Below are 144,179 nucleotides of genomic sequence, written 5' to 3' on the forward strand. Positions count from 1 at the left end.
TATAGTTGACAAGAAGTCACACTTGTGAAACAAGCAGTAATTCCATATCTTTTTGCTTAAATACTTCACTTAGAATTCCTGAAGAAAATATGAGCAAAATGCATTGTGCTTTAAACAGCTGCAATTTTGAGGAAGGTGAATAGACGCTTCTCATTATTTTAGTGCTTTAATTGAGTCAGTGTTCTTCGGAGCACTGAAGGAAATAGCACTTGTTGAAGTTTGGTGAATTCCATGAACCAGACCTCCATTGTTCCATTGTATTTGAAAACGTGTGCCTGATTGTTGCTTAGATTGGGCAGACTTTTCCCCCACTATTTTATTGTTAATTAAAACATAGAATTGTGCCTGAGAGAGAGAGAGAGAAGGGGGAAGGGGGTATTTTGAGCTTCCTGGAGTGGGGGGCATGAGGTCAGTGTGGGAGCCCGGCCAGTTGCAGGACTGTGCATAATACACGGAATCTCACTGCTTTCGATGACTTCATCGTGTTACAAACCATTCTGCCTGATTTACTGGTCTGCAGCAGATCTGAACAAATGCCATTAAATAACAGCTTGCATCATTTCTCCCAGTGCAGTGTAATTAATTCCGGCTGAAGTCAATAACCTGTTAGTAATGTGTTTTCTTATGTACTATCTTTACTTGTAACGAATATCCTCACAGCAGTTCACATGGAACTGAATCAACGTTCCACCTCCTCTGCCCAAAGCCACAATTACTTATTACACCAAATCTACAGCTTAGGGTCAGGCCACTTGGCTCAGCCAGTCCATTCTAGTGTTTTTGTTCTGCACGAGTTCCCACCCACCTTTATCTCATATCTTTGGGGCACAGTGATGGTGTCCCTACCTCTAGGCCACAAGATCTGTGTTTGAATCCCACCTGTTCATGACTGAACAGGTTGATTTAAAATTAATACACTATTCCTGTCTCCTTCTTTTTCTTATCGGACTTCTTAATTGCACCTACCCTATTAACCAAAAGTTTTGATGAAGAGTTGCTAGACTCAAAACATTAGCTTGCTCTCTCTACGTGATGCTGCCTGACCCGCTGTGATTTTCAGCATTATTTGTTTTCAGTATTTGTTGTCCTTGTTCTTCTAGGTGGCAGAGGTCATGAGTTTCAAAAGTACTGTGGAAAGAGGCTTGATGAACTATTGAGGGAGGCAGTGGTGTACTAATAGTGTCAGTGGACTAGTACTCCAAATTCCGGAATAATGCTTTGGAGATATGGACTGAATTCCCACTATGGCAGCTTACCACTAGCTTCACAAGGGCAAATGGAGCAAGGGCAATAAATGTTGATCCAGCCAGCGATGCCATAAACAAATTGCTGCTCGAAATAAAATCTGGAATTAATGCTAATTTAATATTGACTGTGTAACCATTGTTTTTAGAAACCCATTTGGTCCACTAATGTCTTCTAGGAAGGAAACTCTGCTGTCCTTATCCAGTCTAGCCTACATGTGACTCCAGATTCACAGCAAAGATTTCGACTCTTAACTGCTCTCTGCATTGGCTGAACAAGCCACTCAGTTCAACTGCAATTAGGGATGGACAAAAAATACTGATCTTGTGAGTGACATCTGGACCCAAATAAAGAATAAAGAAAAAGATACATTGTGTAGATGGTACACATTGCTGCCATGGTGCAGCGGTGATGGAGGGAGTGAATATTGAAGGTAATGTATTTTGTGTTGATCAGTCAGGTTTCCTTGTCTTGGCTGTGATTGAGCTTCTTGAGTGTTGTTGGAGTGGCATTCATCCAAGAAAGTGGGGGGTTAGGGTAAGGGTAAGGGTTAGGGAGAATAGGGAAGAAAAAATATAGGAATGGAATATTTTCTAAATGGGGAAAAGCTTCAGAAATCTGAAGCACAAAGAGACTTGGGAGGCCTAGTTCAGGATTCTCTTCAGGTGAACCTGCAGGTTTAGTTGGCAGTTAGGAAGGCAAATGCAATGTGAGCATTCATTTCAAGGTGGCTAGAATTCAAGAGGAGAGGTGTACTGTTGAGGCTGTACAATGATCTGGTCAGATCATATTTGGAATATTGTGACCAGTTTTGAACCTTGTGTCTAATGTTGGATGAGGTTCAGAGGAGGTTTACAAGAATGTTCCCTGTGATGAAGGACTTTTCATATGAGGATGTCCTGATGTTGGAGGGGCAGTTGAGTGATCTGGGCCTGTTCGCCAAGGAGTTTCAAATGATGAGGGGGGGGGGGATCTGATTCAAACTTATAGAACAGTAAGTAGCCTGGACAGAGTGGACATGGAGAAGTTGTTGCCACTAGTAAGCGAGACTAGGACCGAGGGCACAGCTTCAGAGTGAAAGGACGACCCTTTTGAACTGAGATGAGGAGGAATTTCTTCAGCCAGAGGGTGGTGAATCTGTGGAACTCATTGATGTAGAAGGCTGTGGAGGCTAAATTGTTCAGTGTATTTAAAACAGAGATTGATAGGTTCTTGATTAGTAAGTGGATCAAGTGTAATGGGGAGAAGGCAGAAGAATGAGATTGGCAAACATATCAGCCATGGGCAAATGGTGGAGCAGACCTGATGGGTCAATTGGCCTAATTCTGCTCCTACACCTTATGTTCTTATGCAGTATTCCATCACATTTCTGACTTGTACTTTGTGGACACCTTTTGAGAGTCAGGAGGTAAATTAAATACGGATGGTCAATGGTAAACCTCAGAATATTAAAGGTGGCTAGCGATGGTAATGCCAATGAAGGTTAGATTCACTCTTGTTGGAGATGGTCATTACCTATCAAATGTCAATGTCACTTGCTCTTATAAATCCACAGCTAAATGTGTGTATGTGCATGCTCCCGAGAATATAGAAAATATGAGCTGAAGTAGACTCCTCAAATCATTCAATCTTTGAATCCAACTCTACTTTCCTGCCTGCTCCCAGCAGCCTTTGATTCCCAAAGAGATCAAAATTCTGTCTGTTCCAGCTTGACTATACTCAATGATGAAATATCTACAACTCATGGTATTGTTGGATTTGGACTTGGGCTGCTTCAGTATCAGATGAGTTGAAAATGCTGCTGAACATTGTGCAATCACCATCTGACCTAATAGAGAACCTAATAGTGGGCGGCACGGTGGCACAGTGGTTAGCACTGCTGCCTCACAGCGCCAGAGACCCGGGTTCAATTCCCGACTCAGGCGACTGACTGTGTGGAGTTTGCACGTTCTCCCCGTGTCTGCGTGGGTTTCCTCCGGGTGCTCCGGTTTCCTCCCACAGTCCAAAGATGTGCAGGGTCAGGTGAATTGGCCACGCTAAATTGCCCATAGTGTTAGGTTAAAGGGGTAAATGTAGGGGTAGGGGTATGGGTGGGTTGCGCTTCGGCGGGTCAGTGTGGACTTGTTGGGCCGAAGGGCCTGTTTCCACCCTGTAAGTAATCTAATCTAAGAAGGTAATTGATGAAGCAATTGAAGTTGATTGAGCCTTGGAAACTACCCTGAAAAACTCTTGCAAAGCTGTCCTGGAGTTGACATGACCAATCTCCAAAAACCATAACTTTGTTTGGATAATGCATGACTCCAACCAACAGAGAATTTTCCCTCGAAAATTGACTCTAGTTTTGTTAGGGGTCCTTGATGCCACATTTATCAAATGCGATCAAGGGCAGTCACTCTCACCTCAAATCTGGAATTCAGCTTTTTTATCCATATTTAAACCAAGGCTGGAATGAGGTCAGGAGCTGAGTGGACCTGGCAGAATCCAAACTGAGTGTAGTGGCAGGTTATTGATGATGCTTTCCTTCACTTTACTGATGATCAAGATAAACTGATGAGGCCGTAATTGGTCAGGTTGGATGTATCCAGCTATTATGTGCAGGACATACCTGGACAATTTTAGATTCCTGGGCAATTGGGACCAATTCTGTTCGAGAATGGAAACTTTATGAATCAAATAGGTTGCACCTCTACACTTTTGGGATCAATGTCCGTGTGAGATATTGATCCTATGTGTAAAGTTTAAATTAATTTGGCAAAGGTGTGGGAACCCCGAGGTAATTTTGGCAGTCTCAAATAGCACTAGGGTAGGAAATATAAGCTATGTTGTGAGTCAGAATAAGGAAGTGATGTAGTAAATTCGGAACTAAGGTTACCATGCATGTGTATGAATGAACAGAGATTGTTAATCAGATTGGTGAGCTCCAGACTCAGGCAGTCTTCAGGAAATATGATGTCAAAGTGATAACGTAGAACTGGCCCAAAGAAAGATAGGGCTGGATTCTAAATATTACTGCATACAAGATATTCAGGAGAGAAATGAAGGAATAAAAGGAGAACATTATAGTAATGAAGAAAGAGGACGCCCTCTCCGGGTCATGGCAGAATCTAATTGATTTAGAAATAAGGAACAGTCAAGTAACTATTATTGCATTGGGGTAACATATATTAATTTTCTTTATTCTTTTGTGGGATGTGGCTGTTACTGGCAAGGCCATCATTTATTGCCCATTCCTAATTGCCCTTGCTTTGAATCACTTACTGAGCCATTTCAGAGAACAGTTAGGAGTCAATCATATTACAGCGAGTCTGGAGTCATAGGTAGGTCAGATTGGGTAAAGATGGTAGATTTCTCTCCATTGGTGAACGAGATGGCTTTTTAGAAAAATCTATGATAGTTTCATATACTTAAGGGGAGGAATGGCCTAGAGGTATTACTACTGGATTCTTAATTCAGAGACCCAGGAAATGTTCTGGGGTCCAGGTTTGAACCCCCCCCTCCATGGCAGATGGTAGAATTTCAATTCAATAAGTATCTGGAATTTAGAGTTTATGATGACCAGGAATCCATTGTCGATTGTTGGAAAAACCCATCTGGTTCACTAATGTCCTTGAGGGAAGGAAACTGCCACCTGGTCTGGCCTGATGTGACTCCAGACCACAGCAATGTGGTTGACTCTTAACTGTTCTCTGGGCAAATAGGGATGGGCAATAAATGCTGGCCTGGCCAGTAACACCGTCATCTCATGAATGAATTTTTAAAAATATCCTTGCGGAAACTAAACTTTCAATTCTATTAGCTAATTGTGGGGGGATTTGAAACCATACCATCACCGTGTGGGCTTCTGGATTGTTAAGTTTATATGGGCTACCAATTATTAGAAAGGATATAGAGGAACAAGTCCCTAACACATGACATAACCCCAAAGGAAATTCATTGCAAATGTAAGTATGGATAGTGAGGCATGATTCTCTTAGACATCCTGGCATGATCATCTAAAATGGACAGAAACCGCTTGAGTTTTGCTGTTACATCCCTCAGAAGAAACCATAGCCACAAGATACCCTGGGGACATTCAAGATCAGGGCACTGGTGCCAATTGTATTCACTCATCACCTATGACTTTCAGAACAGCTTTGTCAATATGCACAGCTACCACATCACTGATATGATGCAGATAACAGGAGGATCACAAGTCACTCCCTGATGAGAACCAGAATCAAGGTAAAAGCCTAGAAACTTCTTCATTCAAAGAAGAAAAGCTGTCCTTGTATCAACTTCAGCCATGCTGTCTACCCAGATAACAACTAGCAGTTCATTGACTGAAGCAGGGACTCTGTAATTCCTCGCTCGAACACAGTTAAAAATCGCGCAACACCAGGTTATAGTCCAATAGGGTTATTTGGAAGCACTAGTTGTCGAAGCACACCTTATGAAAGAACAGCGCTTCGAAAGCTAGTGCTTCCAAATAAACCTGTTGGGACTGGAACCTGGTGTTGCGCGGTTTTTAACTTTGTCCACCACAGCCCAACACCGGCACCTCCACATTATCGCTCGAACACAGAAGCAAAGTCGTACGTACTTCGAGACACCACCTCCAATACTGCATTCTTAAAACATGGGAATTAAAAACATAAAAACGATGACTGCTTTAAAACATAACAAAGGAAGAGAAGGAGTGGGCCATTTGGCCCGTCGAGCATGTTCCACCATTTATAATTTACTTTTAGTCTCAATTCCAATCTCGTGTCTGTTCCTCAAAACCCTTGACTCCGTTATCGATAACTAATCTAACTCAGATTTAAATATATACAATGGCGGAGCCTCTATTGTTCTTTAGTGAAGTGAATTTCACATACTAATAACCGTGTACGAGAAGACATTTCTCCTGATAATAAAGATCTCTTATTTTCAAACTGAGCCCCTTAGTTCCAGGTCCTTCACGATGAGAAACATCCTCTCACAGTCTACACTGTCAAGCCTCCTCAGAAGCTGATTTGTTTCAAAAAAATCTCATCCCCGTCTTATGCACCCTAATGAAAAAAATAATGCAGGACTAGAGGGAAAAGGCTAGTGGGAGGTTAGGTGAATTCCCCTTGCACAGCCAAAACAAACTGAATGGCCGTCTTTGTGTGGAAACCACGCTATAATTCTATATATGTACACCCAAGGAACACAGAAAATTAGCATGCAGAGAAAGTAATTTCTTCGAATACAAATGGCGTCTTGGTCTCATTATACATGCATTTATATGAGTGAGTCTGTGTTCGTGCGTGTATGTATATATACATACATCAGGCTTAATAGGTGTGTATCTGCATTTATATTTGTCTGTATCTCTGTGTAGTGTGTATGTGTCAACCTTTAAACGTGATTGCGTTTTTATGTGTGTGAGAGTGTGGGAGTATGTGTATATGTGAGTGTCAGTGTGTGATTGGGCATGGGGGTGTGTTTGTGTGAGTGTATGTGAAAGCGTGTGTATGTGAGTGTATGTGAAAGCATGTGTATGCATGTGGGCATCAGTGTGCATGTATGTATCTGCACTTATAGGTGGCTGTCTGTCTATCCTCAACTCCATAAATATAAAACCACATGTGCAGTCCCTCTCAATTACTTAACACATTAATGCAATTGTAATCTTCACTCACTAACTGTTGTGTTACAATTTTACAAAGAGAGACACACATGCTGGATATGAGATTAGAATTCCCATGTTTAAAGGTAAGTTAAGTTTACAATGAAAATCATGTCAGAATTATTAGTAAAATCATTAACACATTAGTTAAGGGTGTTCCATTGTGTGAACAGCAGACCTGTGGCTGGAATAGGTGGTTGAAAGGTTCAGTTAATGCCCCTTGGAATCTGGGCAAGGGCAACATTTTAGGCTCAGACCTGTGCCTATCTCTGGTAAAAGAAAAATTAAAAGCAATACGCACAGAGGCAGGAAAATACACCTATCTGCGAATATTGACAGCAATGTGCCACTGTTTGGAAATGTTAGGCAACATATGAACTATTAATTCTACAATCATCCAAAATCTGTTTGCAATGGCGGGCTTATATTTTACACATTTGCCGCAGTCATTTCCAGTTAAAAAATCAATCTATTGTCTTACAAATTGTATTAAGCAATGTCAAAATAAGACAAAGAAATTGGGAAATGGCCAGTATATTTCAGCAGAGCTATTTGGCAAAATGTATCTCGAATGTACAGGCCTTAAAATTATGCTGTTTATTTTTATTCTTTCATGGGACATGGCTGTGACTGCCAGGTGCCCAACCCTAACTGTCTTTAAATTGTTAACTAGAGGGTTTAAGGTGAGAGGGAAAGGTTTAGATTTAGACTTCCTGAGGAATAACTTTTTCACGCAGAGGGTGATACATGTATGGATGCTGCCAGAGGAAGTGATAGAGGTGGGTACAATTATATTTGAAAGGCATCTGGATGGGTATATTAAAAAGAAGGGTTTAGAGGGATATAGGCCAAATGCTGGCAAGTGGGGCTAGGTCAATTTGGGATGTCTGCTTGGCATGGACGAGTTGGGCTGAAGGGTCTATTTTCATGCTGTATGATTCTATGAGTAGCTTGCAAGGCCAGTTCAGACAGCAGTTAAGAGTCAAACACATTGCTGCGGGCCTAGAGTCACATATTGGGCAGGTTGGGTAAGGACATTTGACTTCCTAAAGGACATTAGTGAGCCGGATGAGTTTTCACAATTGATGATAGTTCCATCGTCACTATTACTGAGAATAATTTTCAATTTCCAGTCTGCTTCTCCCATAATATTTGACCTTCTTGTACATTAGAAATCTATCTGAGCCTTGAATTTGCTCAGTTTTCTGCATATATAGTGCTGTTTTTAAAAAGCCTCAAATTCTCTCTTTTTGCTGTTCTTTCTGAGGTATGAAGTACCACATTTGTTCTGAGATTAATTAGCACTTCATCTATTCCCATTGCCCTGAGAGAATCTACAAATGAGAAATCAGAGGGACTCCCAGATGTTATGTCAGATCAGCCTGGGATATTGAGCCTTTGTGCTCTGCAGCTGTGGTGTTCTCTGCTGCCTTTGGCCCTGAGGGAGGGGTATCTCATATTCACCTTGGCTGCTTCATGGGAGTTAATCACTCCTGCTCGGTCCTCTACAGCCACCATGTTGCTGAAATGTTGTGGACAAGGTGTCTCTGCAAAGACAAAGTGAACTACTTGACTGGATTATAGTTGCTTGTAGCAGTGGAATCTTATCTTCCTCCTCCATCTACCCTCCACCCACCTCCATGACTTACTTTGCTGGACATGATGAATATAATATGCACATAGCTATAATCACATGATACATTAACTCTATATACACACATTTAAGCAAAACTTCCCTATTTTTACACTCTATTCCCTTTGACATAATGACCAACTGCACAGTTGCCTTCCCTAGCACCTGCTGAACTCGGATGCTAGCTTTTTGTTTTTGATTCATGCATGAGGACCCCCAAATTCTTTGGTGTTGTAGCTTTCTATAGTCATTCTCCATTTAAATAGTAGTCAGCTCCTCTATTCTTCCTACTGAAGTGAATAACTCCATATTTTCCCACATTATAGTCCATCTACCAAGTATTTACCCATTCTTGTAACCTGTCTATAGCTCTTCACTACATGTGGGAGAAAGTGAGAAACTACATGTGTCAACCTCACTACTTGTATTACTACAATATCTCTCCACAGACTTTCTGCTCTTGATTTATCCACAAAAAAACAACTTTATGAACTAGAATAGATGTATTTTGTTATGTTATTGTTTCAGTGATGCCATGAATCTGAGTGACCTCCAATCCTCTGTCCAAACTATTCTCCCTTGATGATAGGTCCTCCAGTTAGGGTCTAAGTATTATTTATCTCTGTTTGTACATCCGTTTCCATCTCAGAGTTCTTTCTTATTGCTAGTTAGGATAACCTGTGTTTTTTAAAAATCTATTGACTTCTGTATATCTCCCTCTACCCTTTCCCTACACTGACACATCCTGAACTAGTGCTGCTTTATATTAAGCACTTGCTGGGAAGATCAGCATTTAAAAATAATCCTGTTTGAGGAGATTTTTCACTTTGCTCCATTGTTTAATTGGTTAGAGGATGCTCGGTGCTTCTAGACACTCCCAGTAGCTGTTCTAGTTTCCGCAGTCCCATCTATCTTCACTGGGAAATCAAATAGATGTATCAGTGCCAGGCTGCAGGTTCCTCAGTGCCCAGCTCTGCCCCAGTGCCAGCTACTGACCCAAGCCACACAGTTGCAGCCTCACAGACTGACCCCTCCTCTTTTTTACCCCTTCACCATCCTCCCTCCTCTCCTCTGTGCTTTCCATCTCGTCCCTTTACTCCACTTGCACTGACTCTCACCTCCCCTCTCTGTCAGTCCCTTCTCCTCTCTACCTCCTCTCTTCCCCCACCCTGTCTTTCACATTATCTTTCAAAACAGACTGGCTTGTCACCATGTCTGACATTCAATGGAATGGGAATCACACCCATGACCATCACTATCCATGCCTTCACATGCTCCTGGCATCTATAAAGGCCTCCGTACGTTTCTACACATCATACCTTAGAATGTATTTGTGCCCACCTAAAATTCAAATTCAATCTCTATCTATCTATCTATCTATCTATCTATCTATCTATCTATCTATCTATCTATCTATCTATCTATCTATCTATCTATCTATCTATCTATCTATCTATTTATCTATCTATCTATCTATCTATCTATCTATCTATCTATCTATCTATCTATCTATCTATCTATCTATCTATCTATCTATCTATCTATCTATCTATCTATCTATCTATCTATCTATCCATCTATCTATCTATCCATCCATCCATCCATCCATCCAGCCAGCCATCCAGCCATCTATCCATGCAGCCAACTGTTAAGTGATGTTTCGTGTTCAGTGATACCCGCATTAACACTATTTGCTGGGCGATTTGAGAAGGTGCGGGTGGATTTGCAAAGGCTCCTGAATTCGGGGAATTGCCGCTCGGAATTTTCCAGTACAATCCTTCCCGCTCGTGGGAGTCAGGGGACCATTTGGGCAGAAGCCCATGTCCCGGGGCCAGGGGAAGGACCCAAACATTTGCTGACAGGATGTTAAAATACCGGAGGCGCTGATACTGAAACAGTGGATCGACAGGCTTAAAGCACAAATGGTTATTTACAGGGGCCACCACTCACAGGAAGAAATGCATACCATCCGCAATAAACGGGCGAGACGCCGCAAGTGTTAAAAACTCATTAACAAAGCAATAATATAATTAAAGAAAATACAGCCTGGAGCCATTAGACAGAAAGAAACTACCATTTTCTCACTGCAAGCCTGAAATTTGCACTAACATTATAAATTTCAATAACTCCTCAGAATTAATCCGCTATTAACGTTACTTTGATTTTTTTTAATGAGAAATCTTCAGGGTGAAATATAACGGTGTGCAGTCATGTATTCTGCCCTACATTCGTAACAAGATTATTTGTAAATAGCTACCTGTCGGTGCCAACTTCATTAAACATATAACAGTTTTGAGCCCTCTCTCGTATCCTGTGTACGTGTTTTCATTGTCTGTTGGAATCCCGCTTTAAATAAAATCCTCTGCCTGTCAATCCATTAACTATGATTAGATATTCCATAGTTGGAAATGTGAAATTTTAAGCTTTTTTTTAGAGAAAGAAGCCGTCAGTTCTATTATTCTTACACCGTAACCTCCCGCCCACAAATAGGTGCGGGTCCAGGTGCAATGAACATCTCACCGCTTCTGAAATGGACTGTATGTCCCAATGTTGTCTCAAAAAAAAGGCAGCAGTTGGCCTATTTGGGCTGAATACCCCCCTCCCCCCGACTTCTGCTTGGACACGTGGAGCCCATCTCCTGGGCTGAGATGCGAGACAGAGATAAGGAGATGACAATGAAGATTCCCCACCATTCAACACCAACAACCCCCCCCCCCCCCCCGCCCCTTCCCCACCCCCTCCTCCTTCTCTGTTATCCCGGGGCCTGAAGCGTGGCCCGCTGTTCCTCTCCACACCACACCATCCCCCCTCCCCAAACAGTCCATGGAAATATGTGAAGCAGAGCGGCAGATGAGGCACGCGTCTGCCTCATTACAATGACAATGCCAGAGGGGCCGAGAGGGAGAGAGAGAGGGAGAGGGAGAGCAACAGTTTGCAAATCTGCTCCCTCTGTCATGTCCCAGTCTATCTGACGGAACATGTGGCGACCACCAAACGCTCCCCCTCCCATTCAAAAAAAACACCATGCCAGAATCAATAATTCTTTAAGACTCCGTTCCGAACGTCAAAGATTTAGTCAAGTCTTAAAGCTGGCGATACCAACACATTCAAGAAAAACAAAAGACACCTTCGAAAATTGCTCAAATTGTGGTTCATTTAACAAGTCGACTTTCAAAAGTTAAATTGTTTCTTCCGATATATTGGAGTAATTCAGTCTCGTGTCGATTTGTTTACGGGATATTTTCCCAGGGCTTTGATTAAATTCCCTCTTTCCCCTTCACTTTCCAGAAAGTTGGGATGAGGGGAGTACTGTTCGGGATAAATCGCTCCCAGAGAGGTTTAGAGTGATATGAAATACCTTAAGCAGTGAAAGAAACGTTAAAACGAATCAGTTGGGGGATACAGGTACTTTTGGGATGTTTGAGAAGCTGATGGTGGAACACCATCCTCTGAGGTCAGATACGTGTTCAACATCCCATTGTTTCCAGCCTGATGCTTGAAAGTTTTGAAATCATTTACAGAGAGAGAGAAAAAAATTGCTATGGGGAAGAGCAGGGTCTATTTGAGGAGAGTGTGTAAGTGGTGGTGAGGGGAGAGGGCCAGGCAGATGGCTGGCCTCCTGTTTGAATCGCTGCTCATTGCCACAGGCTGATAAACCCTTTTCCGTATTTCGGAGCAGGTTTGGCTCCAAGCGAGCTGGACTCGGAACGGCCTAGCCACCCACTTGTGCCAGGAGAGGACAAATCCAACAGCATCTCCCCAGCAAAAGTAAAACACAGTTTTTTGAAACGAATCGAGCAGACAGGTGAAGAGGGGCGGGGGTCTGTAACACTGAGACTCGTTCCAATGTGCGGGCCGATGCGTTGCAATGTTGTTAAATCGGCGCAGATGCTAAAGGCGATGTTCGGACACACTACAGGGTTTGATGAGGGTGGCAGAGGGAGGGAGAGGAGTCTGCCAGAGAAAGAACTGTTTATTCCTTGGATGGGGCAGGTGTTTCAGGATTAACATACAGCTGACTCGGGGCAGGAGCATGACAATTACCTAAACTACCAACCCCCACCCTCTCCTCCCTCCCTCCCTCCCTCTAGAGACACAAAAATACCCCTAGTGTCCCCACAATAATCCCCCTCTCAACAAAACACACACACAGGCAGTGGGGCGGAATCAGGGGACACGCGTCTCAACAATCCACTTGATTTTTTTTCTAAACCACCTCGCTTATCCTCTGGACAAAAAAAAACCCGAGTCACACGCGTCAGCTTTGAACAGATTACAGGGAAAAGTCAAAGAAAAGCTCTTTAAAATAAACAAGTGATTTATCTCAGTTTGCGCATAACTGAGATCTGGTTCAATTTTGGTGCAGGCGCCTTTTATTAAGGTTTGAAAGATTTCGTCCCTAAATCTGAGATTTACCCCCGATTTATCAGATCATGGGAAACGAATTTCGATGATTGTGAAAAAAAAATCTTGAATTCGTCCGCACAAATAAAAAGGTTGACACGAAAATGACTGGCGGTCGCTGTTAAAATGATCAATGATGGAAATGATAATTATTTGAATTTGCTAAAACGTAAATATTGAGGTGCAGAGATACAAAGGTTGTGGAGAATAAGGGAAACCTGTTTGCAAGTGGAACAGTTTTCGACAAAATTAATGCAATATGTCAGCTACTGGACTGAAGCAATTTAAACAAACTGCATCAGTCAGAACAAAAAGTTTCAGGATGTAACGTTATGCTACTTCACTGCTTGCTTTTATTCTCTGTCTCTCCTGGACCCATTTGCTCGCTCTGAAGGTGTCAGGAGCTTTTGTCGACTGGGATCAGAGAGGCCCCTTGTCACTGTGATTGACGGAAACTCAACACACCGCGGAAGTATATAAAGGCGAAAAAACTGAACTGAGCTTCATTCATACACAGCAGAGAGAGAGAGAGAGAGAAAGAAGCTTATGTTAGTTCCCGGAGTCAGCAACAGGACGAAAAGAGGGAATTTCAATTTTTTTTTAAAAAAGCGCAAGAAATATCAGGAAGAGAAGACGAGTCTCATTTTCTAGACGCTTTGGAGTATTCCTTAATAAAATCAGTGTGTGTGTGTTATTTTCTCTAAATCCCAGACCGCTTTGGATATTATTTCCCTGTCTCCTGCCTACCATCGTTGGACGCTCGGGATTTTCAGTCAGGATGGTTTCAACCCTGCTGTTTTGCATCGTTTGTCTGCTGCCTTTTGCCCAGGTAAGTCAATCACCTGATTGATTCCACCTCTGTGTTTGTGACTTGCCCATGTCTCTTGCCTTCTCCCCCTCTCCGTTTTAACGTGTCATTTTTTTTCTCTCTTTTCTCCCCGTCCTTGTTTCTCTTCTTCTGTTCCCCCCCCCCCAGATCTCCTCGACTGGTATTTTTGAGCTGAAGGTCCACTCGTTCAGCAGCCGCCAGCCGGAATTGGCTCAGGGCTGCCAGAGGGAGCGGGCGTGTGGCCGCTTCTTCCGGGTGTGCCTCAAGCATTACCAGGTGAACATCTCTTCGGAACCCCCCTGCACGTACGGCGCTGGTACCACCCCGGTACTGAGACCAGGCAGCGACTCGGTGCGGGACAGCGAACCCATCCGCATCCCCTTCCACTTCACCTGGCCGGCAAGTATCAAAAATTCCAAACATGAAAAGGGACCGGTTTGGGAGGGGACGACTTCTGCAAATTATTGGTTGCAAAGAAAGTAATAAAACCGAAATTATTTTAGGCGGAAAAATTAAAATGTTTGAAATTGTTTTTGTTAAGTAAGTAGGATTGGGAAGCTTTTATTTCAGAGAAATTAGTTTCAAATTGCAACTTTTATTTGCAAAGTTATGTGTGTGCAGAAGATGCAGCTTTGTTTTAGCAATTATTGTGATGTACATGACTCTGTGTGTGTGTGTGTGGGGGGGGGGGGGGGGAATATTTTGTTCTGAATTACCTGTGTTAAGGTGACAATTTTTTTTCTCTGTCTCTGTAGGGCACTTTCTCGCTCATTATCGAGGTTTGGAATGCAGAATCCGACGAGACCAGTATTGGTAATCTCAGTTCTGAATCTTTATACTAGAGGGCGCAGTGTATTGAAAAATAAAATAGTAGCCAGCGATGTATTTAACTCCAGTGGACTGCTGCTGGTGGGCAATGTAATGTTTGATCAGCAATACCCCACACTCACTCCCTCTTTATTAAAAGTCACACAACACCAGGCATCTCCAAATCATCGCTCTTTATTCTCCGCCTCCCCCCTCCCCTCTGCAGATGACCCCCGGAATCTGATCAGCCGCCTGGCCACCGGCCGCCGCTTGGCCATTGGGGAAGACTGGTCACAGGATGTGCAGGCCGGCGGCCTCAGTGAGCTGCGATACTCCTACCATGTGGTCTGTGAGGAGCATTACTACGGAGAGGGCTGCTCTGACTACTGCCGGCCCCGGGACGATACCTTCGGGCACTTCAGCTGTGATGAGAGCGGCCGCAGAGTCTGCCTGGCCGGCTGGAAAGGCAGCTACTGCTCGGAACGTAAGACTGGACACACCCCCAGCCCCAGGGGAACGCTCCCCACCCCCCTTCTCTCTCTCTCTATAGCCGATAGTTCTGATTTGTCTTAGATTGAGTTGGGAGCATAAGGGCTATTCATGTAAATCAAACAATAAGTTTCCTTTTTTTATGAAAAAAATCAAATTGTTGCAAATGACATTTGGATACTTATTAAAATATCATTTGAAGTATTTCGCTTTATCCATTCGAAGTGAGATTCTTTGTAACTGTCATCCCTGTTTTTAAAATTCGTTGGCAAGGCGGACCTTTGATATTTAAGATTAAATTTAGCTCCAAGTTGTGTTTGGAAAATAACAATAATGTATTGGAGATCTGAAATATTTTTAAAAAACTGGAGAAATTCAGCAGTAATCGGCAGGGAGAGAAACAGGGTTTATGTTTTCAGTCCTACATGACTTTTCCTCGTGTTCGAAAAAGGTCATACTTGAAGTGTTAAATCTGCTCCTCTTTCTCTCCAAAGATGCTGCGAGGACCTGCTGAGTTTCTCCAGCGATTTCTGTTCGGGTTTGGGAAACGTTAATGATGGGTTTGTGGGAAGTTGGGACGATAGAATGGGTGCAGGAGGGGGTGAATCGATTTGAAAGCAAGCATATGGTAGGCCTGGTTAACTTGCTCAAGTGTGTTAACACAGACCCAACCCTCCTCTTGTTGGGCTACACAAAGCCATCTGACAGCCGGCAGCTGAGGAATAAAATTTGAATAAATTTCAGCACTTCTGAAAGGGTCTTATTGCACAGGGAAACACGCGAGTGGAAGGATATGTTGCCATAGAAACTTAACTCCTCAGTCGCAGTTGTTAGCACAGGGGCTTTGACTTTGCTTCGGTGTCTCTCTTGTTTAAGGTCTTTTATTATTCTCTGTTACTCAGTGTCCACACACACAGAGGGAGAGAGTGGGTTTAATAGGGACACGCGTCCCAAAGTCTTTACACTTGCAGGCAGTCAGACAGCTACCATGTGCTGTTATTGTTCAGGATCACTGTCTGGGTGGTGCCAGCTGCCCTTAAAATGCCAAAGAACTTGACAAGTAATGCATTTATGTGTCTCTGTGTTTAAAAAGTTATCTTCTTTTTCTCTCTCCCTTACCTGCTGCAACAAAAAAATGTTTCACAGCGATTTGTTTGCCGCAGTGCAACGATAATTACGGATACTGTGAAAGACCAGGGGAATGCAAGTGAGTTAAGATTGAATTGGTAACTTTCTCTTTATTTAACTAAAAACAAATTAGTCTTGGGGTGTGGACATCACAGGCAAGTCCAGCATTTACAGCCTATCCCTAATAGCCCTCAACTTGATACAACTGATTGACTTTCTGGGTACATTCAGGGGGCAGTTAAAGTGGCAACCACGCACGGTTTGGGACTGGAGTCATAGATGAGCCCAGATTGGGGTAAGGATGACTGATTTCCTTTCCTGAAAGACATGAGTGAACAGTTTTCCTGGGTGCAGCCTAACAACGGCATGATCAGTTTTGCTGATTTTTCAACTTCCAAATGTTTAAGATGGAATTCAGATTCATGAAACACAGAATCAAAGAATTGTTACAGCAGAAGAGGCTGTTTGGCCCAATGTGTCTGCAATGGTTCTCTGAATGAGCATTATGACTTTTTCCCTTCTTCTCCCTTTTCCCCACCGTGTTTTTCTCTTAATTAAATAAACATCTAATACTGTCTTTGACTCAAACTCTGAGTCTACCCCCACCACAATCCTATACAATATGTTCAACACCACAACTACTGGCTGTGTGAAAATGTTTTCTCTCGTCTCATACTTGCTTTCCCTAACTTACTCTGTCCAGACCCCTTATGATTTTTAAACATCTATCAAATCTCCTTTTAGACACCTCTCCGCAGCAAACAATCTCAACTTCTCCAATCGCTCTTCACAACTGAAGTTTCTCAAGTCTAGAACTATTCTCATAAACTTCTGCACTTCCTTCTATATGTTTACATCCTTCCTGTATGTGGTACTCACAAATGTTCACAATACCCCAACTGAGGTCTAACCAGTGTCTTATACAATTCATTCTCTGGATCATAAATCCAGTTTACAAATCAACCTAAGCATTAAGTCACCCTAGTCTTGTTGGAAGACATGATATATCCTCCTTAAAGCTGTACAGGTTTTAACAGTGCCCTTCATACTTCACATTATTCTTCACCAGTGATGGTGTATTTCCAATTTTTAAGAAAAATGTTTCTTTATCGTACTGCCATGTTCCCTAAACTGGTTAGATATTGCTTTAATTTTTTAATAGTTCTAAAATAATGTTGTTTATTTTGCTTTTAGGTGTCGTATTGGTTGGCAGGGCCGTTTCTGCGATCAGTGTATTCATTACCCAGGTTGTCTTCATGGCACATGCCAACAGCCTTGGCAGTGCAATTGCCAGGAGGGCTGGGGTGGCCTCTTCTGCAACCAGGATCTCAACTACTGCACCAACCACAAGCCGTGCAAGAATGGAGCCACGTGTACCAACACTGGTCAAGGCAGCTACACCTGCACCTGCAAACCTGGTTTCGGTGGGACCAACTGTGAGACTGAAGTCAATGAGTGTGAGAGCAATCCTTGTAAAAATGGAGGGAGCTGCACGGTATGTGTCCATTGAAAGAGTTCTCACTCTCTCTGGTTCAGTGTTCAATCTTCCCCCATAATTAATTCCTTTGATTTGTTTTTTATCCCCCCTTCAGTTCTGTTAATTCTCCCTCATATGCTGTGATGTTGTTTGAAAACAGACCCTCATTGTCACTTTGCTGTTCACGGAAGCTTGCTTTCTGCGAATTAGCTGCCACATTTGTCTACATTACTACAATGACTAGATTCCCACTTCATTTTGCTGTGAAGTGTTATGAGCTATTCTGAGGTTCTGAAAGCTTATGGAAATGCAAGTGTACCTTTCCTTTTGCTATGACCACATCTGATATAATTCCTTACTAGGCATGCAATAGTTCAGTATTTGACTCCCTTTTCTCTAGTACTGGACTCCCACAGTTTGCAACTGATCTCAGTGCAAGTCTAGTTCTGGGTTTCCACTAAGCATAAGTCATGAAGGATCTCTTGAAGACACATTGAGGTTTTGGTTAGTTAAGGTCAGGGAAAGTCTAACTTTAACCTTCAACAATTCAGACTGGAGATTGAAGCTGGATAGTGATACCGTTGTCATCCACACCCCTGGTAGAATGAGGGCAACCTTGGCCATGGTCATCTTGGCTCAATCACTGTTTTCTGAAAATAGGGGTGTGGATGTCAGATTAGGTTGCATCAAACTGTTCATGTAGTCAAACCTCACCAAGGTGTTAAGAGTTTGATTGTCACCTGTGGAACTGAACATGTGCTTGCAGGAAGTGAAACAAAACTTCATATTCCATGTATGTCTTTACATATATGGAAGCAAAGATGCTTCCATATATCCAGGTTTAGAAGCAAAGATGCAATGGCACATCTTTTAAAAAAAACAAATGGCTCACAGTAACTTCATATATCCTAGTGAGAAAGAAGGATTCGAAGAAAAGGATAAGCTATGGTTGACCATGGAAGTTAAGGTTATGATCAAATTGAAAGACAATATATGCAATGTGGCAAAGAGTAGTGGTAAACCAGAAATTTGGGAAAGATTACCAAAAAAAGAGAGAAGATAATCTTTGGTGGGCGGCACGGTGGCACAGTGGTTAGCACTGCTGCCTCACAGCGCCAGAGACCCGGGTTCAATTCCCGACTCAGGCGACTGACTGTGTGGAGTTTGCACATTCTCCCCGTGACTGCGTGGGTTTCCTCTGGGTGCTCCGGTTTCCTCCCACAATCCAAAGATGTGCAGGTCAGGTGAATTGGCCATGCTAAATTGCCCGTAGTGTTAGGTAAAGGGGTAAATGTAGGGGAATGAGTGGGTTGCGCTTCGGCGGGTCGGTGTGGACTTGTTGGGCCGAAGGGCCTGTTTCCACACTGTAAGTAATGTAATGTAATATGTAGCTTGGCTTTTGCCACTCTGGCTGAAATCAGGCAACTCAGCATATCAGAGCTCAAACTCAAACCTTGGGCTTTCTGATTGACATATTAATGACCACAAGTTTCACAGGAAGCCAAAGCCTTTTTTCTCCTCTTGAAAGGCAATTCGGTTGACTGATTGGCAATCCTGGTTTGCCCACCAACTCCCAGATGAGATCAGAAGATAAAGTCAATTACCTTATAAAATAAATGAATTGTTATCAAGTCAAAAAGCAAATTATTTCTTTATTTCTGGCAAGTTATTTTAGTTTGACAAAATCTACATTTCTTGTGTCCACATTCTCCAGTGAAATTTTTTCGTTAGGCGTCAGGAAGATCAATAACTCGACCTCCACCTTCATCACTGATTCCATCCCCTTTCTGGCCTCTGCTTCTCTTGGAATTCACTTCTCTGAAGTTAAAAACCACACAACACTAGGTTACAGTCCAACAGGTTTATTTGGAAGCACGAGCTGTCGGAGCGCTGCTCCTTCATCAGGTGGTTGTGGAGAATAAGATCATAAGACACAGAATTTATAGCAAAAGTTTACAGTGTGATGTAACTGAAATTATATATTGAAAAAGACCTGGATAGTTTGTTAGGTCTGTCATCTTTTAAAATGAACATGTTGGTTTCAGTTCGTTCATATGTAAATCGTAAAACCTTTTTTTGAAGTTACATTCTCAAGTGAACTTTAACAATTGGTTTCATGTTGGCCCAGATAATGCATTGAAGGTGTGAGGTGCCCTGCGTGAGAATGTCTGTTCCCCCTTTGTTCACACTGATTCTAATCTAAAAAATGGATTTACAGAATCTTTGATCTTATACTCCACAACCACCTGATGAAGGAGCAGTGCTCCAAAAGCTAGTGCTTCCAAATAAACCTGTTGGATTATAACCTGGTGTTGTGTGATTTTAAAATTTGTACACCTCAGTCCAACACCGGCACCTCCAAATCGTCATTCTCTGAAAGATACAATTCTTTACTGGTATCTTATTTGACGCCTAGCTGAGCTACTGATCCCATATTTCCTTTTGTGATCCTGACTCAACTATTCCAGTGTATTTATAAACTTCGGCTCATCCAAATCTCTGCTGCTTCTGTTCACTTTGAACCTTAAAAATGATAGAACAGGATACTAGGAAAATCTAGAACCAGCAGAGAAAAAACAAGAGTTTCAGTCTCAGCGCACGGGTTATAAAATTTAAGGAAGAGCTTCCGAAAATAATGAAAAAAAGGTTAATTGAATTGTAGGAGATTAGAATACAAGAGAATAGAATGATTTGGAGGTGCTAGTGTTGGATTGGGATGGACAAAGTTAAAAGTCACACAACACCAGATTATGGTCCAACAGGTATATTCAGAAGCACTAGCTTTCGGAGCGCTGCTCCTTCATCAGGTGGTTCTGGAGTATAAGATCATAAGAGGATAGAATTAATGCTTCCACAATGCAAAGCCGTGGATGCACCACAACTAGAGAAGTGACAGCATTCTGGGCACCATGCTTGCAAGGGTATTTACACCTTTGGAGGGAATGCAGTGTAGATTCACTACAATGATATTTGAACTTCAGAAGTTAATTTGAGGTGAAATTACACAAACAAGGTAGTGCCCTCTGAAATGTAGAAGATTCAAGTGTGATTTTATTGCAATGTCAAGAAGAACAGAGAGATTAGGAACCATTTATGTTGCTTGGAAAGGCTAGGACTAGAGGACATGATTGGAAAAATTTATGTAGAACCACACCTATCAGAAATAAAGTCAGGAAACCTTTTTGCATACAATGATGATAGATATTTGGAACTCTCTTCCACAAATGCCAATTAACTCTTGATCAATTATTAATTTTAAATCAAACAGTGATAGTTGTGTTAATTAAAGAAATGAAGAGATAAGTGGCAAAAGTAAGTATGAAATCAAGTGACAGATCAGCCTTAATCTCTTTGAACTGGGCAGAACAGGGTTTAGGGGCTCGTTAGCCGACCCCTTATTCCTCTTACTCTTCCTTTTACCAAGTTCCACATTACCCTATGCTCACTGATCTACATTTCACCTGGTTAAATGATACATGCAATTGAAAGCTGTGTCATTCACAAATTCAAATCCATTCACCACTCCCTTGGTTCACAGAACCACCTCCAGTCCTGCAACCCTTTAGGAACACCTGACTCTGGCCTTTTGTGCATGTCTCACTTTCTTTGCCTCACTATTGCTGGCTATGGCATTTTGTAAGCTCTAGAATTGCTTCCCTAAACTTCTCCACCTCTTGTTCGTCTATGTAAGTTGCTCCTTGAGACCAACCAAAGTTCTGGTCATTCCTCTTGTTGTCCCCTTCTTTGGTTTGGTGCCTTTTTATATCTGTTCTTGTGACTGAGAAGCACATTGGGACCTCCTCTGCATTAAGGACACTATACAGGTATAAGGTGCCATTATTAATGAGGTTTGCATATACACATGAGCGTGTGATTTAGAGCAAGAGCAGGTCATTTAGCTCCTTAAGCCTGCGCTGCCATTCGATAAAGTCATGGCTGATCTGACTGTGACTGTAACTCCATAACCTGAATACCTGTTGCCCATCCCTAATTGCCATTAAGAAGGTAGTGGTGAATCTTGAGTATGACCAAATTATTTTTGAGCTGAAAATGTGTTGCTGGAAAAGCGCAGCAGGTCAGGCAGCATCCAGGGAACAGGAGAATCGACGTTTCGGGCATAAGCCCTTCTTCAAATTATTTTTGAGGCCATTTTAGAGGGCAGTTAAGAGTTGCACATTGGTGTGGGTTCACCTGTGGGCCAGACAGAGTTAGGCAGATTTCATTCCCTAAAGGACATAAATAAGCCTGTGTGACAGTCCATAGTGTTACGGTCATCATTACTGATCCTAGCTTTTGGTTGCATTACTGAATTTGGTTCTCAAGATGTTGTGGTGGGATTTCAGATGGTTGTATTTCTAGTCCATGCCTATGGACTAGTATCCAGAGACATGGACTAGAAATTATTAATCCAAAAACACAAACACTATATTACCAAATTGCAGAACAACAGTAAAATATAAAATAACAACACTGAAAGACACAACTAACTAAATTTCGTGAAAAATCAACTTTGCTTTGATCCACAATCACCATTTGTGATATTTTTTCAATTATTTTCTCACCTTTACTCTTGGCCTCTCCTCCACTAGGGTCTTTAAGAACTGAGCTTGGTGTTGAGATATAGGAACAGCTACAATCACATTGAATAGTAAAGAAGGCTCAATGGGCCACTCCTACTCCTATTTTCTTCGTTTCTACATAATAATGTAAAATGAATATGAAATCATTGTTGATCGTTGTTAAAAACCATGTGTTTCACTAATGACCTTTCGGGAAGGACCCTTATCTGGTCTGGCTGACATGTGACTGCGATGTGGTTGACTCCTAAGTGCCCTTTGAAATGGTCTGGCAAGCCATTCAGATGCAGGGGAATAAATGCTAACCTCGCCAGCTATGCCGATATCACATGAGAGAATAAAGTAAAAGTATAGAAATGGATCAGTCCAACTGTGGAGGTTGCTCTGCCTTTAAATCAGATCCTAAGAGATCTGAATCTCTATTTCACTTCCCCTCCTTAACTCCATATCTGCCAATATTTTTATGCAACAAAAATCTATCAATCTCATTCTTGAAAGTTCCAATTGGCTTCCTTTGAAGATATCCAATACCTCCCACATAAATAAAAGTGCTTCCTAACTTTGGGTTTGAATGGCATTGTTCTAATTTTAAGACTGCTATAAGTGCTTTTGATTTTCCCACGAGAAAATTTAGATTCCACAAGCTCTGCACCTTGAGCCAGGAAAGTGAATGTTGGCAAGTACCTAGCCTAAGGGGTGAGAAACATCCTAAGCTTGTTCCTGTGCTTACTCACAACGTCCAGCACAGGTTATCACACAGTGATTGGGCATGGGGATCTCCTTATGTCTAGTGATGTTGGTGATGGCTAGCAACCCAGGAGTTGTGACCTCAAACCTGACACTGACTTCAGGGAAAAACTATTGGATTGTCACATGAATCTATTTGATTGACCATTGGCTTTCAAGGAAGGGAACTGACTATTACCACCTGGTCTGGTATTCAGTTAACTTCACACTTACTAGAGGCTTTACAACTGCCCAAGTTGTACAACTGATGGATTAACTGGGGAATATGTAATACATGTGACCATTCCAGCATTTAACAGCATAAAAAATGACTTCAGGATAGAACAAAGGTTGAATCTCTGAGGCATTATATCTTGTTACTGTACTTATCTTACTCTTTCCATCTAAAAACTGTCAATTCCCATCATTCATATTCCCCCTATCTCCAGTTACCTTCTGGGGGACTCGCTTTCTGGAAGAGGAGTAGAAAGAGGGTCACTGAATATTTGTAAGGCAGGGATTAATGAATCCTTGACAAATGAGGGTGTGAAAGGCTTATCAGCATCAGCAGGAATGCAGAGTTGAGGCCATAGTCTGATGAGTCATGATCCTATTGAATGGCAGTACAGGCTGGAGGGGCTGAATGGTTTACTCCTGCTTTTGATTTTGCTCAAAATCCTCATCCATCCCTTTGCATCTCTGGATTCATCAATTCCAGTGCAGTCTTTGCCTCTCTACCTCCACTCTTACCCTTCCATTTATCCAAAACTGTGCTACCCAATCTTGCACCATACCATGATTGACCCAAATTCAATGTTCCCATTAATCTACATCTTTACCTGTGTTCCACTGATATAAATTTAACATCTTCTTGAATGTTTCTAAGATGTCATTCCCCTTTCTCTATCTATGTGACCATCTTGATGCTCAAGCCCCCTGCTATTTCTGCTTCTTTCCTAACTATTGGTATACTGCCTCTCCCTTTATGCTTCTAATAACATGTCATGCCCTCAGCTGGTTAATGTTACTGCTCCCTTACCTTTTCTCAGCTTTCTCTTCTGCTTCACGACCCAAGCCCAGGAAGACCCTCAGGAGAACAGTCTGCCACTCACCTAATTTATCACCATTCCTTACAGAGAAGTTTTTTCAGCTGCACCTTAGGTCAGGAACTCCGTGGCAGTAGAAGATCAGACTTGTGCTCACACATTGATGCACTGAAGTACTGATCAACGAATTAAACTTCCAGAAGTAAACATGAATTTTAATTTTTTAAATCTTTTATGGAATTGGGTGTTGCTGGATGGTTCAGCATTTATTGCTATCTCTAATTAGGGCAACAGGTGGTGGGTTTGGAATGTGCTGTTAAAGGAGATTGATGAGTTTGTCTTGTAGATGTCCACAAACCTACCACTGTGCCCAATAGTGCAGAAAGTGAATGTTTAAGGTAACAGATGGGATGCTGAATAAGTGGAATGCCTAGTCGTGGATAATGCTTAGATTCTTGAATTTTGTTTGAGTTATATTCATCCTGTCAAGTGGGAAGTATTCTATTACACTCCCAACTTGAGAACATCTTTGGGGAGGTAGGAGGTGAGTCACTTACTGCAGAATTCAAAGCCAGTGACCTGCTGTTATTTCCATAGTAACTATATAGCTGGTTCAGTTAACCTTCTGGTCAGTGGTGATGCCTAGGATGTTGATGGACGGTTCACCTATGATCATGCAATTGAATGTCAAGGAATGCTGATTACAACACCGTCCCTTTTTAATTATTCACTTGTGGGATGTGGGCATCACCAGCTGTGCCGTATTTATTGCCCATCACTAACTGCCCTTGAGAAGGCGGTGGTGAGCTGCTGTCCTGACCTGCTGCAATCCATGTCTTTTGGAGATGGTCATTGCCTGACACTATGGGCTTGGTCTTGCTGCCTGTGGGGACACTGCTTCAATGTCAGAGAGTAGAAGGCCGTTGATGAATTGCTGAAGATGGTTAGCTGGAACACAATCCCGACGAACTCCTGCAGAGATGCCCTTCATTTCCCTTTGTGCTAGGAATAGTGCCAACCAGTGGACAGCTCCCCCCAGCTTTTTCTAGGGCCTTTAGATACCATACTTGGTCAAATGCTGTCTTGATGTCAAGACAGTCACTCTTGGATCACCTCTGGAGTTCAGTTCTTTTGTCCATATTTGGACTAAGAACATAATGAGGTCAGAGGGTCTCTTCTGGTACAGTGATAATGTACATTATTTCTGAGCCAGGAGGCACGAGTCCCCAGTCCTGTCAGCTCTGGTGATTTAAAATAACACTTCTGAACAGGTAGATTAAAAACATCAGTAGTGAGGTCAGGTACCTACAGAAACCAAATCTAGCATTAGGTTATTGCTGAGGAAGAGCTGCTTGATAGCACTGTAGACAACACCTAGACTGAGAATAGACTTCTGGGCTCTTGTCGGATTTGTCCTGCATTTTGTGTACAGGACATGCCTGAGCAATTTTCCATATTTTCAGGTTAATCAGTATTGCAGCTGTACTGGAACAACTCAGCTATGGGCATGATTAGTTCTGTAGCATAACTCCTCAGTACTACATTATGTGGAATGGATCAGATTTATTGAAGTCTGGCTTCAATAATGGTGGGCAACTCCAGACGGATCATCCACTTGGCATGTTTGGCTGAAAGGGATGCAAACATTTCAGCCCTATCTTTCAAACTTGTACATGGGGCACCTCTAACATTGAATGTGGCAAAATTACAGGGTGCTGATTTAATCCGTTGGTTATGGTGTTCATCACATGCTACTTCCACTATTTAGCACATACATAATCCTGTGTTATACCTTCACTCAGTTGATTTCCTGGCTTGGAGTGAGATATATTCCAGGCTATCAAGTTACAGATTGAATACATTCTGCTGCTGCTGAGGGCCCACAGTATCTCATAGATGCCTAGTATTTAGATGCTAGATCTGCTTGAAAACTATCCAATTTGGTTTGGTGAGAGTAGCTTACAACATAATGTAGAAGGTCCTCAGAAATGAAATGCAATCGAACTTTGTCTCCTGCCATTACTTTCATGGACAGATGCACCTGCAATGGACGAATTGGTAAATACAAGTAGGTTTTCTCCTCAGTTTCCTCACTATCTGCCACAGGCCCATTCTAGCAGCTATGTCCATCAGGAGCTGGCTGGTTTGGTTGGTAGTGTTGCTACTAAGCAACCTTGGTGATGGAGAATGATGTTCCTTCACCCTGAGTGCATTCTGTGACCTTATCACTGTCAGTTAATCTTCAAAATGATGTTCAACATGAAGAAGTAGTGATACATGGAGGATGGTTTCCTTGCCCAAGCCAGCCTGATGCCATTGCTGTGGAGTCAATGTTGTGGACACCCAAAGAAATTCCTCCAGACTGCATACCACTGTATCATCATCTCTTGTGGGATAGAGCAAACCCAAAGATGGTGATGTCTGGGTCAGCATTGTTGATAGTGAGGTGGTCATACCATACATGCAGAAAGGGAATGGGTGACCATTATGAGATTATAATAGTCAGGTGGTTGTTTTGACTGTGTTGCAGATATTTATGCTTCTGAGAGTATGACTGTTGGGCTGTTGCTTGACTAGTCTGTAGGACAACTCTAGGAGGTTAGGCTTAGGTCCTCAAATATATAGTATACTGTATTCGATCCATGTTAACAATCTCATCTTGGGTGCACAGAACACAATTTCACAATCTGCTGATGACACAAAATAAGGAAGCATTTTGAACTATGAAGAGGTTGATGAGGTGATTTAAACAAACTGGCAGAATTGGCAAAGGTGTGGCCGATACAATTTAAATATGTGCAGTATGTAGGAAGAACAATGAAATAACATAAAATAAAGGATACAATTCTAAAAAGTGGGATCTTGGGAGTATATTGTACCAATCATTGAAGAAAGCAAGTCAGACTGAGAAAGCAGTTAACAAAGACTTACAAATAGAGACAGTGTTTGTAAAAGTAAATAATTTTTGATGAACCTGTACTGAGCATTGTCTCAGCCTCAACTGTGGTATTATGTCTAGTTTTTGGCACTGACTTTTGGATGGTTGGAAAGGCATTATCGAGTGTGCAAAAAGATGGTTCCAGTGATGAGGGAATTCGGTTACTTTGATAGATTGGAGAAGTTGAGGTTTTTGTTCTTTCTGGAAAAGGTGGAGAGGAGATTTAACAGGTATTCAAAATCATCAGGTGGACAGAAGAGAGAAATACTGAAGGATTCAAGGCTAATGGCAAAAAAAGCCATCAGCGACAGGTAATTCTTTTTCCACAGTGTATTGATAATGTGTGATACTGAGAATGTGGTGGGGGCAGATTCAGTTACAGCTTTTAAAAGATTGTTACCTTAATAGAAACAGGGCTCTGATGAAAAGGTAACGTCAGCAGCTAATTTCTTGTAGAGAATGGACTTAAGTTGAGTGGCATCCTAGTTTACTGTAAGCATTCTATGATTCTATACTGTTAATGAGGAGGATGTTGCAGGGTTGACTAGACATGGTGCGCCTTTGTCATGTCTGAATGTGATGTTTTGGTTTTTTGATGATTCACATGGTTTTATTACAATGATATAATGTTGTAGCAATTAGATATGGCAGTGTCTTGCTAGGTCATTTCAGAGGGCATGTTAAAGGGCAAAGATTAGGTAAGCATGGCAGATTTCCTTCCACAATGAACCAGGTTCATTTTTGCGACAGGAAGGGCTGGAGAAACTAAGCAGGCCCAGCAGCCTCAGTGGAGAGAAAGAGTTACAGTTAAATCTAAATGACACTTCTTTAGAACTGAAGGAAATTGGAAATCTGATGGGTTTCATACATTTTCATCTCTCTCTCTCTCTTTTGTTCCATTAACTGAGATGTTAGCTCTCTTTTCTCTGTCCACCATTGCTACCAGACCTGCCAAATCTTGACCACACTTTGATTTTATTTCAGGTTTCCTGCACCTGCACTATTTTCTTTCAATTTTTACAATAGGTTAGTTATATATTCATTCATTGATAATAGACTTCGATTCCAGATTCAGTTAATTAAATGAATTTAAATTTCCCAACTCCCTGGTGAGATTTGAACTTGTATCTTAGGTTTCTGATTTACATACCGCAAACAACCATTTTGCTACCTTTCTCAGTTACACTACAGTTTGACATCCTCTGCTATTGTAGAGGTTTCAAGACTAATTTTGGAGACCCTACTTTTGATCTGGGAATGGTCACTTAATTCAGCAGCGACTCAACTATTAAGTTCTGCGTGGCTTAGTAAAATGGTTTGTGTGTTTATTAATCAAAACATCAGACTTTATTGTTCGAGGTCTAATTCATTGAGATTTGTAAATCATAAGAAAAAATTCTTGCTCACTTCCTCATGCAAACAAAAATATCAAGGGCAGCTTGTGTTCAAAAATCAGTGACCAGTGTGAATAAAGTCTCCTGAATGTTTAACGTGCTGCAGATTTCTGATCACAGGTCCCTTATTAACCACCGTCTGTTTAGGTCTGCTTATTGTCTTTTTGTTTTGGCTGCCAAGATGACGCAAATTGCTGATGGGAAGCGGATATGATCCTGCTGTAGGCATCTATTGTCCACTACCACCATTGCAAGGACAAGACAGAGTTAAGCATCTTGGGTCAAATACAGGAAGGGTTAATGGACTTAGATTGGGTGCAGGGTGGGTTAATGATTCCTGGGTTGGATACGGTCTGTCTTAATGATCCCAAATAAGGTGTATAGGGGGTACGGGGGTTAATGAGTCTGGCTCAGGTATAGGAAAGGTGAATGACCTCTTGTCAGGTACAGGAAAAGTCAATTAACATGAATCAAGCACAGGAAGGGGGTGATGATGCCAAGTCAGGCACAGGAAGGGTTAGCGACCCAGGTTAGGTACAGAAAGTGTTGCTGACCCCAAGTCAGGCATTGGAAGGATTGATGACCCTGCGTTGGGTAGAGGAAGGCTTAAAGGCTCCACATTAGGTAGTGGGAGTGTTAATGTTTCCACAACATTGTACAGTACAGGAAGGGTTGATGATCCCAGATTATTTATGGGAAGGGTTAAATAACCTTGGATCAGGCCCAGGAATGGTTGATATCTTCTGGGATTGGGTATGGTTAAGGAAAGCTAATGATCCTAGTTGGTTATGATACAGGAAATGCAATAGCCCTCGTTCGGCTATACCATGAACTAAGGATCTGTGATCAGTTAAAGGACCACAGGTTGATGATTACAACATGAGTGAAAGATCCCAGGTAATGTATAGCATGTGGTTAATGCATGTTTTGGGTCTCTGTTCTCCACTTTTACATTGAGAAATATCTCCGGTATTTTCTATTTATATTGAAATTCTGGACCTGTTTTTTCTAAACGTGTACATCAGACTCTGCTTCAAATTTCAGAGCAACCACTTTGTGAGAGTCGACCTGGAGTATCACTGGGACCCAACCATTTCCACTTCTCTTTTGCCTTCTGTAAATGTAAATGATCTTTCCTTCCTCTAGTGTTCACTCCATTTCTCATTCTGCTGTACGGACAGTAACTCTTCCCTTATAGTATTTCTAATGATCAATCAAATAATTCAACACAGACCTACAACTGTACTCAGTACCTTCTCGGTCTCATTGGCTCTGTATTGTCCTATGAACAACTCTGCCAATAAGCCATACGGTGTAGGCTTAAGATTGACAAGAGGTGGTAGTTTTGTGTTTCTATCAAGATCACTTTGCATCCTTGAGTTAAACATGAATCAGATGGCTTGCTGCCTCTTTCTTTCCCCAACTGCTGAATTGGAATGAAATCACCTGCCCAATTATCTTGGATTTTGAAATGAATGGCTTAGTTATATTGTCTTTCTCTGTTTATGAAAATCTTGTAGGACCTAGAGAACAATTATACATGCACCTGCCCCCAAGGATTCTATGGCAAGAACTGTGGGATCAGTGCTATGACATGTGCTGATGCACCGTGTTTTAATGGTGGCTCCTGCACTGAGAAATCACATGGGGGCTATAGCTGCCATTGCCCGGTTGGCTTCACTGGCTCCAATTGCGAGAAGAAGATTGGCCGCTGTATCAACAATCCATGTGGAAATGGTAAGTGTTGGAATCGATCATTTGTTTCCCATCCCTGCTCTGTACTCTTTGCCATACCCAAATCTACCTGCTTTATGTTTTTGTCGCTCTAACTCACACTTCCTGTTAAAAAGGATACTGCTTGGACATTGGTCGGAGTGTCATCTGCCGCTGCCGGACAGGGTTCACTGGCCCAAGGTGCAAGATCAACATGGACGATTGTGCCAAGAACCCATGTGCCAATGGCGGCACCTGTATTGACGGCGTCAACTCCTTCAATTGTAGCTGCACTCTTGGATATGGTGGGAAGGACTGCAGCATTCGAATGGATGCCTGTAGCAGCAACCCATGTAGAAATAAAGGCATCTGTTACACGCATTACACCGGCCATGTCTGTGAGTGCCCAACTGGATTTATGGGGTCCAACTGTGAGTTTCGTGTGAAGCCCACCAGCCCGTCCGATGAGGAGAATCCATTCTCTGTGGCCCTTGCCATCTCTTTTGCTTTGGGCCTTGTCACCCTCACCCTGGTGGTGTTTGCTGCTGTGGTCATTCTGAAGCATCTCCGGAAAAGCCAGGAGAGTCGGAATGCTGTGCGCAATGACCTGGAGACCATCAACAACTTGTCAGATTACCAGAAAGAGAAGGAGGCCTTCATCATCTCCACTGGACAGTTCAAGGTCTCCAACAAAGATGCTGAACTCAGCAGCGATTGTTTGAGTGATAAATTTAACTGCAAACAGAAACTTCATTCAATGGATTATAATCTGGCTGGGGAACTGAAGGAGCAGGAGGCTTCCAGAAAGAACATTGTAAAGTGAGTTCTGTGCTTAAGTATACTTCAACATTGTTCCTGATGCTTAGATAATGTCAAACGTTTTGTATGGTAGCAGCCAATGGAAATCTAATGAGTCTCCATTTTTTCCAATCACTTTCCATTTCAGTAAGAAATCTGAATGCCTATCAATCTCCAAACCATCAATACCATTTCAGAAGGAGGGATTGTACCATCCAATGTATATCATGTCTGAACGAGTGGAACCATGCATATTTGCAACTGAGGTAAGTCTCAGCTGCTCCTGGAGTTGGAGGTAAGGGACATGAGGTCGAGCAAGAATCTCTAGCATTGCACAGTCTCATCATTTTATCTTTTCCTTCTCTTCCACAGGTATGAACTTCCATCTCCTCAGACGTAGATATTCAAGCTTCCCCTGTCTCTGAATGTTTACAGATTTAATGGACATTACGGGGTTTATATTCCTGTATTTAATATTTATTCATGCTGCTCTTTATTTTGTTTTGGAATGGATAACCTCTTATTGTGTTTTTTTTAAGAGAGTATGTGTGTGTATGTGTGTGTGTGTGTGTGCGCGCGCACACGCTTGTGCGCGTGTGTGTATATGTATAAAAAGATTTTTGTACCTGGCTTCTGGATAATGAAGAATGCCTGCTGACATCTCTCTGAAAGCTGCGAAATCTTTGCACTATTTTCAATAGCAAAGTCATCCTGAAAAATATCTGCATGCCAAGGACTGAAGATGGGGTGGGTGGAATGAAAAAAAGGCAGGACCTTTTGAACCAGTTATGGTGAAGAATTCTTCATAGGATCTATATTGTAATGTGTGCTGTTCCACTCTGCAAGAAGCAGTGAATCCAAGTGGCAGAGTAATCACAACAGTCCACCCCTAGTCTGGCAGGGCTGTTATGCTTTAGGTCAATGCTGTTCTTTCTGCATTGGACCAGTGTCTTCTCCACATGACCAACAAAGCTTGCAGTAGAACACCAGCCAAGCACATTATACATTACAGATGACAAAATTGTGGAAAATTGAGCTGAAGGCAGTTTTTCATTCTCACAGTTCAGACTAACAAATCCTGTTTGAGAAACTGTGATCCAGGACATCTTTTGCATTTGTCAATGGAAAATGCTGCCGACCCATTTATTATTCTATATATAGTCAAATATGGGAATGTATTGTGTCTCATTATGAAGGACTTTTTATTAGCAAAACATGAAAGATTATTGCAGTTCTGTTTCAAAGTCAAGCCAATGTTATTTTAATATTTTATAATTTAAGAATTTTTGATATACATACAAAATGAAATATACTTTTTCTAATTTTATTTTGTATATAGTGTATATTTAAGAGAATTGTACATATGTTTATCTATTATGTTTTATATATGTCTTTTCTGTTGAAGAGAAGTTCAAATTTATTTTTTTCCAAAATAAATGAAAATAATTCTAATTCTGGGAATTTAGTGAATTTATGTAGGATATTTATAAGGTCATTTAATGCACATGACATCAGCTGTCAATACATAAACTTTGCCCTTTCCCTATTGCTCTCTATTTCCCTCAAAACAGTGACCTTCTCTGGATATTTCTGCATGGGTGATGCCAATTTCTGTTACCTGATTTTACCTATTCTGCTGGAAATCTTACAATAGTCAAGACACCTCCAATGTAAACAAAGAATCAATTGAACAGGTAAACTAGTGGGGAGATAGTACAATATGGTGTTGAAGCAGGATAGGCCATTCTGACCTTGGGGCAAGCTCTGCCATGTCACTGGACTGGTAAGCCATGATCAAGGCTAATGGTGTGTGAACATGGGTTCAAATCCCACCACAGCAGCTGCTGAAATCCAAATTAATTTCTATTATTAAATGTGGATTGAACACAAGAAATAGGAGCAGGAGTGGACCATTCAATCCACACTGCCTGATCTTTGGTTTCAACTCAACCTTGCTGCACATTTCCCATATCCTGATTGGCTAGGTCAGTTGATTTGAATGGCTGGTTTGTGATGCAGAGTGATGGCTACAGCATGGGTTTAATTCCCACACCAGCTGAGGTTACTACAAATGAGTTCCATTTTCAATCTCTCCCCTCACCTAAGGCGAGGTGACTGAGGTTAAAACTACCACCAGTCATGTCCCTCTAATCAGTGAGCATCCTTCTGGGATTATGGTGACTTTACAACTATTACTGAAAGCTAGTCTTTGCAATGGTGACCATGACCATTATCATCAATTATTGTAAAAGCCCCTCGGGTTCACTAATGCCCTCAAGGAAAATCTGCCTTCCTTATCTGGTTGGACCTACACGTGAAGTTAGGCCCACAACAATGTCGACGTTTAAATGCCATCTGAAACATCTAGCTGCTCAAGTCAACAGCAGTTGGGATGGGTAACAAATGCAGACTTTGGCAATGATGCCAATATCCTAAGAACGAAAAACGAAAACCCAGAAAAGTGTGGTAATTGTAACAGGGCAGCTAAATGTGATGAAGACTTTCAGTTGTATGGGAAGTAAGGGCTGACAGATTAAATGGACAAAGTGGCCTGTTTTTATATTTTAACTTGTACATTTGAATGGCCATTTGACGAATGTGCAATCAGACTAATTCTGTCCTGTATCTAGTCTAATACAACACTTTCCTGCAGCCTGTATAATGGTGAGCAGGGGTAATCCCACCTCACTTTGTTTCCCTAATCCTCTCCTAAATCTGTTTTTAATCTACACGTTTGGACATGTTGTATCACACCTCTGTGCAGATGGGACTCTAATCAGAATATCTGGCCCTGAGGTAGGGACAATGTCACTGTGGCACATGACACGGATATAATGAGGTCCATTTTAGCAAATTTCCCCACAGCCAATGCAATTACAAATACTTAATCTAGCAGATAGTAAAGAATGATTCTCACAAATGTTTGGCTTTGTCCCTCACTATCAGGTTCCATCACTAACTGAACAGTGAATTAATATACTAATATGTAGTGAATAGGAGGTAAGAAAATGACTGAATGGAATATGTCTGAAATTGAGTGACAAAAAATACACAATTAATTAAATTACGTGGAACATTAGGAAAAAGGTTAAAGTTGGAAACTAATGGGTACAATGGACAGACAAAGAATTCTACAGAATCTGGATTGAAAAGATATAACAACCATGGTTAATACAAAAAAGGTCTGCAGACTTGAAGAGCCAAATTGGTTGATTCCTGTTATAGGCAGTCATAGAGATATACAGCAAGGAAACAGACCTTTTGGTCCAACTCGTCCATGCCGACCAGCTATCCTGACCTAATCTAATTCCATTTACCAGCATTTGGCCCATATGCCTCTAAGCCCTTTATATTCATACACCCATCCACATGCCTTTTAAATGTTACAATTGTACCAGCCTCCACAACTTCTTCTGGCAGCTCATTCCATATTCCTCAAACCATTGGAGTTCTGGATGTTCAATATACCATTTTCATAAGCTTTCAGCTAGAATGGACTGATGGGAGGGAGTTGATTGCAATATTAACTTAAAAAAATCAGGGTTATTCAAAGCCTGTATTGTACATACCATTACTGCATTGTGAAATTATCAGTTTGCACAGGCATCAGCAGTTGTTCCAAGGGCAGCATGATCAAATGGACAGTATGCAGAGGTGCTGGTGATACTACATTATCTGCTTTGGGCATAATAAAAGATGGTTAACCAGGAGTAGATTTGCATTTATATAGCCCCTTTCACTAATTTGGGACATCCCAAAGCAGTTCACAGCCAATTAAGGAAAATCAAGTTTTCCATGTGTCACACTATCTTGGCAATTTCTCTATAAAATAAAAAATCTTTTCAGTGAATGGGAACACTTGCATAGGATTTGCAGTTTGCATTCAAATGGTTCTGATGGTACTGCTATAGCAATCAAAGAAATGCAAAAGACATACTTTTACAACACCTTTTATGATTTCAATGTCCCAAATTGTTTCACACCCAGTGAAATATTTGAAGTGTGGTCATTGTTGTAATGGATAGAAAAACAGCATTCACCTTGTACGTAGATAACAAGCTTCCACAAAACTGGTAACACACGTTAACAACCAGATATCCCCATTCTAGAAATGTTGGATGGGATTAAAATATGGGCCAGACCACCAGGGAAACCCAATGCTCTTCCTAAAAATAGCTGGGTTTTAATACCCAGCTCTTAGGGCAAATATAAAGAAGGGTCATTGGACTCAAAACATTCACTCTGCTTTCTCTCCCCAGATGTTGCCAGACCTGCTGAGGTATTCCAGCAATTTCTGTTTTAAGGGCAGATATGGCTTTGGTTTCATTCTGAAAATAGCACCTTGCACATTCACACAACAAATCGCGTGCCAAAAGCGGTGTGCCACAAGGATAAGTGCTGGGTCCACTGCTTTTCGTCATTTAGGCAAATGATTTGGATGTGAACAAAGTCTTTGGGGTCTTGAATCCAAGGCAGCAGACTGATGATGGGTGAGCAGGCCTTGAGCTGGATTTTTAAATGCGTCGGTTCTAGTTTGGAAGTCAGTTCCCAGCCATAATCCCAAAACGTTGTCAATTAGGGGGGTTCTAAGCTTTTTGGAGTCTTAGCTGGTGAGGCTGCTAATCTCTTAGTGACCCTGGCTTGTCTATTAATGCTCTAGGAGTGGGAGCAGTCCCTCTCATCAGACCTGATCAGATGGAGGGTCTGACCTTCCTTGGCTTTTAATTGGATGCAGTGTTCAAAATTTCAGTGAACATGCATAAGGCTTCTGTCTAGTTTGGGAGTCCAGAGATTGAACCCATTTTTGGTCCCTGCTCCCTGATTGACAATCCAGCACTGAATTTGGGGAAATAGATCAGTGCTAAGTTATAATGAATCATGGAATTGTCAAAATAATTACAATACTAAAAGAGGCCATTGTATTTGTGCTGATCCTCCGAAACAACAATTCACCTAATGCCACTTCACTATCTTTTCCCCAAAGCCCTGCAGATTTTTCTTTTTCAGAGAATGACCCAATTGGCTTGTATGTGGAATGAACTGCCAGAGGAAGTGGTAGATGAAGGTACAGTTACAACACTTAAATGGACAGGTACATGAATAGAAAAGGTTTAAATGGAATTGGGCCAAACTCAGGGAAATGGGACTAGTTTAATTTGGGAAAGTTGGTCAGCATGGATGAGTTGGACTGAAGGGTCTGTTTTCGTGCTGTATGACTCTAAATACTTCAACTGAACTACATCCCACTCTTAAGCAACAGATTTGAAATCCTAACCACTCACTGTGTGCAAACAATTCACCTCACCTCCCCATTGTTTCTTTCATCAATTACTTTAAATCCAATGTAAGAGCAAATTACTGCAGATGCTGGAATTGGTACTGGAAACAAAAAATGTTGGCAATCACGGCAGGTCAGGTGGATCCATGGAGAGACAGCAAGTCAACGTTGAATCCAGATGACTCTTTGTACCTTAAATGCATGCCCTTTGGTTCTCGAGCCTTCCAACAGTGGGAACAGTTTCTCCCTATTCAATTTGCCCAGACCCCCATGATAAGATCCAAGTCCCTCTACTCCTGCAGATTCCCTACTATAGTAACCTTTTTGTTTTGTCGCTCTGCATTCTTCCTCTTTACTTCACATTTCACGGTATCATTCTTCAACTGCCAACTGCCTGCCTGCTCCACCAACTTGTCCATATCCTTTTTAAGTTCTGTATCATTCTTCCCACAGTTTACAATCCTTCCACGTTTCTTGGCAACCACAAATTTTGAAATGTCACTGTACACTGAGGTTTGATCATTAATTTGAGGAACTGAAACTAAAACTGTTTTGATGGGATCTGGAACCTGGGGGTTATTTACAAATTGCATCTTTATGATTATGAAGTTTATGAATGATGACAGATTCGGATAGACAAATAGGGAATAAGTGGGGGGATTATTTTTATTTATTCAAAATATGTACAGTCCCTAGTTTAGTTTTCGATACAAGTACTGGCCCTGTTATTGCACAATCTTTTCCCCCTCAAGTTCAAACCTCCCTCTCCAATTATCAGTCAGCACCAATGATTCAGTAATTCTCCTGTGAAGAGAAATTCTTTTAAAAAAATAAAGAACCGATTCTGCCTTTCCCTTTCGTTCAAATCCTCCAACCCTGGCAACATCCTTGTAAATCTTTTCTGAACACTTTCAACTTTCACAGCTTTCCTATTCTTCTGATAGGAGGGAGACCAGAATTGCGCACTGTCCTCCAGAAGTGGTCTAACCAATGTCTTGTACTATATTCAATGCTCTGAGCAATAAAGAAAAGCATACCAAATGCCTTCTTCATTATCCTATCTACCTGCGACTCCACTTTCAAGAAGCTATGAACCTGCACTCAAGAGCTCTTTATTCAGCAAAGCTCCCAGGACCTTACCATGTTCTAGTTTGCCTTTCCAATATACAGCATCTCACTGTTATCTAAATTAAACACCATCTGCCACTCGTCGGCCCATTGGCCCATCTGATCAAGATCCCGTTGTACCCTGAGGTAACCTTCTTCGCAGTCCACGACATCTCCAATTTTGGTGTCATCTGCAAACTTACTAATTATACCTCCTATATCCACACCCAAATCTTTTATATAAATGATGAAAAGTAGTGGACCCAGCACTGATCCTTGTGGCACACCACTGGTCACAGGCCTCCAGTCTGAAAGACAACCCTACACCACCACCCTCTGTCTTCTACCTTTGAACCAGTTCTGTATTCAAATGGCTAATTCTCCCTGTATTCCATGGGACCTAACATTGCTAACCAGTCTACCATGTAGAACCTTGTTGAATGCCTTCTGAAGTTCGCAAAGATCACGTCCACCTGGCCTTATAGAGGTTTATAAAACCATGAGGGGCATGGACGAGGTAAATAGACAAGGTCTTTTCCTTGCAGTGGGGAAGTCCAGAACTAGAGCATAGGTTTAGGGTGAGAGGAGAAAGGTATAAAATAAACCTAAGGGGCAACTTTTTCACTCAAAGGGTGGTGCATGCATGCAATGAGCTGCCAGAGGAAGTGGTGGAGGCTGGAACAGTTACAACATTTAAAAGGCATCTGGATGAGTATATGAATAGGAAGGGCTTGTCATCCACAAGCCTGACCACCCTGGCCGACCCATTGTCATCCACAAGCCTGACCACCCTGGCCGACCCATTGTCATCCACAAGCCTGACCACCCTGGCCGACCCATTGTCATCCACAAGCCTGACCACCCTGGCCGACCCATTGTCTCAGCATGCTCCTGCCCCACTGAACTCATCTCTACCTACCTCGACACTGTCCTATCCCCCCTAGTCCAGGAACTCCCCACATACGTTCGAGACACCACCCACGCCCTCCACCTCCTCCAAGACTTCTGTTTCCCCGGCCCCCAACGCCTCATCTTCACCATGGATATCCAATCCCTCTACACCTCCATCCGCCATGACCAGGGCCTCCAAGCCCTCCGTTTTTTCCTCTCCCGATGTCCCCAACAGTACCCTTCCACCGACACTCTCATTTGTTTGGCCGAACTGGTCCTCACTCTTAACAATTTCTCCTTCGAATCCTCCCACTCCTCCAGACCAATGGGGTAGCCATGGGCACACGTATGGGCCCCAGCTATGCCTGTCTCTTTGTTGGTTACGTAGAACAGTCGATCTTCCGTAATTACACCGGCACCACTCCCCACCTCTTCCTCCGCTACATTGATGACTGCATTGGCGCCACCTCATGCTCCCGTGAGGAGGTTGAGCAATTCATCAACTTCACCAACACATTCCACCCTGACCTTAAATTTACCTGGACCATCTCTGACACCTCCCTCCCCTTTCCTGGACCTCTCCATCTCCATTAATGACAATCGACTTGACACTGACATTTTTTACAAACCCACCGACTCCCACAGCTACCTGGATTACACCTCTTCCCACAATGCCATCCCGTATTCCCAATTCCTTCGTATCTGCTCCCAGGAGGACCAGTTCCACCACAGAACACATCAGATGGCTCCTTTTTTAGAGACCGCAATTTCCCTTCCCACGTGGTTAAAGATGCCCTCCAACGCATCTCGTCCACACCTCCGCCCTCAGACCCCACCCCTCCAACCGTAACAAGGACAGAACGCCCCTGGTGCTCACCTTCCACCCTACCAACCTTCGCATAAACCAAATCATCTGCCGACATTTCCGCCACCTCCAAAAAGACCCCACCACCAGAGATATATTTACCCCCCCACCCCTTTCCACCTTCCGCAAATACCGCTCCTTCTGTGACTACCTGGTCAGGTCCATGCCCCCCCCTACAACCCACCCTCCCATCCTGGCTACTTCCCCTGCCACCACAGGAACTGTAAAATCTGCGCCCACACCTCCATCCAAGGCCCTAACAGAGCCTTCCACATCCATCAAAGTTTTACCTGCACATCCACTAATATCATTTATTGTATCCATTGCTCCCGATGTGGTCTCTTCTACATTGGGGAGACTGGGCGCCTCCTAGCAGAGCGCATTAGGGAACATCTCCGGGACACCTGCACCAATCAACGACACCGCCCTGTGACCCAACATTTCAACTCCCCCTCCCACTCTGCCGAGGACATGGAGGTCCTGGGCCTCCTTCACCGCTGCTCCCTCACCACCAGACGCCTGGAGGAAGAACGCCTCATCTTCCGCCTCGGAACACTTCAACCCCAGGGCATCAATGTGGACTTCAACAGTTTCCTCATTTCCCCTTCCCCACCTCACCCTAGTTCCAAACTTCCAGCTCAGCACTGTCCCCATGACTTGTCCTTCCTGCCTATCTTCTTTTCCACCTATCCACTCCACCCTCCTCCCTATCACCTTCATCCCTTCCCCCACTCACCTATTGTACACTATGCTGAAAGTGTATTGCTGGAAAAGCGCAGCAGGTCAGGCAGCATCCAGGGAACAGGAGAATCGATGTTTCGGGCATAAGCCCTTCTTCAGGAATGAGGAAAGTGTGTCCAGCAGGCTAAGATAAAAGGTAGGGAGGAGGGACTTGGGGGAGGGGCGTCGGAAATGCGATAGGTGGAAAGAGGTTAAGGTGAGGGTGATAGATCAGACTGGGGTGGGGGCGGAGAGGTCAGGAAGAAGATTGCAGGTTAGGAAGGCGGTGCTGAGTTCGATGGATTTGACTGAGACAAGGTGGGAGGAGGGGAAATGAGGAAACTGGTGAAATCCGGGTTCATCCCTTGTGGTTGGAGGGTTCCTAGGCGGAAGATGAGGCGCTCTTCCTCCAACCGTCGTGTTGTTGTGGTCTGGCGATGTACACTATGCTACTTTCTCCCCACCCCCACCCTCCTCTAGCTTATCTCTCCACGCTTCAGGCTCTCTGCCTTTATTCCTGATGAGGGCTTTTGCCCGAAAATTCGATTTTACTGCTCCTCAGATGCTGCCTGAACTGCTGTGCTCTTCCAGCACCACTAATCCAAAATCTGGTTTCCAGCATCTGCAGTCATTGTTTTTACCTTAGAGGGATATGTGCCAAGTACTAGCAAATTGGACTAGATTAGGTTAGGATATCTGGTCAGCATGGACGAATTAGACCCTGGGGCTGTTTCCATGCTGTACATCTCTATGACTTTATTACTCTAAATACAAATTTGCCTTTCAGTAGCACCCTTTGAGACTTTGAGATGTCTCGAAGCAATTTACAGCCAGTAAAATATTTTAAGTGTATTTGCTGTTTGGGGTGCAAGGAGAGAAGAGATAAACCAGTTCACTCATCTCATAGTTTAAATGTTCTGGACCTCAGTCCAAGTTTCTCTGTCTCCATATTCCTGTGTGAACTGTTACACTGCACACAAGGAGCCCACATTTGCATTCATGCATGTCGAAATGTGAAACTGTGAATAGTGATGAAAAGAGGCTTCACTGTGTTAACTATCACGGCTACCAGAGTTTTTTCTGCTTTACTATCTGCCATTTCCATGTGTTGGAAGAATTTACAAGTTGATCCTTAACCTGATTAGCCACGTTATGAATGCACCCCCCTCCCCCTACTTTGGCCATCATGCCCTAGAGTGGGATCTAAATGTGGAGTTTGCATTCAGGTCACTACCCATTGTGCTATGAAACCCCCTTATACCCCTTTTAAAATGGCAGTTTTTTTCAGTTTCTTCTTGAATTGACTAACTCCAAGTTTTAGCAGTTAGCATTAGCTTATCCAGGGGAGACCTTGTCATTTTTGATTTAATAATGGGATTTGGGTACTGTTGGTTACGTCAGCATTTATTGCCCATCCCTAATTACCAGAATACAGTTAAGAGTCAACCACATTGCTGTAGAGCTAGAGTCACATGTAGGCCCGATCAGGTAAGGCTAATTTCCTTTCCTGATGGGAATTCAAGAACCAGATGGTTTTTAAGTCAATTGACAGTGGTTGCATGGTTGTCGTTAGACTAGTTTTTAATTACAGATTTTCTTTTATTGAATTCAAATTTCACCATTTGACATGGTGGGATTCGAACGCATATCTTCACGTTCTAGACTGCTAATATTGCCACCACCTCCCCATTACAATGGGCATTGCATCTGCCTGTGAACCATAAGTTCTAGGTTCACAAACACTAGGACTTGACAATTCAGGAAGGTGCATACACAATGCAGCCAAAATGTACTAACCTATAAATCTTTCTGACAGCAGGTGGTCAGAGACCGAAAGATCTCTGGTCATCCATGGTAAAGAAATTGGAAGCTTCTGCCATTGCTGTCCCAGGGTCCAGGCTACAGCATACTTGTAGAAGTCTGTGATGCCACAACAATTTGGACTCCTTAGAAGACTGGACAACCAGTGTGGACAAGTTTGGTGTCAAAAACACAAAAATTCAATCCCTGTTCTGATTGTGTGGAGTTGGAACCTTCCTCCTGGCCCTAAGCCTGTAGATGTTATTGTACTGCAGGTGGGAGAGCTGAAGGAGATGATGAAGTGCTTTAATAGCTTCTCCCCACACAGTACATTCAATGTGAAGGTTCACGCAAAAGGATATTTATTTCCAGCTCCCAATATTTCTGAGTTTACACAGCATCAAGGTCTCTGTTTGAATCCCCAGCCTATGTCAATGTAGTTGATCTCTCAGATAAAGTGGAATAGAAACACTGCAACAACATGGTCTATAGTTAGGAAGGTAAAATTCAAACAGGCTACTGATCACCATGTGCAAATATCACACAGTCATCAACTGGATGCTCAATAACCATGGCCCAGATTTTCCAATAAATAGATAGTCAAAACACTGTTGTAGCAGGCTCAGAATTGCCTGGTAAATGGAACATTCCATTGGGTAATCCCTTATACTGGAATCCTCCAAAATTATTCATTTAAATTGGAGAATTCAGAGAGATCCTCTGCAGAAAATGGTTACCCAGGAAACGTTTAACAGAGTTTTTATTTATCTGACTCCTGGACAATTATTAAACTCACCACCCAACCTATCACACACCAGAATTGCTCCCAGAATTCTTACATCCTCCTACCCACTCTTAGACCGGACACCCACCTTCTCCCCATGACCCAACTCTATCCCACATTTTCCTACTGCTGTATCTGACATGCACTCCCTCTGCAGCACCCTACATCCCTTCCTCTCCACTGCTAAACTAAACATGACACCCAACCTCCCATGCTACCAGACTTGACACCCACTAGACCCAATATGACTCTCCCTCCAATATTTCCACCTCACTTGCCATCAGACAATACCCTCCAATATCCCAGGACACAGAACACCTCTGTATCGGTGTGCTGAGCCCTCACCCTTGCAATACATGACACCTCCCTTCTTCATCCAACATACCTTAAATATTCGGTCACTCTTCTAGTCACATTCCCATTTTGAGCCCTTGCACTCTACCTATCTGACACCCTAACCTTAAACATAACATACCTTTTCACAGGTACTGTCAAAATAGCTGGCTGTGTTGCTGGGCATTTAAAAGAATATAAAAACTAATGCCACAGAAAAGAGGATACAATTTGCCTACCGTTGACCATCCTGCATTAGAAGGAAATACACAGTTGGATTTAAGATACATGGTGTACGTCCATGATCAGAATCTCCTCCTTTAAATACAGAGCTCTTGCTTAATGTAAAGAAGTAGGAGAGCAACGATCTGACGGATTGCCATTCCTTGTAAAATCTAGCCCGATACCTCCTCCATCACTGATAAGCCAAATAACAGTCCTGACAAAGATTACATACTGGAGTCAGTGGTTCTCATGGAAACTGCCTAATGAGAAATAACAAACTTGCTTCTTTCTCAACTTGTTTTACCTCAGTCCTTCCTCCACCCCTCTCCATCTTGTTCCCTTTCCAACCTGTTCATAGTTCAGGAACAACACAGATGTAAGAGTAGAACTAAAGGTTGCAGCACAGTCATGAAGCAAGGGAAGAAGCATCAGAGAAGGACAAGGTTTTCAATCATTTCAAAAGCTGCAGAGAGAAGGAAATGAAAGGATAGCATACCACAGTCATTCCTGATGAAGGGCTCCTGCCCAAAACGTCCATTTTCCTGCTCCTCAGATGGTGCCTGACCTGCTGTGCTTTTCCAGCACCACTCTAATCTTGCCATGGTCATAAGGCATTCTATTCAAGTGACTTTGATTCTAACCATTTTAGGGTTCTGGCAAGAAGACAGAGCCAACTAAAGATGCAAACACAGTATTGAGGAACAAAGGCACAGATCGAGGACACAACAATAGTTAAAGATTAGAAGGTTTGGAGTTAGAATAGTATCAAAAACACAGTGACAACCAGTACCACGTGGACTACACCTGGTGTGGGAGGCGATAAAAAGGAATTCGCATTTAATTATGACCACATTTAAGTGGAGGCCAGTCAAGACAAGGACTGATGACAATTGACAAAATATTGTGAGCTGGATCCAGTTTTGCAAGCTCCAGTGATACAAGGTCAGATTAACTTTTATCAAGTTTACAGGTCCAAAAACAGTGACACAGGGGAAGGAGAGGGTAGCTAACATGTCGTGGCAAAGAGACACTTGCAGCCCAGTAGATCCCAGTTTTGATCCCTTTGTTAAGTGTTCTCAAATTGGAGGCTGCCAGAGCAACAAACAGCTTTCCTGTGAGTTTAAGGGCTTGTGAGAAGGATCAAACCCTACTGTCCTGATCCGAAATGTCAACTTTCCCTCTCCTCCAATGCTCTCTGACTTGCTGTGCCTTTCCAGCCTCACATTGTATAAACCCTTCGTTGCCAAATGGCTTACAGCAAACATAACCTGGACCGCATACCTGAAATAGAGAGAGAGAGAACGAGACAGTGAGAAAGAGAGAGAAAAGAGTTAACGTTGAGTCCAGTAACCTTTCAGTAACCTTTTGCCACTGGACTCAAAAAAATTATCTATTTATCTCCATGCAGATAAAGCCAGGCCTGCTGAGTTGCTCCAGCACTTTCTGTTTTCATTTCAGATTTGCAGTACCTGCAGTTCCTTGTTTTATTTTAAGATAGTATTGAATAAGGCTGCAAAAACCAGTTGAAAGCCTAACAATTGTGTTTTAGAAACCAGCAACCGCCACATGAAAGTTGACAAAAAGGGAAAAAAAAATGAGCAAACTAGCCAGGAATATAAGAAAAGATTGTAAGATTCTTAAAAGTACATAAAAAAGAAAGTAGCTAAAGTAAATGTTGGTTTCAGGGTAGCAGAAACAAATATGGGGCCACAGTCTCAGGATAAGGAGCCAATTGTTTTGGACTTAAATGTAGTGACATTTCTTCATTAAAAGTGTTGTGAATCTTTGGAATTCTCTACCACACAGGATTGTGAATGTTCTATTGTTGATCATATTGAAAGCTGGGACGGACAGATTTGGCTTTTCAAGGAAACAAGGGATACAAGAACGGACGATGGGGTTCAGACCCAAACCAGAGATGATCATATTGAATGGCAGAGGTGGCTCAACAGATCATATAGTCTACTTACATGCCTTTGTTATTTTAACAGAGTTAGAGACAAAAAAATACTGCAGATACTGGAAACCAAAGTAGACAAACAGGAGGCTCAAAGAACACTGCAAGACAGACAGCATTAAGAGGTGAAGAAGTCAACGTTTTGGGTATAACTCTTCTTCAGGACTGGGGGGTGGGTGTAGGGGGAGTTGCAGATAAAGGGGTGGGGGGTGCAGGGTGGTGAGGTAGGGATAAGTGAACACAGGTAGAGGGTACAGCCTGGTTGGTCGATGGGAGGAATGAATCCAGTTGGTAGCTGGAAGGAAGGGTCGATCAGAGGAATGGAAGGGAGGGGAAGGGACTGGGAAGGGAGTCATGGGACGGGATAGGAGGTTATTTGGGATGGGATAGTGGCACAGTGGTTAGCACTGCAGCCTCACTGCACCAGAGATCCGGGTTTGATGCCTGCCTCAGCCAACTGTCTGTGTGAAGCTTACACATTCTCCCCGTGTCTGCGTGGGTTTCCTCTGGCTGCTCTGGTTTCCTCCTACAATCCAAAGATATGCAGGTTAGGTGAATTGACCATGCTAAATTGTCCCATAGTGTTAGATGCATTAGTCAGGGAAAAATGTGGAGAAATAAGGGAATCGGTCTGGGTGGGTTACTCTTCGGAGAGTCAGTGTAGACTTGTTGGGCTGAAGGGACTGTTTCCACACTAGTGATTCTGAGTTCTAAGTTATTTGAAATTGGAGAACTCAATGTTGAGTCCTCTGGGCTGGAGGCTGCCCAGGGGGAGGATGAGGTGTTGTTCCTCCAATTTGCAATCTGATACGGTATGGCACTGGACAAGGCCAAGGATGGTCATGTCGGAAAGAGAGTGGGAAGGGGAATTAAAATGGGCGATGACTGGGAGGTCCACTTCATCGGGTTTATGCCCGAAATGTCGACTCTCCTGCTCCTCGGATGCTGCCTGACCGTCTGTGCTTTTCCAGCTCTTCGACTCTGATCTCCAGCATTTGCAGTCCTCACTTTTTCCTGTAGGTTTAGTCGTCCTGATGTAGAGAAGACCACATCGGGAGCACTGGATGCAGTAAACTAGATTGTAAGCGTGGCAGGTGGACCTCCGTTTCACCTGGAAGGGCTGTTTGGGGTCCTGGATGTAGGTGAGGGGAGTGGTGTACCGGCAGGTTATGCATCTTTTGCGGTCGCAGGGGAAGGTATGTGGAGGTTTGGTGGGGTTGGTGAGGAGGGTGGCACAAACCAAGGACTGGCAAAGGGAACAGTCCTTGCGGAAGTCAGAGAGGGGTGGGGAGGGGAAGATATTCTTGGTGGTGGGGTTTAATTGGAGTTGGCGGAAGTGTTTAAGGATGATACATTGGATGTGGAGACTGGTGGGGGGGTAGGTGAGGACATGGGGTGGTAGGTGAGGACAAGGGGACCCTGTCTTTATTGTGTTTAGAGGGGGGGAGGGTTTAGAGCAATGGAGCGGAGAATGGAGGAAGCAGAGCGGAGCGCTGTCTGGATGACAGAGGGAGAAAAAGCACATTTTTCAAAATAGGTGGAAATCTGGGGTGCTTGGGTGTGGAATGTCTCTTTGTCCGAGCAGATGCAGCAGAGGCAGAGGAATTGGGAGAACGGGATGGAATTCTTGCAGGATACTTGGGTGGGAGGGGTGTAGTCCAGATAATTGTAAGAGTCTGTGGGTTTATAGTAAACGTCCGTCTGGAGATTGTCACTGCAGATGGAAATGGAGAAGTCAGGGGAGGGAGGTGTCAGGGATGGACCAAGTGAATTTGAGGGCAGGTGGAAGTTGTGGGCGAAGTTAATGAACTGCTCCAGTTCAGCCTGGGTGTAGGATGCTCTCCTTCCTCACCCATCCATCGCCACTATACACCGTACCCCTCCAATTCTCCCTCTGCCTCACCACCTCATACCCCCGCACCCCTTCCCACACCCCCACCCCACTCCCCAGCCCAGCCCCCTCCCAATCTTCTTTCTCTCCCACACCCACTTCTCCCCACCACATCCAGCCATCACCAACCAGATCGTACACTCTACTTGTGTTCACCTATTCCTATCTCACCACCCACGCTCCCCCGATCTGCAGCTCCCCTTGCACTTTGGATTCTAGCATCTGCAGCTTTATTGTCTCTTTGTTATTGTAACAGCTGGTAAAACATAGCACAGTGCAAATGCCTGCAGGGAGAAGGGAACAGGAAAGAAACAGGAAAACAATCATTGTTAGGAGTTAGCATCATGTACCAACCTTTAATGAAACACAGGGAAAGTGAAGACTGCAGATGCAGGAGATCAGTCAAAGAGTGCGGTGCTGGAAAAGCACAGCCAGTCAGGCAGCATCCGAGGAGCAGGAGAATCGATGTTTTGAGCATAAGCCCTTCATCAGGAGATGAAGGGCTCAGGTTTGAAACGTCGATTCTCCTGCTCCTCAGATGCTGCCTGACCGGCTGTGGTTTTCCAGCATTGCACTCTTCGACTAATGAAACAGAACAAGATAGCTAGCATAATATTAGATCACACTGATCACAGTAAACTGATCTCCCATACAGTGTATCTTAATAACCACTCCTAACACTCCATGAGCAATAAATTATTTGAACTTGCAGTGTAGTGACAGTACTACATAGGCAGGTCTTTGTGCACATGAAGTTCTCACAAATGGCAACCTGCCCAGCTGATTTCCAGTGGTGTTGGTTTAACAAAGAACAAACCTGTTCGTCTAGGGCTATGGTATTCTTAACACTCCCATAAATGTGTGTATGGGCCTTGGTTTAATATCTCATCCAGAGAACAGTGCCTGAGGCAATTCAGAATACTCATAATGCTGCATTCCATATTAGTCTAAATTGTGCTTGGACTGCCCTGTGAGGCTCAAACTCTCAACTTTCTGATAAATTTGAGAATGTTTACTTTTGAAAGGCATTAAGATAAGAATGCCAGATAGGAACACAATCAATATTTACAGGAATTGAAACTCTTTTTCTTATTTGAACAGAATTGACAGTCGAGCCTGAATGGCTCACAAAACAGCATCACAAAATGGTGACAGCATTCCCCCATCCCTATGCTCGGCCAGTTATTCTGCAAATCTTTCCTCTTCAGGTCCTTAAACACAATTGATTCTGCTTCCCCCACCCTCTCAGGCAGTGCAAACTGGGTACCAAGAGCAATTGCATAAAATGTTTTTTTTCTCTTGTCACCATTGGAGGCCATTTATTCTTTTTCTAATCTGGTTTTCTTGCTCTTGACCCTTTCACCAATGAGAACACATTTCCCTATCTACTCTGTGCAGGACGCTCATGACTTTGAATATCTGTCAAATCTTCTCAATCTCCTCTTTTCCAAGTGAAGCTCTAAGGTATAATTAGTAAGTTTGCAGATGACACCAAAATTGGAGATGTAGTAGACAGTGAAGAAGGTTACCTCAGATTACAATGGGATCTTGATCAGATGGGCCAATGGGCTGAGAAGTGGCAGATGGAGTTTAATTTAGATAAACGTGAGGTGCTACATTTTGGGAAAGCAAATCTTAGCAGGACGTATATACTTAATGGTAAGATTCTAGGGAGTTCTGCTGAACAAAGAGACCTTGGAGTGCAGGTTCATAGCTCCTTTGAAAGTAGGGTCACAGGTAGATAGGTTAGTGAAGAAGGCGTTTGGTTTGCTTTCCTTTATTGGTCAGAGTATTGAGTACAGGAGTTGGGAGGTCATGTTGTGGCTGTACAGGCTATTGGTTAGGCTACTTTTGGAATATTGCATGCAATTCTGGTCTCCTTCCTATCGCAAAGATGTTGTGAAACTTGAAAGGGTTCAGAAAAGATTTATGAGGATGTTGCCAGGGTTGGAGGATCTGAGCTCCAGGGAGAGGCTGAACAGGCTGGAGTTGTTTTCCCTGCAGCATCGGAGGTTGAGGGGTGATATTATAGAGGTTTATAAAATCGTGAGGGCTTGGATAGGGTAAATAGACAAGTTTCTTCCCTGGGGTGGAGGATTACAGAACTAGAGGGCATAGGTTTAGAGTGAGAGGGGAAAGATATAAAAGGGACCTAAGGGGCAAATATTTTACACAGAGGGTGGTGCGTGTATGGAATGCGCTGTCAGAGGAAGTGGTGGAGGCTGGTACAATTGCAACATTTAAAAGGCATCTGGATGGGTAAATGAACAGGAAGGATTTGGAGAGATATGGGCGAGGTGCTGGCAGGTGGAACTAGATTGGGTTGGGATATCCACTCGGCACAGACGAGTTGGACTGAAGGGTCTGTTTCCATGCTGTACATCTCTATGACTCGAAGAGGCATTTAGCCTGAAAGGGTCAACTCAGAAGCTTTACAATAGCTCCAGCCACTGATATATAAATGGCTGTCTTGGGGAAGGACCAGTCAGATCTATATTAGTTCTAAGCCAGTCTAACAGAAGTGTAGCATAGACACAATTACCGTCCCTTAGGAGATGACAATGTCTCTTAGCCAGTATTATTGTAGTGAATCATCCCCAATTTAAGCAACCTCTTGTCTTACCGTTAAACAACAAACTCAAGTGTAACTCACGTACGTGACTTTTCGGTTGAAGATGTACTTGTTGCGAGTCCTTCGCTATTCACTTCTAGTAAGCCCTATAAATATACAACACAACTCATGTACCCAAAGAAGACCTTTGCAGAACTAGGAGTCAGCAGACAGTGTCCCTTACAACAGAGAGCAGCAGTCTCAGCTTCTTCTTTCTATCCATGGAAGTGAAGGTCCTCATCCTCAAAACCACTCATTCCTGTGAATCTTTTCTGTGCCCTCCCAATTGCCTACTCGTCGTTCCACAAAGGTGATGAGGTGAATAATGAGCAGAGAGCTGTTCCATCCTGCAATGTACAGCCCAATGGGAAACTGTGGAGTAGGGTGTCATTAATATGCAGAGGGATGCCATACATAACTATAGCCTCAATGGTAGAGACCCTGCTAGAAGGTCAGAAGGTCAGAACTGGAGCAGTTTCAGGCAGAGATGCCAACAGCTGAATCATTATGCGCGCATATATTATGAATCAATCCTGCTTGAAGAAAATCTTTGAGGTCAGACCTGTGATTATCTGATGAGTTGAACCCCGTACTAAAACAAAACCAGGTTGAATCATAACTTTCAAATGAAATAGGACACAATTTAGAGAAAGTGAGGACTGGAGATCAGAATTGAAGAGTGTAGTGCTGGAAAAACACAGCCAGTCAGGCAGCATCCTAGGAGCAGGAGAATCCATATTTCGGGCATAAGCCCTTCATCAAAATCAAAACATCGATTCTCCTGCTCCTTATAGCTCGTTCCTATGAAGGGCTTATGCCCGAAACATTGATTCTCCTGCTCCTTGGATGCTGCTTGACCGGCTGTACTTTTCCAGCAGCACATTCTTCAACTAAAATTTAGAGAAACACTGAATAAGCTTATGTCACGCCAGTTTCATGCCTTGAATTACGTGACAGCAGTGAAAATCTGGGAATGGCGCAAAAAATGTTACCGAGCAGTGGTTGGGTCAGAAAGGTTGAGTTGTTGACCAGGGAGGAGTAAATATTTGTTTGCCAGTGCTGAGGGTTTTAAAATACTTGGGTTTGCCATAAAAAAAAGGCCCATTTTCATTTCACAGGCTGCACTCACATCAGCATGGAATAGAAAATTATCCCACCTATTGACAGAAAGAAATTGCACATGTTTAATAGGGCCTTGCAGTTGTCAAAACTGAGTCCAAACTGACTTGATGGTCACAACTCCAAAATCCTGATCCGCAATCCCACTGGGGTCACAATCCACATTTTGGGAAGCCCTGTGTTAAATACTTGAAAAGGAAAAGTAGGCCAGGCTACATGGGAAGAACGGAACTAATTTGATTGTGCTTTCAAAGAGCCAGAAATGTGTTGCTGGAAAAGCGCAGCAGGTCAGGCATCATCCAGGGAACAGGAGAATCGACGTTTCGGGCATAAGCCCTTCCTGAAGAAGGGCTTATGCCCGAAACGTCGATTCTCCTGTTCCCTGGATGCTGCCTGACCTGCTGCGCTTTTCCAGCAACACATTTCCAGCTCTGATCTCCAGCATCTGCAGACCTCACATTCTCCTCCTTTCAAAGAGCCAGCACATGTATGAAGGCTGAATAGCCTCCTTTTGAGCTGTATCATTCAATGCACTGATATCATGTGACACTTCCTTCGTGAGAAAACGCTAAGAAGGATCACTACTAATCCAAGTTGATTTTAATTCAGTTTCCCATCACAGTGAGTGGTTAACACACAGATGCTAGGCATTTCAATTGGAGACAAAATTTGGGTAGCCTGAACAAGACCTTATAATGGAAGCACTAAGCCTGTAGTACACAGCAGGATCCCACACTGTGGGGAAGGATGTGTTCACTGTTTTTGTTTTAGTGACATGCGTGAAGGAGGATTGTTGATGGCCCATTGGGTGATTCCCTGGGCCTTTAACAAACAATGTCACAGGACATTGAAGATGATAAGATCATCATGACTGTGGGAGACCAACCAGCTCAAAGGTCAATTGTTTTCAGAAAACCCGAAAATTCCCTTCAGCATATAGTTGTTTGTTAAATGACTCTGAGATTTTCATTTCCCTTGATGTTGAATAATTTTGTTTATGGGGAGACAATTTTCTCGTGGTATTATTGCTGGACTGTTCATCCAGAGACCCAGATAATGTTCTGGGGACTTCAGGTTCGAACCCTGCCTTGACGGATGATGGAATTTGAATTCAATTAGAATCTGGAATTAAAAATCTAATGGTAATCATGAAACTGTTGCTGATTGTTGGGAAAAACCCATCTGGTTCACTAATGTCCTTTAGAAGAGGAAACTGCCATCCTTACTTGGTCTGGCTGACATGTAACTCCAGACCCACAGAAACATAGTTAACTCATCACTGCCCTCTGGGCAATTTGGGATGGTTAATAAGTGCTGGCCTAGCCAGCAATACCCTTACCCCATGAATAAGTTAAAAGAATTGGGTGAAACCAAACTTTCTAGATGGAATTTCACAGCACAGAAACTGTTTGCCAATCAGGTCCTCATCAGACTTGGCACTTCACAGAAGTCTCTTCCCACCTTCAACTAACTTTACAAAACCAACTACCTATTCCTTTAACTCTCTCATGTCCTTCAAGTGATGCTTGTAATTGCAGTTCAACTGGTTCTCAACATTCTGGATTCAAATCCCAAACAAAGGCTTGCACACAAATAGTTTACAGCCAGTACACTATTGAGGGGAAGCTGTAGCATCAGAGGCTCAGTCTTTCAGATGAGATGTGAAACTGTGGCCTCATCTCCCTAAATTGGGTGGATGCAAATGATCCCACAATGCCAATTCACCCATATATCCCCTGGAGGAGACACTGGCATTGTGGTAATATCACTGAACTAGTCATCCAAAAGGTTCATGCTCTGGGACATGGGTTCAATCCCAATCACTCAACAGTGAGATTGAAAAGCTTCTGTAATGGTGATCATGACAATTACCATCAAACTTCCTAAAAACCCAAACTGAGGTTGGTTTCAATCCCCTTCTGAATCTGAGGGCTGAAGGTTCCTGTCATGTTCTAGAGACCCCAGCACAAAAATCCAGGCTGCCACTCCAGTGCACTAGTACGGAAGCGTTGCACTGTCAGGGGTGCTGTCTTTTGAAGGAGATATTAAACAAAGAGCCCTCATCCAACCTCTATGATGAATGTAAAACATCTCATAGGCCATACTTATCTCTCAACCAACCACACAAAAGATATCACATTGCTATTTGCGGGAGCTTGCTGTGAACAAACTGGCTCATGGGTTTCCCACATTAAGACAGGATCTACTTTTCAAAAGTACTTGCAAAGACTGTAACATGCCTTATGATGTTCTGAGCACCTCAAAACTGTCATAAAAATGTAAGTTCTTACTTTGTAGTATGATTGAAAATGTACACAATGTGGGTAACAGACAGGGTCAAGGATGGGCTTAAGCTTACATTAGATACTCCTATGATTCAACAGTAAAACATCCCAATCGGAATACTTGTAATGTTGATTCATAGATAGGGCATCATCCACAAACATGGCAAGTTCTGCTCATGCCCAGTTGTTTTGAGGAACTGGTATCGATGGATTTGGTTGGTTTCTTTCCCGAAAAGAAGTTAGTGAACCGGTTTGGTTTGTTACAAACCACTAAGTCACTATTACTAAAAACACAACTTCTATTTCCAGATTTACTTTTCCAACTGAATTAAATGTACAGACTGGTATTTTGAGGATTTCAACACACTCCTTAGATGATGAGCTTAGGCATTTAGATTAGCAACATAAGATCATAACAAATAGGAACAGGGTTAGGCCATTCGGTCTGTCAACCTCTTCTGCCAGTCAATAGGATCATGGCTGATCTGACATTCCCCAAGTCCACTTTCCTGCATTTTCCCCCTTAACACTTGATCCTCCTACTGATTATGAATCTATCTCAGCTTTAGATATGCACAAGGACTCTATCCCCTCAGCTCTCTATAGCAAGTAATTCCAAAGACTCTAAACTCTCAGAAGAAATTCATCCATATCTCAGTTTTAAATTCAGAGACTATGCATCTTGCCCTAAACTCCCATGAGGGGAACATCCTCTCAATATTTACCATGTCAAGATCCCTAAGAATCCTGTATGTTTCAATGAAATCATCTCTGATTCTTCTGACTCCAGTGAGTAGAGTCCCAATCTATTTAGCTTTTTCTCATAAGGCAATTTCTCCATACCAGGGATTACCCTAGTGAACCCTCACTGAACTGATTTCAATATCTCTCCTTAAATAAGGGAACCAAAACTACTCTCAGTACTTCAGATGTGGTCTCACCAGCACCTTGCAGTAAGACTTCCCTAATCTTATAATCCAATCCCTTGAAATAAGGGCCAATGATCCATTAGCACACCTGCTGCACTTATGTCGTAGCTTTCTGTGTTTAATTACAAATATTTACAATTCCCTTCGTGATGCAGCTTTCTGCATTTTAATCCCTTTAAATAATATTGTTCTCCCTTCCAAAATGATCATATTTGCCAATTTTTTTGCTTACTTAACCTCTCTCTATATTTCTGTAAACTGTTATGTCCCTCTTGCCACCTGTCTTTCCATCTGTTTTTGTGGCTAAAGTACATTCACCTCCTTCCACCAAGTTATTCATGTATATTGTAAACAGTCATGTCCCAGCACTGATCCCTGTGGAACCAACCTGAATAAGCCTGATCCTCATTCACTGTTTTCTGCCCATTGCCAATTCTTTATCCATTGAATTATACTACCTACAACACCATGGGCAGTTATGACTTAACCTTTGCGAGGTACCTTGTCAAATACCTTCTGGAAGTCCAAATACAACATATCTACTGCATCCCTTCTATCCACTTTAGTTGAGACTTCCTTGAAAAACTCTAAGACAGGTTCATAGTTCCTTGAAAGTGGAGTCACAGATAGATAGGATAGTGAAGAAGGCGTTTAGCATACTTTCCTTTATTGGTCAGAGTATTAAGTATAGGAGTCTAGATTAGAATGGTGCTGGAAAAGCACAGCAGATCAGGCAGCATCCGAGGAGCAGGAAAATCGACGTTTCGGGCAAAAGCCCTTCATCAGGAATAGAGTATAGAAGTATTGAGTATAGGAGTCAAGAAGTCATATTGCAGCTGTACAGGCCATTGGTTAGACCACTTTTGAATATTGTGTAAATTCTAGTTTCCCTCCTATCGGAAGGACGTTGTGAAACTTGAAAGGGTTCAGAAAAGATTTACAAGGATGTTGCTAAGGTTGGAGGGTTTGAGCTATAGGAAGATGTATAGACTAGGACTGTTTTGCCTGGAGTGTCAGAGGCTGAGGGGTGACCTTATAGAGGTTTATAAAATCATGAGGGGCATGGATGGGATAAATGGACAGTCTTTTCCCTGGGGTGGGGGAGTTCAGAACTAGAGGGCATAGGTTTAGGGTGAGAGAGGAAAGATATAAAAGAGGCCTAAGGGGCAACTTTTTCACACAGAGGGTGGTATGTGTATGGAATGAGGTGCCAGAGGAAGTGGTGAAGGCTAGTACGACTGCAACATTTAAAAGGCATTTGGATGGGTATATGAATAGATAGGGTTTGGAGGGATATGGCCCAGGTGCTGGCATGTGGGACTGGATTGGGTTGGGATTTCTGGTCAGCATGGACAAGTTGGACCGAAGGGTCTGTTTCCATGCTGTATATCTCTATGACTCTAATAAATTATTCAGTGACTACTTCCCTTTCCCTGAAGCCATGCTAATTCTGCTTGGTTAAATTATGATTTTCTACATATTTTGCTATTACTTCCTTGAAACTTGATTCTAATACTTTTCCAACAATAGATGATAAGCTAATTGGCCAACAGTTAGCCACTTTTTGCCTTTCTCTTGCTGCATGACCGTAAGCATGTCTAAGTGATTTAGGGATGCACAGCATATCGTGTCCTTCATGACCTCAAGACTTCCCAAAGCACTCTTAGTCAACAAACTGCTGTTTTTTTTGGAGTGAAGTCACGGTTGTTAATCTGGGAAATAATTTGGACACAGCAAGATTCCTTGAAATAACAAATGATCAGATTTTCTGTTCACCTGAAGAGATCTCAGTTCAGCAGTTCATCTGGGATGACCATGCCCCTGCTGCACTCCTCAGCTCCACCCTGGAATGTCCATCAGTCAGGCATTTTCTTCTGGCCTCTCCAAAACAGGGTCTTGAAAATCCAGAGGCCCAGGTGGAAGGCATGGTCCACAGCTGCTTGGAGAGTTGAAAGTTGGGTTTGGGAGGTGAAATGTTGAAATCTTCGTCAATTCCCAGAAGGACAAAGAACAGTAAAATATAACAAGGGGGAGAAAAACCCGAAGAACTGCGGGTGCTGAAAATCAGAAACAAAAAGAGATTGCTGGAAAAACTCAGCAAAAAGCAGAATTCATGCACTGATCTAGCTCGACTTGTATTCTTCAAAATGAAGCAACGGTATGTTCGTTTATGAAAACTACATTTTAATCTCCACCTGGACAATAAATTCAGGGATCTTGCCGCGCAACAAGTCCCCACCACGTGCGCCACAAGGGATAGCTTTAATCTGTTTTTTGTTTTAAATGGCTCTTTATTTGGTTCATATTGAAGTGTTGTTTTTGTTTGTTTGGAAGGTAGAGTGTGGGCTGGGAGGAGCGCGCTGTTGTGGAGCTTCAGCCTCGGCCATGTTCCTCTCTGGGCGGGAAGACGGCCTCAGGCGGTTTTCTGAGAGAAGCCAAAAAAACACAAACAAAAACTCACACTTTGCTCGGTCCGGCCGCACTCCCTAATGCAGCAGAATGCCGCACTCGGAGCCTGTTGCTGACGCTCCAGCTGACAGATGTCTGTTTGATGGTCACAAAAGTCTCCGTGGGCTGTGTGTCCATCTGCCGAGGCCGATGGCGGCGGCGGCGACGACAACATGAACGTGGCTTCCATCGGATCCCGGGCCTTGCAGACTCCCCGCCAGGCGTCAGGCTGAGGACAGGGCGGGGGAAGGGGCATCTGTTGGTTTGCATCCAACCTCTTTACCCCCCCCTCACCCTTGAAAAAGTCACCAGCCCGAAAACAGGCCATTCTTCTCGGTTCGTGTGTGTGTGGCGTCACGTTTGTCCCATCGAGGGTGAGGAAGGAAGGGGCCTGTGTTAAACAGAATGTCTTAACCTCCCCTGGGGTGGGGCAGTTGTGTCCCATTCTGTTACTGATGTGCGAAAGAGATCAACCACGGTGTCACAGAAACCCAGCGATAGTAGAATTCCATTCCCTCATCCTGTCTTCACGTTATAGACAACCTGATGAAGGAGCAGCGCTCCGAAAGCTAGTGCTTCCAATGAAACCTGTGTGATTTTTAACTTTAGACAAATTATAGACTGTGAAATATTATGTAATGGGAAATGCAATTTCAATAAATCGCTAGAAACTAAAGAATTCTACTGCACATGTGCCCCTGATCAGCTTATAATACTCATGAGTTGAAATTTATGGCTGAGACCCCTGCCTAAATGTTTTTAAAATGCCTCTGAACAATCCTGTTTAGATGTCTCTGCTCCATCTATTCTGCAAAGCTTTCTCTTGCTGTTCCACAAATTGGCAGCTGTGCTCAGGAATTCTGGTCCTATACCTGTCCTCCTCTCAACTTCTCTCTAACTTTTGGAAGCTTCTTAAAATTCTTTGATCAAGCTTTTGGATACCTGCTCTAATATCTGTGTTAAATGCTGTTTGATTATGCTCTGTGAAGCTCTCTTGAAAGTCGCTACAATGTTAAGACGTGCTACATAAGTACAAATTGTTGAGTTCTTTTTCTGAGAATCTCATGAAAACTGGTTATGCAGTGTTTATCATATTGTTATTTGTAGGAGCTTGCTACATGAAAATTGGCTGCTGTGTTTCTTACTGAATCCGTTTCAAAATTTCTTTACTGGCTGTAAAATGCTTTGAAATGTTCTGAGTTAGAAACACTATCTAATAGTACAAGATTTTCTTGTTACTTCCAGGCAGTAGTCATTAGTATCTATTATTTTGCCCCACAGATCTACTATTGATGCTGTAATGCTTGGGACACCATTTCCTAAGTGCCTCAATTTTGTCTGTTCTCACCCTCCTCTTTGAAAGTCTCTCTCAAGACCAAGCTACATCAGTGCCCCCTTAAAATACCTTGGCATTAACTGGCATCTCCCAGGCATAAGGTGAGAGCCTGAAAATATGCCTGCAGCCTGGTTCCAGTAAGTGAACATGGAGATGGAATTAACGCTGCAAAGGGATTGGAGAGGAGAGATTGGTGGTGAGAGAGGAAAAATAACAAGTGCAGTGGGTTAATGCTCACAAAAGTTTTGGTACAGACTAGGAAGATTCCAGGTTTACACTGAATGTTGATTAGGACAACATTGTCGCTGAACAAAGATTCCTGATCCTTATTCACTGAGTCAGAAAATGTCCAGCTGTGAAAAGTGAAGGAAGTTATTGGGTTCAACAATGTTGTTGAATTTTTCTAATTCTTACATGGAATGTGGGCTTGATTGGCAAGGTCAGCTTTTAATGCTTGTCCCTACTTGTCTTGACCTGAGCAGCTTGCTAGGCCATTACAGAGGACGGTTAAGAATCAACCAGATTAAAATTGGTCTGGAGCCTGGTAGGTCAGGTCAGGCAGCATCCAAGGAGCAGGAGAACCAACGTTTCGGGCATAAGCCCTTCTTCAGGAGGCTTATGCCCGAAACGTCGATTCTCCTGCTCCTTGGATGCTGCCTGACCTGCTGCGCTTTTCCAGCAACACATTTTTCTGTTCTGATCTCCAGCATCTGCAGTCCTCACTTTCTCCTAGTCTGGTACGTCAGGCCAGATAGGGATTGCAGATTTCCTTTTGAACCTGGAGGGATTTTTTTTAGCAATCAACAATAGTTTGATGTTCAGATTGAGACCAGTGGTCCTTCTAATTATCTTTACTGCCACTCTGTAGCAGCATCTTCCAAAACCAGAAGTTGACGCCAATTGCCGCTCACAGAACATAGGAGCGCTGCATGTACACAGCTGAGCAGCTTAGCGGGAAAGTTGATTGAAATTAGCTTTCAATTCAATTTTAATTTTAATTAATTAAAATCAAATTTGTGGTGGAATTTGAACTAATGTTGTGACCATTAGCCTGGGCCTTTGGATATACTTTTGGTCTACCCAAGATCTTATGGTTTAGATTCACAAATAAAACTAGAGTTTTAGACAGCAGAGAGGATCAGAACTGAAGACAATAAGTAGACCTGCCCTCTCTGCACAGTGGCCTTTTGCTTTGAAATTAATTTTCTTAGTTTCCTCCAAATCTAGGACACTTGGCATTTAGCCTCCCCATCCTGACGTAGCAAGGAAGGAAGTTGGGCCCCGATGCTGCAGAAACAGTTAGCAAACACTAGTGCCTGCTCAGTTAACCTTCCACTCAAAGGGTAGTGTGTTTCACTCAAATAATTACAATTAGATTCTGTAATCTCACTTCACTTAGTTTCCCTTTCTCAATATTTATACTGTTTACATTTTATGAATCTGGAGGATCTGAGGGGCAGTTTTTGGCATTGCTTTCTCATTGGTGGATGTATCCTAAGTGGACACCAATTATTTTGAACTACAACAAGCTGCATTCATGTAACACCTTGAATGTCGAACAGTGTCCCAAAGTATTTCACATGTGCAAACTGCTAAGGTCTAACACACAAGGAGATATTAGGACAGGTAACAAAATGCTTGGTAGGTTTTAAGAAGTGCCTTAAAGGAGGAGGGTGGAAGGTTTTAGGGAAAGGGGGTTTCAGAGCCTGGGGCCTGGGCAGCTGAAGGCATGGCCAGTAGTGATGGAAAGCAGATAAATGCATGGCTGAGGAGCTGTTGTATGGGAAAAGGATTCTCATTTTTGGATCATTGGAATCTCTTTTGGGGAAGAAGTAACCTGTACAAGAAGGACGGATTGCACCTAAATTGGAAGGAGACTAATATACTCAGAATAGTAAGGATATGGAATGCTTTGCCTGCATCGGTAGTAGATTAGTATGGCAGGGCGGCGCAACATTGAGGGCTGAAGGGCCTGTACTGCGCTGTAATGTTCTACCTTCTATGTTCTAAGAATGTAAATTGGAGAAGGCCCAAGAGGCCAGAATTGGGAACAGACCAATCAAGTGGAGGTATTTACAAATATGAGGAAAGATGATTCCATGGAGGAATTTTAAAACAAAAGATTAAACGTAGAATTGGAGTCACTGATGAACCAGCAGCCAGTCTAAGTCAGCAAACAGGATATTTATACGAGAATGAAACTTAGGGTGTGAATTAGGTGACTGCCAACTTTGCATGAGCTCTGGCTTTGTAAAGTTAGGTCAACGCATGGGTACATTTCAACAGCAGAGACAGGATTCAGAGAAAGGCAATGATGCAGTATGGGAGTAGGCAAGTGTTAATGACAGACAGAATACAGTGCTGATTTGCCAACAATCCACTTAGGGACAAGCAGTTTCAATGAAGTTTCAGACACTGTAAACATCTTTGCTCAATAAGGGTCAGATTAAGTTTCAGAGCCCTAACTAATGATCTGTATTAGTAATAATTGACATTAATTGACAAATAGGATGATTGATTGTCATCTAAATACCAAATTAAAAATCACACAACGCCAGGTTATAGTCCAACAGGTTTAATTGGAAGCACACTAGCTTTCAGAGCATCGCTCCTTCATCAGGTGATAATTCGATAGGCGACGCTCCGAAAGCTAGTGTGCTTCCAATTAAACCTGTTGGACTATAACCTGGTATTGTGTGATTTTTAACTTTGTACACTCCAGTCCAACACCAGTATCTCCAAATCATGACATCAAAATACCAGTCTACCTGCATCTACTGAGCTTCTTACCCAAATGTAAAAAAATCTGACCTGCTTTGAAAGTTTTATTTTCAGGAAAACATTTTATTCAAAACAGTGTAGTTGCCTTTAAACAGTCATAATTTTCCAGCCCAAGGCTAATCACGGAACTATGGAATCATAACACACGTTGGGAGGCCATTCAGCCCATCATGCCTGTGCTGTCTTTTTGGAAGATCTGTCCTTTTGCCCAGCACTTACCCCTAAAGCTCTCCAGAGTCCTCCCCCCCCCCCCAAGTATTTATCTAATCCCGTTTGCAAGTTGTTAATGAATTTGCTTCTATCACTATTTCAGACTGCATATTCCAGATCTTAAAAATTCAAAAATATTCTCCTACTTTTCATTACCTTACTTCTTCATCATAGTTCTGTGTTACTGACCATCCTGTCAATTGAAACAATTTTCCCTAGTTACTTGAAAACTCTGATTTCTGTTATGATTTATTTTGACAATGCTTTGAGAATATTTCTGATATCTCTCAAGTTTTCAGTAAGCTGCCTCAGGTCATTGCTCATTAATTTATAAATGCAGCAAACATGCTGGGTTTCTTTGGGAACATTAAGGGATGTGTATACAATGTACACTTATTGTTTATTGTCATTCAGTGACTCCAGACGATAAATAGCCAGAGGATATGTACAGCAGTATAGCAATCTAACAGTAGATACATTTTCAGAACCTGAAAGGAATTGGTAGGGTGGATACTGAAAGGATGTTTCTACTTAGAGAGTCATAGAGTCACAGAGACGTACAGCATGGAAACAGACCCTTTGGTCCAACACATCCATGCCGACCAGATATCCCAACCCAAACTAGTCCCACCTGCCAGCACCCGGTCCATATCCCTCTAAACCCTTCCTATTCATATACCCATCCAAATGCCTCTTAAATGTTGCAATTGTACCAGCCTCCACCACGTCCACTGGCAGCTCATTCCATTCATGTACCACCCTCTGCGTGAAAACGTTGCCTCTTAGGTCTCTTTTATATCTTTCCCCTCTCACCCTAAACCTATGCCCTCTAGTTCTGGAATCCCTGACCCCAGGGAAAAGACTTTGTCTATTTATTCTATCTGTGCTCCTCATAATGTTGTAAAACTCTATAAGGTCACCCCTCAGCCTCCGACGCTCCAGGGAAAACAGCCCCAGCCTGTTCAGCCTCTCCCTGTAGCTCAAATCCTCCAACCCTGGCAACATCCTTGTAAATCTATTCTGAACCCTTTCAAGTTTCACAACATCTTTCCGATAGGAAGGAGACCAGAATTGCACGCAATATTCCAACAGTGGCCTGACCAATGTCCTGTACAGCCGCAACATGACCTCCCAACTCTTGTACTCAATACTCTGACCATTAAAGGAAAGCATACCAAACATTTTCTTCACTATCCTACCTACCTGCGACTCCACTTTCAAGGAGCTATGAACCTGCACTCTAAGGTCTCTTGTGGAATGCAGGGACGCAGTTTCAAAATTAGGGGTCTCCCATTTAAGATGGAGATGAGGTGGATTTGTTTTCCCTCTGAGGGTACTGAGTCTTTGGAACTCTTCCCTAGAAGGATGTGGACTCAGAATTATTGACTGTTTTAAAGCAGAGGTGGATAAATGCGTGACAAGTGAGGGAATCAAGGAGTATGGAAGATGGGCAGGAATGAGGAGTTGAGGCCACAATGTGAGCAGTCACGATCTTATTAAATGGTAGAGCAATCCTGAAGGGGCCCAATGACCAATTCCTGCTCCTTTCTCATGTGTATCTACAACAGATGTAAAGAAGGTCAATGTTTTGTGAATGGTGGAAATGAGACAGTCCTAAACTTGAGGGCTAGTATGAAAAATATGTTTTCCTCAAGAAAGTACAGTTGCGACAAACTCACACCAGGCAGGTAAATGATTATGGATTAAGCCCGTCTCCTTTAATGAGGACTCAGTGTGAAAGGGACACTGGATTACTCTGGCCCCAGACTTCGAGATAAACCAGCTGGAGACGAATTACAGTCGTCTGCTTAAGTGCATTGGAGAGAAGAGAAAAGAAAATTTGAACACATTTGCAGTTTGATTGTTTTCCACTGCGGGATGTTATTCAGCAAATTAAGTTAAAGTTACAGAAAAGTTGAATGAGGATGGTAATCCAAGTCGACCAAGCTTCAAACAGAGGCGGAAAAAAACATGTATCTTTGCTTAATTCTGCCTGTCATTCGGAACATCACTATATAATTCACTGCTCTGCAAAATCTGAATGTTTTATGTATTCACATCCCTCTCCATTCCCGCAGATCAACGAACTTCAGATTTATTAATAGGATAAACTGGTTATTTCCCAGTACCTTCAGCTTGAAGCTTCCTTTTGTAGTGGATTTAGGGAGGAGGGAGGACCTCAATGGAATTATTAGCAGTCCCTTGAATGGAGCTAGTCTGTCTGACCCGTCTCTCGAGACAGGCAGGTGGTAAATTGAATAGGCAACCTGCTGGGAGTCGTACAGGCCAACCTCGGTGACCTTGTTCATTCTAATTGTTCCTCAGTGACAGGTGATTGGCGAATTAAACACATTCTGCCCAGCTATTTTTTTATTTATATATTTTTTTCTCCTCTTGTCTGCAACAGTTACTTATCAATTCTAATTCCCCCTCCCATTCATCCAGAAATCATTCATTAATCTTTGTTTCAACCACTGGCATCTGCTGCAGTTCTCCTCGTGCATTTCTGAATTATCCACAAACCTATTTCATCCCCTTTTTATATATGTGTGTTTTGTTTTAAAGTTTTGGTATGATCACTAAAAGTTTATGCCAATAGTGAAATTTGTAAAAAAACTTTGTATATATTTAATTGCTGTTCCTGTTGACAAGGCCCTGTCAGTTTTGTTCACATTTTTTCCTACTGAAAAATAAAAAGTCCTCACAATTTGTACTCGTTTCTGTCATTCCTCTCCGTGCAAACCTCGCATGCCTAATTGCTTTTGAAGTGTGGATATCCTGGTTATACAGATAGAACTTAGCAGTTTACACACAACAAGATTCCGCCACTTGAATTACATCAAGTGACAATGATGAACAGCATAGGGCAGGTCATTCTGCCCATCTGGTCTGTGCCTGCCTGTCTTTATGCGCTGCATGCTCAGTAGTAGCAGTGTGCACCATCTACAAGATCCATTGTGGCAACTCACCAAAGCTCCTCAGATAGTACTTTTTCAAACCCATGACCACTGCCACCCAGAAGGACAAGAGCAGCAGATACGTGGGACAGCACAATTTGCAAGTTCCCATCCCAAGTCACTTACCATCCTGACTTCAAGAGTAATTGCTGTTCCTTCACTGTCGCTAGGTCAAAGTCCTGGAACTCCCCTCAGAATAGCATTGTGGATCTATGTAAACAAAATGGATTGCAGTGGTTCAAGAAGGTAGCTCATCAAGGGCAGCTAGGGATGGACAATTATCCAAGTAATAATCTTTTGTCTCATTCGTATGTGGGATATGGGTGTCACTGATTAGGCTAGCATGTATTGCCAATCCCTAATCAACAGGAGAAGGCGATGAGCAAGGCCTTCTTGAACCGCTGCCGTGAATTTGGTATAGATACCTCTCACAATGCTCTTAGGGAAGGATTTTGAGGATTTTTATGGAGTGACACTAAAAGAAGAGCGATATATTTCCAAGTCAGATATAAATTTGAGAGTCTTGGAAGGGAACATGATGATGGTGGTGTTTTCATGTATCTGCTGCCCTTGTCCTTCTAGACAGTACCTGTTGTGGGTTTGAAAGAGGCTGTAAGAAACCTTGGTGAAATTCTGCAGTGCATCTCTTAGATAGTACGCATTGTGGTTACTGTGCACCACTGGTGGAGAGAGTTAATGTTTTTGGATGTGGTGTTAATCAGCAAGCTGTAATGGCCTTGATGGTATCAAGCTTCTTGATTATTGTTAGAGCTGTCCACATCCAGGAAGATAGAGAGTATTCCACCACACTCTTAACTTGTGCGTCGTAAATAGTGAACATGCTTTGAAAAGTCAGGAGGTAAGTTACTGCCAGATTTCTAGCCTTTATCTGCTCTTGTAACCACAGTATTTATATAAGAAATCCAGTTAAGCTTCTGAGAAGCCCCAGGATATTGATAGGGGTGATTTCAGTGATGGTAATGCCAATGAATGTCGAGGGCTATGTTAAATTCTGTCTTGTTGGAGATGGTCATTGCTTGCCACCTATGTGGTGTGAATGTCGCTTGCCAGCCCAGACCTGGAAATTGTCCAAGTCCTGTACATTTGGACATTCCTCGGTATCTGAGGAAATACAAATTGTCCTGAACATTGTGCAGCTGTCAGCGAGCATTGCCCACCTCTGATTTTATGATAGAGGTAAAGGTCACTGATGAAGCAACCACAGATAGTTGGGGGCCTGGGACACTACAGTGATGAACACTGTGAAGCTGTCATGGTGCAGTGGTCATGCTCCTGTCTCTGGGCTAGGAGACACAGGTTCAAGTCCTGCATGCTTCAGCGATGTGTATTAACACCTCTGAAGAGGTCTGTTAGAAAATATCTTGTGAGGAACCCTTGCAAAGATGTACTGGAGCTGAGAAGACTAACCTCCATCAGCCATATCCATCTTTCCTTCAGCTAACTATGACTCAGAGAAATGGAAACTTTATCTTCTGAATCTCAATGACATTGGTTTTGCCAGGGTTCATTGATAGTCCACTTGATCAGATGCTGCTTCGATGTCAAGGGCAGTTACCCACACTTTCCTTCTTGAGTTCAGCTATTTTTTTCAGGTTTGGATCAAGGTTGTTAAAAGATCAGGAACTGAGTGGCTCTGGTGGAATACAACCTGGGCTTCAATGAGCGCTTTATTGCTGAGCATGTGCCACTTGATAGTACTTTTGATGACACTTCCATCATTAATGATCAACTGGCCGTGACTCAGGGAAGAATTCATGGCTATTTTTTAAAACAATGTTGAGGAATGGCTGATGGCTGCCTGAGAGGACAGCCAGTGTCTCCTTCGTAGGAATTAAGTTGTATCTCCTGTCCAGTGTCCTTTCAATGCTTGACACATGGGATCACCTATTGTAGACCAACACCTGGCAAAAACTCTGAGTGCTTGTGACCTTGCAACCCAGCAAGCAGCAGCATTTTAAACAGAGCAATCAAGAATGTTGTGGCAGTTGGAGGACAGAGAAATTGTGCTCAGGGAAATGGGACTTCTTTGCTGCTGAAAGAAGTGACAGAGTATGTTGAAATAAACAGAAGTGCTTCCTGATGCACAGACCACAAGTAATTACTAGAGATTAGGCTGACAGTTCCTGAATAAGGAAACAAATTGGCTAAATCTAGCTATTTACTTTACATTAATGAATATTTTATGAAGGAATAAGGAATGTTTCATTAAAGTCCACCTGGTGAGATCAGACTATTCTTCCCAACCCACATACTCAATGTCATACACAGGCACTCGTGTTCTCACAAACACACACTCAGGCAGTCATATATTGCACTCACTCACTCTGAATTTCTCTGACACACAACCGCACTCTTTCGCACTCACTCTTACACATTTTCACACTTCACTCATTCCATCTTTCACACACATGCACTCACTCTCAGACTGACACACACAAATTCTCACATACTCACACTGACGTACTCTAACACACTCAAACACATACACACACATTCACTCAGGCACACAGTGTAGTCACCCACTCTTAATCTCTTTCACACATCCCACTCTCAAGCTGCACTCACTTACATGCAAATTCTCTCACACACACTCACAAACACTGACACACACTGTCACATATGTGCATTCTCCAACACGCTCATTCACCTGCACCAACTCAGACACCCAGTCACAGAATTGTAGAGTATAAGCCACTCAGCCTGTTCAAACTGCTTTAAGGGAAGTACCAAGTTACTGTGAAGTAATGCTGGATGGTAATGCGATTCTTTTGAGCCTGAGACTCAAGCACATAATCTAAGTTATCAGTTCTACTGCAGTACTGAAAGAGTTGTACTGGAGGTGGCATCTTTCAGATGCTAAATTGAGGTCCTGTCTATCCTCTTAGGTGGATGCAAAAGGTCTGATGGCATAATTCAAAGAAGAATAGCTGGGGAGTTTTCCTCAGGGTCCTTGTCAGCAATTAGCCCTTGACCAATGCCGTGAGAGACAAATTACGACACATTATCCACATAGCTGTTTGTGAGACCTTGCTGTTTGCAAATTGCCTGCTGCATTTTCTATGCTACAACAGTGGCTCTACTTCAAAAAAGGACCACTTAATTGGTATAAAACTCCTCTGAATGTTCTGAGATCATTAAAGGCACTTTATAAATACAAGTTCTTACTTTCCAATGGGGCAGGTGTACAATAAAATAAATACTAGCAATTAGCAGAACAGGATAATACTGAATAGTTACCAGAATTATGGTTTCATGCTGTGCAATGATGAGTTAGATTATATCCCAAGAACAAGTCCAGTTAAAGTGGGGCCACACTTTAAGGATGTGAATTGGAAAGCATGCAGGAGAGGTTTACAACAACAGATCTAGGAATTAGATTGCAGGTATTAGAATGCATTGGAGAAAGTGGATGGAGATCCGATTGAAGTATACAAATTCAAGAGCTCAGGACAGTGTTAAAAGGGAGAGAATATTTCTGTTTGTGAATCAAGAAGCGAGAGGTCATGGATTTAAAGTGATTAATGAAAGAAGCAAAAGTGATATGAGGAAAACTATCTTCGCAGTGAGTCTGGAATGCATTGCCTGAGAATAATGCCAGATTTACATGGAGAAGGTAGGAGAATGGCACGAGGTGAGATGCTCATTTGGAGAGCTGGTACTGACACAAGGGTCTGAATGGCTCCCTGCTGCACTGTAACAATTCTGTGGTTCTTGTGGCATTTTTGAGTGCTTCCCTGAGTGTGTTAGTTCTCTATGACGGATGTAAAATTTTGGGGTGGCACAGGTTGTTGAAAGTATCCCAATGAGAGAAGTAGGCAGGGCACAGCTATTGGGAGGAAACAGCTGTGGCAAGGGTATGGAATAGGTGATTGGAATCAAAGCAGCTATAGCTCTTATGTATCAGGGTCTCATCTCAGGTTGGGTGTATTTCTCAAATTGCCCACCACCAAAACTCCCACTGTTAGTCTATTCTCCTCCACTGCCAACCTTTAGCCACCCGAAGCCTGGAGGAAGAAAGCCTCATCTTCCACCTTGGGACCCTCCGATCACAAGGGATCAATGTTGATTTGACCAGTTTCCTCATTTCTCACTCTAGTTACCCTTTTGTTCTTAATATATTTGTAAAACCCCTTTGGATTCTCCTTAATTCTATTTGCCAAAGCTATCTCATGTCCCCGTTTTGCCCTCCTGATTTCCCTCTTAAGTATACTCCTACTTTCTTTATACTCTTCTAAGGATTCACTCGATCTATCCTGTCTGTACCTGACATATGCTTCCTTCTTATTCATAACCAAACCCTCAATTTCTTTAGTCATCCAGCATTCCCTATATCTACCTGCCTTCCCTTTCACCCTGACAGGAATATACTTTCTCTGGATTCATTTCTGAAGGCTACCCACTTTCCAGCCGTCCCGTTATCTGCGAACATCTGCCTCCAATCAGCTTTTGAAAGTTCTTGCCTAATACCGTCAAAATTGGCCTTTCTCCAATTTAGAGCTTCAACTTTTAGATCTGGTCTATCCTTTTCCATCACTATTTTAAAACGAATAGAATTATGGTCGCTGGCGCTAAAGTGCTCCCCCACTGACACCTCAGTCACCTGCCCTGCCTTATTTCCCAAGAGTAGGTCAAGTTTTGCACCTTCTCTAGTAGGTACATCCACATACTGAATCAGAAAATTGTCTTGTACACACTTAAGAAATTCCTCTCCATCTAAACCTTTAACACTATGGCAGTCCCAGTCGATGTTTGGAAAGTTAAAATCCCCTACCATAACTACCCTATTGTTCTTACAGATAGCTGAGGTCTCCTGACGAGTTTGTTTCTCAATTTCCCTCTGACTATTGGGAGGTCTATAATACAATCCCAATAAGGGTCATCTCTTTCTTATTTCTCAGTTACACCCAAATAACTTCCCTGGATGTATTTCCGGGAATGTCCTCTCTCAGCACAGCTGTAATGCTATCCCTTATCAAAAATGCCACACCCCCTCCTCTTTGCCTCCCTTTCTATCCTTTCTGTAGCATTTGTATCCTAGAACATTAAGCTGCCAGTCCTGCCCATCCCTGAGCCATGTTTCCGTAATTGCTATGATATCCCAGTCCCATGTTCCTAACCATGTCCTGAGTTCATCTGCCATCCCTGTTAGGCCCCTTGCATTGAAATAAATACAGTTTAATTTATTAGTCCTACCTTGTCCCAGTCTGCGCTGACCGTTTGACTCACTTCTATTCTCAGCTGTACCTGTCTCAGATTGATCTCCTTCCTCACTATCTCCCTCGGTCCCACCCCCCCCACCTTACTAGTTTAAATCCTCTCAAGCAGTTCTAGCAAATTTCCCTGCCAGTATATTAGTCCCCTTCCAATTTAGGTGCAATCCGTCCTTCTTGTACAGGTCACTTCTACCCCCAAAAGAGATTCCAATGATCCAAAAATGTGAATCCTTCTCCCATACACCAGCTCCTCAGCCATACATTCATCTGCTCTATCCTCCTATTCCTGCCCTCACTAGCTTGTAGCACTGGGAGTAATCCAGATATTACTACCCTTGAGGACCTCCTTTTTAAATTCTACCTAACTCTCTGTAATCTCCCTTCAGAGTCTCAACCTTTTCCCTTCCAATGTCGTTGGTTCCAATGTGGACAATGACCTCCTGCTGGCCTCTCTCTCCCGTGAGAACATTCCACACCCTCTCTGAGACTTCCTTGATCCTGGCACCAGGGAAACAACACACCATTCTGCTTTTTCTCTGCTGGCCACAGAAACATCTGTCTGTACCTCTGAATACAGAATCCCCCAACACAATTGATCTCTTGGAAGTCAAAGTACCCATCGTTGTATTAGAGCCAGTCTCAATACCAGAAACTTGGCTGTTTGTGCTATGTTCCCCTGAGAATCCATCACCCCCTACATTTTCCAAAACAGCTTACCCTGTTTGAAATGGGTATATCCACAAATAAATTATTTGGATGCGAGCATAAGAGGTACAGTTAATAAGTTTGCAGATGACACCAAAATTGGAGGTGTAGTGATCAGCGAAGAGGGTTACCTCAGATTACAACATGATCAGATGGGCCAATGGGCAGAGAAGTGGCAGATGGAGTTTAATTCAGGTAAGTGTGAGGTGCTGCATTTTGGGAAAGCAAATCTTAGCAGGACTTATACAGGGGAAAGATATCAAAGAGACCTTTGGGGCAACTTTTTAACAAATGTATGGAATGAGCTGCCAGAGGAAGTGGTGGAGGCTGGCACAATTGCAACACTTAAGAGGCATTTGGATGGGTATATGAATAGGAAGGGTTTGGAGGGATACGGGCTGGGTGCTGGCAGGTAGGACTAGATTGGGTTGGGATATCTGGTTGGCATGGACGGGTTGGACCGAAGGGTCAGTTTCCATGCTGTACATCTCTATGACTTTATCTGCTGCGATGTTTCTTCAGAACAGTGTGGGTGTGAAAAGGATAAAAGGAATGCCTATGACCAGGTGCATAGCAGTAGGGACTGAAGCATGGCTGAAGCGATAGTCCTCCAGAGCTAAAGGGAATGGAGATGGAGCAAGCAAAGAGACAAAGCACGAGGTGTGGTACTGACAGAAAAATAAACAAATCAAGCAAAGGAAAGGGAACAAAATGGGGCAGTGGATGACCATTTATAAACTGAAAAATAATGTTGAGCCTGTATCTAACCGATAGATGAGGTATCATCTTACATTGAGCTTCACTGGAATAATGCAACAGGTGGTGTACAGAGATAGCGTAGCAAGAGCAAGGTTCAGAATTAAAATGGCAGGTTACTGGAACCACAGGGTCATGTTTACAGACTGAGCAGAGGTGTTCTGCAAATCAATCACTCAGTCTACAGCTGGCTCCCCAGTGTAGAGGAGACTGTATTATGAGCAATGAATACAATAGACTAGGTTGAAGAAATATCTGTAAATTGCTACTTCACCTGGAAGAAATGTTTGGGGCTTTGGATGGTTAGAAATTGTTCAGAGGTGTTATGAAGCAATTCTGGTGTTCAGGATTCTCTTAAGGTTAACATGCAGGTTAACTTGGGCAGTTAGGAAGACAATGCAATGTTAGCATTCATTTCAAGAGTGCTAGAATACAAGAGCAGAGATATACTGCTGAGGCTGTATAATGTTCTGGTCAGACCAATTTGGAATATTGTGAGCAGGCTTGAGCTCCACATCCAAGGAAGGAGATGCTGGTGTTGGCGAGGATCAGAGTAGGTTTGCAAGAATTCTCCCTGGGATGACGGGCTTGTCATATGAGGAGTGGTTAAGGACTCTCGGTCTGTACTTGATAGAGTTTAGAAGGATGAGGGGGAAATCTGATTGAAACTTATAGAATACTGAGTGGCTGGATAGAGTGGGCCCGAGGGCACAGCCTCAGAGTGGAGCGTCAGCCACATTAGAACTGAGATGAGAAGGAATTTCTTCAGCCAGAGGATGGTTAATCTGTAGACATCATTGCTGCAGAGGGCTGTAGAGGCCAGATCATTGAGTGTATTTAAGATAGAGACAGCTATGTTCTTGATTGGTAATGGAATCAAGGGTTATGGGGAGGAGGCAGGAGAATGGATTGAAAAAAGCACATCAGCCATTATTGATTGGGTTGAATTACCTAACACTGCTCATCCATCTTATTTAAAAATCACATGATGCTAGGTTATGGTCCAACAGGTTTATTTGAAAGCAATAGTTTTCGGAGCACTGCTCCTTCAAAGGCGACCTAATGAAGGAGCAGCACTACGAAAGCTAGTGCTTCCAAATAAACCTGTAGGACTATGACCTGGTGTTGTGTGATTTTTAATTTTGTCCACCCAAGTCCAACGCCAGCTCTTCCACATCATCTATCTTACAGTCTTATAGATGGAACTTGAACTCAAGCCTCTTGGCTCAGAAGTAGGGATAGTAACAATGCACCTGGAGAGGGGCTAAAAGTGTTACACGTTCTATTATTGTAAAGGATTGGCTAAGGTAGCAACAGCTGTCATTAAATACATGTAACTCATTAATCATTGCTACCCAATTAGATTAGGTATGAGGATAAAGAAGGCTTCTAATTGGCTGAAAACTTAAAGCAAAGCTTATCTGCAGTTTAATGCTTCAGTGCCTGCAATCCCACTGAGTATGTGTGGAGGGGAGAGAGAGAGAGACGGAGAGGGAGAGGTTACAATGTTAGTTAAAATCTTCCATGACATGGTCTAGCTCCCAATTATAGTGGGCTATTTCATTGCAATCCAGCTAATAATTTGTAATAATGAATAGACAAGCTGATTACAGCCTCATTCGTTCAAGCCCAGCGTCAAACAAACAGCTCAACACGTTAGCAGTGGGATCCTCGTGGCCAGACTGACTCCAAGTTCCAAATTCCAATCTGTGGTACTCAGCAACAGCCACTTGCATTTACATGGCACCTTTAGAGCCATAAAACCTCCAGTGCAGAGGGATTATCAAACACATTTTGATACAATGCTCCAGGTGGAGATACCAGCACCATATCCACAGCCTCTGTAAAAGTGATTGGTTTTTAATAGTGACTGGGGAGGAGGAAGAGCAAATTAGAAAGGAGGGGGAGACATTTAGGAGAAGATTCTGCATCTCAGGAACTCAGCAGCATGGCCATTATTGGAGGTGTGCAAAGGGAATTTGAGGAGTGGAGGGATCTCTGAGTTTTGTAGGGCTGGAGGAGGTTAGGTTTGACAGATTTGTCTCAAGATAGAGTAGTGGAAATTTTAAATAAACTTAGTGCCCCTGGACTTTAAAGTGGGAATTCCCAGTATCTTCAGTGCTATCATATCAATTCAGCTATTTGACCCAACCTGTCTGTCCTTTCATTTGCTTGTGTTGGTCATGGTGTTGGGCCAGAATAAGTCTCGGCTGTGATGCTTTCAGAGTCAAATACCTCATCAGCATCAATTGTCTAGGCTGGCACAAGAATGGTCATTTGGTAACAGGCCATGCAGGCCAGCACAACTAGAATGAATTTATCCTGAAAGTCCCTTGAGAAAATGAGGAGGGAGAATATATGGTTAAAAAAAGCTGGAATGGAAGCAAAGAAAAAAATGTCCAATTTTCTATATGCAGAATAAACACATTTTCTCTTTGTGATTAGTGTGCAAGCTGACAGCTGAACTGGTACTTGTGTAATTAAAATGTTTTACATAATGGACAAAGCTGAGAGGATTATATTGCAGCTAAAATGCATGGAGGGTGGATTCATGACCCTGAATTTAAATGGAAGATTAATGCAGGTAAAATCTGGTGGCATTAGTGTTTATTAAATTTAAGCTTCAATCGGGTTACATGCTAATCTGTAAAAATGAATTGAAAATGAGCTACACTTCATTGTCTCTCATTCTGCTGTTTTATTTCTGCCCCTTTTCCTCTTTACCCGTCTGTGTGCAGTCAATTCCTTTGTTTGCCTCACTTCTTCTCTCGTCCTCCACTCAGATCACAGAATGTCACCACAGCAGTTTTCCAACGCTGTTTGACTTCACCCAGTTGGTTGTTCACAGAGTGGACCGGGAGCTGAGATATTATCCATTTGTTCGAGAATGCTGGTTTAACCATTTTGTATTTTGTGCTGCTTTTTGCAGTTTCCAGCAATAGTTATCAAAAAGGGTACAATCGCACACCACCATCCTGCGCGGAGTTCAAGGTTATTCGGCTGCAGAGGGGCAGGTAAAGAGGAGGAGGGAAATTTATTCCCCCTTCCCCACATACACATGTACAGATTTGTGTGCAATCTCCTGCAGCCTTACAATAATTTTGAAGTCACCACTGCAAAGGTTCTGGCCTCTTTGTCCCCCCCTGACTCCCATCACTACTGGCAATGTTTTTCCAAACATATGCTTTATTCTAAAAGTACATTCTTCAACATTTCAAATTGGACATGACAGAAAATGTAATAGCATTCAGTGTCTTTCCGAAAAGCACCTTCCATGCTGAGGATCCTTAATACCATTGCAATTCCTTTGATATTCATAACATGCATTCCTTGTCAAGCACACATCCCAAGAGGTTTTGCAAAGTTTACAGCGCATCAGCGTACTTAAGCAGTTTTAATGTGCCCCTCAGCAAATAGTCCTAGACTTTGGAAGTGCCAATCCCTTTGCTTCACCAACTTCAGCTTTTAAGTCCCTGGAAACTCTGGAATTCCCTCCAAATAACCTAGCCACCTCTCTCTCTTGCTCTCTCTCTCTCTTTCTTCCCTCCTCTAACACAGGAACAGAGGGACCTAGGAGTAGGACAAGGTCATCCAGCCTTTTAGGATTGCTCTGCCATTCAACCAGGCTGATCTGGTTATAGTTTCAACTCTACTTTCCTGTCTGACCCTTGTAATGTTTGACTCCCTTGCCAGTCAAAAATTTATCTAACTCCGGTTTGAATAAATTCAATGATCCAGTCTTCGCTGCTCTCTGGGGAAGAAATTTCCACAGACTAAAAACCCTCTGATGATAAAGATTTCTCCTCATCTTTATCCTAAAAGGGACAGATCTTATTCTTAAACTGTTCCCCCCCCGGTTCTAGTCTCCCTCACAAAGGAAAACATTCCCCTGTTTTCCACCCTGTTCCGTTCCCTCAGGATCATATGTCTTTCAAAATATTTCATGATTCTTGAAACCCATGTTTTTTTCTACGGGGCTTTTTGTTTTCTGTCTTAGTGTCAAACATTGTTTAATTATATTTCTTTGAAACACATGGAGACATTATGAGTCTGTCAAAGGCATTATCAAAATTCCGCAGCGGATCCTCATGGTAGTGTTTTAACTTAATCATCTTCAATTGCTTATCAATAACCATCGTACGATCAGAAGTGGGGATGTTTGCTGTGGCACAGTGTTTGCCATCATTCACAACTCCTTAGATGAATGCAGTCTATGTCCATGTGCCATAAGATCTTGTGGAATGCAGTTCTCAGGAAAGGGTCATAGACTGAAACGCTTACTGTGTTTCTGTCTCTTTAGAGGCTGCCTGTTCTACTGAGTGTTCCAATATTTTCCGCTTTTATTTCAGATTTCAGCCATTGTTATATTCTGCTTATAATGTTTATAATGTTAGATGAGGGTTGAGAGGGGGCATAGAAAAAGTAACAAAAGTTTTGGGCGGCACGGTGGCACAGTGGTTAGCACTGCTGCCTCACAGCGCCTGAGATCCGGGTTCAATTCCCGCCTCAGGCGACCCACTGTGTGGAGTTTGCACGTTCTCCCCGTGTCTGCGTGGGTTTCCTCCGGGTGCTCCGGTTTCCTCCCACAGTCCAAAGATGTGCAGGTCAGGTGAATTGGCCATGCTAAATTGTCCATAGTGTTAGGTAAGGGGTAAATGTAGGAGTATGGGTGGGTTGCGCTTCGGCGGGTCGGTGTGGACTTGTTGGGCTGAAGGGCCTGTTTCCACACTGTAATGTAATCTAATCTAATAGAAATATGTGTTACGTGGGGTTATATCTCCAATGATGTGATCCACACTGTAAGTAATCTAAAGTAATCTAATCATTGGGGAAGAATTGAGTTTTGCTGAAAATATCCACAAAATTTGTAATATTGTGCAGAAACTTTAGATTCTGAGGTTGTTGGTGGTGGTGACACTAGAAGTGAGTCGCACTTGTGCTTGAGGGCAGAATGCCTGGGCATGCATGATCAGCCTAGCTGATAACTAATGAGATACGCATGCATGGGTGCATGATGCATAATGCAGCCAAGGCTGGCAGGAAGTTGGTATTCTCATTGTTACCTCACAGGTTCAAAGGTCAACTGCCTTGTTGACAGGACAGCCGGACAGTTCCTTCTTTGCATGCCAGGAATATTGTTCTCAGTATCTGAAGAACCTCTGGGAACTGCAACTCTTACTTGCACCATTGATAATTGGTAATAATCCATTGATAATAATCACTTACTATGTCAAAACATGGATATCCAATGGCCCCATGGTTTAGCAGCGCCACGCTGCAGATTCTCCACAGGGCCAAGTGAGAAATCCAGGAGGTCCTGTTTCATAGGAGTGGAAGCATGTTGCTCTCCTGATTGATCACGTTGCTTGGACAGAGGTAGTTGCAATGCAGCTAGGCTGTACTTGGAAGGACCAATGTCCAAGACAAGAAAATGGTGGATGATTTGCTGAGGTCCCCACGAGGAAGTGACACCACCCAGTCACTGCAAATGGACATGTACAGGAACAACAAGCAATGTCAGCGAGCCAGTGCAGTGGGCTGTCAGACAGGAATTAGGGTTTTCAGACCTCACTATCACATGGAAATTGTAGATGAAATGTGTGGGAGCCATTTCATACTCTGAATGCTGTACCTGTTTCTAGACACTGCAAACACTCAAACACTAACTGGAAGGGGCTCAGCAACTAAGATAAGCCTGTATCCTCATAAAGTAGTTGTATTAGAACCAAGTATGCATTAATGGAGCTCTGGAGTATCGTAGCATCCAGTGCAGAGGCTTATATATGCTGTTGACAACAGGACTAATGCCTGAAACATTAATGAGGAAACAGATTGTGTATAAAACCATCAGTTAATTTTGTTTGTCCTCCATTGTATGTGGAGCAAATCCATCAAGCTGAGACAGCCTACACCCAAGCTCCACATTGAGCATCATGCATGAGGATGATGACTCAGAATCCTCACAGGGCAGGTACACTCATCCTGGTGGATGCATATTCCACATTTGGCTCACAGTTACAGTATGGTATGCACATCAGAGGCACATGCCCACAGTTACTGGAGGATATGGGAGGTGAGGACACTGGCACTTGGAGGACCACTGGAGACCAAGCCCTTGCTGAGCCCCACAAAGATGATGAGCTCTAGAATCAGCCATAACAGACCTGGTGAAGATGCAGAGACAGGCAGGGTAGCAGCAACAAGAGAAGCCAGAGCCTGTGCACACTATAAGCACAACTGATATTTCGCCTGACTTCAGTTCAGAAGATTGCAGGTTTGACTCCTGGCTGGCTCGAAACTTTAATGGGGCCCTCTTGTGGCACAGTGGTAGTGTCCTCACCCCTGGACTGCGAGGCTCAGGTTCAAGTCCTAACCTGCTCCAAAGGTGTGTAATATCATCTCTGAACATGATGATCAGAAAAATAGGTTAATAGAGCAAAGATTGGATGAGTGTACAGCCATGTAGAATTCCAAAAGGCTCCACATGGTGCAACGAACAGGTTGCACACACTGACTTTCCCCTTAGAACGCAGATGTGCACTTGATGATTTTCCTAGGTTTCTCAGCTACTAGTCAGGTGATATTATCACTATACTATAGTTTCCCTAAGCTTTTCAGTTCATGTCCCATTGCAATTTCTTGACCACAATTGTCTGAGCATCACATATACCACTCACTGCATCCCTGCTAATTCAAAACTATATGCATGCAATGATTGTGTGACAGACCCAGAGAGCAAGTATGGAGTGAGGTACCACTGTGCCTGTAAAGGTAGATGTGAGAACATGAGCATGAAGGCACATTATATCATCAACAAACCATGCCAGGCTGCCATCTTTCTGCTATTGTCTTTCTCTGTTGCTCCTGAATCCTTATGGAGGGGCTTCCTATTGGACTATGAAACATTCCAGTATTTTAGCTGTACTCAGTAGCACCAATAGACAAGCAGGGAAAGAAGATAATTCTACGAAAATTGTCTCAAAGTATAGTATAGCTGTTAAAATTTCTGTCTGTTCCCCAAGGTTAGACCACAGCTCTTTGTAAGCACAAACTAGGGGAATTGCAAGGATACCTGTGATACATGTTTGGGGATCTTGTTTATGTTGGAATCTGGCAGAATAATCAATTGCCACACATATATATTTCGACATAAAAAAAAGCAACCTGTTCAGACATATTACGTACATGTCTGGAGCAGGTAGGACTTGAATCCAGACCTTCTGGCCCAGTAGCAGGGATGCTACCACTACACCACAGGACTCCATTGCCACAAACATCACCACTGGAAAATTGGAATGTGTTGAAAATTGGCAGAGATCCAGTCTAACTGATTTAATGCATAATTTTCAATTTGTTTATGGGCTCAAATTAATTGTGTAGTTGAACCTGAAATCTGCAGGCACATTCATAAATAGATGAAGTAATATCACCCTCATAGAAGGTTATGTACACAGAAAAACTAAAACTAGTCATAAAAACACATGCGGTGGTTATATAATCATTGGTTTCTGGGAATAGCTGAACAACTCAATGTGTTTCATAATAGTTCTGGATATTGCTATTTGAAAGGGAGGTCGGGAATATCACGTTGCTGATATCTTTGGAGCTGAATTCTCAGTTCACAAAACCATTTGACTCGCAAGATAAAGAGACTTAACCTGCTCCATTTTTGCATGCTCAGCTTTATTTGCACATGGAACCTTGTATTAAAAATATCAACAGAACCTGACAACATACAGACAGAAGAAGACATTTGAGTCAAAGAGCACTGCTCCTCAATGAAATTAAATCATGACTGAACTGCATTTTAACTCCACTTGCTCACCTTGGTTCCAAATCCATTAATACCCTTACGTAACAAATAATCTATCAAACTCAGTTTTAACAGCTTTGGTTGACTTCTAGTCTTGAGCATTTTAAAAGAGACTTTCAGATAACCACTCCCCTAATGTCAAGAATGGCTGTTTCCTGGCATACGTTACCCTTCAACCTGACATTACAAGAAACAGATTATTTAACTATTTTCACAGTTAGACATTTTAAATGTCACATTGCCTCCAATATGATAATAATCTTACACTGACTATCAAAGATACCTAACCAGAACCAAAAGCACTGTGGGTCCAGTGAGTTCTGAGGAAGGGTCACTGAAGCTGAAAGGTTAACTCTGATTTCTCTCTTCAGATATTGCTAGATCTGCTGACCTTTACCAGCAATTTCTGTTTTTATATCAAAAATACCTAATTGCCTGTTAAGCTCTTTGTGATATTCTGAGATTGTGAAGAGGTGACATATAAATAAATGAATGTTATTATTTTTGCCTACATACCGCTCATATTGAAAACAATTCTAGTTTTGTTGATAGGAAGTGGCCTTTTCCAGCAGAGACAGCATTTATTGCCCATTCCCTAATTGTCACGAGAAAATGGTGGTGAGCTGCATTCTTAAATCACCACTGTGATGTTAAGGAATAAAGTCCAGGATTTTAACCCAGTGACACGATGTACTTTGATTAGATTAGATTACTTACAGTGTGGAAACAGGCCCTTCGGCCCAACAAGTCCACACCGACCCGCCGAAGCGTAACCCACCCATTCCCCTACATTTCCCCTATATTTCCAAGACAGGATGGTGAGTGTGGCTTGAAGGGAATCTTGGAAGTGGTGATGATCCCATCTAGTGTACTTCCTGTCCTTGTCCTTCTAGTGGGTGGTGGTCATAGGTTTGATGGGTGCTGTCTAAGGAGCTTTGTTGAGATGCTGCAGCACATTTGTAGATGGTACACATTGCTGCTGCTGTGTGTTGGTGGTGGAGGGAGTGAATGTTTGTGAACGTGGTCACAATGAAGTGACTGTTTTGTCCTGGATGATGTCAAACTTCTTGAATATTGGGGTTGCTTGTGGAGAGAGTTTCGTCATACTCCTGGCTTGTGCCTTGTAGATCATGGACAGGCTTTGGAAGTCAGGAGGTGAGTTTTTAGTTACAGAATTTCTAGTTTCCTATCTGCTTTTGGAGCCACAACTAGTGCAGACCAGTTTCTATTCAGTGGTAACCCCAGATTGTTTATAGTGGGGGAATTCATACCGTAAATAGTAATGCCATTGGGCAAGGGGGAATGATTAGATCCCTTTTGTTGAAGATATTCATTGCCTGATTTCTTAAGTAAGTGTTACATGTCATTCATCAGCCCAAATCTGGATAATGTCCAAGTCTTGCTGCATTTGGACACAGACTGCTTCAGTATGTGAAGAATCATGAATATTGCTGAACATTGTGCATTATCAGAGAACAGCCCTGCTTCTGACCTATCGCAGAATTGATACATCATGCCTGCACTGGTTCTATTACCTTGTGCCAATTTCCCATCTTTTCCCATAATCCTGCACAACATATCTATCCAAACAATTATCTCATGCCGTCTTGAATGCTTCAATTGAATCTGCCTCCACCACATTTCCAGGCACTGCAATCTATATAATGAAGGGAAGTTATTGATCAAGCAGCTAAAAATGGTTTGGCTAGGACGCCAGGCTGAGGAACTCTTGCAGAGGTATCCTGTAACTGAGATGACTGACCTTCATCAACTCCAACCATCTTCCTGCCACATGTGACTCCAGTCAAAGAAGACCTTTCTCTCTGATTTACAGTGTCTCCAGTTTTTCTAGAACTCCAGTCAAATGGCATATTGATGTCAGTTTATCATTTGGATGAGAATATAAGAGGCATAAGTTTGTGGATGACATCAAAATTGGTGACATATTGGACAGTGAAGAAGGTTATCTGAGATTACAAAGAGATCTTGAGCAATTAGGTCAAGGTTCTGAGGAGTGGCAGATGGACTTTAATTCGGACAAGACTAGAGTGGTGCTAGAAAAGTCCAGCAGGTCAGGCAGCATCCAAGGAGCAGGAGAGTTGATATTTCGGGTAAAAGACCTTCATCAGGAATGCCCTTCCTGATGAAGGGCTTTTGCCTGAAACGTCGATTTTCCTGCTCCTCAGATGCTGCCTGACCTGCAGTGTTTTTCCAGCACCAAGCTAATCTTGACTGTGATCTCCAGCATCTGCAGTCCTCACTTTTGCCTTTAATTTGGACAATGGAAGGTATTGTATTTTGGTAAAACAAACAAGGGCAGGACTTATTGATGGTAGAGCCCTGGGTAATGTTGTAGAATAGAGAGACCTAGGGATTCCAGTACATAATTCTTGAAATTTGCGTCATGTAGACAGAATGGTTAAGAAGGCGATTACATGCTTGCCATCATTGCTCAGTCCTTTGAGTATAGGTGTTGGTACATCATGTTGAGTTTGTACAGGACATTGTTGAGGCCACTTCCGGAGTATTGTATGCAGTTCTGGTTGCCCTGTAATAGGAAGGATATTATTAAGCTGGAGAGGGTTCAGAACAGAATTGTCAGGATGTTGCTTGAAATGGAGAATTTGAGTTATAAGGAGAGGCTGGATAGGCTGGGACTTTTTTCAGGGATGACCATATAGAGGCTTATAAAATTACGAGGGGGTAGATAAGGTGAATAGCAAAGGTCATTTCTCTGAAGTGGGGGAGTTCAAAACTTGGGGGCATATTTTTTAAGGTGAGAGGAGAAAGATTTCAAAAGGACGTGAGGAGCAATTCTTTTACACAGAGAGTGGTCAGTGTGTGGAATCAACTGCCAGAGGAAGTGGTGGATGTAGGTACAGCTACAAGCTACATGAATAGGAAAGGTTTGGAGGGATATGGGCCAAATGCAGGCAGGTGGACTTAGTTCAGTGCAGGAAACTTGGTTAGCATGGACTAATTGGGCCATGCTGTGTGACCTCACCTCTGTAACTCAACTATATTTTTTCATCTTTGAAGCAAGACTGTAATGGGGATCAGGAGCTGATTGGGTTTGTTAGAATCCAAAAGAAGGATTTTTGACAAGAGAGTCATTGAGAAGATTATCTCTTTGCATGTGCTGCTTGATAACACTGTTGATGAACCTTCTATTTATTGATGATGGGGCAATAATTGGCCAGGTTGGATTTGTTGTGATTTTTTTCCATGTAGAACATACCAGGGTGATTTTCCACATTGTCATATAGATGACAGTGTTGTATCTGCTCTAGAACAGTTTGGCTAGGGGTGCAGCAAGTTCTGGGGCATCAGTCTTTCATATTTTTGCTGGAATATTGTCAGGACCCGTGGCCCTTGCGGTATCCAGTGCTTTCAGCTGTTTCTTGATAGCACATGCCCTGAATCAAATTCACCAAAACTGTCATCCATGATGCTGGGGATCTCCAAAGGAAGTTGAGATGGATTATCTACTTGGAATGTCTGTCTGAAGATTGTTGCAAAAGCTTCAGCCTTATCTTTTATACTAATGTGCTGGGCTGACCAGTCATTGAGGATGAAGATATTTATGGAGCCTCCTCCTCCAGTCAATTTATAAACTGCCTCATAAATCTCTGAAGTGATAACATGCAACAAATTGTATTGTTGTACAGTTATTACACTGGGCGGCCATTCTTTTAAAGAGGAACCTCCTACAAACAATGGGAAATATAACCAATTAAAACATTTCATTCTGATGAGGACATGGTGGTAGACATAACCTGTCTTTTTCTCTCTTTGTTTATTGGGGTAGTTTGGTCTAAAACTTCTGAGTTCTTGGAATTGTCATCTTTAATCAGTTTGAGAATCTAGCCACCATCCAGACAAACCTGTATTGGGAGGAAATATGGTTGGCAAGTCGGCATTGATTACGCAATTCCTAGTTGTAAAGATAATGAGGAGCTGCTTCCTGAACAAGTCTGTAGTGGAATGGCATTTCCTCAGCATTGAAAGATAGGGAGTTCTTGAATTTGATTCAGTGATGATAAAGGATAATTACAGTTCCAAATAGAGATCCTGTGTGACTGGAGGAGGATCTTGCAGATGGTTTTGGGGCAGTGTTATCAGAAACAAGTGAGTGGGCAAAAACTTGGCTGATAGTACATAATATGGGAAAATATGAGGTTATGCGCTTTGGCAGAGAGAGTGGAAGAGCTAGATTTTATGTAAATGGGGAAGGCACAGAGAGATTTGGGGTTCTCATGCATGAGTCATAAAAAGCTAGCAACCAAGTTCATGGGGAAGACAAATGGAACATAGGCCCTCATTTTGCAGGGAAAGGGGTATTAAAACAGGGAGGTTTTGCTAAAACTATAAACAGAACTAGTTAGACATCACCTGGAATACTGTAAACAGCTTTGGTCCCCTTATGTAATTGGAGACTGGCATTGGAGACAGTTGAGGGAAGAATCACTAGGTTGATTCTGGGTTTGGAGAGATGTCCTTATATGGAGAGGTTGGTAAAGATGGGCCTGTATTCATTAGAGATTAGAAGAATGAGAGGAAACCTTATTGTAATATGTAAGATTATTAGGTGCTTAAGAATGTAGATTTGGACAGATTGTTTCCCTATATGGAATTGTCTCGGAATAACCTCAGTAAGGAGTTGCTTATTTAAGACCAAGATGAGGAGGATTTTCTTCTCTCAGAGAGTAGTGAATCTGTGGAATTCTTTACCACATAGGTCTGTGGTCATTAAGTATACTCAAGGCTGAGCTAGGTTTTTAAACAGGAAGGGAATAAAGAGTTACAGGGGATAAGGCAGGAAAGTGGAGTTGAGAATCATCATGTCAGCCACAATCTCTTTGTACGGCAGAGCAGATCCAATGGGCTGAATGGCCAACATCTGCCAAACCTTATGAATTTTTGGAATGTTTAATCTTCTGACTGCAGGGACAAAAATCCTACTATTGCAACAAGTTGAAAGGGGGCAGAAAATCAAGGATTGAGGAGGTTAGGACTTGAAGGGTGCAAATGTTAAGAAAGATTTTTTTAAGACCTCAAATATAATTTGCCATGGAAAGCTCACTTTGCATGGTCAGCTGCCTTACTTTGATGTTAAGTATGATGCCTCCTCCCTTACCCAGTTCATCTTGGATTTTTCTGCATACAGTTTGCTTCCTTCATTATTTGAGTGTCTTTCATCAATGCTTGGCCAGGGCTTCCTGTGCAGCCTTACACACTGCGCATTAATGTGCAGGTGGTCATGTAACCAACAATCACATCAAACCCACCCCCCTGCACCAACCACTTGCCTCCAAAACTTCCTGTTTCACACAGTCAGAGGGAAAAACAAGGCTTCAGTCTGCAGAGGGCATGTCAACTTATTTCTGTGGTGATGCTGTTAACTCTTCCAATCCTTCATTTCTGCTGTGCAACTGAACAGTTTATGTGAGTGGTCTGCGTATTTTGAGTGAGCTGATTGCAGAAAGGAGTGAGTTAGATGATAGAATAGCAGAGAAAGAGGCTGTTCATACGGTTGTACCGGTGTCAGCTCTTGGAAAATATTCCCCAGTGAGCTCTACCACTTCTGCTGATTCTGCATATTCTGTAATTTACTTATTTTCAGGTCTAGATCCAATTTTCTCATGAAAGATCTCACTGAATCTGCTTCCAACAACCCTCAGATCACAATAAGTAAAACATGTTAAAAATGCTTCCTCATCGCTTTCTTAATTTTGTCGTCAGTGTGGCAAGCTGTAAGACTGGGCAAAGCCTTCTGGTCAGTGATGAGGAGTGGTGTTCCGGGTGTATAGCATATAGCAATAGTAACCTGTGACACAAGGAACTGCTAATGGAAACAGATGTAAGCAGTTACTTTGCCTGCCTCACATGTGATATGGGGAAATCTTTTAAGTCTTCTCGGAAGAACAATCCCAGTTTCACTCATCTCTCCACATTAACTGCAGCTCCTCATCACTTCTACCCATTCTGGTTAATCTCCTTTGCATATTCCATAAGGTCATGACACCATTTCTCAAGATTCAAGAAATAATCCAGATTGTGTAGCCTACCTTGGCTGTTGGCTTGTCATAAAGGCCCTCTGGTTCGTGAATGTCGTTTATGGAAGGAAATCTGCTGTCTTTCCTGGCCTTTTTAAAAAACGTATTTGGTCATTGTATGTGGGCATTACTGGCTAGACAAATATTTGTTTCCTGTCCCTAATTGCTGTTGAGAAGGTGTTGGAGATCAGCCTTCTAGAACTGCTGAAGTCCATTTGATGTAGATGCACCCACAGGCATTTAGGATCGAGTTGCAGGATTCCAGCAAAAGAACAGCGATTTATTTCCAAGTTTGGATGGTGAGTGGCTCATCAGGAGGCTTGTTCCCATGTATCTCCTGTCCTTGTCCATCTAGATGGTAGTGGATCTGTCTGCCAGGTGATGTCTTAGAAACCTTGGAGAATTTCTGCAGTGCATCTTGTAGAAAAGATTCAAAGAAGGTTCACTGGGATGATCCCTGGAATGGAGGGGTTGCCTTACGAGCAAAGACTAAACAGGTTGGGACTCTACTTGCTGCTGTTTGGAAGAATGAGAATTGATCTCATTGAAATATAAATGATTCTTAAGGGTCTTGACCTTTGAGAGGATGTTTCCCCTCCTGGGAGAATCTAGGACCAGAGGGTAAAGTCACAGGATACAGGAGCACCAATTTAAGACAGGGATGAGGAGGAATTTCTTCTCTCAGTGGGTTGGGAGTCTTTGGAACTCCTTGCCACACAGAGCTGTGGGGACAGAGTCCTTGTGTATATTTGAGGCTGAGAGAGAGATTCTTGATTAGTCGGGGAATCAAGGGTTGTGCAGAAAGGGCAGGAAAGTGCGGGATCAGCCATGATTCTATTGAATGGTGGAACAGGCTCGAGGGACTGAACAGCCTACTCCTGTTCCTATTTCTTATGACCTTTTGGCCCAAGTACTTAGGAGTGTGAATGTTACTTCCCACTTTTCAGTCCAAGCCTGGATATTGTCCAGGTTTTGCTGCATTTGGATGTAGTTTGAGTATATCATGGGTTGTCAGTGGTGCTGAATATTTCATAATTATAAGTGAACATAATCATGTGTCACCCAATGATAGAGGGATCGTCATCAGTGAAGCAGCTGAAGATGGTTTGACTAAGGACACCACAGTGAGGAACTCCTGCAGAGATGTCTGGAGCTGACTGACCTCCAGCAAACACGACCATCTGCCTTTGTGCTAGGTATGACTTCAATCATCAGAGAGTTTTTCCCTTGCTTCCGATTGACTTCAGTTTTGCTAGGGATTATTGATACCATACTTCGTGAAATGCGGCCTTGATCTAAAGAGCAGTCTCTCTCACGTCATCTCTGGAGTTTAGCCCTTTGTTCCTTTGTGTGTACCTAAGGCTGTAATGAGGTCAGGAATGTATTGATCTTAGGCCGAACCCAAACACAATAGTTTATTGCTAAGCAAGAGCTGTTTGGTAATGCTGTTGATGACCCCTTTCCACCTCATTACCAATAAGAATAGACTGATGGGGCAATATATCTGGATTAGTGGTGCTGGAAGAGCACAGCAGTTCGGGCAGCATCCGAGGAGCAGTAAAATCGACGTTTCGGGCAAAAGCCCTTCATCAGGAATAAAGGCAGAGAGCCTGAAGCGTGGAGAGATAAGCTAGAGGAGGGTGGGGGTGGGGAGAAAGTAGCATAGAGTACAATAGGTGAGTGGGGTAGGGGATGAAGATGTTAGGTTGGGGCGAGGGGGAGGGTGGAGTGGATAGGTGGAAAAGAAGATAGGCAGGTAGGACAAGTCATGGGGACAGTGCTGAGCTGGAAGTTTGGAAATAGGGTGAGGTGGGGGAAGGGGAAATGAGGAAACTGTTGAAGTCCACATTGATGTCCTGGGGTTGAAGTGTTCCGAGGCAGAAGATGAGGCGTTCTTCCTCCAGGTGTCTGGTGGTGAGGGAGCGACGGTGAAGGAGGCCCAGGACCTCCATGTCCTCGGCACAGTGGGAGGGGGAGTTGAAATGTTGGGTCACAGGGCGGTGTGGTTGATTGGTGCGGGTGTCCTGGAGATGTTCCCTAAAGCGCTCTGCTAGGAGGCGTCCAGTCTCCCCAATTTAGAGGAGACCGCATCGGGAGCAACGGATACAATAAATTATATTAGTGGATGTGCAGGTAAAATTTTGATGGATGTGGAAAGCTCCTCTAGGGCCTTGGATGGAGGTGAGGGAGGAGGTGTGGGCACAGGTTTTGCAGTTCCCCGGTGGCAGGAGAAGGTGGCAGGGTGGGTTGTAGAGGGGCGTGGACCTGACCAGGTAGTCACGGAGGGAACGGTATTTGCGGAAGGCGGAAAGGAGTGGGGAGGGAAATATATCCCTGGTGGTGGGGTCTTTTTGGAGGTGGCGGAAATGTCGGCGGATGATTTGGTTTATGCGAAGGTTGGTAGGGTGGAAGGTGAGCACCAGGGACGTTCTGTCCTTGTTACGGTTGGAGGGGTGGGGTCTGAGGGTGGAGGTGCGGGATGTGGACGAGATGCGTTGGAGGGCATCTTCAACCACGTGGGAAGGGAAATTGCGGTCTCTAAAGAAGGAGGCCATCTGGTGTGTTCTGTGGTGAAACTGGTCCTCCTGGGAGCAGATACGGCAGAGACGGAGGAATTGGGAATATGGGATGGCATTTTTGCAAGAGGTAGGATGGGAAGAGGTGTAATCCAGGTAGCTGTGGGACTCGGTGGGTTTGTAAAAAATGTCAGTGTCAAGTCGATCTTCATTAATGGAGATGGAGAGGTCCAGGAAGGGGAGGGAGGTGTCAGAGATGGTCCAGGTAAATTTAATGTCAGGGTGGAATGTGTTGGTGAAGTTGATGAATTGCTCAACCTCCTCGCGGGAGCACGAGGTGGCACCAATGCAGTCATCAATGTAGCGGAGGAAGAGGTGGAGAGTGGTGCTGGTGTAATTACGGAAGATCGACTGTTCTACGTAGCCAACAAAGATACAGGCATAGCTGGGGCCCATACGTGTGCCCATGGCTACCCCTTTGGTCTGGAGGAAGTGGGAGGATTCGAAGGAGAAATTGTTAAGGGTAGGGACCAGTTCGGCCAAACGAATGAGAGTGTCGGTGGAAGGGTACTGTTGGGGATGTCGGGAGAGGAAAAAATGGAGGGCTTGGAGGCCCTGGTCATGGCGGATGGAGGTGTAGAGGGATTGGATATCCATGGTGAAGATGAGGCGTTGGGGGCCGGGGAAACGGAAGTCTTGGAGGAGGTGGAGGGCGTGGGTGGTGTCTCGAACATATGTGGGGAGTTCCTGGACTAGGGGGCATAGAACAGTGTCAAGGTAGGTAGAGATGAGTTCAGTGGGGCAGGAGCATGCTGAGACAATGGGTCGGCCAGGGTGGTCAGGCTTGTGGATCTTGGGAAGGAGGTAGAACCGGGCAGAGCGGGGTTCTCGGACTATGAGGTTGGAAGCTGTGGGTGGCAGATCTCCTGAGGTTATGAGGTTCTGTATGGTCTGGGAGATGATGGTTTGTTGATGGGGGGGTGGGGTCATGGTTGAGGGGGCGGTAGGAAGAGGTGTCCTCGAGTTGGCGTTTGGCTTCAGCGGTGTAGAGGTCAGTGCGCCAGACTACCACTGCGCCCCCTTTATCCGCTGGCTTGATGGTGAGGTTGGGATTGGAGCAGAGGGATTGGAGGGCTGCGCATTGTGAGGGTGAGAGGTTGGAGTGGGGGAGGGGGGGTAGACAGGTTGAGGCGGTTAATGTCCCGGCGGCAGTTGGAAATGAAGAGGTTGAGGTCAGATAATTTGCCAGCGCGGGGTGTCCAGGTGGATGCAGTGGATTGGAGGTGGGTAAAGGGGTCCTCGGAAGGTGGGTGGGACTCCTGATTGTGAAAGTAAGCTCGGAGGCGGAGGTGGCGGAAGACGTGTTCAACATCATGGCGTGTATTAAATTCATTGATGCGTGGACAGAGGGGGATGAAGGTGAGTCCTTTGCTGAGGACGGATCGTTCGTCCTCAGTGAGGGGAAGGTCTGGAGGGATGGTGAAAACTCAGCAAGTCTGGGAGCTGGGATCTGGTGTGGGTGTGGAGCTGGGAGTGGGGGCGGAGCCAGTAACTGGAGTGGGTGTGATGGTGGGGGGAATGGGGGTGGAGTCATGAGCAGGGGTGGTGTTCCCCTCAGGGTTCTGGGGGCCGGGAATGGTGACAGTGGGATCTGTGGGGGGACATGTCAGCAGAATGCAGGTGAGTGGTGTTGGTGGGGGCAGAAGTGGTGGCAGACACAGCAGTAGGGGTGACGGAAGTCACTGAGCGTGTGACATCAGCGATGATGTGAGGGACGGAAGTGATGTCGCGTGTGATGCATGAGTAATTGTGAGGGGCAGAAGTGGTTGTGGGAGTGGCCATTATGGGGGCGGAAGTGACATCATCAGTCAGCGTCGGGGTGGCAGCTGCACCAGCCGCATGGCTAATGGCGTCTGAGCAGTTCCAGAGGCCAGGGGAATCTTCTGGAATGTTTGAGGAGCACTGGTTATGGAGGTGGATAGATAAAAGTTTGTTGTACTTACAGTTTTTGATGTTTGAGATGGAATTGAAATACTGTTTGTTGAGAGTATGAATTCTCCTGAGGATGTAGTACAGAGTGGGTCCTTTGCAATTCTGAGAGAGTGTAGCCCTCTGCTGAGGCAGGGCTGACTGTAGAGAGGTTATGTGCTGGCGCATTGCTGCAAGCGTGGAGCGGAGGATCTTGAAGGAGAACTGTTGCTGGTATTTTTGAATCTGTAGTCTGTACTGTTTGTCCTGTTCGGGTCCGAATCCTGCTGGTTTAAAGGTGGTCCGGAGTCCGTGTGGGATGAGTTGGTTACGGGGGCAGGCACTGAGGAAGCAAATGTCGCTGTGTTAGTGAATTTGTTTCAGGACATGGTTGAAGAGCTTCAGGGCAGAGGAAATGACCTGGGAGTTGCAATGGGAGAGGGACTCCCTGAGATTCTTGTAGAGAGAGGAGGAAAACTTCTTCAAAGCAGGCATCCTTGCAAGAGGATTCGCAGTAGGGTTAAAATCAACTAGGTAAAAACAATGACTGCAGATGCTGGAAACCAGATTCTGGATTAGTGGTGCTGGAAGAGCACAGCAGTTCAGGCAGCATCCGAGGAGCAGTAAAATCGACGTTTCGGGCAAAAGCCCTTCATCAGAAATAAAGGCAGAGAGCCTGAAGGGTGGAGAGATAAGCTAGAGGAGGGTGGGGGTGGGGAGAAAGTAGCATAGAGTACAATGCGTGAGTGGGGGAGGGGATGAAGGTGATAGGTTGGGGGCGGGGGGAGGGTGGAGTGGATAGGTAGAAAAGAAGATAGGCAAGTCCTGGGCCTCCTTCACCGCCGCTCCCTCACCACCAGACACCTGGAGGAAGAACGCCTCATCTTCTGCCTCGGAACACTTCAACCCCAGGGCATCAATGTGGACTTCAACAGTTTCCTCATCTCCCCTTCCCCCACCTCACCTTAGTTCCAAACTTCCAGCTCAGCACTGTCCCCATGACTTGTCCTACCTGCCTATCTTCTTTTCCACCTATCCACTCCACCCTCCCCCCGCCCCCAATCTATCACCTTCATCCCCTCCCCCACTCACCTATTGTACTCTATGCTACTTTCTCCCCACCCTCCTCCAACTTATCTTTCCACACTTCAGGCTCTCTGCCTTTATTCCTGATGAAGGACTTTTGCCCGAAACGTCGATTTTACTGCTCTTCGGATGCTGCCTGAACTGCTGTGCTCTTCCAGCACCACTAATCCAGATATCTGGTTTCCAGCATCTGCAGTCATTGTTTTTACCTGATGGGGCAATAATTGACCAGGTTGGATTTGTTGTGTATAAGACAACTTTCCACATTGTCAAAGAGATGCCAATGTTGTCGCTGCACTGGAGCATCTTGGCTAGGAATCAGTAAGTCCTTGAGCATAAGTCTTTAGTACTATTACTGGAATGTTGTCAGGACCATAGCCTTTGCAGTATCCAGTGTCTTCAGCTATTTCTTGATATCATGTGGAACAAATCAAATTGGCTGAAGACTGACACCTAGAATTTTGGTGTCCTCCAGATGGTACAGAGATAGATCATCCACTCGGCACTTCTGGTTGAAGTTTGTTGCAAATATTTCAGTCTTAACTTTGCACTGAGGGCTGGGCTCCCATCTTTGAGGATAACTATATTTGTGGAACCCTCTCTTCCAGTGAGCTGTTTAATTGTCTACGACCATTCACAACTGGACATGGCATGTCTGCAGAGCTTCAATCTGATCCATTTGTTAGAGAATTGCTTAATCCAGTCTATCACTTGCTGCTTATGCTGTTTGGCACATCAGCAGTCCTTTTTCGTAGTTTCATTAGATTGATAGTTTCATTTTTCACCATGTTTGGTGCTGCACCTGGCTTGATAATAATGATAGACTGGGAATGTGCTGGACTGTGAAATTGCAGATTGTGTTTGGGTATATTTCTGCTGCTGTCAATGGCCCACAGCACTTCTTGAATACCTAGTCTTGAGTTGCTAGCTCTGTTCAAAACCTATCCTGTTTAGTACAGTTGTAATGCCACACAACATGATGAATGATATCCTCAATGTGAAGGCGGGCTTCATCTCAGCAAGGACTTTGTGGTGGTCATTACTAACAATATTGACATGAACAAATGCATCAGTGGCAGGCAGATAGGTGAGGATGACGTCAAGTAGAGTTTCCAGCGTTTTGGCTCCTTCACCATCTGTCATACGCCCAATGTAGCAGCTATGTATTTTGGAATTGGACGAGTTCAGTCAATTGTGATGCTGCTGAGCCACTCTTTGTTACAGACATTGAAGTCTCCTACCCAGAGCACATTCTGTACCTTTGCCACCCTCAGTGTTTCTTCCAAGTGATGTTCGGCATGGAAGATTTTGGCCGAGTGGGAGTAGTATGTGGTAATCAACAAGAGGTTTTGTTGCCCATGTTTGACATGATGCCATGCTGATTTGTGGGGTCTAGGGTTAGTTATGAGAACTCCATGGCAATTCCCTCCTGACTGTGTACCACTGAACCGCCACCGGTGCTATGTGTGGCCTGCCAATGAGACAGGACATACCCATGGAAAGTATTGATGTTGTGTAGAGTTTGCACATTCACCCCATATCTGCGTGGGTTTCCTTTGGGTGCTCCGGTTTCCTCCCACAGTCCAAAGATGTGCAGTGAGGTGAATTGGCCATGATAAATTGTCCACTGTGTTCAGGGAAGTGTAGGTTTGGTGCACTAGTCAGAGGTAAATACAGGGTAGGGATACTGATTGGGATACTCTTTGGAGGGTTGGTGTGGACTTGTTGGGCCGAAGGGCCTGTTTCTACACTGAATAAAAGTTTTGTTATTTTTGATTTTGTTATTGTATGGTAGGGGTGCTTGGTACGAACCAGCCTAGCCAGAGTTTCTTGATGCCATACACTCGGTCAAATGCTGCCTTGTTGTCAAGGGCAGTTGCTCTCATCTCAGGTCCATGCTGGTTGCCATCTGAAATGGCCTCATAAGGGGGCAACTGGAGTTGGGCAATAAACATCAGCTCTCCAGCGACTTCAACATTCCCAGGGTAAATGCAAAAAATTGTTGGCAATTTACTGTAACGTGGAACAAATCGAATAAGACCTTGGGAAGGATAAGCCATTTAGAGCTTGTGAACATGGATTTCTCCCAACTTCCTAAAACTGTGTCCTTTAAGAAACACCAGAGAGGGTGGGAAGAGGATATGGATATTGATTTTTGAAAAAAACTTTTATTAAGAGGCAAAAAAATGGAATAAACTAGATACATGATTGGTAGGTAGAAACAAAAGAATAGGTGTTGGGGAAAGTGATTTGGAATGAAAAATATCACAACTGTGGTGCTGAAGCCATTCTTATCCTCTGATAGTGTGTTACATGTTACATGTTTTTTTCTTGATATATGACTTCAACTTCATACCAGTGTCATTGACTGTTATCTGAAGGGGCTTAGAAAGCATGAGCACCTTCTTAGAGAGTAAATTGCGAAGGATAATGAAGCAGGAGAAGCAGGTGACCGAGGAAGATAGGAACATAGGAATGGGCTTTCGGCCCTTTGATCCTGGTGCAGCATTCTGAGATGGGAGAAAAAGGAACATTTTAACTTGGAGTTCTCAAGTTTTAGGTGATGGAGGTTGAGGTTTATAAGCATGATACCATAACTGCGAGGTTACTGCTGCAGGACCTGGGCAACATCCAGGTTTGGGCTGACAAGTGACAAGTAACATCCACCCATAGATGTTACAGACAACAATCACCTCCAACAAGAGAAAATCTCGGCATCATTCCTTGACAGGATATTGGAGGGTATAGCATTATCATTGCCAAATTGTCAACTGTCAATATCTTGCAAGTTACTCTGACTAGAAAATTCATTGGTCTAGTCATATACAAGGCTAGGAATTCTGCAGTGAATAACTCATATCCTGACTCCCTAAAGAACACACAAGTCAGCAGAGCAATGAAAACCTCTCCATGTGCCTGTAGGAGTGCAGCTCCAACAACACTCAAGGACAAAGCAGCCCACTTAATTGGCACCACATCCACAAACATTCACTTCCTCCACCACTGACAATCAGTAGCAGTGGTATGTTCCACTTGCAAGATGTATTGTAGAAATTCAATAAGGCTCTTTAGACAGCATCGTCCATTGGAATATTGCCAGCTGCAAGTTTTCCTCCAAGCCACACACCATCCTGACTTGCAAATACATCATCGTTTCTCCAGTGTTTCTGCGTCAAAATCCTGAAACTCCCTTCTTAATGGCATTGTGGAACTCCCTACACCAAATGGACTGCAGCAATTCAAGAAAGGAGCTCACATTCTCAAAGGAAGAGGGATGAGCAATTAATGTTGGCTTAGCTAGCAACACACACGTCCTATGTTCAAATAAAAAATAGAGTTGTTGTAAAAAATTATCTGGTTTGCTAATGTCCTTTGGGGATGGAAATCTGCTGTCCTTGCCTGTATTTTTTCATTGCAGGAGTGCAATGAAAAACTCTCCATTTGCCTGTATGAGTGCAGCTCCAACAACACTCAGGGACAAAGCAGCCCACTTAATTGGCACCACATCCACAAACATTCACTTCCTCCACCACTGACAATCAGTAGCAGACCCCAGACACACAGCAAGATGGCTGGCATTTAACTGCCCTTTGAAATGGCCTTAGCAAACCACTTAGTTCAATATCAACCAGCAAAACAAATTCTGGTCTTGCCATCAACATCCACATCCTCTGAAAGACTAAAGAGAAACAAAATGTGAAGAGAGCAGGATTAATATTAAGTTATCAATATTAATATTAACTTAAGGTAGACATGGTGGGTATGTGATGCATCATGGACTGGTAGCACTAAAAACTCCGTGTGGTTTTGCTTCTAATTGTGAATAAAGAGGAGTTCAAGAATATAGAAGGTTTGAGGTTTGGCTTAAACTATCATTATCCTTACACTATCAACTGCTATATGCTGCATCCCAGAACTTCACCCTGGGTGGACCAAATGATATTCCCATGCTGTTTGCAAACAAATGGCATTAGTATTTGATGACTAGTTAGTGCCTTGTGCCAGGGAATGTTTCTTGTTGTTGCAAGGTAAGGTTGCTCTGGAGATTGAGAAGAGTGACTTGAACAGAAATGGACTTGCCACTGGCTGCACATCTCATTCTCCTCTTTCCTTTCCAGTCTATGCTGCAAATGGCCTCCTGACCTCCACCAAACCCCACCCCTTCTCTCTATTATCACAGCCTGTCCAGGGTCTCATCCAATCATTGCTTTGAGAAGGTGGAACGTACAAATATCTTCTTTGTTTTGAACCAAGTGGAGATATTGGAGTTTGTTTGAATCAATCCAGAAGAAAGTCTAATGCTTCCATGATGGTTTACCTAAGGACTAATCCCAAAGGACAAACTGCTTGTTAACAATGACGAATTCCATGAACGATCCCTATGTTCTCAGTTCACTTCTCACTGAATGGCCAATAAATGTCAGTGTTCTTTCTAATCTGCAGAAAAATTAATGAGAAGCAGTAACCCCACTCCTTCATATCTTTTTCCCGAAGTACTTACTTTCACGTTTTATGTTAGAGTTTGCAATATTCAACTTGCAGTATGTTTCATTCAATGTAATTGTAATACACTTAATATACTCAAGTCACCCATATCCTATCCCTACCTAAAGTGAAGCAAAGACATAGCAGTTTGTGGCCTATCCTACTGTGGTAAATGCTGATGCCACCTCACCCCCTCAACAGCATGACTAATAATTCTCTTCCACCCCTATTCCTATGATCCAGGGCACGACCCCTTTGAAAGGCGCTGATCTTCGTGCAGCTCAGTGTTTATGCTGAACAAAGCTGTTCCTGTTATTTAAATGATGTGGTAAATGTCTCCTCTTATCAGATCAGTTCTCGGGACTAAATTGCTAAGTCCTCAGGGATACAATAGAAAGCACCAAGACTTTGGCAGGTGGTAGGAAATGCCCTGTAGAAGCATTGATAAAAACAGGCAAAAATAAATATTTTGCCAGGTCGTAAATTAGTTGCACTGAATCTTCTTATTACAGTGCTTCAACATTTCCTTAAGTCTACACTAACAGAAGCTGATAGTATAGAATGACTAGTGTTGGTGTTATTAGTGACTGTGTATCATGGGATGCACTATAAACAATGGAATGAATGCCATTATAATTATATTGTCTCATGGGATGTAATATTTAACATAGAAAATACAATGAACTCCAGTTTATACAATATATCATCAAAATACTACCACAGAATTTTCCTGTGTGCTATCGTATTAGTTTCAAACTATTTGATATACTATAGGATGTACCATAATCCTTTTCAGTTCTCTACCCAAAGGTATGTTCTTGGTTAGTTTTTGCTGAACCGCAGAAAAGTGCTGGGTGGCCAGGCACCAAATCTACATAATGCAGAACGGGCAAAGGGTGCTTTTGTCACTAATCTGATCCACGTACGAGTCAGCAGAGGTAACCAGATCTGAAGATACACACACACACACACACATACATATATATATATCTCCTGTAAAATGCAATGTAGTGTGGGGTATACTAGCTACATTCAAACCTTTCCAAAATGTTCTGTGGAATAAGCTATATTCTTGCTTCTGTATTTAGCAGGGAAGGAGGATATCTATTCTGGAAAAAGTAAGACTTTGTAACCTAATTCAGGGAGTTCCTTTGCTGGGAATACCAAAAGGAAGGTTAAAAATTTACGATTCTCATTTGAGATTACAGTTTTGAAACCACTGCCGAGAATTGATGATATTTATGATATAATACTTGGTTCCAATTTCATTTTCAGTTTGTTTGATGACTTACATTGATAGTGTTGAATATTTGTGGTTAATCCTAAAGTAAAGAGATTTTGTTTTGATTGTCAGGTTCGTACTGACAGGAGTATTACTCAATTGTAACACTCTTGGCTCTGTGTTACAAGGTTCTTGCAGCTCATAATCTGTATAATCAATTCCAAAGCAGAACTGAGGGAATGCTGCATTGTCAGAGAGATGCCGAGTCTCAGATGAGACATTTCATCTAGGACCTGTCTCGTCATCTCCAATCTTTGTGAAAGACCCCGTGGTTTTATTTTGAAGGAACAATCGTCCCTAGTATTAAATATTCATTCCTCAACCAGTATCTAAAAAATAATCTGATCTGGTCCTAATTACACTGATGTTTGTGGGAACTTGTAGAGTGCATAATGTCTCCTAGATTGACCCTGACTGTCTCTTTGAGCACCATGACGTAAGAGGACATTGGTGAATGTGAACTTTGATTTAATTGCTTTACATTTATGAGCAAAGTACTGCAGTGGTTTATGATTGCCTTTCGCAGGGTGTCTGACCAGGAAACTCTTCCACTCTCAGCACCTGATATTTACAGGCTGATAATCAACCTGTGAGGGACACTTGAATATCCTAAAGTCCTGCAAGGTACTTTTGAATTTGAAAGCTTGCTGTTTGGCCACATTTAGATTGCAGAACCTGGGCAATTGGGAAGTCCAGTGGATGGGGTAGTTCTGCTGTGCAGAAGATATAAGTGGCTGCAGCAGGGTGAGGGTCTGTTGGACGTTGGAAGTGTTCTTTCAAGAACCTTGGGACTTAGTTATTGCACTTCATTCCTTACAACCTGTGAGCAGCTTCACTCGAGATCCATTAGAAAGTATATGAGGAGACGTTTCTGTATAGTTTTATCACATGGTACTTGCAGATCACAATTGATATACTGATGCATACAGACACAAGCAATAATAATGTGATTGAGGTGGAGTGGTCAGGATAATGTTAACACTGACTAAAGTAGTCAGTGTTTATCAAAGGCACAGTTATTTTCCTCCATGAGTTTAGGTATGGTAGAATTTGTTTCTCATGCTTTCATGGGGCCGTGGGTCTTGCCTGGCAAGACTATCAATTATTGTCCAAACCTAATTTCCCTTGATCTGAATGGCATGCTAGGCCATTTGAGCGGACAGTTAAAAATCAGCTACCTTGCTGTTTAACTGGAGTCGCATGTCAGCCAGACCTAAGGATGGCAGAATTCCTTCTTGAAAGGACACTAATGAACCAGATAGATTTTTAGGGCAATATATATTCATTTTAAAATCACCATGACTGAGACTAGGTTTCTGTTCCAGATGTTTACGTTAAGTGAGTTTAAGCACTTCCAGCTACTATAGTCCAAAGATGTGCAGGTCAGGTGAATTGGCCATGCTAAATTGCTCCTAGTGTTAGGTGCATTAGTCAGAGGGAAATGGGACTGGGTGGGTTACTTTTCAGAGGGTCGCTGTGGACTTGTTGGGCCGAAGGTCCTGTTTCCACACTGTAGGGAATCTAATCTAATCTAATCTAATCTAATCTAATGATGGGATTTGAACCCATGCTCCTAGAGCATTATCTATGGCCTCTGGCTCTTTAAATCACATCAACATTCCTCTCTGTATCAACACTGTTAGAGACATGGAGCAATAATGCATACACATGACTTAAAATATGTGCCATTTTGAGAATTTGAATTCAACTTAAATCTGGAAGTAAGCTGAGTCGGAGTAGCAACAGGACGGGAGCTGAATGGGTGAATAATGGCAGCTGAGCTTCCACATAAAAGCCTGAGGAGCGAAGCCAAGATCAAGCTTAGTCAGAGCAGCAGTAGGAGAGGAGTGGAGCGAACCTTCATTGAATCCAGAGACAGTGTGGACTTGATGGGCTTCCATATTGGAAGGATTCTACGATGCTATGAAAAAGTGATGGAGGTTAAGAGGATTGGTTGTTATGGAACCAGCTTTAATGATTTAGGGAGTACTACTGGGAGGAAGACAGAGCATAACAGCCTTATTTTTGTGGTTTGTATTGTTAGAAATAGAGAGAAAGAGAGAGAGAGAGAAAGAATTAGAAATCTGATTTGGTGATTAGTGGGGGAGGTTGAGTAATTTGTTCTTAGTTTATTTTTGTAATTGATAAGGATCACAATAACAGGAGGACGTGGCCCCATGGAATGTTCCTCCTGCAACATGTGGGAAATCAGAAACACTTCCAGTTTCCAGGTGATCAAGAATGCGGGAAGAGTGTTCAGCTGCAGCTTCTGATTCAATGGAATGGCTGGAGCGGTGGATGGAATTCACATCCATGATGCTGGGGACATTGTGGATAGTATATTTAGTGAGCTGGTCACACTACAGGTAATGACTACACAGGCAGAAAAGCATTAGATGACCACCAGTAAGATTAGTAATCGTGGCAGGTAGTGCAAGAGTACTCTGTGGCCATCCTCTCTTAAACAGAAATACTGTATTACATACTGTTGATGGGGAATGGCCTCTCAGAGGTAAGTAGCAACAATCGGCTTTGTGGCACCGCAGTTAGCTCTGCTGAACAATAGGGGAGGAAAAAGACTGGGACAGTAGCAGTATATGTTGGATGAAAAAAGAAATGAGATCATGTAAAATGAATTGAGAGAGTTAGGTAGTAAATAAAAGAGGAGGACTATCTTCTCCCCCACCTGCATCTACCTATTGCATTCTCAGCTACCTTCTCCCCCAGTCCCACCCCACTCACTTCCCGTTTATCTCTTAGCCCCCTGGCCCACAAGCCTCATTCCTGATGAAGGGCTTATGCCTGAAACGTCGACTCTGCTGCTCCTCAGATGCTGCCTGACCTGCTGTGCTTTTCCACACCACACTCTCGACTGTGAATGATCGACCTGTGGAAAAGGCCTAGAAAGCTGCTGTGTTGTGTCAAAGCCTTGACAAAAAGGACATGGGCCCACAATCATCATCTCAGGGTAAATGAGGATTAGCAATAAATGTTGACCTTGCTGGTAACACATGTTTGCTGAGAATGCATTGGGAAAATGCTTAAAGATGGCAAAGGCTTGTTGGGCCCATGTATTCATCCAGGTTAACACTTCGCCCTGCAACTAGGAGCTGTAACTGGCTTCTTATCAAAACCTCATGTGTTGGGTAGTTAGGAGGGGAAACTCTGGATTTGAATGTGTTTAAAGTTGATAGGTTTATATTAAGATATGAGATGCCTTCAGCTGACTACCTGGAAATAAAAAGCTGTATATGTGGGAAATATAAGATAAAAACAGTAAATCGATTTTCAGAATTTCTTTTGCAATCTTGGACACACGTTTATAAATTGATTTACCTTTGCACCCAGTTTATGCTGTGAAGGACTTTGAAACTCCACTTAACCCTGTCTATTTTTAATCTCCCTTGAACCTAAACGAATTTTAATAACAGGAACCTCTTGAGAGTTTCTGGAATATTTTGGTAGCAAAGCAAATAATGTTTTTTTTAACCACTGCTTGTGTCATTCAGACCTCAGATAACACCCGATTGCAAGCCTGATGATGCCAAGCTTTTAATCTAAATATAGATGCAGCAGGTCATGCTATCAAGGGTCAGAGTAGTGCAAAACATTGTCCTTTCTCATCTGAGAGGTGGGCTGAAATCAATTTTTGGTGATCGCTTTTTCCACTCCTCCAGACCAGTTCTCATGAGAAAGAAACTGGGGGCTGGAAGAATAGGTAGTGCGAGTTCCTAGCTCTGATATTGCCCTTTATATTGGCATGATTTGAAGGTCTTGAGGTTTCCATGATATCAGCAGCATTGTGCTGTGGCCTTGTGCCCATCATCAAGCTGCCTGACCCTGTGTCTTTTGAAATGGATGATTTCTACACTCCACTCCCCAAATTTCACTCTCCTCTTCCAATGTTGTTGTGTCTCTAGATTGAACATGGCCTCCAGGAATTGTAGTCACTCTCCAGGAGTGTTTTGCTGCAAATATACTTGTTAGTATGTGAGTTCAACTAATGCAGGTGGGATTCCATGAGGATTCACAGCAGCTGAAACCTGCAGATTGTAAATTCCCTACCAGAGCAGACCAAAATCCTATACATTTCCCCTTACCCCACAATTCATGTCTCGTTCAGTGACAAGCTTGTCCTTGGTGTAAATTCACAAAAATGTGTTTCTAGTAAACATCACTGGAAAGTGATCAGATTTAATAGATGGAATCTTTCTTAGGAGATGAGGGTCACACCTAACATGGAGGATTGGCGAGAGACCTTTACTGCCTCTTCCAGGGAATTCCCCTCAAAGCACACACCAATCAGGCATGGTGAGGCTACTGGTGGGACTTTCCCTCAAATAAATACCCTGGGGACAAAAGGCTGCCTCAGAGAGCTTCTGGCCATTCAGAAGCTTGTAGCTGTTGTCCTCCAACATCGGATGTGGCTGCTGCTAGAAGCCCAGGAATTGGAGTCTCAGGCTCTAACCATACTGAAGATAATTCCCATCCTGACTGTAGGCTGCAAACTCAGCACTGGGCAGGAATCTGAGGTGTTATATGGCTTACATTCTGTCTGTCTGAGCACAATAACTATAACATGAGGGTCTGGCCCATACCTATTCAGCTTGCTGGGTCCTAAACAGAATATCTTAGAGTCTCCAAACACATTGTGACACCTTGTCCCAAACCCACTGTGACACTTTTTCCCGAACCCACCGTGACACCCTTTCCCAAACCCATTGTGAATCTCTCTCCCGAACCCGCTGTGAAACTCTTTCCCAGACCCACCATGACACCTTCTCCCAAACCCATTGTGAAACTCCCTCCTGAACCCACAGTAAAACTCTCTCCCAAACCCACAGTGAAACTCTCTTCCCAAACCCATTGTGAATCTCTCTCCCAAACCCACTGTGAAACTTGCTCCCAAACCCATTGTGAAACTCTCTCCCAAACCCATTGTGAAACTCTCTCCCAAACCCATTGTGAATCTCTCTCCCAAACCCATTGTGAATCTCTCTCCCAAACCCATTGTGAATCTCTCTCCCAAACCCATTGTGAATCTCTCTCCCAAACCCATTGTGAAACTCTCTCCCAAACCCATTGTGAATCTCTCTCCCAAACCCATTGTGAATCTCTCTCCCAAACCCACAGTAAAACTCTCTCCCAGACCCACGGTGAAACTGTCTCCCAAACCCATTGTGAATCTCTCTCTCAAACCCATTGTGAAACTCTCGCCCAAACCCATTGTGAAACTCTCTCCCAAACCCATTGTGAATCTCTCTCCCAAACCCATTGTGAATCTCTCTCCCAAACCCATTGTGAATCTCTCTCCCAAACCCATTGTGAATCTCTCTCCCAAACCCATTGTGAAACTCTCTCCCAAACCCATTGTGAATCTCTCTCCCAAACCCATTGTGAATCTCTCTCCCAAACCCATTGTGAATCTCTCTCCCAAACCCATTGTGAAACTCTCTCCCAAACCCATTGTGAAACTCTCTCCCAAACCCATTGTGAATCTCTCTCCCAAACCCATTGTGAATCTCTCTCCCAAACCCATTGTGAAACTCTCTCCCAAACCCATTGTGAATCTCTCTCCCAAACCCATTGTGAATCTCTCTCCCAAACACACGGTGAAACTCTCTCCCAAACCCACTGTGAAACTCTCTGCCAAACCCATTGTGAATCTCTCTCCCAAACCCATTGTGAATCTCTCTCCCAAACCCACGGTGAAACTCTCTCCCAAACCCACTGTGAATCTCTCTCCCAAACCCATTGTGAATCTCTCTCCCAAACACACGGTGAAACTCTCTCCCAAACCCACGGTGAAACTCTCTCCCAAACCCTTTGTGACACCTTTTCCCGAACCCATTGTGAATCTCTCTCCCGAGCCCACTGTGAAACTCTCTCCCAAACCCATTGTGAAACTCTCTCCCAAACCCACTGTAACATCCTCTCCCAAACCCACCGTGACACCCAGTCACAAACCTGATGAGATGCAGAGAGCTTAACCCACTCTGCTAACTCACAGTTCCCAAGCTATGAAGCCGCTAGCTTAGAATACCAGCCAGTTGCCAAGTTCCTAGTAATTATCCCTGGTTCAAAAACTGGCAGATATTTGGGCCGTTTGGGATTGTTGGCAAGTCTGCCTGGAAGCTTTCTGTCGAGATGGAGGAGATCTGGTTGCTGTCAGGCAGTTGAATGTAAACCGCTGCTGAATTATACTTGTGCTTTTCTGGGCATAATGAAAGATAGCCTTTATCTGTTAGACAAACAGGGTTCAAAATTTCCTCACAATGGCAGGACCTTCCATCAGGTTGAGATTCCAGCAGTTGGAGACACTCATTGTCCCAAATCAGAACTGGAGCTCAGTTTCCCCAATGCTTACCCATCATGCCTCATTGCACAACATACACCAGGGCTAACCCCCTGACTGTCTGTGGGCACTGAATGGCCAGACTCACCCATGAGTGCTGACAAGTTGATGAGCAGCCAGTGGAATTGCAGCATAGTGGAAGTTACTGCCTTGAGGGGAAGAAACTGAAAAAATAGTATAAAGGGGAAGTGGGAATGGAAGGACAGGGTTTGGTGGGAAAATGCATTTTCTAAAATAACAAACTGGAATAGTGAACTGTGGACCCTGTGTCTTGATTGAGTCCCATTGGGAATACCCCTTATCTCTGAGCATTACCCCCTTTTCTGAATTTCTAATACATTCTGCCTCCACACACTCTCATGGCTCATCTTTCTGTACGTGCTGATGACTGTGAGATTTGCTGTATAATTGGAAATTGTAGTTATATTACTAGACAAGCAACGTCAAGGCCAGGGCTAATGATCTGGAGTTAAAAGTTCAAATTTACAAGAGCAGCAAGGGGACATTAATAAATTTGCAGTGTAGATTAGCCTTATCCATAATTACTACAAAACTTCAGATTATTATTGTAAAACCTACCTGGTTTACTAATGCTCTTTAGGGAGGGAAATCTGCCATTCCAACCTGGTCTGGGATACAAGTGACTCCAGACCCACAGCAGTGTGATTGACACTTAGCTGCCGTCTGAAATGAACAGCAAGCCATTCAGATGTATAAAACATAGTAGACAGTACAGTGGATTTACCTACACTAAATGGATGGCAGTAATTCAAGAAGTCAGCTCACCACCACCAAGAGTAATAAATGTTAAACTTGTATCCAAAATTTGTATTCCAGTGACAAAAAAGAATGATGACACAAAATGGCTGCTGTCCGTATATCTCATTACCTCATGTGGACCTCAATTCATCATTCTTCATTCCTATGAGTTGGTTGGTGCTTATATTTCCTCAGTTCCATAAAAAGGATAGAATTTAATTCTCTCCCCTGGGGTGAATTTGGTGATGTAGAGAAGGGACATTTAATCAGGTAGGAGAATGGCAAGTGAGAACTCTGCCTCAACATCAGTTAAGTGCCACAGAAAGGCCTGCGGATAGCCTACCCACCCCGCTACCAATTGAAGCCCATATCTTGGCAATTAATGCCCATTAAGTGTCTCACCTTGCTGCTGTTGGTATTAGCTCAGTGGCAGTGGGGGTACTAGCCACATGGATAGCCTGCAAAATAAACCGTGATTATGCTGGGGCCTTCAAGGTTTCCCTCGTTGTCAGGCACTCAGTGTCTAATCAGCGGAACTCACAATTGGGAAGAGGAGGGAAGTACTGCTGGGAGCCACTCCCTTGGTCATGTTGCTAGTTCCCCCTCCTCACACTCCGTGTCTTGTAGACTCCACTGCCATACTCTTCCCCCTACACCTGTGTCTATGGCAATCTTCGGCCTCTGTTGGCTGCATCATCTCTTCAGTGGCACTGCTGATCAATATGACTGCCAGCCTCTGATTGGTGAGCTGCTCTCAGTGGGCAAAACTTCCACCTCCTGGAGTCCTTGATCTTAGGGAAGGCTGTGCCACCACTGCCCAGTTAAATGTCAGATTGGCACTTAATTTGCAGACCACCTTAATTGTTCCTCACCTGGTGGACAAGACTCCTTTCACCTAATTGATTACCTAACTCTGAGGTAAGATATTCATGATTAAAAATAGGTAATAATTATACTTTGACTTGGGAAAACGTGGTTAGGAAGATTAGGAGTTCAACTTTACAAGATTTTGAAAGCAATGCTTTATGTAGGTTATCATGAACACTCTGTAGGCAGCACTATCATCACAATTAGATGGTTGTACAATTAAATCGTTCTGCACAGAGTTGAGTGCTTAATCTAGACTGACACTCTCCTGTGGAAATGCTACATTGTTAACAAATGCAAGAACAAAAGAGATAGCAGCATGAGGCCATTTGACTCCTCGAACCAACTCCACCAGTCAGTAAGGATGTAATTGTGACTTCAGCTCCATTTTCCTGGCTGCGACCCCCTTTCCCCACCATAGCCCTAGACTCCCTTGTTGATCTGAACATTATTTAACTCAGTCTTGAAATGAGATAAAAACAATGACTGCAGATGCTGGAAACCAGATTCTGGATTAGTGGTGCTGGAAGAGCACAGCAGTTCAGGCAGCATCCAAGGAGCAGCGAAATCGACGTTTCGGGCAAAAGTCCTTCATCAGGAATAGATGAAGGGCTTTTGCCTGAAACGTTGATTTCGCTGCTCCCTGGATGCTGCCTGAACTGCTGTGCTCTTCCAGCACCACTAATCCAGAATCAGTCTTGCAATGAGCCAGCTCCACAGTTCTCTATGTAAGAGTGTTCCAAACACCAATGACCCTCTGAAAGAATAAATTTCTCCTTGTCTCTGTCTTAAATGAGGTCCCCTTATTTTTAAACTGTGAACCTATGTTCGAAATTTCCCCCATAAGGGGAAGCATCCTCTCTCAGTATCTACCCTTCAAGGCCCCTCAAGATCTTTATAGATATCTGATCGACATGGGTGAGTTGGACGAAGGGTCTGTTTCCGTGCTGTACATGTCTGTAACTCTAATAAGATCACGTCTTATTCTTGTAATTCTAATAAATATAGTCTCAAACTGCTGAACAATTCCTCATAGGTCAATTACTTCATTCCAGGAATCAACCTCAAAAATCATTTGGGGGCGGCACGGTGGCTTAGTGGCTAGCACTGTGCTCTGGTGCTCCGGTTTCCTCCCACAATCCAAAGTTGTGCAGGTTAAGGTGAATTGGCTATGCTAAATTGCCCATAATGCTCAGGGATGTGTAGGTTGTGCATTACTCAGGGGTAAATGTAGGATAATAGGGGAGGGAAATGGGTCTGGATTGGTTACTCTTCAGAGGGGTGGTGTGGACTTGTTGGGCTGAATGGCCTGTTTCCACACTGTAGGGATTCTATTCTATCACTGAACTATTTCCAATGCAAGTATGTCCCTCGTTAACCAAGGGAGCCATAAGCAATGTCACATCAACCATAGTGGATACTGTGACTACTTGAAAAAGAGGGAGTTCTCTGTGTCATTGGACCACAGTTACCTTTGATAATTAATCACTTACTCATTGCTGGATGAGTGAATTTGCTGGTTGCACAATGGCTACTGAATTTTTCCTGCGTTACAACAACAATTCCACTGCAGTGGTTGTAATGCACATTTGGAGATTGTGAAAGGAACTATGTAAGTGCAGGTTCTTTCAAAACAAATTGAATAGCTTTTTTTAATAATAGATTTAGACTTACAATTTGACCTGCTCTAGGTTTTATAGCTAATGGGCCCTAAAGTGTTGCTTGCCAGCCATGTGACAGAGACAGCCTGCTTTCTTAAAGGGAAGCTGCACAAAAATAGTACCACAATGTAAATTATTCTGAAACAAGCACCAAGCAGAGAGAAGGTTCCAGAATAACAGGTGAGGCACTGGAAGCACAAGTGATGGAGGTGGAGAGGAGAAGAAATGCCATTGTTTCTCTGAGGCATCAAAGACCACCCTCCAAAGGGAGTACGAGAGCATGTCTGGAGCTGAGCACCTGGCAGTATTGCTGCAAGAAGTTGTATGGTCTGATGTCAGTCAGTGGTCAGGGTCAGTGAATGAGTCTCCACACAGCATTTCCCACCCTCCACAACACCATCCTCTGATACTGCTCAATATACTATGCTCTCATCATTTGCCCTGCATTCATGATCCCTGCCTTGTCCTCACACAGCCAACTGTCATTCCACATCTTTTTTTAATGTATTCTTTCATGCAGCGGGGCAACAGCATTTGGTGCCTATTCCTAAATGTCCTGGGATTGCTAGACTCCATCTTGACACCCATCTCGCCTTCAGCCTGATCTCTGCCATGGTGAGCAACGTGCTGATGGTGTGACCATGGGAGTCCTGTTTCCTCACTCTAACCTTTCCCTCTGAGTTCCTGCTTTCAGACACCCATGAACTGCCACCTGCCCAACCATAGTGAACCAATGAAGAGGAGAGGGAATAACAGTACAGTGCTGCTGAAGAGGTACTGTTCCTTCAGCTAACACTCACTTCTGCCGCCTCAGGTACTGGCACTACACATCTCAGTGGAAAGATTAGAGTTGGGTTCAGCAAGTAGGTGTGTCAACGGGTATGAGTAGGCTGCAGGCAGGCTGGTGATAAGCAGTGGTATGCCAGCTGACTACAGTCACAAAGTAGTACTGATTGATTCATTGTGCAGTACTGAGGTGCAGTGAAGAGCTTTGTTTACAACCAGTACAAGCAGATCATAGTAAGCAAGGTTGTACTGATCAACAAGGCTTAGACAGAGGCATACAGGTAACATTGCACAGGGGGTGCATTAGGTGAGATCAGCGTTTTTTGAGGCTAGAGATTTCAGCCATCAATCTAATAACAGCTGGGAAGAAGCTGTTCCTGAACCTGGTGGTGCATGTGTTCTGTATCTTCTGCCTTACAGAAGAGATTGTAGGAGATCATTACCAGGGTGCGAAGGCGTCTTTGATGATGTTGGCAGCTTTTCCATGGCAGTGAGCCTTGTAAATGAAGTCCATGGATGAAAGATTGGCTTGTCTGATGGTCTGGGTTGTGCACACCACTTTCTGTAGTTTCTTATGGTCCTGGGCAGAGCAGTTGCCGTACCAGGCCATTATGCACCTGGACAGTATGCACTGCATGGTGCATCTGTCGAAGTCAGCGAAGGTGTTTATGGACATGCCAAATTTCCTGACCCGCCGGAGGAAGAAGAGGCATTGTTGTGCCTTCTTGACTGTCACATCCACATAGGAAGTCCAGGACAGTTTGTCAGTTATCGTCACTCCAAACATTTGACACTCTTCCCCCCCCTCAATGTCAGTTCCATTGATGTAGATGCGAGCGTGTTATCCTCCTTCCTTTCTGAACTCAGTGATCAGCTTCTTCACTTTTGCCGATTTGAGAGAGAGGTTATTCTCATTGCATCACGTCACCAAGCTGTCCATCTCCCTTCTGTATTTTGACTTGTCATTGTTAGATATCCATCCCACTTATGGTGCTGTTGTCATCAAAAGCACAACAGAACGTTGATGGGCACACACACTGAAAATGTTGGTCAATGGATGTACAGCCTCCTGTCACTATCAAGGAGTAATAATGAGTCCAACTCCAGTGTGGTATGGGTATTATTGCAGAATTTGCCCTGGTGGCACTGGGGTGTTTGCAGTGGTAGCTATAGCGGTGGCAGCATGATGGTTCCAGTTGGTTCCTCGTGCCTATGCGGCAATGTGGCAGCTTTGGGCACCGACTGAAGTGGCGACATCTCAAACGACAGCTTCAGTGTTGGCAACTTGGTGAGTCCGTTCTGTCCCTCTTGCTCTGGTGGTTTTGCAGTGGCTTCAGTGTTGGCTTTGGTGGTGGCAGCATGGTGGGTCCAGTTCAGAAATCCTTGCTTTGGCAGCCTCAGGGATGGTTTCAGCAGCAGCATCTTGTAGCCACTCCATAAACTCAGGAGCCATGGAGGGAACAAAAGATGAACTTTGTCTTAACTTTGTCACAATTATTTCTTCTTATAATGTTCGTAATTAAAATGGTGCTGAATTGGGGCAACTTGTACACATCTCACGGTATTTTCAAAAAAACAATAAACAATAAATTGGGATTCTATTCTGTTCTGTTCTGTGTTACTCGGGCTATTCTATTCTATTACTCTCCACAGCTTCTGCTCCTTTTCTCTATCATGCTGCAGATCCAGAGTCATGGCTGCCGTTGCTCCCATATCCTGTTGCTTCCTTAGTGTGAACAATATCACCTGTTCCACTGTAAGGCTACTCCTGAAAGGATGTAGCAATTCCCAAATCAGCTCACCATCTCTACAGTCTCTCTTGGATACTCCAAACATTTTACACTGAAAAATGAGGGACTTGGTCCTTTTAGTAACTACGATAACCTGCACCTTGTAGTCTGACTCTTTATTCTTGGCAGGAACAATGTATGTGCAGTCATAGAGATGTACAGCATGGAAACAGACCCTTTGGTCCAACCTGTCCATGCCGACCAGATATCACAACCCAATCTAGTCCCACCTGCCAGCACCCGGCCCATATCCCTCCAAACCCTTCCTATTCAGAAACCCATCCAAATGCCTCCTAAATGTTGCAATTGTACCAGCCTCCATCACTTCCTCTGGCAGCTCATTCTGTACACATACCACCCTCTGCGTGAAAAAGTTGCTCTTTAGGTCTCTTTTATATCTTTCCCCTCTTACCCTAAACCTATGCCCTCTAGTTCTGGACTCCCCGACCCCAGGGAAAAGACTTTGTCTATTTATCCTATTCATGCCCCTCATAATTTTGTAAACATCTAGAAGGTCACCCATCAGCCTCCAACGCTCCAGGGAAAACAGCCCCATTCTGTTCAGCCTCTCCCCATAGCTCAAACCCTCCAACCCTGGCAACATTCTTGTAAATCTTTTCTGAACCCTTTCAAGTTTCACAACATCTTTCGGATAGGAAGGAGACCAGAATTACATGCAATATTCCAACAGTGGCCTAACCAATGTCCTGTACAGTCACAACATGACCTCCCAACTCCTGTACTCAATGCTCTGACCAATAAAGGAAAGCATACCAAACGCCTTCTTCACTATCCTATCTATCTGCGACTCCACTTTCAAGGAGCTATGAACCTGCACTCCAAGGTCTCTTTGTTCAACAACATTCCCTAAGACCTTACCATTAAGTGTATGAGTCCTGCTAAGATTTGCTTTCCCAAAATGCAGCACCTCGCATTTATATCTCAAACTTAGGGTTGTGGCATCACACAGGGGGAGAAATGGCCTAGTGGTATTCTGACTAGATAGTTATCTATAAATTCTGCTAATATTCTGCGGATATGGATTCAAATCCCACCCTAGCAGGTGGTGACATTTGAATTCAGTAAAGAATCTGGAAGTATGGGTAAAATGATGATTGTCAGAAAATACTCATCTGGTTCACTAATGCCCATTAGGGAAGGAAGCCTGCTGTCTTCAAATCTACTAAATGTGACTCAAGACCCACAGCAATGCAGTTGACTCTTAACTGCCTTCTGGGCATTTAGGAATGGACAATAAATGTTGGCCGAGTTAGAGGGGTCCACATTCTGTCAGTGAAAAAAACGTTCGTTAGGCTGTGTGATATCAGGGTAAAACTGAATCACCATCTTGCAGTTCATACAGGAGGTAGAGGGTGGAGACACAGCTGATTATGTCCTGAGCCCCGATTCTCAAAATGCACCACATTAGCTATGCAGGAAGGAGACACTTGTGGCAAGGCTCAACCTTAACACCAAGTGCCAGGTGCCCAGAGTTGTGCCCATTATATTGCAAGGTAATTATAAAACCTTAATGGGGCACAGTTGGAATATTGTGTGTAATTTTAGGCTGCACGCTGTCGGAAGGATGTTGAGACAATAGAGAGGTTATAGCACAGATTCCCTGGAATGCTGCCTGGTATGAGGAAATGTAACGACATGGAAAGACAGAACTTGCATATTGCTGAGAAAAAAAGAGACATACTATCATGGTTTTTCATCTTGCATTGAGCAAGACAGATGCAAGAATACCGGATTTCAAAGGGAGCAACAATTTCCACTGCACGAGGAAAGGGTTGCTGATTGGTTGGCGAATCAACTCTGATTGGCCACGATGTCGTTATGGAGATTCACCAGGGAACTATTGTCCCTCACATTTTTATTTAATCCATAAAAAAGCGCTATGCCTGGAAACGCTCTCTTTCCTTATAAACACATTCCTGAATACAACTATTTGTAGCTTCTATTAAATGTATGTGAGCCACATTATGAGCCGAACTGAGTAATTTCAAATAGCTGGTTACTGTGCTAAGAATTATAAGAAAATACTACCACTTGTATTCTGATATCGTAAACCTGAAGAGTCGAAGATACAATTCAGGGGTTTTACTGTACCGAGAAATATAAGAAAATGAAGATGATGCATTATAAGTTCATCTTGAATAACGAGAGCTGCTAGAGCAGGTCAGAGGCTAGAAATGTTGCAGTGAGTAATTCTCCTCCCGACTCCCCCAATACTTGATCACAGTCTACAAGGCATAAGTCAGGAACGTGATGGAATACTCACCATTTGCCTGGGTGAGTGCGACTCCAACAACACTCAGAAAACTCAACGCCATTAATGACAAAGCAGCCTGCTTGATTGGTACCATATCCATAAACACTCACTCTGTCCACCACTGACACATAGCAGTCACCGTGTAAACCATCTATAAGATGCACTGAGGCAACTTGTCAAAGCTCTTTCAACAGTATCTTCGGGAATTTGTGACCTTTACCATCTAGAAGGACAGGGGCAGACAATGCATGGCAATATCACCACTTGCAAGGTCCCCTCCAAGCCACTCACTATCCTGATTTTGAAATATTTTGCTATTTCCTGTCACTGGCTCAGTATCTTGGGACTGTCTCCCTAATAGCACTCAGATGCAAGGAAGTCCCAAGACTGCAGCAGATCAAGAACACAGCTCACCATCACCTTCTCAGAGGGCAGTTCAGGATGGATGATACATGCAGGCCCAACAGTGATATCTATATCCTGTGAGCAAAGATTGTTTGAGGCCATATTGGGTGCTAAGTAAATGTAAGATTGTCTTTTTTCAAACTATTTTGTCTGTGTTGTTACATTGATGGAGCTGTACCATTTATACATTTTGTACAGTTTAACCCAAAATACCCTGCCCTGTTTATCATAGGGCTACATTTTTTTTCCATTTTAAGTATATTTGGCCAACATTTTCAGGGAATTATGCAACATTTGTGACTTGCAATTTTTTTTGTTGTAACTTTTACAGTAAACACTGGGTTCAGAGATTTTTAAAAAAGGGAACTTTTCACAGGCACTTCCATTACCTTCTGGAATGACTTGTTTTCTTTGTGTGTGTTCATATGTATCTGTGTGGGTGCATGTGAATGTATGTGCCCATGTATGTATGTATACATATATGTATGCATGTTTTTTTTAGTGTAAACGTGTCTGCACATTTGAGTGTTTGAGTCTGTGCACGTATATGTGTATGTGTCCTTACATGATGGGTGTATGTGTTTTTCTCTGCTGATGTGTGAACTAACACTTGGATTGTCTATTCCCAACGATTAGGGAGGAAGCTGAGTTTAATTTGCGTGTTTCTTGTTGAGAGGGCTCCATGCACGTCAGCACCAGCCCTCCCTTATCCACGAGCTCCCCTTCCCCTTCCCCTGATGCACACACACTCCGCGATAAAGAAGGTACTTTCCGAATCAGGAAAGTACATGTTGGGTGGCTGTTTCCCACACTTCAACCATTCGCTAACAGGAAGAAGAAGTAAAGATCTCCTCACAAGGGTTTATTGCATGTCACAAACTACTTCCAAGTTGGTTCAAATGAGTGACTCTGAAGCTTCTCTTCGGCTAATTTCAGTGATAAATAATTTTGCCCAAGTCTATTTAACACTCTCCTGCCCCACTCTCTCCTCCAATGTTCAAGTTGCCAGCCATATTGAGCAGATTCCTCGACATTTCACCACATGACTTGCTATCTCCAGCGACACCGCATATCATTGGCTGCCTCACAGCTCACCACTTTCTCATAGCCACTGGAAAGTTACCCAACCAACTCTTTATCAAACCAGCCTTTTACTCCTATGTCTAATCATTTATAACATTAAAGCAAACTTTAAAAGGACAAATGTTTGTTATTCTCTCCCCCCCCCCCCCCTCTTTTTTGTTTGCTCCTGGATGTTATTCATTGTGCAAAGTGCAAGGGATTTCTTTCCAATCTGATGAAGAATCACCGGATTCCTAAAGTGAACTCTGTTTCTTCCCACAGATACTGCTGGGCCTGCTGAGTTAGGTCAGTAATTTCTCTTTCTGCATCAGATTTCCAGCATCTGCAGTTCTTTGTTTTGTGATTTGTATCCAATGCCCAGTTGCTGCAGCCCCGCAAATTCTGAAAAGCAGTCATACCTAACCTGAAGTGTTCACCCTATTTCTATTAGCTCAGATACTGCCAGACCTGCTCAGTTTCTCCAACACTCTGTGTTAGTTCCAGCACAACCCTGCCGGCTCGTCACCCTTTTGGGAACAATCTCGTGGCCATGTTCACTACCTCTGGCTGCTTGCCAATGGCCTTTATTCCAGTTCCCCGCCACCAGCCTGGGAACGGAAAACTTAATGGCATTGTTTGGCAAGTGTCTACTGTGTGGTAGCTCTGCGAATCGCAAGCGATGGGGAGAAATGACTGCAAATTGGAAAGAATAGCAAGATCTCAGGGCGGAGACTGAAATCTTCCGTAAAGTAGTTTCCTCTTCTGTGGTACTGTTCTTGGTGGTGAGAAAGTGGCAGTGCAAACAGCGCCATGAACAGGGGAAGAAGCATCAGCCAGAGTTTTCACTTCGAGTCACAATTACACTCAACTTTGACTGTAAAAACACAAGGCTGCACTAATACATGGTCCTGAAGTCTAAACAGCAATTAAAGTAGCAACTGCATTTACCTTCCAATGTGATAGACTATTTCATTGTGATAGACCTTCCAATGTGATAGACTATTTAATCTGTCTCCAATCCTGTTTTAAATTATCATTCTTTAATATATTCACCTATCTTTTATGGTATTGCCCAGAGCAAGTATGGCAGTAACGTTATATCGTATGGCATAGATTGTAATGGTCTGTTGCTAAAGTATAATGTATTGACAATAAATGCTAATTCAGGACCTCCAAACTGCAGATTATGTGTCCCAGTGGGTCACAATGCAAGATTTTAGAGTTCAAAGTTCTGAGCTCCAAGGCAGCACTTGCTAATTCCTGATAACTATGATGTCCCTTTACGTCTTCATTGTTTTTGGTAGTTGGTGTGGTTTCATGGACTGCTCTCTGAAGCCCAATCACTGCTACAAAAAAATGGCCTGTGAATTGGTGGATGTTTTTCTCGAGAAGCCCTCCCTATTTAATGAACACTTTCAGTGCTCAGCTTGTGCTACCCAATCCCTACCCCCTCCCCTCCTGGACAGGAACTGAAGCACCCATCTATCCCCATCTCACCAACTCAAGCCTCCCTCTGTCCTGATCAAATCTCTCATAAACAACTCCACCATTGAATGTTCAGTCTGGGGTTGCATGAAATCTGAAGCATTAAGATAGGGTCAAACTGGGAAATGATATGAGAATTATTGTCTCTAACTAATTTAGAACTTCCCCTGTAGCTTGGGCAGATAACAGCAATAATACAATTTATATTTATGTGCTGCTTCTGATATAATGAAATGTCCCAAGGCTGCGTAAGGGGAGATTAGGCCAAATGACCAAAACTTTGGACAGAAAGATAGGTTTTAAAGGTAAAAAAAGAAAGGTGGAAGGGAGGAGAGCTTTAGAGAGGGAATTCCAGAGGTGGAAACCCAGGCAGCTGAAGACAAGGCACAAGAAGCCTGAATTAGAGGAGCACAGATATTTTGGAAGATTGTGGGCTACTGAGATATGGAAGGGACAAGGCCATGGACAGATTTGAAAACAAGGATGAAAATTTAAAAATCAAAACACTGCTTACCCAGGAGTCAGTTGAAAAGTTTGGCGCTGGGAAAGCGCAGCAGGTCAGGCAGCATCTGAGGAGTAGGAGAGTCAACCTTTCAGACATAAGCCCTTCATCAGGAATGTGGGAGATCAGGGTGGGTGGAAGGGGCTGAGAGATAAATAGAAGGATTGGGGTGGGGGGAAGGTAGCTGGGAAGGCGATAGGTAGATGCAGGTTGGGGGTGGTGGTGATGGAGATAGATCAGAGGGGAGGGCCAGCCAGTAAGTCACTGAATACATGGGGCAATAAGGGAACAGGAGTCTCTGTATGTTAATACATTGGTAGTAGAGTTTCAGATGACTTTATTGCTGGAACAGCACAGCAGGTCAGGCAGCATCCAGGGAACAGGAGATTCGACGTTTCGGGCACAGGCCCTTCTTCAGGAACATAAAGTTTCAACTTTGATCTCCAGCATCTGCAGACCTCACTTTCTCCTCGAGTTTCAGATGACCAAAAGTTTACAGAAGATAGAATGTAGGAAACCAGCCAAGTAAAGTATTAGAATAGTCGAATCTGGAAGAATGGATGAGGTTTCAAAAGCGGATGAATTGAGATAGGCACAGTCCCCCTTGTAAATTCATTCTATTCATCACTCCCCCTTACCTATCACCCCACAGCCACCAACCACCCATCCAAGAAATCATCAGGAAATAATTATCACGCTTTTTATGTTGCCGTATTTTAGTGAGACTTAATGTGAAATGCTGAAGATGCAAAAGAGTCATATTGACATATTTGATATCACTGAGTGTGTTGCCAAACATTCTGAAGAGGGGACAGGTGGATCAAAAAGTTACGTCCATGTGGGAATCCATGATGTTGAAAGAAAATCTTTTGAGACCTTGAGGACAGAGTTTATGGAGCTCAGGAAGAAATCTAAGAGCAGGACCTCAAAGATAATAATCACTGGATTATTCCCAGTGCCAAATGGTACTGAGTGAGTGAGTACAGAGGATAAACCAAGTGAGCAAATAACTGGAGAAATATGCAGAAGGGAAGAATTTAGATTCCTTGGGCATCGGGAGCAACTCTGGGACAGGACAAACCTGTTCAAGGTGGAAGGGTGAAATGCAATGAAGTCCAGAATCGTCATGAGAGATATTTAGTGCAGCTAAGGAAGGCCTAAACTAATTTAGTAGGAAGTGAACTCCAGGGTAAAATATTAGTTGGGCTAATGTGAGGCAGTGACTGATGGTTTAGAGAGTAGATGTGTGAGTGCAAAACAAACAGTGAATAAGCTTCATGAGAGTCAGACAGATATAACCACAAGGGACTATGATTTAGTATTAATAACAGACACCTGGTTCAGAATAGCTTAGGAGAATCAGGGACAATATTCCTAGCTACAAAACATTCAGGAAAGATAAGGATGGAAAAATTGGAGGGTTTTCCATTTAAAGAAGTTATTATAATGTTAGCGAGGGATGAGGGCCCATTGAATCCATCTTATTAAAATGAAGAAAGGAGGTCTTGTGGTATAGTAGGTAGTGCTCCTGGCACTGAGCCAGAATCTCTGGGTTTCAATCCCACTTCAGTACCAGATGGGCATAGAAAGTGTGTCATAACTTGGCCAAACAGGTTAATTATTAATCTCTAAATTCTTAGAGTGGGAGAATTCCTGGTCAGCCAGAGCTAGGTGGTAACTGCACCAAAACAGCTTCCATATATTAAGAGACTCCATCCCAGTATCATTGATGTCTGTCAATGGGGGCCAACATCAACACAAGGGGTTACAGGGAAGAGTGGATAAAAGGAAGGAAAATAGAGAAGTTAATACATCACTGAGTGTATACACAAGGCAAATATTGAGAGGGAGATAGAGGAAATTAGCATAAAGTTGCCAGTGGTAAAGACTATTTCAATTAGCTTGATATTGACAGTGTAAAGGATTGGGTTGGAGTGTATGGTAGAACTTTGTGTATTTCTCGGCACTGAGTTGGATCTGGCTTTGGGGAATGAATCAAGTGTATGCAGCATTTTGAGTAGGAGAGTATCTGGCAAACAGTGAACACAATATCATTAGGTTTGGGAAAGCTGTGCAAAAGGACAAGGAACAATCAAATGCAAAAAATACTTAATTGGAGAGGAATTAAAATTTTTATCTCACTGTCCCCTCGGCTTACAGTCTCGTTCCTGATGAAGGGCATTTGCCTGAAACATCGACTATCCTGCTCCTCGGATTACTTAGAATACTTAAAGTGTGGAAACAGGCCCTTCGGCCCAACAAGTCCACACCAACCCTCCGAAGAGCAACCCACCCAGACCCATTCCCCTACATTTACCCCTTCACCTAACACTACGGGACAATTTAGCATGGCTAATTCACCTTACCTGTACATTTTTGTGTGTAAGGAGGAGGAAACCGGAGCTCCCGGAGGAAACCAACGCAGACACAGGGAGAACGTCCAAACTCCACACAGTCAGTTGCCAGAGGCGGGAATTGAACCCGGGTCTCTGGCGCTGTGAGGCAGCAGTGCTAACCACTGTGCCACTCCCCAACTCTGTCCAACACCACCCCTCCTGCCCCCCAGGCCCCCCCACCCCCCCAACACCATTCAACACTGTCCCCTGCACTCCCCCACTCCTACCTCCTCTCCAGGGCAGCCGAACTGGACACCAACAACAAGACTGCTGCTGCTGCCGCCTTTTGGAAGGGTGAGTCTCCAAATTTCCCACGCGACACACACACACATAATGTTTTACTGCAATGTTTTCTCAGGTTCTGCCTTTACCGTGTACAGGACAATGTTGGACAGATTATCTGGGGAAGGAGTGTTTTGGGTACACGCCTGTGTAGAACTCCAAGGGAAGTGTATGGGGAGGGAGAGAGGGGGCGGGAGGTCAGTTATTTGGAGATGGTGCCCGGGCCTCCATTGATGTCCAGGACTGTTCTTGGCAGCATTTCAGTAGCTGAGTTCACGTTTAATCACTGTAAACAAAAGGCACGATCAATGTTGGCCCATCGAGCAGCACATCGAGTCTGCTCTATTATTCAGAATCGAGAATGTGGTGCTGGAAAAGCACAGCAGGTCAGGCATCCTGATCCCTGATGAAGGACTTATGCCTGAAACGTCGATTCTCCTGTTCCTCGGATGCTGCCTGGCCTACAGCGCTTTTCTAGCACCACATTCTCGACTCTAATCTCCAGCATCTACAATACTCACTTTTGCCTACGGATTAAAAAGGAGTCTGGCCAAGGTGAGAATTAAACTTCAGTCTGTGAAACAGCCATTGAAGAACTGGATTGGGTAGAAAATTGATGCATTTGCAAGAGGGTGAAAGGAAGTCAGTTTGGAAATCCCTAGATAATGAAACATCTGAAGGTTAAAATACACAGGGGAAAAAAAGCTTCTAACAATTGGAAAATTCATAGAGAAGCTAAATACAGAAAACACAGAGCAGCTTCAAATACTAGAAGAAAAGGCAAAGAGAAAGCATAAGAATAATTTACTGGCTAACATAAAAGAGGAACTTAGTAAAATAACCTTGCCAAAAGAAGGATTGAGCTGATTAGGAACAAAAGAGGGATTTTCTTAAAGACACAGACAACATGGCTGGTGTACTAAAATAAAGATTTTCTAACTGTCTTCAGCAATGAAGAGGATAGAGCCAGTGTAGCGGTAAAGGAGAAAACAGAGGCAATATTGGACAGGGTAAGAACAGATAAGGAGGAGATTTGATTTGATTTATTGTCATGTGTACCTAAGTACAGAGAAGAGCTTTGTTTACAAGCCCTACAGGCAGATCATTGTAACCAAGTATATACAGATCATAAGGTGAAAAAAAATTAAACAAAGGCATACAGAGTGTGTTCTAGGCAAGATCAACATTAGCAAGATCAGCATTATTTGAAATTAGAGACTCCATTCATCTGTCTGATAAAGCCAGGGAAGAAGCTGTTATTGAGCCTGGTGTGTGTGTGTACAAGCTTCTGTATTTCTGCCTGACAGGAGAGATTGTAGGAGAGCATTACAATTGTGTAAAGGATCTTTGATGATGCTGGCAGCCTTTCGGCTACAACGGACCATGTAAATGGAGCCCATGGATGGAATGTGGCTCCATGATGGTCTGGGTTGTGCATACATCCTTCTGTAGTTTCTTACTATCCTGGGCAGAGTAGTTGCTGTTGCAGATCGTCATGCATCCTGACAGTATGCTTTCAATTTGTCAAAGTTGGTGAGAGACCTTGTGGACTTGCCAAATTTCCTGAGCCTCCTGTGGAAGAAGAGGCATTGTTGTGCCTTCTTGACTGTCGCATCTACATGGGAAGTCAAGGACAGGTTGTCGGTTATCATCGCTCCTCGGGGGGTTGATGTTCTCCGCCCTCCCAGCATCAGCACCATTGATGCAGATGTTGGGGGGGGGAGGTGTTCTCCTCTCTTCTTTCTGTACTCAGTGATCAGTTCTTTAGTTATGCCCACATTGACAGAGAGGCTGTTCTCATTGCACCTCATCACCAAGCCCTCTCTCTCATTTCTGTATTCTGATTTGTCATTGTTTGATATCCATCGTAGTGGTGTCATCAGCAAACTTGTAGACGGTGTTTGTTTGGAATTTGACACACAGTCATTGGTGTATAGGAAATGCTACTGGTCCTCAAAGTAGAAAGATCACCAGGTCATGATGGAATGTATAATAATTTTTGAAGAAAATGAGGATGGAAATTGCAAAGCTTCTGGCCTCAATCACTAATGCATATGATGTTGGTGCCAGAGAACTGGAGGATTTATCTTTTGTTCATTGACAGGATATGAGCATCACTACATATGCCAGCATTCATTGCCCAGAGAACAGTTGAGAGTCAACCACATTGTTGTGGGTCTGGAGTCACATGTAAGCCAGACCAGGTAAGGATGGCAGTTTCCTTCCCTAAAGGAAATTAGCGAACCAGATTTCATGGCCATTGTTGGGCTTTTAATTCCAGATTTTAAGTGAATTCAAATTCCACCATGTTATGGTGGGGTTAGAACCCAGATCCCCAGAACATTACCTGGGCTGATTGAGGTGCAGGAACTGACATGCATCCACTCTCACAGCTACCCAACTGTTCCCCCATCTCATAGGTGTCCATTCTTGCATGAACAGTTCTACCCCTCACTTCCACTCACAAGCCTCTCACTCCTATCCCAATCCCAGCTCCCATTTTAACAGATCTTGCTGAGTCATTGTGATACTTTTCAACTTGAAATATGGGTCCCAGTGGGGATAGGTTTGGGTGGCACTGTTTGAGATGATAACCCGAAATAAAATTAATTGGTAATCACTTGGTTAAGGCAAACCAGTGTTAAAGTAATAGGTTTTGAGACCTTTGGCTCAATAACATAGAAAATTGATGACTGATGTGTGTACGTGAACTCTGGAACTGTGTTTGGCAAAGTAATGCAGAGCACTTTTGTGAAGGCACTGAAGGGACCACAGTTGAGCTGTTTTGTTCTATTCTGGTTTTCATAATTTTAGAAAGATGTCAAGACCTTGGAGAGCAGATTCATGGAAATGGTATCCATGTAAAGGACTTTTCAATTTCCTTTTGGACTATAAACTGGAAAATGGAAGTTGGACACCACTGTATAGCTAAAAGTCAGAACTCTGAGTCAAAGAGAGCCTTCAGATTTGTCCAGTTACACTTTAAGACCTTTAGTGTGAGACACATCTTATCTGCAGTGCATTCAAAGGCAACCTGAAGCCTGCAGATAAGGTGCATCTCACACTATTTCGCTCTGTGAGTGAAGAAGTCAAAAAAAACCTAGAGATTCTAAAGAAAACACAAGAAAAGACAAGTAGATCCATCTGATCACTTTTTGGATTAAAGATTGATCATCACTCTGCAGTCAATATCATGATATCATTGCTAAAAATCAAAGAACTGTGAACCAATGCTATCCACAATCCTGAGAATGGATAAAACATAGTGTTTCTGAGGTAATCCTGATTAATGTAGAGGAGGGTCAGGAAGGAAAAAAAGTGTGCATTCCTATGGCATTTTCTCTCACCAAAATGTTTTAGGAGATTTTAAATAATTTGGAACTCTTTAATACTGGAAACACAGTGGCCAGTTTGAGCAATGTTGCCTCTACAGCAATGTGATAATGACCAAATATAATGTATGATTACATGGGGAAACAATACATTGAGCAGGAATTTCGGGATTTCTACTCCACTCGAAATGTGGCCATGGGATCTTTTATATCCAGCTGAGAAGGCAGACCAGGCCTCAGTTTAGCTTAGAGTCATAGAGATGTACAGCACAGAAACAGACCCTTCGGTCCAACTCGTCCATGCTGACTACATATCCTAACCTAATCTTGTTCAGGCTGAGTAGTGACTTTATAGAGGTTTATAAAATCATGAGGGTCATGGACAGGGTAAATAGTCAAGGTATTTTCCCTGGGGTGGGGGGTGTCCAGAACTAGAGGGCATAAGTTCAGGGTGAGATGGGAAAGATATGCAAGGGACCAAAGGGGAAACGTTTTGCTGCAGAGGGTGGTGCATGTATAGAATGAACTTGATTAGAGTGGTGCTGGAAAAGCACAGCAGTTCAAGCAGCATCCGAGCTGCTGGAAAAATCAACATTTCAGGCAAAAGCCCTTCATCAGGAATACAGGCAGAGTGTCTGAAGGGTGGAGAGAACCTATAGAATGAGCTGCCAGAGGAAGTGGTGGAAACTGGTACAATTACAGCATTTAAAAGGCACCCGGATGGGTATATGAATAGGGAGGACTTAGAAGGATATGGGCCAAGTGCTGACAAATGGGACTAGATTAAGTTAACTGGGCAGCAGTTCCTTAGTGCTGCGCTGTGGCATCAGCCTAAATTATGGGCACATGTGGAATTTTAACTGAAGTTTTGAACTGAGAGGAGAGTGTGTCACCCACTGAGCCGTGATAGTGAATGGCTCCCACTGCCTAAGGAAGTAGCACCCAGGATGAATCAACATACTTGCTGCGAAACGAAAACAAGAATAAGAATGCTACGAATCGTTTTTCTTCTGAATCATTTTATGACACAGCAAAAAAAACCGTGATCTTTATGAAGCTGGGCAAGTTCCCTTTCTTTAAATCTGCAGGTTTCCTCATGATGTGATATTTATAACTCCATAATTTTGAAATGCTGTTGTTTAGATGGCATTTTGGAGTGGGTGTGAGAAAGTGATGAACAGTAATTTATTAGTTTTATTATTAAACTGGATAGTTTCTGGTAAGTATTGAAAAAAAAAGAATAACCCAGAAGGTAAAAGGAAACTCTGGCAGTATGAATCCAGTATGAAACTATTTCACAATATTCTAGCCAATACTGGCAAAAACTGGTCTAAACCTAATAAGTACTCGTTTCATACTTGAGGTGACTACAATATTGATAATTATATTGGACTGTTTGGAAACACTGTTGAATTCTGTGGCCCCCTGTAGTTTCTCGATCCTCATTGATTTCATTTTGTTGGCTGTGGCCCAAAACTACAGTTTCTCTGGGAAGTCTTCCTCAGAGGTTTGTCTCCACATTTCCCAGAGGCTGTCAGCTTATTGGAAGAAAGGCTAAGACTCCCCCTTCTAGGAAAACAAAACAACTTACTAGACTGAATATAATGCAGACCAAGCAACTGGATTGATCAAATTCTATAAAACTCCTCAGGGCATCTGCTGTTAATATTCATCCTCTTATTCCATTCTGAATATTAGTGGTCATCTCCCTCAATCTTCCTAACACTGGTCACAACATTGTACCCTCACCCACTCCGAGCGAATTAATCTGCGCTTCTTATCCCACCATCTCTTCCAAGTGTACTGACTCAGTATGGTTTTGTGCAAGAGAAATTGTGTTTTGAGGAAGTAACCAAAATGCTTGTCCATGGCAGAGTGGTGTAAACCTTTGACAAGATTCCACATAATAGACTAACTAGTAAAGTTAGATCACATGGGATTCAGGGTGAACTTGCCAATTGGATACACTTGGTAGCACGGTGGCTCAGTGGCTAGCACTGCTGCCTCACAATGCCAGGGACCCGGGTTTGTTTCCAGTCTCAGGCGGTCTGTGTGGAGTTTGCACATTCTCCCAGTATCTGTGTAGGTTTCCTCCCACAGTCCAGAGATGTGCAGGTTAGGTGAATTGGCCATGCTAAATTGCCCATAGTGTTCAGGGATGTTTAGGTTAGGTGAACTAGCCAGGAGAAACAGAGTAATAGAGTAGGGTAATATATCTGGGTGGGTTATTCTTCAGAGGGTTGGTGTGGACTTGTTGGGCTGAATGGCCTGTTTCCACACTGCAGGGATTCTAAAATAGCCTTAACGGCAGGAGACAGAGAGTGGTAGTGGAGGGTTGTTTCTCAGGAGGTCTGTGAACAGCAGTGTTCAAAGGGGATTGGTGCTGAGTCCACTTCTATTTGCCATTTATATAAATGGTTTAGATGAAAATACATAAAGCACTGTTAGTCAGTTTGTGGATAGCACCAGGATTGGTGGTATAGTGGACAGGGAAGAGGGTTATCTAAGATTACAAAGAGATGTTGATCATTTGGGTAAATGGGCTGAAGAGTGGTGAATGGAATTTAATTTGGATAAAGGGGAGGAATTGCATTTTGGTAAAACAAACAAAGATAAGACTTATACAGTTAAAAGCAAGCCCTTGCATGGTGTTGGAGAACAGAGAGACCTTGGGGTTCTTTGAAGTTTGCATCATATAAATAAGGTGGTTAAGAAGGCATTTAGCATGCTTACCTTCATTGCTCAGACCTTTGAATATAGGAGTTGGGACATTATGGTGAGGTTGTACAAGACATTGGTGAGGCTGTCTCTGGAGTACTGTGTCCCATTCTGGTCTTCCTGTTATAAGAAAGTTATTATTATGCTTCAGAGGGTAGAGACAAGATTTACCAGGATGTTGACAGGAATGCAGGGTTTGAATTATACGGAGAACTGGATAGGCTGGGATATTTCACTGGAGAGTAGGACACTGAGAGTTGACCTTTTAGGAGGTTCATAAAATAATGAGGGGTATAGATAGATGAATGACAGGTGCCTTTTCCCTAAAGTAGGGGATTTCAAGACGAGGAGGCATATTTCTAAAGTGAGAGGAGGAAGACATGAGGGGCAATTCATTTACACAGAGAGTGGTTGATGTGTGGATTGAATTTCCAGATGAAGTGATGGATTCAGGTACAGTTACAATGTTTAAAAGATACTTGGATAAGTACATGAATAAGAAATGTTTGGAGGGATATGTGTCAAACACAGGGAGGTGGGATTAGTTTAATTTGGGACTATGGTCAGCCTGGACTGGTTGTTCCAAAGAGTCTGTTTCTGAGATGTCTGACTCTATAAAAGCTATAATAGCATTATCTTACTTCTAAACGTTTTAAATATTTCTTACAATGAGATAGGTTCAGAAGTGTTTGGAACCTCGGTATCCTTGCTCATGTATCACTGAAAGTTAACATGCAGGTACAGTAAGCAAGTAAGAACAGCTACGTAAGAATCCTACTCATTGACTATAGTTCAGTCTTCAACACTATTATCCATTTATCCCAGCCCGAAACATCGATTTTACTGCTCCTCCGATGCTGCCTGAACTGCTGTGCTTTTCCAGCACCACTTTAATCTAGACTCTGGTTTCCAGCATCTGCAGTCATTGTTTTTACCTAACACTTATCCCCTCAAGATTGCTTACTAAACTTAGTGATTTCTGACTAAGCCCCACTCTCTGCAATTGGATCCTCAGTTTCCTGACCCACAGGCCACAATCAGTGAAGACTGGGGACAATATTTCATCTTCACTAACACTCAACACTGGAGCCCCCTACTGTACTCACTGTACATCCATGATTGTGTCACCAAATACCAGACTAATGCCATTTACAAGTTCGCTGATGACACCACCATAGTCAGTCGAATCTCAGATGGTGACGAAACAGACTACAGATATGAGGTGGAAGACCTGGATAAATGGTGCACCGAGAACATCCTAGCTCTCAATGCAGGCAAAGCCAAGGAACTTATTATTGACTTTCGGCAGGATGTTACTCATGCCCCCCCTACACATTAACAGCATGGAGGTGGAACGAGTGGGGAGTGTCAAGTTCCTGGGAGTGGTCATCCACAGCAAGCTTCCTTGGACTTTTCGTGTGGATGCACAGGTTACAAAGGCCCAACAACGTCTCTTCTTCCTTAGGCAGCTGAGAAAATTTGGCATGACGGCAACCTTTATAGGTGATGAAGGGCTTTTGCCTGAAACGAGAGTTTTCCTGCTCCTCGGATGCTGCCTGACCTGCGGTGCTTTTCCAGCATCACTCTAATCTTGACTCTAATTTCCAGCATCTGTAGTATCATTTCTGCCTAACTTTTATAGGTGCGACATCAAGAACATTCTATCTGGATGTATCACTGCCTGGTATGGCAACTGTATCATTCAAGATCGGAGGTGGTTACAGAGAGTGGTGAACTCGGCCCGGACAATCACAAAGGTCAATCTCCCATCTATAGAATCCATCTACCAGGCCCACTGTCAAGGAAAGGCTGGCAGCATTCTCAAAGATCCATCCCACCCTGGCAATGTTTTTCTAGAACCTCTACCATCGGGGAAAAGGTACAGAAGCCTAAACACATGCACCAGCCGGTTTCGTAACAGTTTCCACCCTAATGTTGTTAGAATACTGAATGGACTCACAAACTCTTAACATTCGCTTGTACCTGTGTTTTTGTTTTTGTTTTTGCTGCTGCATACCTATTATTTACTTATCTATGCTATCTATACCTATATTGCTCGCAAAACAAAGCTTTTCACTGTGCCTCGGTACACGTGACAATAAATTCAATTCAGAAGGCAAACAGTATGATGGACTTGAATAAAAGGGAATTTGTTTAGTGGGATAAAAATGTCTTACTGCAATTATATAAAGTCTTCTTAAGACTTAAGTATTGTGTGGAGCTTAGGTCTCCTCATCTGTTCGAAGACATACTTGCCATAGTGGGAATGCAATAAAGGTTCACTAAATTAATTCCTAGAATGTCTTATGAGGAAAGATTAGATAGATGGGACCTGTATTCTCTGGAGTTTAAAAGAAAAGAGGTGATTTCTTTCAAACATACAGAGGGCTCAAGAAGGTGGAAGCAGGAACAGTATTTCCTCCTGGTTAGATGGGTTTAGGATTAGGGAATACTGCCTTAGAATAAGGGATAGGCCATTCAGGACAGAAGGAATTTCACCCAGAGAGTGGTGAAACTTTGCAGTTCTCTACCCCAGAGGGCTGTGGAGGTACAGTCATTGGGTATGTTCACAACTGGGATTGATAAATGTCTACATTTTAAAAACATCAAGTGATACAGGGATAGTGTGGGAAAATGGTTTTGAAGTAAAAGATCAGTCATAGTCTCATTGAATGGCAGAGCAGGTTGAAGGATTGAATGGGTCACTCCTTCTATTTCTTCTGTTCTTACACTGCACATTTGACATCCCAAGGCACTTGCCAAGACATTAACAGTGTTAACAATGAATTACGTATGTAAGAATTGGTGGTGTATTAACCCAATAGGATTTTTAATGAAGGCTGTAGGAACCTTATGAAGAAAATTCCCAAAATAGTTTTGTGGGTGAAAGACACATGACGGATCTGTAATTACAGCCAAAGATGTCTTTAGACATCCCTGATTGGGTTGGACCTCGTTATCAAGCTTTTTCCCCAGGGTGGGGTACTCAATTGCTAGGGGTCATGGGTTCAAGGTGAGAGGGGAAATGTTTAAGGGAAATATGCGTGGAAAGTTCTTTACGCAGAGGATGGTGGCTGCTTGGAACCTGTTGCCAGCAGAAGTGGTAGAGGCGGGCACGATAGCGTCATTTCAGATGTATTTAGACAGATACATGAATGGGCAGGGAGCAGAGGGATACAAATCCTTAGAAAATAGGCAACAGATTTAGATAGAGGATTTGGATCGGCGCAAACTCGGATGGCCAAAGGGCCTGTTCCTGTGCTGTAATGTTCTATGTTCTTTGTAACTGAGTATCTGAGAAAACGTACAAATATACAAATTAAGAGCAAAGTTAAAAGCAGGTTCTCAGGAGAAGAATAAATCAATTTAGGCCAGGAAGAAGTTTTTTGAAGTGAAGTGATTTATGTTAGTTTCAGATTCAGATGGCAGAAGATCAAGAGATTGACACTCATTCTGTACAACTGTTCATCTGCTAGGACCATTAAGCCAGCCTCATGTGTTATGGGCCATATGCATTTCCTGCTTATACCTCATTTAAACTATTGATTCTTAAATGGATTACTTTTAAAGATCACAGGACTACCATCACCTTTTCAATGACTCCCTGGATTAGAATCTCAGAAGGGTCTGAGCTATGGAGAAAAGGCAGAAAAGTGCAGGTGAAGATGAGATCAATCATGATCTCATTGATAGAGGAAACTCGATGGACTGAATGGCCTACTTGTGCTCCTGTGTCGTAAAATTAAATGCTTGCTCAAAGTAGTTGGTTTTAAGGAGTGTCAGAAAACTGAGGTCAAGAGGTTTTGGAAGAAAATTCCAGAGCTCATGGCCACCAGTGATGGGATAATTAAAATTGGGGCAGTGCTACAGAACTGGATTGGAGGAGTACAAAGATCTTGCATGGTGAGCAGGCTGTAATCTGGTTGCCTATCCACTCCTTAAGGAACCAAGAGCTGATATTTATATCACGGTTTCTGCAACCAAAAGTTACCTTCAGTGTTTTACAGCAGATAGAATACTTTGTGAAGTTGTTGCATTACACTTCTGGCAAACCTCTTCTGCACTCTCTCCAAAGTGCTCACATCCTTCCTAATACACGGCACCCAGAATTGTACATAATACTCCAGTTGAAGTTCAACATGTGTCTTTTACAAGTTCAACATTACCTCCTTGCTCTTGTACTCTGTGCCTCAATTAACAAAGCCAAGGGTATTGTATTCTTTACTTATTTCTCTCTCTCCCAGACCTGCCACTTTCAATTATCTTGCGCCTATAGACCAAGGCCCCTCTTCTCCTGCAACTCTTTTAGAATTGTACCCTCCATTTTATATTGTCTTTGAATGTTCGTGAAACTACAGGAATTTCTTGGCTTTTGCCCTGTTTTATAGTTGCCACTGTGTTTATGTTGTCCTTTTCTGGCATGGGTATCAAATACTTGTAGGTTCAAATGCTCAAATTGTGAAACTCACCTCCTGACTCTCCAAAGATTGACAACCATCTACAAGACATAAGTAAACAATTTGATGGAATAATCTTCACTTTGCTGGATGGGTACAGCCCCGACAACATTCAAGAAGCTCAACACCATCCAGGACAAAACAGATCATTTGATTGGCACCTCATCCACCACCTTCAGTTTTCAATCTCATCATCACTGGCACACATCCAGCAGCAGTGTGTACTATCGACAAAATGCCCCACAATAAATCAAGGTTCCTTCAATAGAACAAACAATCAAATTAGAAGCTAGATTGACCCCTTGAGCCTGCTCCACTACTCAATAGGTTTATGGCTGATCTGATTACTGCTCATTAACACTTAACACCTGATAGCAAGCACGCGGTGTCGACCAACACCCTGGAGTTGTTCAGGGAGAGGTGGGCACCGCAGGGAGTGGAGTGCATCATTTCTCCCTCCAATTCTATTTTGATTTAGTCCTTACCCTCCCCTTCACTGTTTTGATCACACAGCACTGCCCTTTGATGTGAAGGGCAGTGTTTGTCACTGGCCACCCGGGTGTTTTCCTATCTTCCTTATGGTGGAGTTTGAATAAAGATTGGTGCACTTTGTGTCTTTCACTGTGTCTCACACCTGCACACACACACCATGGGTGCTGGGGATAAAATAAGCACTACCGCACTTAGGTGGTAGTGTGGGGGTTAATATAAAAAAAGAAGAAAAGAAAAAGAAAAATAAAATAAAATAAAAAAAAACACCTGATAGCAAGCACGCGGTGTCGACCAACACCCTGGAGTTGTTCAGGGAGAGGTGGGCGCCGCAGGGAGTGGAGTGCATTATTTCTCCCTCCAACTCTATTTTGATTTAGTCCCTACCTTCCCCTTCACTGTTTTGATCACACAGCACTGCCCTTTGATATGAAGGGCAGTGTTTGTCACTGGCCACCCGGGTGTTTTCCTATCTTCCTGGTGGTGGAATTTGAATAAAGATTGGTGCACTTTGTGTCTTTCACTGTGTCTCACACCTGCACACACACACCATGGGTGCTGGGGAAAAAATAAGCACTACCGCAATTAGGTGGTAGTGTGGGGGTAAAAAAACCCAAAAAAACCACCTGATAGCATTTCACCCCCCCCGTTCATCAAGAATCTATCTATCTATCTTTGCCTTAAAATATTCAAAGCCTCTGCTTCAACCACCTTTTGAATAAATGATTTCCAAAGATTCACAACCTTCTCGCTGTCTTAAATGGACAACCTCTTATTTTAAACAAAGTTAAAAATCACACAACACCAGGTTATAGTCCAACAGGTTTAATTGGAAGCACACTAGCTTTCGGAGCATCGCTCCTTCATCAGGTGGTTGTGGAGGACATAATTGTAAGGCATAGAATTTATAACAAAAATTTACAGTGTGATGTAACTGAAATTATACATTGAAAAATACCTTGATTGTCTGTTGAGTGTTTCATCTGTTCGAATACCATAATAGTTTCACTTCTTTCATGTGTAAATCACAAAACCTTTTTTTAAAAGTTGCATTCTCAGGTTAACTGTAACAATTGGTGTTAGCTAGACAATACGTTGAAGGTGTTAGCTCCCTGTGTTCTATGTCTATGCCATGATGTTTAGATTGATTCCAATCTAAAAAGTGAGATAACAGAGTTTTACATGAATTCATGCAGTTTTTGAGCAAAGTACAATGTAACTCTGCAAGTACAAATTCACCCCACAAAATATATGTGTGCATGTGGATCTTTGTGTGTGTGTATGTCTGTCTGGTTTGGGGGTTGTGAGTGTCTGTGAGAGAGAGTGTATATGTGTGTGCATGAGTGTAGAGTGGTCTAAGTCTCTGAGAGGATGCATGTGTGAGTGTGGGAGCGTGTGTGTGTCTGTAAGGGTGTGTGTGAGTGTCTGTGTCCATGTCTGTGTATATGTGTGTCCGTTGTGTATGTGTGTGTATAGGAGTGTCTGTGTGTGTGTATAATGCAATGGTGGTCACCTGTAGTGTGACATGAACCCAAGGTCCCAGTTGAGGCCCTCCCTGTGGGTATGGAACTTAGCTATCAGCCTCTGCTCGGCCACTTTTCGCTGCTGCCTGTCCCAAAGTCTGCCTTGGAGGATGGTCACCTGAAGGTCCGAGGTCAACTGTCCTGGACCACTGAAGTTTTCCCCAACTGGGAGGGAACACTCCTGTCTGTTGATTGATTGTTGTGCAGTGCCCATTCATCCGTTGCTGTAGCCTTTGCTCAGTTTCTCCAATGTACCATGCCTCAGGGCATCCTTGCCTGCAACGTATAAGATAGACAACATTGGCTGAGTCACATGAGTACCTGCCACATACAAGGTGGGAGGTGTCCCCACGTGTAATGGAGGTATCCATGTCCACACTCTTGACACGTCTTGCAGCACCTACCGTGACAGGGTTGTATGGAGTTGTCCTGAAAGCCAGCAGCTTGTTACGAACAATGATCTGTTTGAGGTTTGGCGGTTGTTTAAAGGCAAGCAGTGGAGGTGTGATCACTGTATTTTAAACAATGATCCTTGCTTCTAGACTGTCCTGCAAGGGGAAATATCTTCCAAACCAGTGATCTTTACCACCTAGAAGGAGAAGGGCAGCAAATACATAGGAACACTACCACCTGCAAGTTTTCCTCTAATTTGCGCATCATCTGCAATTGGAAATATATCTCTATAGCCAGTAAGTGCTCATGGTCATGAAGGAGAGATCACAGCCCAAGTGAGTATATGGATGGCATAACTGGAGGCAGCATGGGAATTTGGTACAGAGTGAAAGAAGTGCTTTTTACTTGTATTTTTGGCTCATTGTTTGTAAAGATTTTTTAAATGAGAAATTGAAGTCCAGGATCAGGGGCCCAGAACAAAAGAAAGAGTGACGTTACAGGTAAACCATAAGTTCATTGGAGAAAAAGTTCCTTATTTGACTATGGTAGGTTACTTTCCGACTGAAGGTAAATTGGGGATACATTTACAGGAGAAGCAGAAAGGGTTGTAGGTGGATAAATCACCCAGAGCAGATGGACTACACCCTAGATTTCCAAAGGAGATAGCTGAGGAGATTGTGGAGGCATTGGTGTTGATCTTTCAGGAGTCACTTCACTCTGAGGCTGTACCTCAGGTCCTAGTATTTCCTATGAGTGGAAACATCTTCTCCACATCCACTCAGTCAAGGCCTCTCCATATTCTGTAAGTTTGAATGAGATCATCCCTCATTCTTCTCAAATTCATCGAGTACAGACCCAGAATCCTAAACCCCTCCTCATGTGACAAGCCCTTCAACCCTGGGATCATTCTTGTCACCTTCCTATGGATCTCCTCCAACACCAGCACATCCTTCCTTATATATGGGGTCTGCTCACAATATTCCAAATGAGTTCTGACCAGAACTTTATACAACCTCAGCAGTACATCTCTGCACTTGTAACCCAGCCCTCTCAAAATGAATGCTAACACTGCATTTGCCTTCCTAACTACTAAGTGAACCTGCATGTTAACTTTAAGAGATCTCTGAACTATAACTTTTAAAGTATTTGAGGGATCAATTATGTCTGTTATATAATATATCCTTCATTAACATATTTACATAAAGCATCAGATTACATGGTCATTGTGGGATTTCACTGTGTGCAAATTGGTTTCACTATAACTGATTACTTTTCAGTGGCTGTAAAATGTTGTGTTCTTATCAAAAGTGCCATGTAAATACAGTTCTTTGTTTTCTCAATTGTGTCAATTAAACATATGCCTGTAAATTGGAAAGGTTTGATTGGCCCTGTTATGCATTGTAACGTTTATGCCCCCATTCCAATATGAATGGCTCAGTGTTGAATCATTGAATCGGCTCATGGGTGGGGCATGGGTACTTGGAAAGGGTTGTGGAACCTGTCCACCAGACCCAACCACCCAACCCTAGGCTAGCCTTGCAGCAAGGTGCACTGAGAATTTCCAGAACATTCCGTACGGGAGTCAGCTGGTTAAAGTGTCTGTGGCGGCTGTTTTGTTGTCTCAATGCTGGCAGGTGGCTGCTTAATCAAGATGTGGGTCGTGTTTAATTTAATTAGGATCGCCAGTTCCGAGGGAGGCTGCGTGTTTAGAGAGAAGGCTGTTTAATCAGAATGCGGATAAGGACATGCTTTGTAGTTAGATCAATTATCAGTGGTCTCCGCCCATTCATTTACATTAGCTCTGTGCCAATGTTCAGCCGCAGAAATAGGCACAGATACTTAACTCCTTCACGGCCAGGGTACAGTTTCTAGCTCCAGGTTTATTTACATACCTCACTTAAAGGCATTGATTTGAGTGTGTTGATGTTGGAGCAATCTGGCTTTACACCCTTGAAACAAACTGATATTTCCTTGTGTGCACATCTGGACAATGAACGTCAATAGTCTTTTTGATCAATGTGAGGACACCCCTTTCCCTTTCCATTTCTGAAAATGGCTCCAATTCGATAACCCACTAAATATTCTGCTGTCCTTACCCTAAATCTCACCAAAGCCCATTCACACATAGCTTCCTCATGCTCACTGACCTACACTAGTCCAGCAATGCTTCAAAATGAAATTCAAAGACCTCTCCATGGCCTGTCTCAGGGCAGCAGGGTGGTTCAGCAGTTAGCACTGCTGCCTCACAGCGGCAGGGCCCCAGGTTCGATTCTAGCCTTCCGTGAATTTGTACATTCTCCATGGTTACTGTCGGGTGCTCTGGTTTCTGCTCACTGTCCAAAGATGTGCAGGTTAGGTGCTTTGGCCATGCTAATTACCCATAGTGTTCGGGGATGTGCAGACTAGGTGGATTAGCCATGGGAAATGTGGGGAATAAGTCAGTGGCATGGGTCTGGGTGGGATGCTCTTCAGCGAGTTGGTGCAGACTCAATAAACTGAATGGCCTCTGTCTACACTGTCGGGATTCTATGAGTCTATCTCTGTAACATTGTCTAGCCAAGCTTTCCAGAGGAATCCTCTATTCTGACTGATTTCTATTGCTCTGTTTTTGGTGGCCACGCCTTCAGTTGCTCTGAAAAGCGCTCCCCAAACCCTTCTACCTCTCATTTGGAATGGATGCTCCTTTAAACTCTACTTGGCCAAGCTTTCAGCTTGCTGATATTTCAAAGTCAGCTTGTCTGATGAAACTGGCCTGAGCAGTTTCACTCCCCATACAGACACAAAGTGTAGTTGTTCACAGCTCCTGGAAGTGGGATCTCGCAGTGGGAGTAAGTTGTTGCATGTAGTTAACAGTGATTCCGTGTTAACTGTTGTGCGTTCTCCGAATAGCCAAGTGAGAGCTGTAACCCTGGCTGCTTGCTTAAAGATATGGTGATACCTTCACCCTTTGCCATGACTGACACACCTCAACTTCACTAAGTAATAAACAATTAGATTATGTGGAAATCATTTGACCCCTTGTGTCTCTACAACAAAAACACACAAAAATTAGGAGCAGAAGTAAGTTATTCAGCCCCTGAAGAATGGTTCACCATTTAAAAAGATCTGATCTGTTCCAACTCCATATTCCCATTTCTCCCAATTTCCTTTTATTCTTTGCAAAACGTGACTGTCTACCTTTGCCTTCAAAATATTCATGACTCTGCTTCCACTGCTTTCTGAAGCATAGAGTTCCAAAGTCGGACAACACTCAGAAAAAAGATTTTCCATCATTTCTTCTCCTATCTGAAATGGTGAACCTCGGGGAAAGTCTGGCCTATGTCTATGTTGTTTTGTATTTACAAGTGACTCCACTGGGCTGTAGCGAATGTGGTGCTGAAAATGTATTGCTGGAAAAGTGCAGCAGGTCAGGCAGCATCCAAGGAACAGGAGAATCGACGTTTCGGGCATAAGCCCTTCTTCAGGAATGAGGAAAGTATGTCCAGCAGGCTAAGATAAAAGGTAGGGAGGAGGGACTTGGGGGAGGGGCGTTGGAATTGCGATAGGTGGAGGGAGGTCAAGGTGAGGGTGATAGGCCGGAGTGGGATGGGTGCGGAGAGGTCAGGAAGAAGATTGCAGGTTAGGAAGGCGGTGCTGAGTTCGCTGTAGCGAATGTGGCCAACTTTCTTGATATTGTTTGTTTAGGCTTTAAATGGACCCTATACTGGACTAAAGCATTGCATTAATGTAGCACCTTACGTGACCTTAGGACATTGTGATGCACTCTACAGCCAATGTGGCACTTTGAAGTGCGGTGCATGTTGCAATTATAGGGAATGCAGGGGCTAATTTGCACACATCAAGTTGCCACAAACACTGACGAGATGGTCTATTAGATGATATATGATGTGGATTGGGAAATGAATTTTGGTCCAGGTCGCCAGAGAGAACTCCCCTACTCAAAATAGTGGAATTAGATCTTTTATGCCCCACTGAGAGGCAGACAGGGTTTGGAGTCTCATGTGAAAGAGTTGTCTAACAGTGCAGCAGTCCCTTGGGAATATGGATCTGGATTATGGTTTCAAGACCCTGGACTGGAGCTGAACTGACAACCTCTTGATTCAGAGGGGGGATTCTGGATTAGAGTGGTGCTGGAAAAGCACAGCAGTTCAGGCAGCATCCGAGGAGCAGGAAAATCAACGTTTCGGGCAAAAGCCCTTCATCAGGCGGCAAAAGCGATACTTACTACTGACACCTTAATGCTGGTACTCAGCAAGTGGAACAAGTGAGAGATGAAGAGGTTTGATTGTGGTTCAGGCATTGAAGCAGTTAAGTGCGTGGTTCTGTGGTACAGATCATATTGGCAGACAGAGGAGCTAATGTAAATGAATGGGCGGGCTTAACAGATAATTAATCTAACTACAATGCCTGTCTTTATCCTCACTTTGATTAGACAGCTTCTCCTCAGCCAGGCCTTTTAAAACAAAATGTTTTTTTTAATATATTTTCCCAGAATTGAGTAAATAGTTCCCGTTCTCGGATTAAGCAGCCATCTGCTGACATGGTCGGAAGCATTGGCAAAAACTGACAGAAATCCAGGCCTGCTCTGGATTTAACAGTGTTGTGCTGACCTGAACCTCCCTCACATCGAAAGTCAATCACTTCAAAATCTCATTTTGTTCTTTTTTGTGGAAACAGCATTTCGATTTCCTTTTACCCATCTCTAGAATCTGACATAGAGTGAGAATCACAGAACTCTACATCACGGAAACAGGCCCTTTGGCCCACCATGTCCATGGCGATCAGAAAAACCCATCTAACTATTCTAATTCTATTTTCCAATGCGGGTGGAACCTATTCAGTCCGTTGAAGCTGTGCCAGTTCATTGAAATTATTGCCAATTAGTCCTGCTCCCTTGCTCTTTCCTTTTATCCTGTCATTTTCTCACCTTTATATTCTCCTTTTGAAAGTCACTATTGACTCCATGTGCACTCTCTTTTAGACAGTGCCTACCAAATCGTAACAGCTAACTGTGTAAGATTTCTTCTCATCGCATCTCCTGTTGCCCATTCTTTTACATCTCTGTTCTCTGATTATGAACCTTTATGTCACTGGAAACAGTTTTTCTTTATCTCTTGCACAATGCTGATCATCTGTATTAGTTCTCCCAATAGCCTTCTCTTCTCTAAAGAGAATAATCCCCTGTTTCTCCAGTCTCATAGGAACTTTGGAATTCGGAGCTGGAGTAAACCTTGCTGATCGCCCTTTCTCACTGGTTTCATTTATTTTAGGAAATTAAGCTGATAAGAGAAAAAAAATTTGCGGTACAGACAGAATTTGCATACTGCAGAAAACTGTGGTGAAGTGTCCAAGAAAGGAAGATTGAATTGCCCAGACTCTACTGCTGAGAAAAACCAAGAAACAGGTATTTTCCATTTTTGTCATTTTCCTTGAACAACTGGGTTGACTAATTAAATGCGATTGATCATTAATTAGTAGTAATAAAACTAGTAATTGGAAAAAAATGTATGTTTGACTGGGAGGGAAGTCTTGAACCTTTGAGGAAATCATCCAATCAGAGCTGGTGACCTGAGGCTTTGGATACTAGCAAAGGGTTAATGAATACAGAATGTTTTGAATGAAAGTTATTTCATTCCCAGTTAATTAGGAAATTTGTAGCCCTTTCCATCTTATTGTTTCAACGTTGCTTCAGTTTTTCTTTGGTTGCTTGCGTCCAGATCTCGATTTGGAGGTAAGTGACCATCTCCACAATCCTATCTGATTCGGTGGCTCAGTGGTTAGCATTGCTGTCTTCACAGCGTCAGGGACCCGGGTTCAATTCCAGCCCCAGGCAACTGTCTGTGTGGAGTTTACACATTCTCCCCATGTCTGCATGTTCTTCCTTCGGGTGCTCCAGTTTCCTCCCACAGTCCAGAAATGTGCAAGTTAGGTGGACTGGCCATGCTAAATTGCCTATAGTATCCAGAGATGTGCAGGTTAGGTCGATTAGCCATGGGAGATGCAAGGTTGCAAGGATTGGGAATGCTCTTTGGACTTATTGGGCCAAGTGGCCTGTTCCTACACTGTAGGGATTGTATGATTCTCCTGCTGAGGAGCAGTGTAGGAACATGAGCAAGTCTAACATAATTCCCTTTCACGAATATATTTCAATGTATAAACTGCTTATTGTTGCTGTGTCACCTGCATGCCAATTCAGTGGAAGCAAGTCACTCTTAATTCTGAGGAACTGCCAAAGAAAAGGTGCAGGAAGGGAACATTATGGTTTACAATGGTTAGATGGGATTTAAAGGTCCCAGAAATTTCTAAAAGGAAGATTAGCAAGATGTTGAACAGCTTTCTTGAGCCACCACATTGGTTGAAGGGTGGAAGGGTCTATCATGAGGATGTGTTGTAGAATATAGAAAAGTACAGCACAGAACAGGCCCTTCGGTGCACAATGTTGTGCCGTGGATTATTCCTAATCTAAAATAAAATAACCTATGCACCCCTCAATTCACTGCTGTCCGTGTGCATGCCCAGCATCGATTAAATGTCCCTAATGACTCTGCTTCCACTGGCAACGCATTCCATGCATTCACAACTCTCTGTGTAAAGAACCTACCTCTGATGTCTCCTCTATACCTTCCTCCTAATATCTTAAAACTATGACCCCTCGTGCCAGTCAATCCTGCCCTGGGGAAACGTCTCTTGCTATCTGCCCCATCTCCTGCGGCTCCACACAAAGGCCACCTTGCTGGTCTTTGAGGGAGCCTATTCTCTCCCTAGTTACCCTTTTGTCCTTAATGTATTTGTAAAAACCCTTTGGATTCTCCTTAACTCTGTTTGCCAAAGCTATGTCATGTCCCCTTTTTTGCCCTCCTGATTTCTCTCTTAAGTATACTCCCACTGTCTCTATACTCTTCTAAGGATTCACTCGATCTATCCTGTCTATACCTGACTTATGCTTCCTCTTTTTCTTAACCAAACCCTCAATTTCTTTCGTCATCCAGCATTCCCTATACCTACCAGCCTTTCCTTTCACCCTGACAGGAATATACTTTCTCTGGACTCTTGTTATCTAATTTCTGAAGGCTTCCCATCTTCCAGCCGTCTCTTTACCTGCAAACATCTGTGCCCAATCAGCTTTTGAAAGTTCTTGCCTAATACCGTCAAAATTGGCCTTTCTCCAATTTAGAAGTTCAGCTTTTCGATCTGGTCTTTTTTTTCCATCACTATTTTAAAACGAATAGAATTATGGTCACTGGCCCCAAAGTGCTCCCCCACTAACACCTCAGTCACCTGCCCTGCCTATTTCCGAAGAGTAGGTCAAGTTTTGCACCTTCTCTAGTAGGTATATCCACATACTGAATCAGAAAATTTTCTTATACACACTTAACAAATCTAAACCCTTAACATCTAAATCCATCTAAACCCTTAACACTATATCAGTCCCAGTCTATGTTTGGAAATCATGTTTAAAATCCCCTACCATAACCACCCTATTATTCTTACAGATAGCTGTGATCTCCTTACAAATTTGTTTCTCAATTTCCCTCTGACTATTAGGAGATCTATAATACAATCCCAATAAGGTGATCATTCCTTTCTTATTTCTCTGTTCCACCCAAATAACTTCCCTGGATGTATTTCAAAAACGCCAACCCCCTCCTCTCTTGCCTCCCTTTCTGTTCTTCCTGTAGCATTTGTATCCTGGAACATTCAGCTGCCAGTCCTGTCCATCCCTGAGCCACATTTCTGTAATTGCTATGATTTATGATTGTTGAAAAACCCCATCTCGTTCACTAATGTCCTTTAGGAAAGGAAACAGCCATTCTTACCTGGCCTACATGTGACTCCAGATCCACAGCAACATGACTCTTAAACTGCTCTCTGGGTAATTAGGGATGGTTAGTAGTGCTGGTATATCAAGTGATGCCTACACCCCATGAATAAAAATAAAAATATAGACGGAATGCTACACCGTTAGTCAGAGTTGACTTGATGTCATACCACAGGTAGACATGAAAGATTCACTGGCATTATTTTGACAAAGAACTTGGGAAGTTCTCCCCAAGTTATCGATTATTCCAGAGGGCTGTGGAAGATGAGTTATTGAACATGTTCAAGGCAGAGTTTAATAGATTCCTAGTTACTAATGAAATCATGTGATATGGGGATAGTGTGAGAAAGTGGAGATGGAGCAGATGGTCAGTGACGAATGGTGGACGAGGCTCGAGGCTTATTCTTGCTTGTATGTTCCTAACAGCTATCAAAGAAACACAGATTCTGCGGACACTACAATATTGTGGTCTGTGGGATCTTGCTTTTCAAAAATACTTCATTCTTCAGTTCCAAGGAAGAATCATATTAGACCTGCAATGTTAATTTTGTTTCTCTCCCCATAGTTGCTGCCAGATCTGCTGAGTTTCTCCAATATTTTACATTTTGTTTCAGAACTCCATACTTGCAGCATTTTGCTATTGAGCACTCTTCCATGCAAGTTGTAGTTTGGAATTAAGGATAGTGATGACAGAGCCTCCAATGATTTGCCCTCTTGTGACTGACCAGGAATCCCTCCCACTTCTAATGCCTACAATTTGCAGGTGTTTGAAGGATTTATAGGTTGATACCTGACCTTTTTGGCTATGTTATGAACCACCTTCCTTGGCCATCCATCCTGGGGTGGGTTGTGAACCTGGACCCTGGAGCTCATAGGAGAAAGTGAGGACTGCAGATGATGGAGATCAGAGTCAAGAGTGTGGTGCTGGAAATGTACAGCAGGTCAGACAGCATCCAAGGAGCAGGAGAATCGACGTTTTGGGCATAAGCCTTTCATCAGGAAAATAGCCTTTCATCTGGAGCTCATAGACAGGGATGATTCTCCACAGAACCACAAGAACCCCTAGCTATATTCCTTACATTACAAATATTGAAAACAATAGACACCAGTTAGCTCAGTTGGGTGGACAGTTGGTTTGCAGTGCAGAGTGATGCCAATAGCATGGGTTAAATTACTGCATCGAATGAGGTTACCATAAAGGACTCTCCTTGGCATCCTCTCCCCTTGCCTGAGACATGGTGACTCTCAGGCTAAACCACGACCTGTCTTCCTTCTGTCTCTCTTGTGAAATATTGTGTTATAGGTTATCTTTATTAACTAGGAGAAAGTGAGGTCTGCAGATGCTGGAGATCAGAGCTGAAAATGTGTTGCTGGAAAAGCGCAGCAGGTCAGGCAGCATCCAAGGGACCCCACCACCAGAGATATATTTCCCTCCCCTCCATTATCAGCGTTCCGAAAAGACCACTCCCTCCGTGACTCCCTCGTCAGGTCCACACCCCCCACCAACCCAACCTCCACTCCCGGCACCTTCCCCTGCAACCGCAAGAAATGCAAAACTTGCACCCACATCTCCCCCCTTACTTCCCTCCAAGGCCCCAAGGGATACTTCCATATCCGCCACAAATTCACCTGCACCTCCACACACATCATTTACTACACCTGATGTGGCCTCCTCTATATTGGGGAGACAGGCCGCCTACTTGCGGAACGTTTCAGAGAACACCTCTGGGACACCCGGACCAACCGACCAACCACCCCGTGGCTCAACACTTCAACTCCCCCTCCCACTTCACCGAGGACCTGCAGGTCCTTGGACTCCTCCATCGCCAGACCATAGCAACACAACGGCTGAAGGAAGAGCGCCTCATCTTCCGCCTAGGAACCCTCCAACCACAAGGGATGAACTCAGATTTCTACAGTTTCCTCATTTCCCCTCCCCCCACCTTGTCTCAGTCCCAACCCTCGAACTCAGCACCACCTTCCTAACCTGCAATCTTCTTCCTGACCTCTCGGCCCCCACCCCCAATCCGGCCTATCACCCTCACCTTAACCTCCTTCCACCTATCGCATTTCCAATGCCCTCCCCCAAGTCCCTCCTCCCTACCTTTTATCTTAGCCTGCTGGACACACTTTCCTCATTCCTGAAGAAGGGCTTATGCCCGAAACGTCGATTCTCCTGTTCCTTGGATGCTGCCTGACCTGCTGCGCTTATCTTTATTAACTCACTCACCAGCTCGCTATATTTTACTGCATTTTCACACCTTATCAGTCCTGCTACAAGTAGTGTTTACCTTTAAGTAAGTGTAACATACAGAACAATACCATCCCCATCAAGTCTCCATGAAGCATTTTAATATTAATTAACCCTTGCCAACCATCTCCTGAATAGATTCCCCAATTAGTATGTACCTGTTAAATACTTTTTAACTGGGCCATTATCCCTTTAGGAAACTAACTGACAAACAGCACTTCCTTGAAACTGCATGAATGAATGAAACTCATACCGGCAAAAAGTAAATACATCTCACAACCCAGCTGCAATAATTAGTTTAATATCCTTTATTCTTTTATTAAGTATAGGTACAATTTTTAACTTATTCAGAGCATATGGGTCTAACATTTTTACTAATGTTTACTAACTTAAAAGACAAAAGGATTAACACCTCCTAATTATGGAAGTAGACTGGACAGCAATCCCATCAGACGTAACAGCCAGCACTTAGCACATGTTTTAATGCATCTCCCGTCTCCCAAAATAGAGGCCCTTCAAGCCTTTGTGTACTAGAGATAAAAAATATAACACCATAGTAATGGAATTTTAATATATGTAAGAACTGTGTATAAAGGGCCTGTGGTAAGAACAGTATTTTGGGATTCTATTGCCACCTTGAATTTGTGATATGTTTGCTGAATGAAAGAGGCTATTTTCACTACTCACTGATTTCGGTCATCACTTGAGCACGATCCCACACTTATTAGAGGGGAGACGTATGTTCTATAGCGACTTTACCTTTTGTACTTTGAAAGTACTTTATTGTTTGGCAGATACTTTGGTAAAGCCTGAGGTTGTTAAAGGTGCTATACAAATGCAACTATTTGCATACATTGATCACTTCTGTCATAGTTAGTTTCTTGGATGCAGTACGAAAGGGTGCCCTGGACCTGCAGATATGCCTCACTCAGAGCCACCCCCTCAGAAAGGAAATTTCTCTCAGCTTCCCACCCAGCTCTGTCCCAATTTATTTGAAATTCAAAGCTGTGGTGCTAAAGTTGATAAATGGATCATTAGTTTTGGATTTGACAGACTCTCTGATACCAACTGATTGACACAGTGGCTTTTCTTACAAATAGCATTGCAGTCATTGCACACACAAGACCTGATAAAAAGGGGGCTCAAGTTTCTTGCTCGAAAGGCCAAGTGTCCGAGTCCCTAAACAAACCGCTCTGTAAATAAACTTTACAAAATGGTTTGTGTTGTCGGCAGCCTTGAGTTGAGAGCTACTGAAAAGCATTGGGGACCCTTTGAAGTGGCAGATCCTCAAAGGACTGTTTGGACAAGGCCCATTCCTCCCTGATGCATATCTGAGATCTTTCCTATCGTCTTCAAAGTGGTTCCTTAATTAAACCTTCCTCTAAAAACAGCGACGAAAACAAAAACAGTTAAAACTAACGGTTTAGTGGCACGTCATAGGGACTCTGATGCTGCCCACGAGAGAGAATATTTTCATGTAAAGCTTTTTTTTCTGGAATTCCCATTACATCTCAGGCCCTGTGTATTTCCCAAGGAAAGGTAACATCTCCCACTGTGACATTTCAAGCAACTTGTTCTGTTCACTACTCCCAACTCCACACCTATTCCACATTCACTCCTCCAGTCTCCCAGTTTAAAGAGAAAAAATGATGCAGTAATGTCAAAGAAGATGGTTGTTAGAGGTCAGTCATCTCAGGTGCAGGGCATTTCTGCGGAGTTCCTCAGGCGAGTGTCCTTGGCCCCACTGTTTTCAGCTGCTTCATCAATTACTTTCTCTCTATAGTAAGATTAGAAATGGGAATGTTCACTGATGATTGCACAATGTTCAGCAAAATTTGCATCGGATACTAAAATGATCCAAGCCACTACCTTGTGGAACTTCAGAAGTGATTTCCTGAGACTGAGATGATTGATATCCAACCATTACAACCTTTGTACCAGGTATCATTCCAACTGGGGAGAGATTTCCCCCGATTCCCATTGAATCTCTGACTCTAGTTTTCGTGGGGCTCCTTGATGTCATAGAATCATTAGGCCTATCATGTTTGCATCATTCTCCAAATAAGCAATCCATGCAGTCCATGTGCTGGAGTGGTTCAGATGAAGTAAAGGACTGTGAATTGCTGAGTACCTAAAGTAACACTTGTTCAAAGTACTTTAAACACAGATATTCATCTTTCTACAATTACTTAATCTCTCATATGCAAACATTCATATTTATATGTTGAATGCTACTGTGCTGCCTTGTTCTTATTGTGTTTGGGGGTCATATTAATTTTTAAGTGTTAAAATAGAGACAGGAGGTCTTGTAATGTGTAATCCCAGAAGCTCAAGGCTCAGGTCCCACTCCAGAACTTGATAGCCAAGGAAGATTCATAATGTGGCTGAACAGGTTCAGAATCGAGAGTGTGGTGCTGGAAAAGCACAGCAGGTCAGGCAGCATCCGAGGAGCAGGAGAATCGATGTTTCGGGCTAAGCCCATCATCAGGCTTATGATCTCCAGCACCTGCAGTCTTCACTTTCTCCTGAACAGGTCCAGAATCAATCCTTCCAACATACATGAATGGCAGGTGGTAGGAATGGGAGAGACTCATAGTCAGCCATGGGATGGAGAGAACATTGGAGTCTCTATCACCAGTATCCACACCACACTGCAACATGCTACATTCATGTAACACTAATGTTGCCACAGCAACGCTGCCTCCATGGGTTAGGGGTGTGAAGAGGAGGTGTGCGCGCATGCACACATGCTCCAGTTTGGATCACACCAATACCAACAACATCCCAGCTGGGGTGGATTCGAGACCTCCTTCCTTGCCCTACCCATGGTGGAGGTCACGGTAATGTGGGTCAGATTAACCTTTGGGCAGAGACAGACAGAATTGAAGTTGAAAAACACACATTGAAAATCTGTTTTAAAGAGAGCATGGGGCAAGGGGAATTTGTACTGCAGCGCGTTAACAAAGAGCTGGAGGGCTTCCTTCTCTGCTGCTAACTATGGCTGTTGGGGAGTTGTGATTGCAACACAATTTTGAGTGAGGTGTAGATTAATTTATTGGCAGCTGAATGAAACCACTGTAAACTGTGTGGGCCTTAGGAGGCATTGGGGAAGGGACAGCTTTGTGACTTTTTTTGTACTTCAAAATATACTTTATTCATAAAAAGTATCTTGATATATGTACAAAGTCACAAATGCAGTTCAGTTCTGTACAGTAGCTCATCAAGGAAACAAGCAAATACAGAGGAACCTCGATTATCCGAAGGACACAGGAGGGGAGGATTTCGTTCAGTTAAGCGAATGCCAGATAATCAAGGTTCCTCTGTATTGAAGTTTAATTCTATGCAAACAAACCAAAAACATCTCTTACCTGAACCAGACTTTACTTACATGCATTTAGGCCATGAGGAGAATCCGATAACTGAACAGACCACTAATTAACTTCAGTCGGAAGACCTCAGACAGTGGTCTTTCCCTTCTGTGCCTTGGCGGCAGCAGCCCAAGCTTTAATGTGTCCCTCACCTTGGAATGTGCCAGTCTGCAACAGTAAGTCAAGGTTAACTTATTGCCCTGGAAGACCAGCAGGGTTCGGGCAGACCAAATGTCTTTCACCGAGTCTCATAAGAGATAGAAACTAGGTCGATACTACATTTCTGTATCACAGACTAACAACTCCTGTCAGAGATGGAAACAGTCATTTATATATCAGTGAGTGGAGCTATTTCAAGGTTTCAGAGTTTAACTCTTTCAGACCAGCTACCTTATATAACTAGAGCTAAAAGTCAGGTCACACTGAGGTGTGATAAACATCTACTTGAATGTATACAAGACTGCTTTATTCTTCTGACAAATCGCAATGCTTGGAAGGCCTGGATGATAAGTGCCATATGCCAACACCAGCACATTTTCCACCAGGTTTCACCAAGTTTGTAGGTACAGTACTCCCCTGTATCCGCAAGGGATACATTCCAGGGCTTACCACGGGAGCCCTAAACTGCGGATAGGAGCGAACCCATTCATTTAAATGTGAAATGTACCTTCCCGGCAGAGCCCTGGTCCATGGTTCTGGAAGGTTCTCTATAATATGTTCAGGCCACGGTAAACCATGGGTAACTGAAACCGCGGAAAATGTTTCCATGGATATGGGGGTCGCCCTATATTTTCATCTCTTGGTGGATTTGATGTTTGAGGTATTACAAATTTACAGTAAGCTGTTCTACTTGGAATACCCACTGAAAGGACAAAATAAACGCTTATCGATAACAAAAGCCACAAAAAATATAAAAGTGTCACTTGGTTAATTGTCCGTTACTATGAAAAAGGAGTAATTGACTGATCAATAGGTCATGTCTGAATTTTAATCAGGATATGAATACCTGCTGGACCCAATGACTTTGATTGACTATCTGAGGCAGGACACTGTACAGTGAATCTGTTTGAGAGGACCAATGTTCCCTTTGCGTTATTCTATCGGGAATAATCTATTGGGTCATTTCATTACTCAGTTCCTGTTACAGAAAGTTTTGCTAACCACATATTGGCATCATGAGGGAGACTTGAGTAATTGATCATTGTTGAAGAATGTGTTTACAGTAACATGGGATAGACCAGCTGGAACTCACCTTCATTAGCTCTGGGAAACAAAATTTTGTGGATTTTCATAGTTTACATCATCATTCCGTGTTAAAGATAATTTGAAGTATAAACAACAATTCTGTTGGCACTGTCCCTCAAGCACTTACAGTTCAGGCATAAAAGTCCCTCAAGTCCAACATCATGCTAAAACTTCAGGGTTAGAATACTCCTTGCCATTTACTGGTCAATCCACTGTATAGCATTTTGAGTGAATTACATGGGTCTTACTTTTTATCCCTTAATTCTTTCACAGAATGGGAGCATCAGTAGTGAGTGCAGCATTTTGTTGCCCATCCCTAATTTTGCTTGAATAGAGTTTGTTTTCAGGCTATTTCTGAGGGCGGGGATCTGGAGTCCCATGTAGGCCAGACTGGGTAAAGACATCTTCCCTAAAGATCATTAGTAAAATAAATGGATTTTTTTTAGAACAATCAATTATAGTATCACAGTCAGTATTGGTGAAACTTGCTTTCAATTCCAGATTTATTAATTAAATTCCCACCAGCTGCTATGGTGGGATTTGAACTCATGTTCCCAGGATCTCTGGATTAGATTCATAGAGTCATAGAGATGTGCAGCATGGAAACAGACCTTTCAGTCCAACCTGTCCATGCCGACCATATATCCCAACCCAATCTAGTCCCACCTGCCAGCACCCGGCCCATATCCCTCCAA

The 144,179-nt window shown here is 43.2% G+C and overlaps 2 protein-coding genes and 1 pseudogene across 7 annotated transcripts; 1 reads left to right on the plus strand and 2 right to left on the minus strand.

The window, feature by feature from the left end:
- Positions 1-13,451: 13,451 nt before the first annotated feature.
- dlc (deltaC) lies at positions 13,452-32,191 on the plus strand. The gene is made up of 10 exons (XM_043681021.2): positions 13,452-13,743; positions 13,891-14,142; positions 14,499-14,556; positions 14,777-15,034; positions 16,186-16,246; positions 17,362-17,662; positions 29,846-30,062; positions 30,176-30,857; positions 30,985-31,102; positions 31,209-32,191. Exons 1-10 carry the CDS (start codon positions 13,693-13,695, stop codon positions 31,212-31,214), a joined length of 2,004 nt encoding a protein of 667 aa, XP_043536956.1. The 5' UTR covers positions 13,452-13,692; the 3' UTR covers positions 31,215-32,191.
- Positions 32,192-41,517: 9,326 nt separating this feature from the next.
- Positions 41,518-116,021, minus strand: LOC148136000 (uncharacterized). 6 transcript variants are annotated; one of them, XM_087983961.1, is made up of 4 exons: positions 115,578-115,716; positions 88,447-88,754; positions 80,307-80,419; positions 41,518-44,120 (listed from the first exon to the last, which is right to left on the minus strand). In XM_087983961.1, the coding sequence occupies exons 1-4, from the start codon at positions 115,583-115,585 to the stop codon at positions 43,980-43,982; spliced, it is 570 nt and encodes a 189-aa protein (XP_087840087.1). In that variant the 5' UTR covers positions 115,586-115,716; the 3' UTR covers positions 41,518-43,979. The 6 variants fall into 6 exon arrangements, 1 of the variants encoding a protein (XP_087840087.1); XR_015754705.1 differs by lacking the exon at positions 41,518-44,120 and adding an exon at positions 113,224-113,278 and having other exon boundaries at positions 80,058-80,419; XR_015754706.1 differs by lacking the exons at positions 41,518-44,120; positions 115,578-115,716 and adding an exon at positions 115,835-116,021 and having other exon boundaries at positions 80,058-80,419.
- Positions 103,971-109,200, minus strand: LOC148136001 (uncharacterized; annotated as a pseudogene).
- Positions 116,022-144,179: the final 28,158 nt, after the last annotated feature.

This window comes from Chiloscyllium plagiosum, unplaced genomic scaffold, assembly GCF_037043375.1.
Source record: "Chiloscyllium plagiosum isolate Xiang-an unplaced genomic scaffold, Cpla_swu_hap1 HiC_scaffold_47, whole genome shotgun sequence".
NCBI lineage: Eukaryota > Metazoa > Chordata > Chondrichthyes > Orectolobiformes > Hemiscylliidae > Chiloscyllium > Chiloscyllium plagiosum.

What these genes read in the sequence shown, in the direction of transcription:
- dlc (XM_043681021.2), top strand. Translation starts at nt 13,693, where the DNA reads ATGGTTTCAACCCTGCTGTTTTGCATCGTTTGTCTGCTGCCTTTTGCC. An exon ending in CCTTCCACTTCACCTGGCCG is followed by an intron (nt 14,143 to 14,498) that starts GCAAGTATCAAA and finishes CTGTCTCTGTAG; the next exon opens with GGCACTTTCTCGCTCATTAT. An exon ending in ATCCGACGAGACCAGTATTG is followed by an intron (nt 14,557 to 14,776) that starts GTAATCTCAGTT and finishes TCCCCTCTGCAG; the next exon opens with ATGACCCCCGGAATCTGATC.
- LOC148136000 (XM_087983961.1), bottom strand. An exon ending in CATCTCAAACATCAAAAACT is followed by an intron (nt 80,420 to 88,446) that starts GTAAGTACAACA and finishes TTCCTATTACAG; the next exon opens with GGCAACCAGAACTGCATACA. An exon ending in TGAGCAATGATGGCAAGCAT is followed by an intron (nt 44,121 to 80,306) that starts GTAATCGCCTTC and finishes TCTCTATTTCAG; the next exon opens with GTATGCGGTCCAGGTTATGT.